Genomic DNA, 121,896 nt, shown 5'->3' on the forward strand with positions numbered 1-121,896 from the left:
TATTCATCCTCACCATGGATAGCTGTACCCAATTCAATAACAATAGATTAGTTGTCAAAAATACTAACCTCATGGTGACACTAGAGGTTAAATCAGGAGATTAAAATCAGTGAGAGTCATCACCTGAAAATCATGAATGTCTGCACTAAGATTTATGCCAACGCATCCAGAAGATGCTGAGATATTTTACTAGATAAGTGAAAACTTTGACCTGCTGAAGGGAAAGTTCGATGATTTTAGAGGCTTTAATTTCGGGGGAACATGAAAAATCATGGCTACTGGCCTGGCCTACATACATATGCATGCATCACACAAACCTGTGATAAATGTGTTTCTTCTGGACACAAGCCGTTCATTTAACAAATCTGAACAGAAGACACATTCTGACTTCTTGCTGGATTGATCAAAGTGTGGAAAAACATATGGGATGTATTACCATTCACGCCCCAATTTCATATTGGCTACCAACCCCACTATATCATAGCAGATTCACAGCACTGACAGACCAGCTATTTCAGGTCAAGCACCCCTGCCACAACAACCCAAGCATGTTGTAATTTGAGCGCCTTGCCAGGAATTAATTGTCTGCTTTTTTGCCAGAAAACATAAATCAGTTGTCTAGATCCTTTCAGAGTCTGCCCTCTTTTGAGCAGTGAGAGGCTCATGCTCTCCTGACAATTATACATTTTAAACACTGGGGTAGGCTGTAACCAACTGTGAAATCAGTCATTCAGGATGCTAAAGCAACAGATAGCAGGGAGGTAGAGGTGAAGTTCAGAACGTTCACTGCATTCAGAGCAAGTATCATAAAATAAATGGGAAATAACGTGAAAATACGAGACAGTGAAAACAAATAAATTCTTCTGATTTCATATCAGCTATTTTATTGATTAGATTTCATGTCAGTGTACTCACAAAGAAAACAAGTTATTAGATAAGATCTGGACACATAATCAATGGTTTCTAATGAATGAGTTTGACATAATAATGTCGGCTTGGTTGCTTGTTTTCATAGATTGCTATTTCCTGAATGTCTGGCACTTTTCTAGGATTAGCTAAGTGTTTGCAAGGTCCAACTCAAACAAAGATGACGTTGGTAGCTTGAGCACTGCCCTAAACCACCACCAGATCTATCTGCTGATCTCAGCCTAGATCCTGTCCAGACAATAGTCCACTTCCCCCTGCCGCTCCAATCTAAACACATGCCATTATATGGCAGCCGGGTGAGAGGCTTGGAGGGTTACGAAAAACAAGGAGAGGGAAGGTGACAGAAGAAAAACAGAGGAGGAGGTATAACGACAGAAAATACCAGGGTAGGCTATTACTGCTGAAAGCCAAAGTCATCAAATGAAGAGAGGCATTTGTGTAGTCTATTTCGACCACCCTCTCAGCATTTGTTTAGTCTTTTGTAATGTTCTCATACCCATGACGCTGCTGACTGCACTGCCTCTACTCTCCAGTGCTCTCAAAGAAACCCCTTCAGTGTGATGGAGAGCAGTCCCCAGATGCAGGTACTTTGCAGACCAGTGCTCTGATGAACTGAGGGAACTGGGGCTGCTGGTCGGGGGCAGTGAACTCAGTCCTCCTCTGGTGCTCTCTGACAGATTCTCTTATCCATTTAGGTTGAGTCCTGGCAGAGAATCTGAGGTCTGACAAAGCCCAGCTCTGTTTCTTTGATCCAGCCCACTGAGTTTTAAGCTTTTACAGATGTGTAGAGAAAGTGGGCATGGAGCAGGCCCAGGCTGGGATGGCTGACTAACTGGATGCAGAGCGCTAAATCTGCCTTTCAACAAAAGCCTGATGAATCCTTTACGTCTGCTTCCCGTCTCTCCACAGTGCGAGTTCAGAGCTAACCAACATACGCACACACAATAAATTCAGACTGCCAGTGCCTGCCCGGTGGGTATTTCAAAGACTGATATGGCAAAATTTAGATGTGACGATATCTGAGCCTATTTGTTTGTTGTATACAAGGCAGGCAGCCAAGTGTCTTATCAGCCCTGATGTTGTCTTTCATGGTTTCTGTCCTGATGCTCTCCAGGAGTAGAGGAGGCTCACATGAAGAATGTAATTTTTTTTTACTCAGCTTTCCCCCAAGTTCACTCATGAGCGATTGTCATGCTTTTGCCATCAAGCAAACCACTGGAAAATCTGGAAGAATGTAACATCTCTTCAATCAGACAAGTCGTAGCACCCATTATGCCAAAAATGATATGGAGGACATCAAAGCAAACAGGCAAAGTTGACTTTGATGGCGAGCAGTACATCTAGATTATGTCATGGAAGAAGTATACAAAAAGACTCAACGTGATGCTGAAACAGATGTCAGCAGTATGTGTTGTCATGTGAATGCCCCTTTGTTTCCTTTTGCAGTCAAGAAAATGAGTTAGGGGGACGTCATGGTGAAATCCACATCTATCTCCCCACCTCCTCTTTGAATCAATTTTCTTTTGGTGTGATCAAGACCAAATGCAAACTTGGAGAGACATAGCACATCATGAATCTATTAGAAGTTAAAGCCTTATAGACTGTACTACTGAACAATCATGCTGATCAGAGATCTACATACTGAAGTAGCAAATAATTATTTTACTAAAAGCTGCAGCTGTGAGCCAAGACAGACACTAACTACAATGGAGAGGCTAGTTAAATGCAACAGTGTGCAGGGGTGAGTTGAGGTGATAGATCAATGTATGACACATTAATTTGATTTGGACAGGATAGACAGAGGGTGTGTAGATGTTAAAACCAGGATAATAGACTATGGGTGGGTGTGCAGAGAAATGGATACGGATGAGGATGAGGATGCAGTCTTTGGCAGAGTAAAATAGGGGTGTGTTAGGTGTGATAGAAGGATTTTTCCTGTGTCATTTCCTGACCACCTGTTTGCCAGAGAGCACGAATAGGAAGGTACTGTGCTTCTCTACATTTGCCTCTCCGAAACACCCTTTCCTCCTCCTTCTCCTCCTTCTTCTTCTTCTCCTCCTCCTCCCCCCTTCTACTCAGTGCTGTCTAGCACTGGCTAAGTCAGACTCCATTTGAGAAAAACAGTAACCCACACTGGTCATTCCGCCAAACATTTCCTGAGAAACGAAGCAAGGTTTGAACAATATGTGGGCTGTATTTGCAGACTTTCAGCTGAGTCCAGCATGTCTCATAACACAAAAAATTCCTGAGGACCATAAATAGTTGACTTAATGTTAAGGAAGTCATTAAGAAGTGGTAGTTTATCAGAAGAATGGTAACCACAAAAGAATCTCAGTTGGATGCTTCATAGAGACATGTTATGAGTCTTCTGGTTTTCTGCATGCCCATAAATGGTTGTCCGCCTTGGTTGCTAAGGGTTTTCCATGTGTTCTTTGTGTTGTCCACTTTCATGTTTGGGATCAGATTCTGCCTCAAACATGTACAGATGTATTTGAGAAGTTGACATTTCAAGTAAAGAACAAGGAAAAAGTATAGTGAAATCCTACTACTATTGTTTCAATCGTTTGATGATAAAGCCTCCAGAACCTGTGGAAGTCTAACGAAGGGCGGCTTCGAAAAGCTGGCCAATCAGAAGAAGTTGGGTTCTTTGGTAGGTGGGTCTTAAAGAGAAAGGAGCTAAAATGGCCAATTGTTTTTTAGATGCAAATCATGCAAAGATGTTCCAGTTTAATCCCAGAATACAAACATAGACCTGCATATTTATTACTATTCCTGTTCTGTTTAAACTCTATTTAATGCACTAATTGAAGGAACTAGCATAATAACATTTTGCTGTGATTGTAACTTATATGATTACATGTGACAAGTAAGCTTGATCAATTGATGGTATTAATTAGTGAGATTTAGAGGTGCTGGTACTTTGTTACCTTAAGACAGAGCCAAGCTAGCTGTTTTCAGTCTTTATGCTAATGCTGGCTGTAGCTTTGTATTGAATGTGATATGATATGAGAGGGGCACTGATCTTATCATCTAAATCTCAGCAAGAAAGCAAACAGGTATTTCTAAAAGAAAAAAAAGACAACCTATTAAATAAAACATATTAAAATATTTTGGAAATACTTTCATGGAAGGAACTTCAGAGCATCACACACACCAAAATAAACAAAACAAAAAACAACACACTAAATGCAGGCGTTGTGAACCATGAAGCCGATGAATGAGTGAAAACCCACACCAGCGCAACACAATAATGTTATTAATGTCTGTAGAATCAAAGAAAGGATAACACCATTTCTACTGGGGTTAAAACCAAACCACCATTTTGCTTCCTAAATCTGAGTCAGTAACCATCATGCATGCTTTTGTCTAATTGCTGGCTACAGCCAGGGTTGACAGTTTGGGTTTCCCCTCATAAACCTTTAGTAATGTAAGGCAGCACCACACAGCCCATTAAAAGAAGTAGTGAAAAATATGTGACAAATACCTTTTTCTTTCTTTTTTTTAAACTGCAACACCCATAGGTTACAGAAGTTTGAAAAACAGATTCCATTAAGAAATGAGTTGAACTCAGGTTATTTGACTAGAAAACAGAAATAATATTGTATAAGGAATTACGCCTGAATATTATACTGTAAACTGTACTGTGTTTCTTTGTAACTGGAGATGGACTGCTGTGATACAATATTTGACAGAACTAATGAAATAAATACATACGGAAAATGAAGAAGGTTCAATCAAAATATTATTCTGCAGAATAAACTATGATACATTTCAAATGAATGAAAAAATGACCTTCAGTAACATCTGGCAATGCAGTGTTATTAGTAAACTTGTCAGGTATTGATACAACAGTGACCATACCTAACTGTGTAAATTATGATTGTATCCCTGGAGACACACCCAAATATAAACAGCCTGAAATGCACGCCTGCCAATCTAGCCAGCAGCAGCCATCTGGGCCTATCCAGTTACTGTACTGAATAAGAAAAAGAGAACATAAATAGCTAGCAGTACTCAGTTCCTGTTCAGGCTGACTCAAGAAAACCACCTTCTCCTGTTCCAGCCCACAGGTGATCCAGACAGCATTACAGCCTGTTAATAAATTCAACAGTACAGTTCTTGAGGTGTTGGGGATTTGGGCTTCTAATTGAGGGGATGTTTGACCTTCTAGTGGGATTCTGGGTCGGGGTCTGCAGCTCTCTCCCTCCAGAGAGCTGTTTTAAGCACTAAAAAGTCGCGCCTGGATTTCAGTTTCGTGACCCACTTAAAAGCTGTGTGCTGGCAAATGTGCCAGAAAGGTTTCTTTCGTCTGGCAGCAAATCTGGTTTGCTCGGCTCCTGGTCTGCCAAACTCACAAGCTTAGAAACTGCACTCTTATTTTTATTCCCTCTAATTAGGGGCTTGGTGGACGAGGAGGAGAGAAAGAAAAAGGGATGGATAAATTAAAACGTAGCTGCAAAAATAAAGAAAAGGAAAATAATGTGGAGAGCAAGATGTAATGAAAGCTGTGAGGAAGATAAATGGAAGAGGTGAATGGGGGGAGAAAGAGAGATGTAGATGTTTTTTATTCTGAGCAGAAATAGAAGGAATGCTTTGTTTAGCTTTGCATGAGGTCATGTTATGATAACCCTCAGCATGAAAATATTTATGAGGGGAAAAAAAGACCCTTAATAACAGATGATGTTGGACATTAGGCGGAATATGTTCCTTGCTGACAATGTTGTGCAAGCTACCCCAGAAACATGAAGTCATTGCAGTCCTAAAGCTTACACCCACACATTTTTTACTCAATTTTAAGGAGATATCTCAACAATAACAACACAAGATTATCCTTATGACTATCTCTATGAAAGCATAGCTTGGTGGTCCCTCTTTCAACATTCAACTAATGGAAAGTTTTTTAACGCCAAACAGCGTAATGTTGATCCAATGTGGAATGTGTTGCTCTTGCTTCAGGCTTAACAAGGTCAAGTACTTTAGGGTCAGACTCATCCATCCTCTTGCAAATGGAAAGCTGTCAGGCATATATTATCGGTGCACGTCTTGGAGTGCGCTCCTGTATCTGTAGCTGTGGTGGGGGGGGCTGCTGTGTGCAGTTAACAGTGAGTCATGACTTTCCATTTAGCAGCCCTGTGCATGCTAACATTATTGTAGATCTAATTTTGTCCACTGAATACTATGAGAATTTTCTTTTAACACAAATAGTTTAAAGCTGCAGACTCAGAGAAAGAGCGGCTGCAAAAGTGAGCTCCTTTGAGGATTTCTTGTAGTTAAGTCTCATCCATTATCAGAGGATGTTACACAGGAAAGGAGTGACAGATGCTTCAGATTGGTCCCAGAACAAAATATTCCCCTCCTCTGAAGACATGTTTACTCCTCAGGACTCTCCTCTCCCTCCTTGTCCTCGATCTTCGTTATTCCTCCTTTTTTAACCCTAACCCTCTGACCTTCTTCCAATCATCGACCAGGCCGCTGCACTTCCACTCCACTGCAGTATCTCCACATAGACTACACCATCTTGCACATTGGATATAACCTGATGTTTTATTCATAAGTTTCATAGTTGTTACTGTTAATGGTAGTTGAACAAACAGATTACAGATTATGTTATTATCTCAATTAAGTGATTTATTTAATAATATATAATACTGATCACTACCACCTCTGCTGACTCTCATATTAGCTCTCTCTCTCTCTCTCTCTCTCTCTCTCTCTCACACACACACACACACACACACACACACACACACACACACACACACACACACACATACTGTCATTAAACAATTCCTCCTGCCAAGTCTTCTCAAAACTAAATTCTGAAATTACACACCAGATGTGAAAGCCCAGTGAGGTCTGCCCTCCAACAGTGAAGGTGCTAGTGGTGAGGAGTTTCTCCCCCGACACAGTCAGCGGATTGGCAACAAGATTATCTTTCCCGTGTAGGCAGGAAATCAAATCTTTGAGCCCCATCAACAGGAAATTAAAGAGAACAACATGGTTTAGACAAAAGCCAACAAAACCCCGGTCTACCCAGATCTTCCCAGCAGCAACGTTGAGCAGTGAAAGGACCTAACAGCGAAACACTCCTACAGCCTGTCCACACTGTAGATAAACAGCAGGCCGAGCTCTCAGACAGCCGACATCCTTTTGTAAATAATAAATGTTTGGGAATTTCTTCCACTTCAGACACTGGTGAATGTAGTCTCCATCCTCTTGTAGGGGCTTATCAAGGCTCATTTCGTTTATATCTCTGCTTCTGTTTCTGAATATGTTCAGTTAACACAACCCTCTTGAGTTTTGTAGAGGCTCAAAAAAAAGAAGTTTACCTAAACAGACAACCTTTTGTGAGAGGAGAGAACAATGAATTTACCTCACTGTGTTAGTGAGTACACATGATGGTATGTACACAAAATGGGATTTTATAGATATCCATCATAGTCCAGCGTAGCCTTTGGGCTACAGTAGTAACACATGCAACTTTCTACTCACTGAATATATTCAATGCAAAGTAAAGACGCCATAAAAACCTGATTTAAAAAAAACCTAAAGAGAAAATAAGCTTTAATGCGCTTTATGTGATGATTGGATCTATTTCTAATACCACATATTCTCTCAGTGGTTCATTTCTACTTGTTATGATGTCATTATCAGTTCATTGTTTTATTGTTTTAGCAGCAATGGCAAAGTATATCTTCGTTAAATTCTTTGGAGATGACTGCATTTGTAATTTAGCCCTCTGTTGTCTGCAGACAGTCCCTGTGGGATGATGAGTCATTCTCTGTTTCTACAGCTGAGCTTGAATCTCTATAACCCTCTTTTATAGATGACATAGTGGGTACAGGTTCAGTAGTGTGCACTTTACAATCCAGACTGCACAGTGGATGAAGATGATACTGATTCAAAACATATACTTTACAGACCCCTGCATCTGTGGCTGCTTATGGTGCAAGATGTGTCATTATGCAGAGAAAGTTAACAGAACTTCACATTTAAGATAAGTTTGGCAACACAGTGTTTATATTTTTTGTCTTGTAAGATTATTGTCCCTTTTATATACATTCAAAACAATATTGTACCTATTTTGTGAGTTGTAGTGGAGACATATACTGTATGCCAATATCCTAACCTTCCAGGCTTGTGTTAAAATGAAGTACTTGTGACCCCTCATCACAGATAATATGATCTTAGTTTGGTCATGGGATGTTTTAGTGGTCAAATGATCAAGTATTCCAAAAATCACACACACACACACACACACACACACACACACACACACACACACACACACACATATACATGTACAAAACAAAGTAAAAGGATGTATGAAGTCATATTGCATGTAAAATGTAAAATCCACACTGTACAGTATATGAATGCAAAGTACATATGCAGTCTTCTCTGCTGCTGTCATATCTGCTGCAGTTCACTCCCCCCGAAGCAGCTCCAGGAGCAGGTTTTTAAGGGGTTCTTCGCCCTGTGAAATGTGTGACTGATAAGAGTCTAGAGCAAATCCACATCTACAGTTCGACATTTCATATTCCTGCACTGTAAATTCAATAAGGTTAGGTTGATTCTCTAGATTGATTTAACTGAGCCTCTCTTGGGGGAAATACAGCACTGCTCAGTGATGGGAATTTGTGTGCATGTGATGCATGTAGATAGTATTTGTGGTGAGGTGGTGGGGTCAGGTGGGGCTATGGATTTGGCTGCATGCTCTGCGACGGCTGCACAGCAGAAACCAGCCATATCTTTCTTTAACATCTATCTACACATTCTCATCTGCTAGCACACAGCAGGACACAATGGTGCTTAACTGCCCAAAAAGCCTCCAGCTATTATCCACAGTGAGACAACAATTGTGACTCTATTACAAGTGTTGCCCTAATTGAAATCCTCTACTTATTGAACGTACATTAATGCCAGTATGTGGCAGAATTTCTTTGGGGCATAATTCATTTTGGCAATTAATGAACCTTGTTTGAGCTGATATTTGAATACCACAGAGGATTATCCTTTGCTGGGCATCATTGAATTAAGATCTTAGTGTGGCAGGTGGAGAGATGCACGATTCTATAAATGTCAGGAAAACTCAGGCTTTGCTCTGTTTGCCCCTGTAGCCAAATAAATGAGTGTCATTTGTGTCTCAGGGTGAAATGTCTTGTGACTAGAATTATATGTCTGTGCAAAGACAACCAAAGCCTTTCGGAAAGTTCAAGCCAAGGTATGACTGGATATTGGCAGCGTAAGTTGATCCTCTAGGTAGCAACACAAAATGTACTCAGCACACAGTGTACATACTAGTGAAAATAACTTGTTTTTGAAGGAATATTGTTGACATTTTGGCCAAAAAAGAGGATTAGATGAGATTTATACCACTCCATCTATTATTAGAGGTATCAATCTTCTCATATTGTCAAGAAAGTGAATAAGCAGATTCCTAAAATGTAGCCTCAGTACTCCATGATTCGGTCACTAAGTGTTACCAGAAACTTCAGCTGAAAAGACAAAATGCTATTTTTGTTCCTGATATTCAGCAGCATATCATATCTTCAAAGGTTTTTTTTTGTGATCTCACAGATATTTCCTACAGGAATTTTAAAATAGACGTTTGAATCCCAACACTTGCAGGACTATATTATGCTCTTTTACTTTTTCTTGGAGCAATCCAGTATATGTAATCTGCTACTCAGGCTGGGCATTGGCAAAGGCATTTTTAGAATAATCAGATTTTACCGTTGGTTTACCTCCTGGTGAACATTTTATCCTTTCGGGCAAACAGCAGACATCTGTGGGTTTCTATAAAAATTCCTCTGAAGGTACAAATCCACTGCTGAAAAAGATAGTAAAAAAATAAGTATGTTTTTCCCCAGAGGCTCACAAGGGAATACAGAGTGAGGTACAAAGTGTTGAGGTCACAAATGGGACTATCCAAAATGTCAATGTGAATCTTTGAGGGTATTATCCACTGCACTTCACTAAACTAGCCCAGGTCTGATTCTCTGATTTCTACATCATTATTTCCATTGAGTTTGACATGGCTGAGCAAAAAGCAGACTTTCAGGCCTCCAGTGGTTCCCATTAGGCCCCAATCTGGGTCACTGGCTTCAGTTCAAGGTGCTGACCCTCTTGTGCCCTTACAAACGTCATGCACCCGGTGAGCAATTGAGCAAAGAATAAATGAATGTACTGAGTGGTTATGCAGTCTGTGTCTTTGTCGATTGAGGCGTACAGGGGCTTGGAGGGGGTGTCGACGTTCAGCTGCGTTCTCAGAGCGATCTTTTTCAACCGGGCGTCCAAAGTCAACATTCCAACCAGCCTACAGCCATCAGAATGCAGTCTGAGAGTGAAAGCCAGAGGAAATGGAGGGAGATGGAGAGACAATGACAAAATGAGTATCGGCAGAGAAATACTTTTTTCCCCCACTGAAAAGCTAAGGTTTCACAGGTTTGGCTCTCCCATCTCTGGAAGCCCACATGCCCACAGTTATTCATCTGGGTAGACATCATCAATTACCTCTAATTAACCAGATGATGGTCTGGTGAGCAGAAAATGAAGGAGGTGATTAATCACTCAGAGCACCTCCAGGCCTACTGCTCAACCTAAAAAAAGAAGGATGTGAGTGAGAAGAGCTCCTGGATCTTTTGTGCTTTTTGTCCTCGTGTCCAGAAACAGAACATGTCCAAATACTGTGGTCCACAAACTGGGTAAAAATATAGAGACTCCACTGAGGATTGAATTGGCAATATCCATCCACTTGACAGTTCTAATGGACAAAACACACCTTTATTCTCATGCTTGTACATTACGCTCTGTAGAGTTGATTCGAGAAAAGGGGTAATACTTTGAGAAATGATAGTCGTGCAGGCTTCAAGCTCCAATCTTTTTATTAGATGGAGAGAATTTACTGCCTCTGCTGAGGTGTAGATTTTCTCTTATTTGGCTTGCCTGTGTCATGCCTCTTCTGTGGGTGAGTTACTGGCGGTTTGGGCAATGACGTAATTGTGGAGAGGTCCTGGGTGCACAAACTTGTAATTCAGTGAGGAATTTTTCATCTGGTCACAGCTGGCCGGGTCTGTCTTTATAAATAAAGATGTTAGTCTTCAAAAGAAGAAAACAGAAGGAGAGGAGAGGACAGGAATGAAATATTTGAGTAACCTACCTACTTGGAAAACCCTGATATTCATTTCTAATCCCTTGAACATGACCAGGGGTCAAATTTCGGTGCTGTTTACAGTATGAGGTTCTACAAATAGGAACATGCTGAGCATGAAATAATTCAAGTCTTGATCCAGGAAAATATTATCCCGACTGGAGGAATCCAGAATTTTTCTTCCAGACTGTGTTTTTGGGACTCATTCAAGGTCTGTTCATGAGTCAGTTATAAGATTACTGCATAAATCTCTACAGCCATATGCAATTCTCTCTTTTTCAATCACTGTCTCCTTTGTTTATTTTGATTAAATTATGAACATGACTATGTATACCCAGCTTTAGCATAGTAATTGTTCATCTTTTTCAATAAAATGTAAACAACATAAAGAGTGCAGATAGTGCAGCACTGCTGTGTGCACTGGAAGTCAGCTACTTCTGCCATCAGCTGTGCCTAAAGTGAGAGCTGTGAGTTTCAGTGGCACAGACTCGCCCCATGAGTGCTTTATTACCTCATCTTCAGAGGTGATTTATGGCTCTTGCACAGGCCACTCTTCTGGGCTGTTTATATCTGCCGGAGATAAAAGAAAATCATGGCTTTATTAAACAGACAGAGTGGACCTGTTTACACAGCAGACAGCATCACTGGAGAGTTGGAGGAGGCCTCTGTCACATATCTGATCTGCCATTTCAGGGGCTATAAACTGTCCCATGTGTACAGACTAATTCCATTGTCTTACAATCTGCTCCTGTTGTTGACAAGCAGACATTTCATCATCATGACTCATATCCTGGAGACTGCATTTAGTTTTGCTTGGATTTCTTTAAAATGTTTTAGTCTGGATCCATTTGTTATGCTTTCTCACACATTACTACCCTCAGAAGAATATCATAACGATTCAAGACTATCTCCTGGAACACATATGCCAGTCTCCTCTGATGTCGACCCAAAGCTCCCTCCCAGGCAATCTCTGTCTAATAAAAACCTGTTTCCTTATAGCTCCATCCTGTGGTGAGAATGAGCACAGCACAATTCATCACAAAGAAAAGTCAAGACACACTTTTAACAGTATCACATTATTTTATTAGCCAGTACAGAAGATTAACTGTGTTGTAAGGCTCTGTTTTACTAAGTTTACACACTGAAAACCAAAAATGACAGCGGCTTACAATACACACTGACAGACAAGTCAGTGAATCCTACCAACCAAAACAATGCATTTAAATCAGAAATAAACCAGTGGTCTTAACACATGAAACTGATGAACACTTTGTACTTAATGTAATTTACAGAGGTTCTTATACGTCCTCTCCATAGTGCCATGAAAGTTACTGTGTGACTTCAGACAATAGTAAAACGATCCTCTTTATTTGGGCTGGTGTCACCTTCGCCCCCAGAGAACAAGGTTGTTGAACAGAATACAGCACAGAATCAGTAACTGCGATGACATTGTATAACGTTTGCAATATTTACTAAAGCTGAAGCATGCGAGTTAATACGATACTATTGTCTGCAGAAAAGGAGGCTGACGAGAATATGCAAGCGCAGAAGTGTGTGTGTGTGTGTGTACTGCACAGTTGGGAAATGTATGAATTGTTCTTAATTATGATTTCCGATTCTGCTCATCTTTTATTTTCGATAAAGTTAAAAGTTCTCTGATCTCTTTGTTGTAACATTATTGCATTCAACAACTTCTTTGAGCTATTAGCTATTTGCTACATACAGCAGAGGCGAGTATTCCACAAAGCAGCACAACACAATGAATGAAAGACGATGTACTTGTAAGAGTAAGAGTGGAGAGACTGGTAGGTTTAAAGAAAATAAGCTTATGTGATTAATCGTTTTACACATTCCTGAAACAGCAGAAGTAGAATTTTTCTAACAAATTAAAACTTGACATTTTTAAATAAGATGTAAATAAATGTTGTTCTGTTTGCAATTTATGTTAAGTTTGTAATAATAGTGTTTTAACTGAGGAGCATGATATGGTGGAATACAGTATATTATCATGTTTACAGTACTTTGAAGTACTTCTCATGAGGTCAGGTTGAACTTGATGCTTGTATCAGTTAGTGTGTAGTCATCCTGTGTTATAAACTGGGCAGTACAGGGAGCTTTAAATAATATATTTCAGAATGTGTCTGATGAGGCAACTTAGTGCTGAAACAAAAACAACAACAAACTCCCTCTGGATTAACTGTATGCCAAGTAGATTTCAAATAGTTCTTTCATATTAATAAGCAGAATCAGAAATCATTTTTAAATACCCCACTTAACTCAAAGAACCCAACACTAAGACTGTGGGAGTGTTTGAGAGTAAACTGAGCATTGATGTTTTCATGTTCAGGGAGCGAGTGGTCCGAGCCTAAACTCTACGTGGTGCGTGAGCCAAATGGCCTCAGTGGTGGTGTCAGCTCCCTCCTCGCTTGGCCTGATGGGAGCTGCGAGGTTGCGGAAGTCGTGCCGGACCTTAAATGAAACAGTGACATCGGCATCCTCTTCTTTCTGAGGGATCACTTTGATGAAGAAACCAATCTTGTTGGATTTCCTGAAGGCAACAACACTGTGGAGGAGAGACAAGAGGTAAAAAGTTACCTCACACTATTAATTCTGTGTGTGCGTGTGTGCGTGTGTGTGTGTGTGTGTTTTGTTAACTTACTCTGGGTCATCCTGGAAGTCTTGAGGTTCGGCCAGTTCGTCGTACTCAGCAGCCGCATCCTTTCCCGCCAAGACTAGCTCCTTGCTGGGAACTATGACCTACAAAAAAAACAAGCAGCTTTAACATTAAATCCTTTCAGACCGCCAGAGGTCAACCAAGATTTTAATCTTCAGGTTGCTCTCCAGTTCTTTTGAAACATGTTAATGTGGATTTATATGTCTTAAAAGGTAAAAAATATGAAACTATTAATTAACACGGTTTTGGCTCCTCTCTGCAGCCAGAGACGGTTGTATAAAGCTTTCCAGCTGTCTGAGCACATTTCTCCTCTGGAGTCAGGATTACATTTCAGTGTCATACGGTTGAATGGACCAACACAGTTATGAAATTTAACTAGTAATATTGAGGTACCGAATAATCATATCTTCAGCTCTCAAAGCATCATTAGCAACTCTTTGCAAAAACTTATGACCAAAATCATATTTGGACAAATCTTGATTAATGCTTGCACTGCTCAGAAATTAAAAACATGTTTGCATTTTGTGTGAATATCGCTTGCATAATACACTGTAAATGTAAAAGGTGAGCGTACACAGCCTTTGGAAGAGCTGGTTGCTGAAATCAACTGAGCGTGGCTCAATGTGGTTCACACAGCCCTCCAGGCGTTTGAATATCAGATCAAGCAGAATGACACAACTGCACAATGTGTTTGGCCATAATGCGAACGGAAATGGGTCATGAAGACGCTATGTTTTGGCCAGGAGCTCTTCCATACCCAGCCTGGCTTATGACTTCATCACTAAAGAGGCCAAGACAAACAGCCTGTAGTCAATGAGAAGCCTGGGAGTGGCTGCTGGCAACAGGCAGCTCAGCAGACCGTCTTCCTCAGGAAGGTGGCACCCTTCGCTGTGCGTTTGACAGCTGACAGATGGAGGTGAAATGGGACTCTAACTGCTCTGCATATGAGATTATGTGAAAGCTACCTATTGCATAAGGAGCAGGCAGTATGAAGGAGCCGACCATCCTGCACACTCTTAAAGTTAGCTGGTAAGGCTGAGACTGAGAATAGTGCTTAATATGAAGTGCAGGACTTGAGAAGCATGTGATGAGCACCTTGCACAATCTGTAACTGTGCCGCCCTTCATTTTCTGTTTTTAAAGCCATAATGCTCTTTACTGCTGCATCCTCTGAGGAGCAAAAGAACCTCAAAACAAGTTGGCTGACGCACAACTCTGACGTACTGTTGTCTAAAAGGCTAATGGGAGGGGGAGGAGGAAGAGGGAGATGGTTGACTGCAATCCCCAACCTCACCGCTAGATGCCACTAAATCCTACACACTAGTCCTTTACGTCAGATAAAAGCAAGTCCAAACATCTCTCTTTATCCTGCGACAGTGTCAGTAAAGGTAGGAGCAACACTGATCACTGTCAATGTTTGGTGGTGGTTAAGACAATAATGACTTTTATTTGTACTGTTTGTAGGAAAGTAAAATCATCAAATAAATAGTTTAATACCTTGGCAGTGCTGTTGATGTCATCAGGATCTTCCTCCTCACAAGAGGCCAGTGTGACATGGGTGATGTTCTCCACTGGGTTGGTCAGGGTCAGCAGCACTTGGCTTTCCTAAATGAACAGGCAGAGGAAAAAGGATGCTGTTTAACCCAAATTACCTTGTAAAGCTGATTGAGTTCATTTGTAAAGGATTTTTGTTCAGGTGTTGGTCGCATCATTCTTTCCCTCATTAGAGAGGTGAAGTCAAACATATTCTGAGGAAAACACTCGCTCTCACCATCACACACTGCAATATTGGTCTCTGTTCTGATGTTATTGTTATTTTTACATGTTAACTGTTTATGTACTATTTCTTAGTGATTTATTTAGTGTTTATATGGTCCTGTTCTTGAGTATGTGATACAGTTTTATAGAAAGGCTGCAAATCAAGTTTACCTGAAGGGCAACAGTGACAATAATGTTGACTTGAGCCAAAATAATGTAGCTAAAGGTGAGTCACTTAGGTCTTTAAAAGCAGCATACAGTCCTTGAAGGTGTCACTGAAGATTATGAAAAGAATAAATAATGTATAGACTGACCTTCATGTACCGGAGATTTGGAATGGACATAATTCTCACTTCAGGGATATAACTCCTGTGGGAGGAATACAAAGGACAGAAAGTCCATCAGCATGCTGTAACATTCAAACACACTTATAACTCTCGAGAAAAGCATTTAAAACTAAATTTGTTCAAAAGCTAAAATGACAACAACAACAAAAATATATATATATATATATATATATAGTTGACTGCTCTGGAGAATATTTTCCATGTAATATACCATAAAAATATTTACTTTCACAAAGTCACTCTTGAACCTTTTGTAATTTAAAAAGGAACCATTCACAAAGCATTAACTTTTTTGTCAGAAGACAATTATAATCATGTAAGATAAAAATACAAAAAAGAGAATTTTCCTTTAAAAATAACAAGAAAATGTTTAATATTAAGCTTTACTTTTGCATTAAGAGTTTCCTGAACATTAGTTTGACTAGCAGGACCTTCATATAATTCAAGTGCATCAGGCTTCAGGCTGATTTAGACGTTTTATTAAAAACTGACACTCAACTACATAATGAAAACAGATGTTCAGGACCGGATCTGATGACCAATACTCACACAGCCACTAGCTGAATTTTAAACTTGATTGAAGTTGGATTAAATTCTGGCTTGCTCAAGTTGTGCTCACATTTCTGGAGGAGTAAATTAAGAAAAATATGATTATCTAAATGTGATCCACACAAAAACAACATCCTTTGATTGAGAGGACAGTAAAAGTCTCACTGACCCTGCAGCGCAGTGAGCGCTTCATCAGGAGGTGTTTGTGCCTGGGGTGAAGCTGAGATGCTCCTGCAGGCTGGAAGTCAGGCTGCAGAAGCCGCTGGCGCAGGGTGGTCACTGAGAGGAGGCAACAAAACTTCCACTCAACCTCAATTATAGACATACTCATAAAATCATCAAATTATAAATGTTGGACAAACTCTCACCCTCTGGTAAACTGATGGGCCTGGTATAACAATCTTCAGGCAGGGGCTCCACCTCATCAAGGGCCTGGGCAGGCTCGATGGTGATCTCCTTCTGGTCCTCACCCTCTTTAAGGCTAGTGAGGAAAACATGTATTGACATCAACAATTTGATTTCCCTTATAAAGAATGCCATTTAATATAGACAGATGGTTCACTCATTTCAACTCCTCATCTGTAATTAGCAAAAAAAAAGAGACTTTTTTTCCAGAATTCAGTAAAACTGTTTTTTTATGAATTTGTAGAAGTAATTGAGGTAATCCATCACTGTTGACAGCTTTACTTTGTCTTGAAGTTACAATACAGGACTTTTGACTTTTAGGATTTAAGACCTGGCTGTGCAGCAACTTTAAAAAAAGCAAGAACCAACAAAGTCACATTATTCTTTAGTGTTTTTCTTGTCTGTTTTACATTTGTCTCCTGGGTATGATTTCTTGAATTCTTTGTCAATCGCTTATTTATTTTCACATGTTGGACTGGGTTATTGAACACAACATGGACAACAGGTTTAAAAATGATCCCCACTCACAACTGCATGACTACACAGTGCTGATGATGTAACTCTGAGAAAGGGTGATAGGGGTGCTGTCATGGATCACATAAAAGTCTAAAGCTAAGTTTAAAGGCTCTGCAAAATGATTTTCATGGCATACTGAAAATTCATGAAACCAATGATTGCTCAAAGCTAAGAAATCAATTGAATCTATCTAACTCACTAATAATATATATGCATGTTTGTATATATGTACTGCATGTACAATGTAGTTATTTGGTTGAAACCATGGGAGAAGTTGTTCAAATTTAAACAGGTTTTAACTAGAAAACAAATGCGAGCAAATTGAGTGGAGTAAGAGCAGTAATTCCAGGTGTATAATAAAAGATGACTCACGAAAGACCAGCCAGACTTGATATGGGAGCTCCAGACCTCTGCCTCTGCAGTCTGGTACCCAGCCCGTACTTTTCCTGAGTAAGTAAGAAACATGATCAGTCTTTATGCCTGCTGAATATGAAGAATTCAAAAAACCATGTATGTAATTACTTAATCTACGACTTTTTTTCTACAGACTACTTTTAGCACTAAGTCAAAGGGAACTTCTGACAACTGTTAAAAACAGTGGGAAAGATATTTGACATCTAAATGAACAATAAAACAAGCCAAATACCATTTTTTTTTTGCCTTGTGATAAGAGACAAAAACAGGAGCCTTTCTGCCAAATATTAAATATATAAATATATATTATATACAATATATAAAGATTCACGACTTGGTTAGTATGAAAGAATTTGGATCTAGTCACACTACTGTATTTCTTCTCTACTTCTAACTGTAAGAAAGACTCCCATTGTGTGGATCTGGGTCTGATTTACCCAAGGAGACATTCATGTGATCTGTTATGTCACTCAGTAACAAATTAGACATGAACAGAGATAAAGAGAAGACAGAGCTCCTGTAAAGACGAGACTACCCAAGTTGTGAAAAATACAACTCACCACCACATGAATAGTGTGTTGCTGGGGGGTCAAAACCAAAATATCAGAGTGCATTAGCAAAGAAAAAGAGAGAATACAGAACCAGGTGAAACCAAAGTGATTAAGCAAACATTAGTGGCAAATGGTGACATGCAAGAGCAACAGAAATGCATCAGTAATGGGAAACAACTGCAGTGCATCACAGCTTAAGTGTTTAAAAATGGTATAGATACACCATGTGAAATATCAGTTTGCAGTACTGAATGTTAAATATTATAAGAGCAGAATGCAGGAGGTATAAACATGTCAACAAGCTCAAGAAGCATGAAGACCATGTCCACCCCAAAGCTAAACATATTCCAAAAAACACTTTTCTTCTGTTGTGGCCTTCCAGCCACGCAAAGCTGGTGTTATTATAACTGAAAATTGTGCAGCTAAGAAACATGCTTAAGAGTGGTTATATGTCCGAAAATGTGGATCTCTTGTTAGAGTGTAGACGAGTAAAGCCAAGTTTTCCAAAAAGTAAATGTATGACATTGCAGGCATTACAGGTACTCTGTAGCAGTAATGTTGACTTTATATTGCATAGGTGTTGTCATTAATATGCCTATAAATATGAAGACATTAACATGCAGTCCAGCTTAGGAATTACTATACTAGAGTGCTTAACAACAGAAATGAAAAAAGAAGAAAAATATGTCAGTTTCAATGACCAGATTGGCTATACTGAAACACTTTATGTCACACATGTAAACAGAGCTTTCAGATTTATCCGCCTTTGTGTGGACATGTGGCACTCCAACCAAAAACTACTGCAGCTGATATTCAGAAACTTATTCCCACCTGTTTTAGTTTAAGGTGTACTAATCATATAATACCCTCAATAGTGCATACACTGAGTGTAAGTTAAGATTTAGGTAGAATTTCTATATCAAACCAGTCTCTTAGAAACAAATGTTGATATGTTATTTTACAAAAGTATTTTCACATTTTGTAACAATTACAATGAGACAACAGGCTGTTTGACATTTCAAAAGCTTACAGAAGAAAGTACAGAGTTTTCAAAGGGTTAAATTCTACTGTTCTCAAAGGGAGCAGAGTACCGAGAATGCCAGAGGCATGCACTGTCGCCTCCTGGCCAGCTTCTTCCTGTCTCTCTCCTGCTTCTCTCTGTGAGCCAGCTGCTGGTAATACTCAATCAGCTTGAAGATCTGTTGGAAACAAAAAATCAATCCAGAGATGGCCATTGATACTCTGTGCATTTTATGTAAACCCTCATCCCACCTTAAAATAATGTCCCACCACCACCACCAGCATCCTAGCACAGCATACTGCATAGTCACATTTGAGTTCAGTAAATAAAATCTGACTATTAACTTTTATTACAGATGATTGTTATCTAATATTTGTTAATGTGAGGTACATTATAACAAACAAAAATAGGGCATTTCTAAGTCATTTGTTTGAGGGACCATTGTTGTTTGTGAGGCACTAAGCAACTGCTTTGTTTTCTTTTGCCTCGGGCTGGATATGTGTGTGGGGAAATTATGAAGAGATGTCTATTTTCAAATATAGTAATGTGTGATCAGAAAACATGTGAGCAACTCGAGAGAATTTCAGTGACCACAGGGGAGAAACCTACCCGCTGATTATGAGGGTTCTCTGGCTCCTGCCATCCACCACTGGCTGCAATGAACAAAATGCACCAACACATTATGATTTTTTATAACTGATATTTATACAGCCATAAAGAACAAACACAACCAATACCTGCTATATTTCTGAGCAGTACTAATGAATGGAATTGCAACAGGACTTTAAAAGAATGTGGTGTTTTGATGCATCTTATTCCTATTGTTAAACATTTGGAAATTCTGTAAATATGACCAAATCAATGTGTCTACATTATGTTAGCACCTACCAACTGATTTGTCAGCCATTCCCACATCCCTGGAGGTCCAGCGGCAGAAGCCACAGGCCAGATAGTAGGCCTTCTTCATCGCAGTTTTAGTAGGATCATCAGGCAGAGGAGCTGGGATGTTAGTGGCCCGGGTGGACAGGGTGTGCATGCAACATGGGCAGTCGAAACAGTTGGCACACCTGGAGTACATAGAAATGGAGGAAGGGAAAATAATTACATAAACACGGCAAAGTAAGGGAGACAAGACAGCTAACAAACTCATTAATGACCTACATGACCACTTTACTGATATATGGCCCTCTCTACAGATCAACAGGATAGTTAGTCTCACCTGTTCTTTTTCAGTTTTGCTTCAGCTGATGGCATATTCTCCAGGCAGCTCGGGCAATAGTGAGAGTCCACCTGATCAGGGACAGAGGTACAAGAGAAGCCATGAAACTTAGCTAAATGAATAATTGGGTAGCAGCATCTTCATATTATGCAGTGGAAAGTCAAAGTAAAAAACTTTTATATCTTGTTTTGTTAGTTGTTTTTTAAATGAATAATTAATGGTATAATGAATTGAAAGGGGGAGACAAAGACTTATTGCCTGTTTTTAATTTCTTCTATAAAAAACAAACATAGGTGAGTTTTCTTAATCCAACTTTGATTTATTTGGTTAATTTAACTAAATTTACACTTTCTTAAATTCAAATCTTTGTTCCAGTTTCATTTTGATTGGTTTCAAATGTAATTAAACGTATAATCGTATGTTCTAAAGGAGGAATTAATCAAAATGCGCATCCAATTCTTTCATTTTCATCGTTTTCCTATATGTTAGAATCAAAATCCATAACGTTAGCATGTATTTGGGCCAAGTGGTGCGATGACAACACAACTGTACTGATGGGATTATTTACGAAGCAATCTTGGAGGAAAATAATCGCAAATTTGGATCCAAAATGTACAAAAATTAGAGACAACAGACGAGAAGTTGTCACAGAGGAAAAATCTAGGCTATTTGACTCTGGGTGTGGTGTCTATGAGCCACGTTAACAAGCTGCATTTTGACAAGGAGATAACTATCTGGGGTAAACTAACACTAGAGCAATTTTAATTTACTGTTCAGACACTACACTCATTTTAAAATCCTTTATATCCTTTTATAACAACCAATGTTTAGCTCCATTAGCAAGTCCTAGCATGTAAGCCGCTAGTACTAACGCGAACTGCAGCGGAGGTTAAACCGACGTTTACAGCCAATGAGCTACAGAGACTGAGCAGAACACTTTGATTGACAAGCGGCTCAACCATACAACACCAGACATGGCTCCACAAATCCCGCCTACCTGTCAACGCTACTAGCCAGCCGGCTAACAACAAAGTAGCTGCTGACTTAGCTAACAGCGAGCTGACCACTACTAAAGAATAATGTGAACGTACCTCATGAGACACACATTCCAGAGACCGCAGCTCGCTACAGTATCGGCAGAAATAAAGCTGAGATATGGGGGCTCTGATCTTTTTCTCTCCACGAACCAGATAGACTACTCTATCTGGCTGCAGAAGGGACGCCATCTCTTCACCAGAGCATCCGACTGCTAGCTCCTTGACGGCACCGCTGGAGATGACGTCACGGCATACAGTCTATGGGTCTAACAGAGCTCAGAGTCGACCTCATGTGGTGAGTCCTGAAACTACATAGGGGGCTCAGGGCTGACCTCATGTGGTGAGTCCTGAAACTACACAGGGGGCTCATAGTCGACCTCATGTGGTGAGTCCTGAAACTGGGCTCCACACACGGATGGATGGATGAATCGATGGATGGATGGATGGATGGATGGATTTCTAGGAAGGGCTCACAGGGTCAAGGGGGCCCTCGAGATAGAGCCTCTGTTTGAACCATTTGATGTAGAAATAAGGAGCTCAGCCTAAGTTATGTCCTGGTCAGTATTTATAGATCAACTCACCGGTTTCCTTCATGGATTAATCTTATGATGAATAAATGCTTTGCTAGGAACTTTAATTGTCATTCAGGGGGACCCCTAATTGTAAGATAAGGCCCTTTTGAAGACTGAGTAATACAGACCTGTCCTTAAACCTCTTTGAAACCACATCTGCAGTAAGTTTAAGTGGAACCTCTGATACAATGGTCTCCAATGGCATCTTAGTGCAGGACACAGGGTTCAGACTAAACTGAATGTGGGGTTTACAGTTCAGCTTCTGATGACACAGGGATGGAGCAAACACCATGTAATTTTGTTCCAGACAACAGAGGTTTAAACCTATGCTAAACTACAGCTACTGACAACTCCACAAACCCTGATGATTAAATATTGTTTGATAGTATAAAAGGTCAACTTTAAGGAAATATCACTGGAATACAGGTTTTCTTTAATAGTTATCTATTTGTATCATGTTCTGTAGTATTTTGCATAATATTGAAGTACGGTGCAGTTTTCAACCATACACTCGTACACCTACAACATATTTAACCTCAAAATAACAGTCTTTTTATGTGTCTTTGGATGTGGCAATTGTCTCATGACTCATTCATACCCACAGACTAGCCGAGCACCCACAAAACTAGTTTTGCATGTAAATAAACTTGCCATGTCTCTTTAATTTTGAACATAATTTGTGCTGATTCAAGTAAATGAAAAAGGCCTACATTTAAATATGGGTCTTAAAGTTTTGTACCTGCATGTCTTTAAAATAGCTGTAATGGTGCTCAATTAGTTTATTAAAATATTGACCATCTGCATAGCAGCTCAATGATCTGCCTACGTGCTGTTCAGTTTGATGGTCCTCACTTTTATTTAAATATATACTGAGACAAAGTCACAAATCAAAATTGAACTGTGCAATATTATGGACATAACAGCCACATTTTCCCTTCTTCATATGGTGCATTTATGCATGTAAACTCGTCCCTGAATGGTAACTTTCAATCATACCCCTACAAAACCAGTATTACTTCTCAAAATTGAATATGATCAAATGGGGATGTGGTACAGGCTAACCAAAGGGGTCTAATCTTTAGTAGGAGGCAGACACAGAAGGCTGGATCAGTTGTCCAATGGTATTTTTATTATTTTAAAATGTGCCACTATGTTTCACATGTAACAAAAAGTTGTACAAAACAAAACAAACAGTTAACTTAACTCAAAAGCATAACTGAAATAAAATTAAAGTAACATGTACACAGCTACACTCTAGCAGCGCAATCTCTAGCCCCCTGAGCAGTCTCACAGCTCCCTCTTATATAGAGCCCTCCATCAGCCTGCCCTCTGAATGAAAGTGGACTATACCAATCCTCAGGTAAGTCCTGAACCCCTCCTGAAACAGGTAAGTAACAACGAGATTAGCAGGTAAACAACATTCACATGACATCACTTTTATACAGCCTGCCTCCATTACATCTGCAACCAAACTTAATCAAATCACAAACGGTCTTAATAATTAATACAACTATTCACCAACCACCCCTCCATATGGTTCTACCCTAGTGACAACACTAATGATGTCTCCAGTCTATAAATTCAGGAGATATAGGCCACCTCCTCCCTTTGTTTCCTGAACACATGGTAAGTATGATGAGTAACAAAGAAAGATAATACTAAACATATGTTCTCAAATAAACCAATAAACTCTAACTAACCTTAATACAAGTGTGTTTTATCTTAACCAAAAGTCTGCTGAGATGTAACTTATAACCAAATATACTGCAAAACACAAACAAACCCAGGATAGAAAGTATCTGCAAAGTATGATTACTGACTAACTTATGGTCCAAACAACAAACAAGTATACTTAAATTAATAAGTTATGGTACAAATGTAGTCTATGGGGACAAATGGTGTGCTCTCACCCACTTTCTCACAGGGGAAGTTGATATTAAACTGAATTTTAGAACTGAGCACATGCATAGTAAATGTGTGTGTCAGAGAAATAAAATACAGAGAATTCACTCACCATATTCAGACACTTCATTTAGACAATACACATCTTTTGAGTTTTTGCACATTTTTTTTTTTTTTATCTTTTTCATCTTAATTTTTGTTGCATCATTGCTTTGGCGTTTTCATGTTGCCCTGCTGCTAAACAAATGTCCCTATGGGCCAATACAGATCTGAACACTGTGTAAAAACATTAATCACAATGAGCCACTCCAACACTGTTGAGAAACAGTTCTGGGAAGAGGCTTGTCAGCCACCCACAGGGCATTTGGCCAAGTACCAGCTCACCATGGCAACAGCTGATCCGGGAGGGAGGAAATGATCCATGAATAAAAATTAAACAATAGCATTTCTCATCTGTTTAGCAAAGGTGACACTTACCATCTTGTACTCGTCAAGATTCAGTGAGGATCAGCTTGTCACTACAAATAGAGCCTTTTATTCATGTCTTTTTCCATGTATTTTTTCTCCTCAATCACCTCAACAAATGCTGTTTATGAATGTTCACAGTAGGTTAAGCACCTGGCATGCTCAGAATGAAAGACAGAAACCAACTGTGCTTGCTTTATTTTTGGCAGATTGACAGAATTAGGGAGCGTAAAGGGGGAACTAGTGATTAATGATAAACAAGAAAAAATTATATAAATGTGGTTCTTCACTCTGGTATTACTATCTGTATATTCTGCCCAAGAAATCTAATCCATGCTGCATTTATTTCTCAAGTGTATTCATTCATTCATCTGTTCATTCAGGCTTGTTGTTGCTGTGAGCTGTTTACGTCAGCAGAGGGCGTTATCTCAGCCAGCTGTGGGGCCCTCCACCCCACCTCCTGCCAGCAGAGGAGTTTCTTTATCCTGAGGGAGAAGCGGACATACATCCACAGCGAACAGACAAGTGTCTGGGGAAGAACGGAATGATGTCGGCCCTCCTGCCGCTGCTGCTGCTGGGTTTGCTGCGACCCTGCACGGCCGTTGGAGTCTCGCTCACCCAGGTACCTGTTGCTCGCCACAGATACACATGCGCGCGCGCACACACACACCATCTATAAGCTACATCCAGGCAGACAGACCAGAAAGGAAAACCTTAAATCAGATGACGTCAGTATTTTCCAGTTATGTTCATTCACACCTGTGTTGTTAAGCCATAGCAGTAGAATGCATGTTATGGTTGTTTGACTGTGATTGTAATTTTCAAGAGTAACCTGTGCATTTTTTACTGTCTATTTAAGTCATAATTTAACTTGTATGTTAAGAGGGTTGACAACTAAACCATAACACAGCTGCAAAGGGGTCCATGAAAACTGGCAGCACCCAGTTCATGTTTGGCATGTTGTTAGGACTTTCATGTTAGGAGAGAGAAGAATGTTCCTCTCCATGAATGAAATCATTGAGCAGTTTCTTCGCCCAATTAAAGCACCTGAAATGGACTGTACTGTATTTGCTAGAACACTCATTACCACAGCTCGTTTTATAGCTTACATGTGGTGATGATAATTAGCAATTAAACTAATGGTCTCACACCAGATGAATATGATGAGGCACATAATAGTTTTTATAGCTTTTTGTTGCAGTGTTTGTTATTGTAATTAATTTACAGAGTTCAGAGGTTAAGTCTTTTTCTATGTGGTGTTATTATGTAAATGGTCATGGTCTCACTACTAACAACACCAAACAGTTAGTACATGTAGGTTACAATCAGCTACAGTCAATGTTAAAAATGACCAATTTTGACCTCTTAATGCCCAATGGTTTATGACTCTTCCAGTTCTTCCTTTCTATGCATACAGGATTCATCACACAAGTTCACATCTGTTATGCAGATGTAAAGTCAACTGTGTAAAATACCACATGTCAGTGTTTGAATTGAAAGATATAGTACAGAGGGATATTATTTCACAATGGGTACAAATCCACTCAGATCCAGCTCTTGCTGCAGTTTTTAATGTATTCAAGTGCTACTATCTCTTTGAGAGCAATGTTCTCCTCATCTGTTGACACTGGGCTTGTGTTATGTAATCAGGCAGATGTCAGTGGGCCGACACACATTAAACAACAACAGTGGTATGAGTGGGAAGAAAGGTGAAAGTGTTGCACCTTGTTTATTTAGTTAATGCCTTGTCCATTTGCTGCTGTGCGTATGTTGATGTTTGCACAGGAAAGAGTACACAGGGCCTGGCCACTGTTTTTCATCCCATTACTATAAAAGCACATTAAAACTGACACTTTTCACAGAAACAGACCTTAATGAGCTTTTGTGATTATTTTTTCACAAATATATTTGGGACACAATTTAGATATCATTATATAATCATATTTGTGATACAACAACTAATATATTAACTAGCAACACAATAATGTAAACTGGCAGTCAGTTATTTAATCATTCATGATTTTAAATTAGTATTACTTTACTTCACGGCACATTTACTCATCTACAATTTGCAGGCGTGTCTTGTTTGTCAAAGAGAAATAGGGGGGTAAGGGTTTTTTCACTCAAGTGAAACAACAAAAAATCATTAAAAGGAGTGGGTGACTGAAATGTTGTAAAGCACAGCACCCATAATCAAATATTTGTTTAAAAAAGTGAGAGGAGGGCAAATCCACATCCTGGTCTAGCTTTTGGAGGGAAAATGTGAAGCATTTGTTTGTGTACGTGTCTATACAGTAAGAACAATTTATGAGATGAATACTATACCAAATAAGGGCTATGTGACAGTGTTGGCTGTAAGCCAGCTAAAACATTATAACCTACTTATTACATGTGTCTTTACCCCCAGTCGTGTGATGCATCCATAGATGGCACCATATACAACTACAAGGCAAGGACCCTAAATGGGAATCACACTATAAACTTCAGTGACTACGCTGGAAAGAGTGTCCTCTTCGTTAATGTGGCTACATACTGAGGATACACCTTCCAGTATGTGGGTAAGAAACAACACCATAGGCGTCATTATTTTGTGTAAAAGTATAAAAACCAAAAATGATGTATCTCTCTATTCTATTATCAGAACTGAATGCACTACACGAGGAGTTGAAACAGCACGGATTTACTATTTTTGGTTTCCCCTCAAACCAGTTTGGGAAACAGGAACCGGGGCAAAGACATGAAATTTTGCCAGCTTTAAAGTGAGAAATCTTTTTATTTCATTGCAAACCTCTATTAAACCACTAAAATAACCAATTCTTTAATGACAGTGAGGTCAGAGCTACATATAATGTACTGTCAGGTGAAAATCTCATTTCTCTAAAATGTCTTCTTTTTGGGAACTTGAAAGTGTCTTCTACTGGATTTTTTTCATACTGTACATTATGTGAAAATATGAGAATCCCCTCAATTTCAGTCACAAGGATCTCACAAGATGGTACATATATAGTAATACAATGTGGATAGCTGGATGTAGAGAGGAATTTGCAATAATGGCAAATCCTTGGTCAATCAACAAGACTTCATTTAATCAGGGAGTATGATCAGTTTCTGGTATTGGGCTCTCACACATTTAATTTATGTAATCTTATATCCATAGCAAAGCCTTTGCAGTAGACTGTGTGGTTTTGCTTAGCTTGGAGTGAATCTAGGGCAGCTGCCAAGCTGCAGCTCATGAAGCACCAGTGGCACATAATGCTTAAAGGCACGTCCACTGATAAGCTCCTCTCTCTGGATTCCAGGCATGTCAGACCAGGCAATGGATTTGTTCCAAACTTCCTGCTGTTTGAGAAAGGTGATGTGAATGGAAGAGATGAGCAAGGCGTTTTCACTTTCCTTAAGGTAACTTTCCTCTTTTAAGATATGAGCAGCTTGCAGACAAGAATGGGGTTTAAAAACTTGAACTACCTCTCATGTATAAATCAGAGGTGGTCTGTCCTACTTCAAATCACAAAGTGCATTACAATTGCCATTTTCCAGCTCTGTACAAATGTTTTCGACATAGCAATGTTATTACTCAGATTTCTTAACTTTAGTGTGGGTGGTTTGGAAATAATCCACATTCTCTTTTATCATCTGACCTGTTGATAAGTTTTGGGATCTTCATGTTTACTTAATATTGCACAAATGTGTTCATTTCCAGCACAGAAGTGCTAAACTGATCTGTTAACAGCTGAGTATGTCTTAGTCCCTGAAAAACATTCTCACTTGGTTTGCTGGCTGTATAAGATGAAGTAAAGTAGACATTTTTCATGTAAATGGTTAATTTAATTGAAAAGGATGTTTTCCAGATAAAAGTTGGTCTTGTGCCTATCTGTTGGGTGGAGGATATTTACTTTACTGTGCACAGAATGTGTTGCTCCCTCATATATCCTGTTTTGGCTTTGGCTTTTTGTTTATGCAGAGCTCCTGCCCACCAGTTGGAGAAAACTTCTATAACCCCTATGGCAGATTGTTCTGGGAACCTCTTAAGCTCAGTGACATCAAGTGGAACTTTGAAAAGTTCCTGGTGGGGCCCAACGGGAAGCCAGTAAGGAGGTGGCACCCGAGCGTCAACATTTCTGAGATCCGATCCGACATTCGCAAACACCTGTTCCAGCTATACACACAGGAAGTTTTTCAGTAGATCTATCATTCATCATGCAGTATTGTACATCTAATGAAGTAAATGTAACAATATTCACGGAATGGCTTATGTAGAATTCTAGAGAGTTGGTGTTAGAGTAATGTAACAGTTTCTAATGCAGGAAGATGGCATGTTGAATGAAGAGGAGGCTTGAAAACAGAAACTCTGTGGTGCCTCTTTGGAGTCTTGGGGTCAGGGCAGCTCTTCAGTGCATTCAGGCTGCCCTACAATCCCACAGCATCATGTCATCTTCTCAACACAGGACCTGCTAGCGATTACAGCCTAAATGTTAATTACTTCCAATAAATCATTGAAAACACACTTGTGTGCAAGCCTTTCTTTACTGGAAACTGTTACTGTGTTGTGATATGGGGAGGTGATGCTGGGGCCCGCTTACATTTCTATCTTGCAAGAAAAATGCACAAAGAATATGAATAACCAAGGTAAGATGCTACTAGACATTTAGAATAGATTTATTAAGCCAGTCAAATACAAAAAGTCTCACATGTGCTTTTGCCTACAGCAAAAAAGAAAAGGGCTACAAACCAAGAAAATACAACTGCCAGTAAATACAGCGTACCTTTCAAAGTGCAATTCCATTAATTAATCCTTTCAGCTCTCACCATTCAGATTTTGTTCCCTGTAACTTAATAACCTGTTTGATAAAATGGAGCCTTTTTAAAAAAAATTTGCCTGCACACATTTTGAAGCCCTTCATAGACTACCTGATAAACAACCTAAAGAAATCTTGATGGGTATTCGGTTTAGTCAGTGGCTTGGTTTTGGTGATTGGATGTACCATTTAAAAATAGTTACACGCCTTATCTTGAGTTGCGGATCCCGTGTCTCGAATCAGGGCTCTTGACTTTGTGTTACAGCAGTTCACACAGATCAGTCAACGAGGCATATGTTGCAGTTTCTTGTTGAAGTGGACAGAGAGCAAAGCCAGACATCCTGGCAGAGGCTGCACTGCTGTAACACTGAGTCTAGAGCTTCAAAAGTACAGATTTAATTCTTCCTCTTTCTGCTGCTTGAGCAGAAATTGTATGTTTCAGTAGTAAAGTACTGATGTGTGCAGTTTCATTCATTACAACTCATTAAGATGAAATAATACGTTTGATTTGTGGATGAAGATTAAGGTAGTCATCATTGTTGCCTAAAGGTTTTGGTGCTGTAACCTCTAGATGCTGCACATTGGGGCTGAACTGTGGGTACAGGATACAGTAAGATGAGTATGAATATCAGAAAGTGGTCAAATAAATTGTGGTCAAGTAGAAGTGTTGTGTTTAATGAGATTAGGTCCATCATCATGGAGAAAAAAAAAGGTTGCGTATGTACTGTGCATTGTGTATTGTGTCTGATACAAACATACAATGTCAATAGCTACAATATATTGGGATTACACTAACAACATAGAAAGAACAGCATTACTAAAGACAATGATTTACACTTATCAATGCAACTATCAAAACAGCAGGTTATAAATAAATTATCAATAATCACAATCATCTTTTTGGTATGATACCATCAAAATTCATTTCCCAAAAATTTTGTATTTCAACAACCACTTTTGAACAGTTACACATATGGGACGTTTCTATAACATCGATGGTACTGAAGAAGTCTTCATAAATCAATTAACATTCACATCGTAAATTCTATGATTCAATGTACCTATATAATCATTCATTGTTGGAATGAGTATATGTAGTCTTATTCATATTGGGGAATGGCTTCCTGTAACTCTACAAGTAACAAACTAAGTGTCAGGTTGTTACATGTCTGCAGAGAAACAATCACATAGGTATATTTTCTGAAAAAAAAGAACAATGTTTATTATTCAAACCTATTTAACAATGACTTCAGTTCCTGATAAAAAAAAAAAAACCTAAATAATATTTCATGTATATATTCAGAATAGCGAAGTGTTTCACAAATAGCCTTATAAAACGCAAGTATAAACAACATTACAATAGGATATCTACAGTTCAGTAGGAAAATTATAGATCAAATCACACCTTTTCAAATCAAAAACAAACTGTTTTCATGCTACTACCCAAATTCCATTAGGTGGGTACGGTGATGCTTTAGTGCTTTCCAGGGTCAATGTTCTGTCGCTCCCTTTTTCCAAATCCTGCTGCTGCGGCTGCGGCTGCGGCTGCTGCTGCTGCTGCAGACTGATCTACACACACAAAAGGAACAAGATTGTGTTATCCCTCAGTCACACCCTTTACTGCCCTACACTTTTATTTCAATACAAAGTTAGTATGATTCACTATTGACTGGACTAACATTATGATACAGAAAATACACAAAAGTCAGAGGTTAGTAATGTTTGTATCAAAGGATAAGGCTTGCAATATCCTGTATTTTTCTAGTTATCACACTCCATGAAAAGACCAACACCAACAATGAATTTCTGTTTAGCTTCATATAGAAAAGAAACTCAAAAAGTATTTAGAGACAGATCAAGGTGTCAGTGGCAGTCTACAGGTTACAAAAAGCAAGCTTGTGGCTGGAAGGTTGTCGGTTCAGGCCCGGTGGGGTAAATCTGGATGGGCAAAGTGAAAAAACAGTGTTTGAGGTGCCCTCAATCCTAACTGCTACAGTGGAGCTGTTCAGTGGCCGGCAGATCAGACTAGCTGTACAGGGCAGCTTTCAGGTGTGAATGTGTAACTGTGTTTGTTACAGGGACAGTCAGTGGTAATGTTTATAATGTGAAGTCCTGGATATTAAATGTTCATCTACAGTCTTCTGTAGAGGTCCCAGTAATATGTTTAAGTGTACTGAAGAAGCATTACATGATATGGTTAAGCTATTGCCTGAGCCAAAAGAAAGTTTACAAATGCTTTGCAAGTTAGGATGTTTGATTTGAAGGAAATTTTATTTTAATTCTAATAATAACTGTTCTAATTACCCATCTGTTAACTGCTCTTTCATCTGTTTCTTTGTGGGTGTCTTTCATTTTTCACTCTGCCTTGAGTGTTTTGTCAGTGATTGTTCTTTGGTGCGCCTCTTTCTCTGTCGATAAGCATGGAGTCTGTGGTAGAAATTGTATGTGAAAGTCTTGACAGCATTTTAGGTGCAAATTCAACAGGCTTATCTCTGCCTGGTTACCACAGATACAGTCAAATTAAGTGCACCTGCAGAGCAGCCACCCCACACTAAGCTCACATTATAGCTACGTGGGTCTCCTGTTTTACCTGCAAGATAAGGATGTCATAGTGGGTACATTTCCTTACCAGATAATAAACTCGTGACAACACTGATGTTACCAGTTACATCACAAAATAAGATATTCATCAATGTTATGCCACACCTGAGTGCTTACTTTGATCTTTAATGTTAGATTTTTAGTTTAGATCCTCCTCTTACTTAGGAGTTAGTGGCACCAAGCTTTGGGTTGCTGTCAGCAGGTTGTCCTCAGTGTAAAGCTAGGCCACGGCACACACAGACACAGGCACAAGACAGAAGACGACTGCTGCTAGACCCAAGGAGACATGAGAGAAACTGCTTACTAAGAGCTATGCGTGTTTCAGCAGAGAGAAGGCGGGAGGACAGATGTCTCACTCGGCTACTCTGTGCTGCTTCTACAAACAGTCACGAAGTAGTCCAACTAAGTATTGATGACACGCTATGCTGTTTACAAATGAGTTTTTTAATTTGATAAATGCGGGAGCTTATATGCGGAAATAAAGCTATGCATTTTATTTCCATAAAAAAAAAGCTAACTGACAGAGGGGGCATTGGGCAAGAAATGTAATTGTGTACATACACCATGTAACAGAGGTAACACTGACTCCTGTGGTAAGACTCATATTTTAATATAAAAAGCTTGTGTCATAAAATCCAAATGCACGGCGGGGTATCCCTCCAGCTGCTAAAAGCGTTGTCAGCCGAAGAGTTCATCACACAAGGGTTAGACAAGCAGATGGTAGAGACGCTGGTACTGGTCTGTTTAAACAGGAGTTCAGCAAACTTTGACCAATGCTGTAACTTCATGCAGTCACTCACTCACTCACTTACAGACAACCATGGTTATAGGGCTGGTAGGGATGAGTCATTAAAACCAGATAACCGAATAATCTTTCGAGGGCACTAACGTTGACCTTTGTGCTGTGGCTTTTTTTTTCATAGAAAAACTCTGAGCTCTTGAGCTCCACCTTGTGTTGAAGTAGAGCCTGACACGCAAGTGAATTTTTATTCCTGCCCTCAGCTACTTCGGCTTGGTAGTATGTTAGCCTGCTAGCTAGCTGACTGGAGGGAACATGATGCAGACAAAGCCACACAAAAGTACAGTGTGGAAAAACTTTAAGAAAGTAAAGGTTCATCTTGTCAGGTGTGGAATATGTGGAACAGAGTTGAGCTATCATGGATTCACAATGTTATATTTTAGGGGTCTGTAAGCCTGTAAGATTTTTCTATAAAGAAATTACGGCTTATAATCATTTAAATAAATACATTTAAAACAAGTTTGCACAGTTAAATCTTGTTTGTTATGAATATTGAAAGTTATTTTTTGATGCAATATCTATTTACCCCTTGTGGATGTCGGTATGCTGCGAATATTCAGTTATACCGACCGGTTAACCAACCATGAAAAAATGGGCTCATGCACATCCCTAGCAAAAAAGGTAGTTATGGTTTTGGTCTTTTCATGGGATTTGTTAATAATAAGTACCAATAATAAGCACCAATTGTACCATACCTGCATTCTCTGGAGGTGGTCTTGAACTCTCCCCTACTGCTCTGGCCCCTCTGGACTGTGGGAATGACGACTGCCAAGGAAAACCCTGATCAAAGAGAAAGCACCACCTTAGTTCAGGTCATTAAAGATTAACATTCCTCAAAACCAGCAACCCTCAAGTCTATGCTGTAACCTAATAATCGATATTGAACTAAAAGAGTTTTTAACTCAGAATTTGTTAGGTGGCTGGGTGGAGCTACAGCCAGACCTAATTACATGTGTGTGTTGCTCCCAACAGCTACAGGGAGTATAGGTAAGAGAAAAAAGAGCCTTGTGAACTCAGTTAGCCTGAGTCACTCCAGAGACAGAGTAAGAGGGACCTTAGAGGACCCTTACCGGGGTAACAGGTTGGAAGTCTCGTACAGGGGGTGGTGCTGCGGCTGCGGCTGCTGCGGCTGCGGCGCCTGCTGCATTGGGCATCCGGGGAGGGAAGTGTATGGGCCAGCCCTCAAGGCCCTGCGGTCCCACCTGCACAAAGGGACCACAGTAGGGAGGGCTCAGCGGGCCGTTCACTGAGCCTGACGTGGGGTCTGAGGTACGTCTTTCCTGCTGCTGCCCCTACGAGGGATCACAAGTACACACGTGATCCCCAATCAGTGCACGGCTGCTACTCTCAGTGAGTGCAGTGGCCCTACTGCTGACCTTCAACCCTACTGCCGCTGCCTCCCACTGAGGAGTGTAAATGTTCCACCTGCTGATCGCAAATGCACTGACAAATAAGCTAGCTGGAGTTAGGCTCTTGTGCTAGAGTACTGATGTGTCCACTATGAACTGTCAACATCTAAGTGAGTGCATTCTGTCACAAGGGGGCGCTAATCTACAAGGTTTTACTACAATTCACATCTTGCAACATGATGCCTTCAATAGAACACTTTGGCCCTAAGTTAATTTGCTTGAAAGCATAGACAAAATGACCAAACATATTGTAGCACCTCTCCAGGCTGACGGCACCATTTCATTCAGGATTTCATTATGTCTGCAAATATCAAGTTCAGGCCTGAGCTATAGCCAGTACCTGTTTGTGATGCTGCATCTGAAGTCTCTCCAGTTTACACCTCTCTGTGCGTTCTCTCTGACACTCGTTTTGTGCCTGATGAAGCTGAATGACACACACACACAGACAGAAACGATCAACCAAATCCCACTTTGGAAAGTAGCAACTGTTGTTCAGTGCTAGATACAAAGACATATGCTTTCGTGTGAGATACAAAAATTTCCCTCATCATGCCCCATATGAGACAGTGTACTTACCTGATTGGTCAAATTAGTAATCTGACCCTGCAGTCTCTCAACTTGTCGCCTCAAGTCTTCTTTTTCCTCATTCATTCGCTCCCTGTCACTCCGCTCTTTTCTGAAGTCTTCTTCAAAGATTTTCACCTATAAACATTCAAAAAAATTATTAAAACCAACTAAAGGGAAAATTCACAATTGTGAATATGATGTTTTCTTAAAATGTAGTACAAATGTGCAATTATTTTTGAAATTGGTGCTCTATGACTACAGAAAAATGAGAAAAAAATTCATCAATTCCCCATATTGCTCTTATGTGCATGTCTCATCAAATAAGCTACCAGTGAGCTAATCATGGTGTGTTTACAACCAACCGAGCATATGGTTGGCAAAGATAAAGTGAGCAGTGTTATACAGCTTTACTCAGGTTTAAAGCAATGGTTTGGCGTAATTTCGACCTAGCGTCATATGCACCATTACGTCTATCTAAAAACCCCCCCAGCCCTTTTTTTTACCCTTGATGGCAAATTGTTGGAGTTAGAGCTATCAGCCGAATGGCTTAGTACAAGCACTAATGCAGCGGTTCTCAAAGTGTGGGGCATGCCCCACTGGTGGGGAATAGAGACATGACAGGTGGGACGCGATGAACAGGAGGAAATTTTTTATGTGTATCTTTATTAATGCCTTTCTTTATAGACAACAAAGATCAAACACCCAAAACAAAAGGTGTACTTACAAACTTTCCAATGCATTGACTTATGAGTAAAGACCCCATTTGTACTACTGTAGAAGTTTGATAACAATCCAGGTATTATTAGTGGGGTAATTTACGATATATACTGTTGGTCCCATTAGCGCCTGTACTGATAGCTCTAACTCCACCAGTCTGTGACCAAGGAAAAAAAAAAGGGGGCAAAGGGGTGTTTAGATAGACGTCATGGTGTATATGACGCTAGGTCAAAATAAGTATGATTTTTGTCATCTGTTATCGTATTGCTTGCACCATGGTAACATGATAGCCCAGAGTGTTTTGGAGATTTGCATTTTACTGTCAATGAACCACGACTGTTAATGAGAAAACATGGCTTGTAGTCTAATGCAGATCTCCAAAGTGCCAGCAAATTAGAGAGGAGCTCTGAGAGCAGGCAACACGGAGGGAAGTTAAACATTGTTCATTTGCATATACCATCCACATTGTAATGATACAATGCTGGTTGAAGGACAGCAAAGTGTTCCTTTAAATAGATGAATGATGACTGCAGCCGAAGTGTGTATATGTCTTGTTGCATGTTTCACCTGTTCCTTTAGTACAGCAATTTGAGTGAGCAGTTCCTGTTTCTTCAGGTTATTGGCTGCATCAGCAAAGTTACCCTGGCCAGGAGGTTGTTGGGAGGATGAAGGGGTATGCAGGTTTAAGGCTTCTTCTAAAGCCTGGAAATAACACAAAACAAATCTTACTCAGATGTATTACATAGAAAGACAGTTTGCTGTCCATGGCTGTTCTCTTTCTGCCATACTAACCCTGTTGAGGCGTTGGATCTCCTTCTCCTGGTACTCTCTCTGTTTGCTGAGGGGCAGCAGTTGATCCTGCAAGTAGCGAATCTTCTGCTTCAGCTCAGTGGTCTCAGAGTTTAGACACTCCTTCTCCCCCTGAAACATATACACCCCAAACATTTAAAAAGACTCTTTCTAGTCTACTTTTTTTTACGTTTTTTCTGTGTCCTGGTTTTGAATGTTAGTTCATCTCGGCTTTGTGTTATTACTCTCACCTGTACATTTTCAATCTTGGACTTGGCCAACAGCAGCTTCTTGTCATAGTCTCGCTGCCTCTGCTCTCGCTCCGCTTCCAGTTCAAGCACAGTCTTCTGGGACTCAGCGAGCCGTTGTCTGAGGTCTGTGATCTGAGAAAGAATGTAAACCCTTTAGTTGAGGAAAATACTAATCACAGTGGTAAGTTATCATTCTCATGAACACAAACCAAAACTGATTCTTAAAAGTAGCAGTGATAACAACTCTCTGGTAAAGATAAACATCAGCTAATGCATGTGTAAAGATACAGCCTTAGAAATGTGTCAGGACTTTGCGTTATCAAATTATAAACTAAGCCGCAGCAACAAACACATTTGCAAACATACGCAGTTCTGTTTTTGTGTAAAATATGAACAAACTTAATGACGCAAATGAATATATCTAGGCTTCTGTGGTTAAAACCCAAGACTACATGGTGTCCCCGTCTAACAAAGTGTGAATTTAGTGTGTTCATCTTGTGGGTGTGTGCACAAGCGTAGGTGTGTGAGTATGAGTGTGAGCGTGTGTACATATGTGTGTCTCTGCTGCCCTCTGACTGCTCCACAGCAGGAAGTCAGCGGGTACCAGAGAGGTAAGGGGAATTCTTGTTGAAATGTGACAGGCCTTGTGGTAAGTATGCTGAGATAGCAAGCTATTGCAAGATTGCACCTTTTCCACTGGACAAACACAAACACACACACACAGACACACACACAGACAGACACACAGCTGCTCACTACCAACTGATGCAACACAAGCATATATGTCCTGTATTCTTTAAGGTAAAGGTATTTACAAATGACAAAATCCTTGCTATCTGTCGGCATGGACACTTGATACAATTTGGATGGTAGAGGGGAAAACGATTATTCCACTGACAAGATGTGAAATGAGACTTTTGTGGTCACAATGCTACAACTTTTACAGCTTCTGGAAAGACAACTGTGTTCTCTTTTGTTATAATGTTCATCTACAGTATTTTGTAACCAAGCTTCTCTGTACTGCCGTCATTTTAAGAAAACTAATAACACAGAGACCTGAAAAATTCTAATAAATTCAAATATTGCTTACAAAATGTGTACTACTACTACTAATAATAATACTACTGTACTACTGATTAACAAAAGTAAATAATGAAATATATGAAATGAAGTGCAAAACAAGTATCAGGGCACTTGGTTACTAAACTTAACATCTACAAAGGCTCAAATAAGAACAGTGAAACTACTCAGTTGAATACAGTTAATTTTGAAGCCTGGGTAACAGATAAAGAACAGTCTATTCCACACTCATGTATCTATCTTGAGAAAAGGACAGTGTTCTAAAATGCAACAAAACATACTCAACATGCTCTTTATATTGTACAATTTATAAGCGATATCCAAACCCTGAAAAGCTCCTGGAGGTGTTAAAGTTGAGAACTTTGACACAACTCAAAGTGAACATTAAAAAAAAAAAAAAAAAAGACACATTAACACTTGGTGAATTGGATTGAACGGACTGGATATTAAAAAAAAATGAACAAACGTATTCATCTTTGTAAAAGTAAGTTTTACAATGAGGAAAAGGAACATGTTTTCTTGAGAATTCAGAGAGATTTAGCTATTATTTCTCCTTTAACAGCTCTACATCATCAGAAGACACAGCAATGTCTTCCCACACCCTTCACAACAGATGTAAAGTCATTACTGTACCTTCTGTTCAAACTGTGACTTCATGGAGTTCCACTGAATGTCCCACTGCTTGTTCACCTCCAGTACCTGTAAGCAGCACCAGAAAGTGAAACAAAATGACTCTCAACATATAGGAAACAAAACACACAGAGACTTTCCCCTATGGCAAAAAAGGATGAGCAGTAAGTGCAAAAAAAAAAGAAAAAGACTCACATCCTTTCTCTGCTTCTCCAAAAGCTTGATCTTCTTTTCATACACCTCTACATCACATGGTTTAGTTGGGGTTTTCTCTGCAGCTTTTCCACTCTGGGGGCACACAAAACATTCCTAAGTCCACAACATTCCTCCATTACACAGACCCCACAGTGTGAGCGTTAATACGTGGGGAAGATTTAAGTGACAAAGTAACTGAGAAAACATTTGAATGTATTTACTAACATTTTTTAAAATATATTTAACAAGTAAATGGCAACATTTTATTTCCATGAAACTGGGTTAAATTAGTTATTCAGGAGTCTGAGATGTAATATAATTTAAAACTACCTTCTGTGGTGTGGTGGCCTCCATCTTAGGTCTTACAGCAGCTGATTCCTCCTTCGCTGGCTCCTCTTTGGCCTCTTCAGTGTCAGACGGTGCTGCAGATGCTGCTGCTGCTGCCCCTCCGGTGACCAGTTCCTTTAGTTTCTGATTCTCCTGTCTGAATCAGTAAAAGAGTGAGTGCGTATGTGTGTAGTAATTGTAAATAAGATTCCTTCCCAAATTTGGAAGGTGAATTTTGGTACAGCCTCAGGATGTCCTTTGGGAAGACCCCACAAAACCGGCTTGGTACAATGACGCCAACAGAAAGCACTGGAATAATCCCCCCTCCATCGAAAGTGAAAGCATGTTTAACTGACAACATCCATCACACAGTATGTTAGAAAAATTATATTATCATGAAAAAGGTCACAAGATACTAAATTGTTCCACAGTTACAAAAAACAACTAAAAGAATAACTGCACTCATTGTTAAGTACTTAATAGCATGGGCCGACAAATTATTCTTTCTAATCTTACCAACAATCATATTTCTACTCCCACAGAAGTGACACAAAGCCCAGCTAATTTAAAAGAGAAGGAGAGACATTACCTCAGCTGTTCCAAGTCTCGATTCCTGATATGATGATCTTCTTCCATTTTCTTTCGAAGCTCATTGTTCTCCTGTCTGAGCTGCTCACAGAGAGTCTACGAAGCAAAAGAAACAAAAAAACAAAAACGCAAATATCACAACATTTAGCATCGCTCAGTGTGATGACATTGTCAACATGTTCTTATGTCTGTACTCTGATGTAATCAGAAAATATTTTCTTCAATGCAATGTTGCAATGAAAACGGAAATTAAAATGATGCTGGCGTCCTGTGAATGTGTGTGAAAATAATTATGCAATATTTCCCACAGCTTTGGAACAATTTTCTTTTTGGAACATGTTATCCTATATTTTACATTTTTCATCCTTTGAACTAGCAATCATCATTTGTTTAAGTTTATCTGAGAGGTAAAAAACTAAGTTAGAATAATAAAACCCCACCTTCAAATAACAAGACACAGTTACTTTTGTATACATTTGAAAAGTGGTGATGTACTCAAACTTAAAAATGTACATTAATTGTTTTTTTTTAATCTTATGCAGTTACTCATCTTTCACTATAAAGCACTTTTTACTTGTATAGCACATTTCTAAATAAAGTCACAGTTATTACAGTCATAATTAGAATTTGATATGCAGTGCACTTAGCAGACATCTGGCCTACTGGTCACCTACACAAGTGTTTGTGTTTTATCAGTAGTAGCAGTAGTTATTTATTGTGCCCAACCCACATACATTTAACCACAGACCAAAACTGCTGCAGAGGGGAAGCAACATTTGTCAGAAAAGAACACAACTTCTTACACATAGCAGTCTTTTATAATCATACAGCCAGAGGAAGTCAATATGATGGACATTCTTCTATAAAACATTGCCCTTAAATGATCATTTCATGACATGCACCAACATGATCATATGTACAAATCTGTCACTTCATAAAAGTCACACAACTGCATTTCATCTCACATCAGCCTGCTAACCTTTTACAGTTAATAGCATTACATTTGCTGCATACCTGTAGGAGGGAGGTCCTCTGTTCATTCTTTTGGACTTTAGAAGAAAGATGATGAAACTCCACAGCCATGCGACCGAGGTGAGCTAACAGCTGGTTTGGGTTGGACTCCTCTGCGAATATGCTGAAGGAGCTCTCTAATCTCTTCAGCTGGCTTGCTAGCTCGATGTTCTCCTGAGGCAGAAGGGGGATTACTCCTGCCACTGACCCGGCCTGGAGATACCCACACAGGTAAACAAACAGTCAGTCTTTCCTCTCGAGCTCACTGAGTGGGCAAGCTAACAATTACATGTGCATTTCAAAAAGCACAGTATAACATACTTATAATCATATTAAAGTATTTCTATGCCAAACTACAGCTGAATTTTCTTAAAAATCAAAGCAGTTGGATTTAAATTTATTCCCTGCAGACTACAGTTGGTTGTGGTAAGACTTTTACAAAAAAACACTTTAGCAATTTATGATATTTTTACGCCATGTCTGAATAATTCTGGCAGAGTGTCCTACTAACACATTCCCTAGGATGTAGTGTGTGAATGAATCAGCGGTGTAATTCTAGTCAGTAATAATCCTGGACTTTCCCCTGGCTGACTCAGGCTGGAGCTACCAGTATTGAGTTTGTTGATGAGTCACCACGCCAAGGATATGTTCCAAATATTGGGGAAATAGCGATAAGAGGAAAGGCTCTATATTACCTTAATAAATTACACTGATTATTAATAATTGATCTGGGTTAGCCTTGGTTACATTGTGATATTCTAAATATACCAAACTGTTTGTTAAAATGAAAGTTGACTAGACGAATTATGAAATTCAAGAAATTTGAAATCCTGTGATGGTTGGAAAATTATTTTCCAATTATTTTTTCAAAAAGTCTAGTACGCACAGTCAAGGCTTCTGATGTCTTCCCCTCCATATTCACCACCTCAAACTCTGACAAGGCCTCCTGTAAAGACCATAAAGTTACATAGCACCATACTACATGCAGTGTCCGTAGTTGCTTCAATAAAAGATCCTCCAGTTGAGAGTTGTGAGATGTCATATTCTGACCCTCGTACTGTATACATGTGTACATTATGTTATTTACAAACATTTACAAAAGTTGTTTCTGTCTGACTGACACAAAAGCTCACACTCACATTTGGCTTCTCAGGCTGGAGGGCCTTCCCTAAACAGCTTGTTGGGTCCTCCTTCTGCTCAGCAGTGGGGTGCAAACAGGGTTTACCCTGATCTGAAATAAGCCATGATCAATGCCAAAGTTAATCCAAGTTTCCTTAAATTAGAACAGCATACCATCAAGCACAGCAATAAACCACAAATATAAAAATATATTCAAAACAATACATTAATTAAATGTTACCTACTTTGTGTCTCAGTCTGAGCGGGCCCTCCCGTACACAGACTAGCTGCAAAGCTGGAGGACTTGAGGGCCTCGTTGTCTCTTACAAGTTCCTCCACTCTCTGTCGAAGCCTTGATGCCTCTGATTGAGACTCTTCCAGCAAATCACCTGCAAGTCACAGTGAGATCTCATCTCTGTCCAGCACTTCTCATGAACTTAGTTATTTTTTTCCCTACACTGCCACAGAGAAGCTTACATGAGGAGACTCAAAGAAAAATGTCAGCGCAGGCAGTAGTCAAATAAGATGTGATGTGATAGAAGTTTGGTAAGAAGTTGCGTGCCTGTGACACTCCTTTGATGAGTCACAAAAGGAGCAGTCAGACCATTAACAACAATGGCAAGCAAGCTTTTCCACAAACTACTTGTGAGGATGATCAGGTTTTACTACATTCTCCTAATTCACTACATATCAGCTTCCCTCATGCATTTGTTTGTTTTGACTGGAAATACAGTGGTGTAATATGTTATGGGGGCAATCATATGATGCATGTTTTGGGTCACGTGACTTAATATCAAATAATAATTAAGTTAGTGCCGCTACAAAAGCAGAAGCTTAAAATAGTTTTCTGTAATGCGGTTTTACATACAACAATAAATAAATGAATGTATATATATTCCCAAATCTGGATACATACAATTGCGTTAAGATAGACAACAGATGTGTAATGACAAAGAGCAGCTGGCACTGGCGATCTATGCGTAGCCTTGATGTAATCACATCCCCTTTAGGAACATACCTAGGCTCTTAAGCCCCTTCATCCTCTCCCTTAGTATGCTGTTCTCCTCCAGTAGCTGTCGATAGCTGCTTCCCCCTCCGGCCTCCTCCCTGGCCTTGACCTCACTCCCACCCGGATCATAGATGCGGTACGGGCCTTTCCCTTCCATTGCCGTCGTTCACTTCCTAAACATGGTCCTCTGAACTGAGGGAAGAAGACACCAACTGTTATTTCTTTTAAATTATCATTACATTAAGTACCAGATATTGTTAAGTGGAAAATAAAGGCTGAGAGATCAAAAACAAACAGCAGTACCTAACCTTTAAAAGGAAACTAACAGTACTGATAGGAAAGACTTGAAACACAGAGCACTGATTACTTGTGTCTACAGTATTTAGTGCAGTATACCCTTTGAAATAACAGACACAACCAGAGAAACAATGACTGCACCTTTTTGCACTGCAAAAAAGTAACATTTGAATCCATCCCATGATAAAAGGTGTACTTTTCCAAAAAAAAAAAAAACAACAACAACCCTATACTCATGGACACAAATAGAAAGTGGAGGAAATTACCTCAAGTTTAGTATTAGAGCATTATCATCACTTCTTGCTTCTCACATTACTGATTTAGGTATCACCTGACACCACAATCCATACGGTTTTGCAATAATACATGTGTCCCTGTTATTTCTTGATAGTGTATGAAATAAATAGGAAGACATCCTAATGAACACCATGTACCCGGAATGCTAACCTCTACGTCCTTTCTCCCACTTTATAATGTATAGTTGGATGAGTGAATACTATCGGTGAAGTCCGATGAGGAGAATGAGGACCAACAGGCAGCTTTTTCAGAGGAGGCAACAACAGCAGCAGCAGCAGTAGCAGCGGCAGCAGCAGCAGTAGTAGTAGCAACAACACCACCACCATGATGCTACCCTGCCGGTGTGAAACCTTTATGATAGCTAAATATGACAACGTTCATATTCGAGGGGGGCGGGGAGAGGACAAAAGCAGAAGAAAAAGAGCACTAAACGTTAACACGAATCCTGCCAACAAACACCTAGACAACAGACGCGAGTCAAATACAGCACAATATAGCTAATGATCGCTACCTCGATTGGCTGAAGGGGGCTAATATTAGTTTTCGCTGTTGTCATGCAAATTGCTAGCAACATCCTCGTTAGCTGTCGGCTAGCTAACACTTAAGATGACTGGACAGGAAGCGGCTCGCTCCTCTTTATTTACTCATTACGGATACTTTTATCGATACAGAAAGCGGAGTTAAAGCGACAAACCGAAGAACAAAGAGGTGTCTTTTCTAGCTTGGATACCTTTCAGCTCGCCGTGGCCTCTCGTCTCTCTGCCCCGACATGTATTGCGGAAGTGGTCTGCTGGTCTGTGCTGTAACCTGGGAAATTCCACCTCACAACGTTTGATGTAAACACAATGATTGACAGCCGTGCGGACCAATCACAGAGCAGCTCTCTGTCAGCTTCACACCAATAGAAGCCACTTAGCGTAATGTAAACACTGGAGCAAAGTGCTTCACAGTTCACATTTCACGGTACAGACTATAGCAGAACTGACACCACTGTTTTACATCATGCATCCTTAAACGACGTGTGTGGATATTCTTATGTTGTAATAATGGCTCATATGACATGATCAAGAAAGAGCCAGTTCATTTTTCTTTGAATCGAGATTATTCTAATTTAAAAAAAAAAAAAAAAAAACTTCTTTAACTCTTCAAAGTCAGCACTACAGTCCGTGGGACAAACCCGAGCCTCTTCTCTGAATTGCTTTTATCTTCATTGATGAATTTAGAGGGTATGGGGCTGGTGGGAGTTTCTGTGATTGCATCACATTTCCTCTGAACTAGAGAGGCAGTAAAACCTCATTACACCGATACACTTGTTACGCTAAAGGTTTAAAATATATTTGTCATATAGGGCTTCAACAATGATTTTCATTATCAATGTGTTGTTAAAAATATCATAAAATAGTGGAAAAACTACCCCTGAGTAGCCTACTTCCTGGAGCCCAAGTTGACATATCCATACTACTTGCTTTAACACAAACTTAATGTATTCAATCTACTGTCAGTAAATATTCATATTTCATGGCTGGAACTTTTGATTTTTTAAGGGCATTTTCTTTTAAAAAAGACAAATAGTTATCAAATAGATGCTCGTTTTTGGTTAATTAATTAATCAAGTAATGTTTCAGCACTAATTGTGAGCTTAATATTGCCTGGGAACCCTGGGTTATCTTTATATAATTTCAAGCTGTATGTCATGTTGTCCTAGTGTTGAAGTCTATATAACAGTTAAAAGACAACATTTTCCGAATTTATCAGTGTTCTGCCTTTCCACGTGGGCCATCATATCAACACATTTTATTTCCCTTTAGTCCAACTTTGAACAGGTTTCAAGAACGCACAAAGGACCTGAATATTGTCAGAAGATTAATTCAAGACTCACTTCTGCTGCCTAAACTAAATGTAGATGAATATATTCATGTATTACTATAACTATGACCTACACCACATTCAATTTATATTTACAATTTCATTTAGTGTGAGTTTATTGGGTTTATTTTTGAAGTTGAGTGTTTGAAACACCTCACACTTGCTGTAGGCCTACCGTAAAGTGCCATATTAAAAATAATAATAATAATAAGATGTGTCAGTCATGAGTTCAGAGCTATTTGTGCTACACAATACAGTATAGGTTTGACCAAACTGCCAGATCATTACAGACCACTGACCAAACATGAATAATTTAGAGCAATAGTGACATCTTGTGGGAATCAACAAATGGGTAATGGGTGGTCACATTTTCCCCCCAGGGAGTTGCAAAAACTCCCATTACCTAGTTAACTGGAAGTACATCTGATGTAATTCAGCTTGTGACCCAGCACAATTTGACTAAACCACTCAAGGGTACTTGCTATTCATGAATAGTCTGGTTTCCACTGGGTATTTCATATCTGTGTGGATCACCACTATAAATGTAGTAACCGTTAGCCTCATGTAAGTCACAAGTCAAGACACATTCTTGAATGTCAACAAAGACGATTAACACAATTATACCCCATAATGATTTAGATCTCAGATCAACAGCCACGGAGCTCTTATTAAGATGCATGTTATGTAACTTAGGAAACTCCCAGTTTGCAGTTGCTGTAACACTATATTGTACATGATTCATGATAAACCTAAACTAATCAGAATCACAAATTATTTTTTTCTTTAAGGAACATGCAGATTGACTAGATTACACTAGTTATACTCATGTGCAGAAACATGCTTAAAGCTAAAGAAACCAGTTTATTAAGCACTGTCATGAAAAGTGTCATCCCCCCTAAATAGTACCCTCCACAGTTAAAAATGTAGACTTGGCCTTCTTAAAATGATACTACAAGAAAAGATTCATGAGAAAACGCCAAAGACAAAAAAGACAGTGTGTAATGTGTGTACTCTGTAATGGATGTCTGTGCTTTAATAACAATAAATCTTATTTGAATCCCTTTCACCCATGAAATGCAGCTTAAAGAGCTTTAGATTCAAATTAAGAGTCATGCGCTTAACGTAAAACCATATACAACATCAGAACAGCATAATAAGACATCTTATACTGTATAGCATGTTGATCAGCAGTGCCCCATTGGCCAGAAAACAATGATAAGATGTGTCAATGTGTTCCTCAGCTGGGGAGGAACAAGCACACATTACAGTTGACACACAGAAGTTGTTTTTTCCTCTGTGCTGTGCCTGCCATCAAACACCTTGTACTTCTTTATTAGTGAACAATGTTTCCATCTCAAGCTGCTGATATGCTGAAAAAATATTAAGTCCTGCAGAGTAGTACTCTTTGTTTTCTCCTCCCACCTACTTTTTCAAAACATTTTAAGGCATTTTTCAAGGCTCCTTCATTGCAGAGACAGGAGAGCGAGCAGATGACTTGTGTGAGAAAGTAATCATCAGATTGAAGCCCACAGTGTCACAAGTACAGAGTTTGCACCTCACCCTGCTGAGATACAAGGACAGTCCAGTCTCCCATCTCCTAGCAGCAGAAATCAGCAGCTGATAGTCATTAGCTCTGTGCTGCTTAATACAAAATGTCCTTTTGTTAGCTGACTAGTAACTCCAGCTGCCATCTCAAGGCCTTCAACTAGCAAAAAAAAGGACTGGATATGCATCAACACCAGATAGAATATATCCTCTAGTTTGAACTGTTTCACTTCAAAATCTAAAATAAAGACCAAGAAACCAGTGTGCCAAAATATCAAGTGTATGTCTCTGTGGCTTATGTATAAATAATAATAATAACAATAGCAATGTCTAGCTACATGTATCTACATATTTTGCTTTGTCATCTAGAAACTGTAAAATCTGTAAATTTGTATTCTTAACATGGATTGAGAAACAGTCCCATGTTGTATGATCTGTTGATGTGATATAATGAACATGACACTTAAAAAGAACTAATGATTTAATAATACAGAAATAGTGATCAAGTTTAAAATAAACATTTTTTGCTGTATATAAAATAATAATACAAATCAGAATGTTCAGTATTTGTCTTTTCACTGTGTTACATTTGCCTTCTATGTCTTCCTGTGGAAGAGCAACTCATTTCAGTGACAACATGAAATGAGTTATGTCAAACCACCATGAATAAAACACAACAATAGAAACAGACAATGCCACGGATAACAACAAATTAAAAATGTTCTGTTACTACATTTCAAATGTTTAAAACAAATAAACAACTCACCCACACATTCAGCTTGTGTCTGAGAGGCACTTTTTAAGGAAACTGGTGAATAGGAGGGAAGCAATTTCACTGTGCGACTTGGGGAATTCCCATAACAGTAAAATGGCCTGGTGTGTGTCCAACTGTGTGGCCTGCCTTCATTGAGTAACACAACATGTGAAAAAAACAAGCATTTAATTAATTTTTGTACAGCTTTGAGCACATATGCCACACTGCATCGATGCATCTCAACATAACTGAATGCATAGAAGAGACTGCAATGAAAAGAAAGTGATGTAACTAGAGCAGCATTGAAGAAAAACATGCAGACAGACTATATACTTACTTGTATATAGTGCAGTCATGTACATGGCTTGTTTGCATGATTACATTCTGATGCCACAATAATCATGGAAACAGTATGGAGACATGTAGATAAAAAGTCAGAGGACAGGGCAAGTTTGAAATTTTAAACTGCATGCGGTAGAAGCTGCTTTCAACACCACCACAGTCAAAAGTTCCCCCAGCTATCAAAGGAAAATTCAAAAAACAGTGTATATTTTGACATCAATTGTATATTAACAATGTGCCATTGAAGTAATCTCCTAATCTCTCATAATTATCATCAACTGGGGGCAATTTCAGGTTGGGTGTGCCATTAAAATCAGAGTGCAACTGAGTGCTACAGACTATTTGTTGCCTTGGATTTTAGCCTACTGCAGGGGATTTCCTCGCCACATACGTCTTTTTTCTTCTTTCCTCTTTTAACTCAAAGATGGCTTAACAGCTGCACTCACACATACGCAATGAACTGAGACATTTACATGAACAGAGAACGTGTTGCTCTAAAATCAGACAGCTGTCTTGCACTTTTTTGTCCAACTAAGACGTGAAAAATACACATACAATCAAGTGTCAAGTGTGTAATAATGTTTTCTTTTTGGTCATATAAATGTGTAAGGGTATCTTTGCCACAATACAGGTAGCCTAGGGAGTCATGTTAGGCTGGCCTAATAAGTGCTTGAGTTGCTTGAATTTAGCTAATAGCTGTGTAACAAATACAATTATTGGGTTTGAATTGACATCTTTTTATCCTGCTTGAAGAAAATTGTAAATGTCTTTATTTACTTACAGCTCATAAAATGGTCTTGTAGACCTTTATGAAGATCAATAACTATTTGAGTTTGTTCAGCTGAAGAGGCATTGAAATTGAGTGGGAGTTTCCTGATGTTAAATATTTTAGTTCCTGTTCTGCTCAGACCAAACACAAATCTGGACATTCCACCCATAACACATACTGTCAAAAAATAAAAATACACAGAATGAGAAATGTAGTCCAATGTGATATGCATTCATCTTAAGTGTATACATAAATAATGCAAGAAGAAAGACAGGAAAAACAATATTTTTCTTTTCACTTTATTCAGGTATGTGTGATACCTTAAAATCACAGTAATTATTAAATGGCCTGCAATCTGAAGGCACTGCTTGAGCACTTACACGTCTCCAATATGCTGCACATGTGAGGCACCTTTCTACACTAATGTGAACATATCCATATTACATGAGACATATAAAAAAGAAAGAAAGACATAATCCTGACTGTTAGAAGGATCAGACATGAGAGCAGAATACGTGCTTGGAAGGCTAGGAGGTCATAGGTCACTTTGGCTGAGGGGTGGCAACAGTTAGGGACAGTGACAATAGATACTAACATTGACAACCACAGTTTCGCTCTGTGATCGCTCTTGCCTCGTGGTTTGTCACTGAAGTATGTGAACGGAGCTGCAGAGACTTCACAAGTTTAATCTTCCCCTCCACAGATCACCAGCAGGGTTTTGCGGTAGTCTCCTGATGTATCACCCTGAACAATGATGGAAAACACACACACAGCATGAGTTTGAATTGATGGAAACTTATTTTTTCATCATGTTCATATCTACTGACACTTGGTCACAGATATGAAACTGGAAAGCATGCTTTTCTTAATGTTCTTACACAAAAGTTCAGTCACTTAGTTGAGAAATCAATTAAAGTCAAACGGAGATGTAAAAGTAGAATTACTGTTTATATCGGCTGACAGTCATAGACACAGATTTTTAACAAAAATATCTTTTTAATGGAATCGTAATTGTTATTTTCTTCCTTGAAAACGGTTAGATAACAAGATCAATAGTGCTCTCATCTCTGTAAGGTAAATGTTAAGCTACCATCTGCAACTGCTTAGCTTAACTTAGCACAAATACCGGGAACATGGGGAAAAGCTAGCATAGCCAACCAGCACCTAAAACTCACTAATTAACATGCTATACCTGGTCTGTTTAGTATCTACAAGATCCAAACTGTAAATACAATATGTTCTGGTTTTACAGAGGCTTATGTACCTATTCATTTCTTTTCTGCTAATCCAAAGCACCCATGTACGTCAAGTTTCATATTTACAGTACACATGTGAGAATGGTATCGATCCACTCATCTAACTCTCTAAAAGAAAGTGAGTAAGCATATTTATGAAAATATCAAACTATTCCTTTAAATATTTAAAAATATGAAACCGTTTCCTGTGGGATGTCAGTCACTAACTTTTCTGTAAATTGTTCCAAGTTTATTAAATTAATACATAGACTGTCTTGCTTATGAAAAAATGTATGAACTAACTTTGCTGGAGAATACACAACATATAGCAATCCTTGTTGTTGCAAAATCTGATAATATTTCTAGTAAAGACAATCTAGAGCACCCTATTTGCTTGTTTGTATCAGTGTCACGGTGATTTCATCTCTAAGTTATTATAAAACTGCTTCTGGGTACTTCCTGTCTCTCTGGCTCTCAGCCAATCATATATAGAGAGGAAGCTAAGCATGCAAGGGAAATTCCTAAACAGCTGTGCAGTAGCCACAGACCATAGCCCACCGCAGGAAGCTATAGATTACCGTTCCCCACCACAGCACCAGAAGAAGGATGTGCAACACACTCACACAATGTCACAGAGAAGGACAAAGGGTTAGGGTTAGAAAAAAACCTCACAGAGAGACAAGAACAAAACAAACACACCGGGAGCGTTAGTAATACTCTGACTTACGATCATAGTTTCTACCTGGATGAATTCATGGAGGGAATCGTCTTGTGTTTCCTTAAATTCTTTACGAATGTTGAAAAGGTCGATCTCGCTACGGGAGACCATAATGCGGATCAGCGCTCTGTCATCTGTACCAAGGCCCTGTAGAGAAGTTCAATAGACACTTTGTTTACTCTGACTATGTTACAGTAGATGCTTCTGCCCAAGAGCATTCAGAAATGTCATACAAAGAAAGAACACAGACAAAGATAAACACATTACATGCATCAACAAAAAATAGCTTATCACTTGCTTGATTTGGCACCGAGGCCCTGATGTTTGTGCTACAGGCCTGCAGTTACAATTATACAACATAAAACTGTCATGTTCAAAACACTGCATAAATACCTTCATGGCTTTGTACAAACGTTCTGCAAAATAATCCGGCTGGTTCTTTACACTGCGAACTGCAAGGGAAAGAGAGAGCAAGAAAGGGCTTAGGAGGAGTTACAGAACTGATGTTGTGACGTTTAATACAATTGAACTTAAGGTAAAACTCACGCATTACCGATTGCATAAAAGGCATTTTTCACATCTCCTGACATTTCCTTCTTGATAATCTGTTCAATGTCCTTATTGCTGCATTTGACAAACTCCTGGAACACTGTAAATAGTAAGGAGATTCATTACTTATCATAAACAATTTTAGAAATTGAATTTCCATTGACACACATATTGGAACATTTGGATCTGTAATTCATTGATTGCCAATGTAATGTACAGTATCCAAATTGACCTTTACCTCTCCTCAGATGAGGGAAGCTCCTGGTGCACAGAATACTCATGAACTTCATCTCCATATCATCAGACTCTGCATTGCATGCATCAGCAAGTTCCTGTTAGGAAGTTAGAGAAAGCAGCAAGAACAAATATGTAAGCACATGCTTCCATGTCAAGTTCTGAATGCTAAAAATGGTTGTAAGATACACTAAGCAACAAAGTCAAAAAATCACCTGAGCATCTGCATCAGCTCTTTCGAAATCTGCAGGGCCCTCCTCTCTTGCACCCTGAACAGAGTAAATGTTGAATTAATATTACTCAATATTAATATTGATACTCAACTTTAATGGGCTAAAACTCAGTTGTTCACCAAGCTCATTATTTCTCAAAAATATACTGTAAGACATTATGAAAGTAAACCTGTGGAGGTGATTAAATGAACATTTTTGTTCTCTGCTACAGTCAGCAGACAGTCTGCAACCAGTGAGTGGGTGTAGAATTTAAACACAGTCTAAGTTCTCAAGATGATGAACCCTACCTGCACAAGAGAAACAAGTATGCGGCAGAAGTGGCCTGATGTGTCAGACTGAATGGCTTCCTCTAAAGACTTCTTATAGCCTGTGAAGTGTGGGTTATATATATATATAGTTATAAATAAATATATTACATGCAAAATGTAGAGCAAGAAAGTGGTTTTAAATCATTTGCTGGTCTCAAACTCACCCTCCTGATAGGCAGCATTCATGGCATGTATTTCCTCATTGCTCCTGGTGGCTAGGATCTCAATCAGAGCGTGTTCATCTGTCCCAGCCCCCTGAAAACATTTTATCACAAAAAATAGCCACAACAAAATACTCAGCCACATAGATAAGAATCACATCAAAAGAGAGTACAGGTGAACTCTACAAATGCACAGAAAAAATCCATATATTCTAATATTGATTACTGTGAGGACGCATCTTTTTAAATATCAAGCAGCTGAAGTGAACTGCTTCACAGGGCTGCCTAGTTGCCTATAGCATAGCATGTTGGGCCTTTCAGTGGTTGTGATACTAAGAAGCTTTTTGACTGTAAATGATCTAATTACAACTAATTCAGTGGCATTAAATCTGTACAAATCTGGACATAATATGAGACTGGAACCAACCACTACAGACTTGAAATATGATTAAAAATGCATATAAATCCCCCATCTTAACAATTTACCTTTTAGGTTGCTGACTGTTATTTAAGAAACATGTTAAATTATTATGTAATTGTGATCAGCCTCAGTACCTCCATTGCTTTCCTCATCATTTTGGCATCAAACTCAGCTGGAGTCAGCATGAGTGCGATGATCAGCCTTTCTAAGTTCTTTGACAGTTCAGACTTCAGGTCCTTCATCAGATCCTGAGAACAGATCAAACACAGAGACTTGTTATAAACTTGCTACATGAAACATTTTAAGGCAAATTATCAATGGGATGATTAATAAAAAGTGAACTTCATTTTATTTTTGACCTATTTTCAATTACAATTACTCTCTCTCACCCTTCCCAGTAGGGATTTGAAAGCTTGTCTGATCTCTTGTCTCTGTGCATTGCTCCTGTGTGCAATAATTTCAATGATTGCATCTTCATCAGTTCCTGTAAGCAATTATGGAAATAGTTAGCTGTCAAATTTGTTTTAAAACTTGTTGTAGCAACATATATGTGATTTAATCTTTTGCTTTTCAAAATGGGGTTACATACCAAATCCCTTCATAGCTTTCCTCAATGCTTGAGCATCAGCAGCAGGGTCAAAATCAGATGCAGGGCGGACTGTTGGCCTTAGCTGGGGTAGTGGAATGACACAATTGGGGGAATAATATTCAGTGATATTCAACATACATAATGTGTAGTGGCAAAACATGATAGTTTTGATAGGCTTGTTAGACACTCCATTCTTTTGAAATTAAATAAACCAGATCTAGAAAAGCACTTAACATGCAAAGGTCTATAAAACATGCAATACACAAAAAACTAATATAATGGTGTGCTGTTCAAAGATTGTTTAACTGATATCATAATTCTCAAAAAGCACTCTAATATTTATGATAATAATTTCTTGACATTTGAGAGGGAGTGTGGCCCCTCGAGGTTAGAGGCCATGACACCACCAACAATGAAAAGGTGGGTGGGCTGAAACACAACTCAGTTCCAAAGCATTAGTGAAACAGTCTTTGTCAACCAAAATGCTGAGATCTTTTTGACATTCAATAGGACAAAGCGAGGCAAATTGTGTTTTGGCGAGAGCATTATGACAAAAATGTATTTGTATTTGGGTGAACAGCATTCTGATCCTATCCGTGGTTAGACAAAGTCTTTGCTGTGCACGTATCGGCAGTGTTATCAGCACAAACTCACGTCACTGCAAGAAGCAGGTCATTGCAGGGCTAGCAGGTAATTAAGATGCATGCCACTGAGCAAAACATGCAGTAATAGAGCTAAATGCAGCATGAAAGGGCCAAACCTTGACTTTGGTCGTGGCACTTATTTCCCACATCTTGTAGGCTATCTGAGCAGCTTCAGGGAAGAACTCTCCAGCTAAGCTGTAATGATCAGTTATCACAACACACTCAGCAAAACCAAAACCTCACATGATAAAGAGTGGGCACATTTCTAGGAAGACAATTCTATAATAAATAAACACTGTTGCTACCGATTGGCTTTACTTTCAGATAATAATCAACTTCACCAAGAAATCCGCATGTGTCTCTGCATAACCGTACTGACAGCAAATATTTTAAAAGTTATGCTCCCTTTAGAAAACAGCAACTCCCTAAAGGTGGTGCTCTATCACCCCCATCTGGTTGTTGCTGTTGTCTGCAGCCATACTGTAACTTACTCGTCATCTCCTCCACACAGATTAAGCAGAGTCCGCTTGTAATCCCCTGATGTGTCATCCTGTTTTCCACAAAAATAAAGTTGTGTTGGAAATGTAGTCTACTCCCTTCATATATCATAAATGCATATAAAAAGTCCCATTAGCTTTTTTTTATTACCTTTATCATGTTGTAAAGTGATTTCTCATATCTGAGACGGAAGCATTCTCGAATGTCCAACATGTCTTTTTCAGAGCGAGAAATCATTATCCTGATCAGGGTGTTGTCAGCTGTACCAAGACCCTGGAAACCAAAGACAGGACAAGTGGTGAGGGGGCATTTTATAATGCTATTAGACTGCAGAATAATGTGTTGAAATGATGGTATTGCCACAGTACATCTGTCTACAGATAGGTTTGAACTACAATGAGCCAGATTGTATTTACCTTCATTGACTTGTAAAGACGCTTGGCAAAGAACATGGGAACACTCCTTATGCACTGAACTGTGAGAAAAACACAGACAGCCTCATGTTAATTGGCAACTTGACATTTCCAAATCCATTATAAATTGGCACTTTTACTATATAAATTTCCTGAAGTGAATATAGTTGGTTAAAGGGTGTTTAACCAACTAGTGTTCCTTACCAACAGCCAACATCAACCTCTCAAAGTCCCCAGACAGTTCATTCTTAATGCTGTCTTCTATGGACGTCTCTGCAATCTTCTCGTATGCATCAAAAACTTTTTAAAAAAGGAGACAGCACTGGGTGAGTTTTTGCTATTTCGTCCTCCTAAAGGTATATTAAGGGTTATTTGTTATGCATCAAGGCATCTCTGCATTGAATAAATGCTACAAATTACAATTGGGGAATTAATGATATTCAGATATGATATTCAAAAGTTACATATTCTTTCTTCTTCTGCCATTTTATCCTCCACCTGTCTTTAAAAAGAAGCTCCCACTCTGTTAGGTAATCTGACTTTAAACAGCTTTCTTAGAAGTGTTTTAGATGGTGAAAAGTTTTACAATTTAACTATAACTTATCTTTCTCTAATTACACTTTGACAGCAACTTTTAACGTGTCATTGACTCCTAAGAGACAAACAGACTAAAGGTCACAGTGGGAATGTTTGAATACCACCCCCCCATGTTAATTTCTCTCGGAGTTGTGCTCACCCATGCGGAGGTGGGTCATGCTGCGGTTTCCCAGTATCATGATGAATTTGGCCTCGTCTGTCCCCCACTGCTCTTCCCCAGCTGCAAACAGGTCCTACACAGAGGTGAGAGAGCCCAGGATGACATACAGTCAATAAACATAAGTATGTTGCACTATATTATTAGTCACAATTTGTTCAAATAATTTCTTACTTGTGCATCCTGCTCCACCAGGTCTGCATCCACAACTCCTGACTCATCTCTGGTCCCCTGGAACCATGAACATAAGGTCACCAGTGAACCAAAACAACATGCTGCTGATCAGTCAGTGGTTACTGTGGCTATGAGAGTCAGTGCATGGCTGACTGGATACTATGTTGCCAATAACATCAACTCCTCAGTGAACTGACCTGAAGTAAAACAATCAGCATCTTCTTAAAATGACCTGACGTGTCTCCGATTACATCCTCTTCAATGTCGCTGCCATAGGCTGGTGACACACACAGATATCATTGTAAAGTGTTGACAAATGTTAAACGAAGACGTTTTTATAATGTTGTTAGTCTTAGTAAAGTCAAAAACTAGGTCTCACCATCCTTGTATGCTTCAACCATGTCATGCATTTCTTGGTTGTTTCTAGATGCCATGATTTCAATCAGACATCTCTCATTTGTTCCAGCTCCCTTTAAACAGAACAGGAAGTTAAATATGAGGTATCCTCTCCATCAATAGATGTGACTGGAGTATGAAAAAAAGTTACTTAGTTTTTACTTAAACTCACTTTGATTGCATCATTGACTTCTTTGGCATCATGGTAGGCTGGGGTTCTCATCAGACTGACAATGAGACGCTCAAATTTGCCCGTCAGCTCATACTTCAGATCTTCAATCAGGTCCTGGTAAAGGCATTTTCAGTTATTAACAGCATTATATCCAAACTATTTCTAAAAAAACACATTTCTATAGTATTTTAGCAAACAAAGATGAGAAATGACATGTATTTGTTCTACCTGTCCAAAGTTACTCTTGTATGCTGCAATGATTTCCTGTCTCTGTGCATTGCTCCGAGAGGTGACGAGATCCAATATAGCGTCTTTATCACTACCTGAGGAACACAAAGCAACATTTTTAGACATATATCAGATATTGAGTCTGTCACGACTTCTGGGTCAAATTCTTTGTGTAACCATTCAACCATTCAGCCTACTAGTGGAGAAGATGAAAGATGACCTTTACGCTTCCCTGGCCAAAAATCACGAAGCAGTGAGATACTTACCGATACCTTTCATAGCATTGTAAAGGGTTTCAGCATCGGCGCTTGGATCAAAGTCCGGACAATCTGCTATTGTGCCTCTGAACACCTGTACAAATACATAGTTAAACTGAATTTCAAGCATGAAACTTTTTGTAATAATTCATGAAGAATAAAGTGCACAGTGACATACACAATGTCTGACACAATTAAAAAACATGCAACTTTTTCATACTAATATATCAAATACAACACCCAAATGTATTAGGAACTGATTTTTAAATGATGTCTTGAATGTTTGGGGAACTAATGATATTCAAATATGTGTCATGTTGATATTGCCAGCAGCTAAAGTTGTAGCTAGTATGCTAGCTAGCTGCAGGAAACTCACACTGACAACAATAACAGGCTGGTTGTGTTCACTGTCTGCTCCTTCAACGTCTGTACTGTGTTTTCAGCTCATACTGTTTATACGAGAAAAAAAGTGTCAAGACTCACACTTAATTATATTTATGTTTAGAATTCTTATTCTTTTGCCTATGTTGAATGTCCCAGTTTCTAATGTAGCCCTCTTCCCTTGAGTGGTGGATTATATAATGTGGCAGTGACGGGACACTGGGACAGGAGGTGAAGCCAAGTTTGACATTATAGCAGCTGACTGCTTGCACCTGTCTCTCCCCCAGAGCAGATCAGAAGAAACCTGCTGTGTGTGCGTCTGCATGTGTGTGTGTGTGTGTGTGTGTGTGTGTGTGTGTGTGTGTGTGTGTGTGTGTGTGTGTGTGTGTGTATAGGGGATAGGACAGTGGGTGTGTATGAGCAGTAGGGAGTCAGGTTGCACACAAAGCAGGTCTCTTTGCAGGGGTCTGATATACAACAAATACAATGAACAATGTCAGAGTTTATGAACAACCTCCACTGGGTATGTAAAGAACAATAAATCTCTGCATGAGAACATTGTTGTAAAAATCATGAACATCATAGCTCTGTCATCTGTGGGCCTGTAAAGTTGTGAGGTTATCAGCTCATTCATTGTGTGAAAAAAAGAGAGTTTGGCCTTCATACTGAAAGCTCAAACTGCAGCTGCTGCCTTAAGAGTTTACTGCTGCATTGCAGTCATCCAAAATGTGCTCTACACTCCACTGAGGGCCAACTACACATGCTCTGATCCTCTGTTTCACTACAACGACCATCACTCTTCACGACAGCTGGAGAGCCTCACCCACATAGCAACAGGACCACAAAAACAAGCCCCTAGCAACAGGCCCATAACTAGACTAATCACATTTCTTATGATGGCCTTATATGGAAAAGTCCTAAAGTTGATTGAATATAATCAACTAAATGTATGTCCCTTCCGTCAACCTTGGGTGCTGGTAGTTTCTTGTGTTGCCAAGGCCACAATGTTGCAGTATACAAATATAATCAAGAGCAAGTGTATGTTTCACCCAAAGTGAAACCATAATGCCATGGCAGTGACTTAGCTACAGCTCAGACAAAACAAGTTGGAAGCCTTCTGCAAGCTTTAAATAATTCGATAAAGCAATTGCCTTTGGAAATATGCCATCAGGTGTGTCTGTAGGATGTTCAGTTGTTACAGGTATCACTGACACCCTGCATTGCTGCCTTCATAATAGGGAGGACTCACATGGTGGCAGGTGGGAGAAAGATGACCTCACTCTTTCCTCACCTAACTCAGTGATACACAAAACCATCTGTGTCCCACAGACATTATATGGATGCCTGCATGATCCAATCCACACCATACTTGTATAATCCAAAATGAGAGCAGTCTTGTTCTTACCATTTCTATATTTGGTCTTTGGTGTCAACACTGGAGGAATCAATAGTTTTCAGGCCTAGAGAGAGAGAGAGAGAGAGTAAGAAATGCTGAGGTAGGACTGCAATGCAAAACATTCCTGCTCTGATAAAGGTTTCATTGCCCTCTGCTGTGCCGGAAATCATCTTGCAAAGAGACAGACAGCATGCATGGTGACGAACCCTCCTATCCTGAACGAATATGATCATGTGGCATGTTCAGTGTGTTGCCCGGCAGTGTGGGTTACAAATGATCAGTACAGAATTACGAGTAGGATTTTCTATTAGACTTGATCACTAATTCACCAAAATCGACATGCAGACAGATAGAATTTGCAATAAGTCAGCTAGCAGTTAAACTATTTGGTCACATTTTTCATAGAAATGTTTAGCAAGGTCCCTCAAATGTACAATAGAGCTATTCAGCCTGGAAGCCTGAAGTATGGAGACGCAGCTGCTACAGACAAAACTTGTTCTGTTAACTTTCCCTAATGGATTATTTCAGAAAGTAACAATTTCTACAGACACAATTAAATTAGAAGACTAAATGCTTGACAAATCTAGACTTAGTGCTACTCAACTTTTCTACAAAGAAAATTGGAGAAAAATTCATCCAGACTTGAAATGCTGCACTGTTTTTTTAAGACAGAAGTGAAGCTCTCCTAAAATAGCATGCACTTATACTTAATGTCAGAATCCAGGTCTTGGGGGGATTGGGCCTCTATACGTACAGAGCCACACCCTTCTCTGTACCCCACAGTTAGAATAAACTTCGAAGGCCTTTTATCTAGTGTATCTATTCATTATTTTTGTGACTTTATAAATCTCCTTAATATGCAAATACAAAGAAGATGTAGATGTAGAGAATCTCTGTTATACAAATATATATATTAATTTAGTCACTTAATTAACACATACACGTCTTCCAGGAGTCTCTTGCTGTCTGCTGCAGTTCATTGGCACATATAATGACGCATCAGCAAATGTATCCAGAGTATTGCTATCGTAATTTATTGTCTGCAAGAAGTAGTCTTTAACCTGGAGAACATGTCTAACAACAGATAACAGCCTACCTTCTCTGTGAAGTATCGGTGAGAGGGGTCCTGCTGTGTCTGCTCTGTCCCCGCTAACCCGCAGTCTCCGGTCAGACTCAGGCCGTCCCGTTACGTGTCCTCTGTGACGCAACGACTGCGGAGCTCTCTCGCGCTGCTTCTCAAAAGTGTGTGTGTGCTTGTGAATATGTGTGAGCCGGAATGTATGAATGTTGCAGTGCAATGTCTTACGGTGAAGAGAATACCCCGCTACATCTAAGCATGACCTATATCTGACGCCTGCTTGAATTACGCACCATTTTACGCACATATTGCTGCATCTGCACAGTAGCAAAGCCAGGAGTGCATCTTAGCATGACCTTTTTCCTATTGTTTCATCTCATAAGAAAACATTAGTCTTTTAGAAAAAATATGAAAAGGGAATTCAAAAAAGCGAAGTACCAATAATTCATGCAAAACTCGACTCTTTGAACCTGTTTGTTGGAATTTCTGAATTGTGTCTCATGAAGAAGAGTTCAAATGTGATTTTAAAAGAGGGGGAGTTTGCTGGCACTGCTGTAACAGTCTGCTGTGGTCTATTTCTGTCATGTCAGGCGTCTATTCCAGTAACAGGGGGGAGAGAAATAGCTGAGGGGGGGAAGGGAGACAGAGAGAGAAACCATGTCAGCATTGTGAACTACAGGAGCCAAAACATACCCAAAAATATGACACTCAATTAATCATTTTCTATATTTGTATTTTTATATGTGTAAAGTAGTGCGATTGCAGGAGAAAAAACATTCAAACTAGCTACCAAACTCATTTTAAGTATGTCCTCTGTGTCAGTAGTAGTGTAATACTAGTGTATCAATTACTTTAAACCCTTTGTTCTGGTTTACGGCTTTGGTTTCGTAAGTTCTGGCCAGAGGCGAATAGTTACATGCAGGGAGTTGTAGTAACTTTATTCATGGTGATATTGTAATACTATGTGTGGAGAATGTGGCTGCAGAAGTGATGATGAGAGAAGAGCAAAGATGACTTACAGGAAGCACAGTGTCTTCCAGGCAGTCCAGTGCCACACATAGAAGAAACATGACTCAGTACTGACTCCAGGCCGACCCCAGACAGACTAACTTTAGTTGTGGTTAGCGGTTACTATCAATGTTTCACTGGCACTTGACCTTTGCTTAATGCATAAATATGAAGCCTCTTACCGAACAGCACATACCTGACACCATGTGATCCTGAAACCTCATTAATTTTCCCTCTTTCAGTGCTGAAGAGGAAATTAACCATATGAGGTATACACAGATGGAGGTGGGAGGCACTAAAGATGATATGCAGCCTAACTCTTCTATACTGACCTCTTCTGCTCTATAAATGTATTGCACACTGATCATGATCTGTACTGGATAATACAGACAGAGCTAAAACAAATGACAACCATACAAATGTATTCTGTGACAGTCGGCAAGAACTATGTGCTCAGTATAAGTTAAATAATTAATTTACAGAGGAATTGTCTTCATCATGTATTTAAAACAGTAAGAAAATGTTATAATGTTATATATGTTGTTTACACACTCTGTGTTATCTTTCTTGTCACAATTTTAAACTAACCAGTGACATAGATACAGTAATCAAAGCATCTTGTAACTTTATTATATCAGATTGATTATTTCCAAGGACTTTTGAGGACTAAAGTAATTGTATCTATCCCACCAATTCACAAATTTGCAAGTATTAAATAAAAACTTGCAAAAACAAAACAAATCAACAAATGAAGTGCGCACAAAAGCATTTCTGACATTCTGAATGGGATTTGCTGTTCAGAATTCTCACCCTTTGCCATCCATGCAATAATGAGCACATTATGATCCAAACTGGTCGGGAGTGAGAAAGGCTACTTTGTAAGTAAGTCCATTGAGTGGGAGGGTCACACAGGCCAGTCTTGTATATATCGCAGTAAAAATCATGTTTCCTTCATCCAAGTCAACAGCACGGATATTTTTGCCTCATTCCGCTCTCTTGACCACACAGTCACCAGTCACTCCTCGTGGGACTGAAGACAAGGTAAATAACTTGTGTATCTACAGAGTAAAATAACCATCAGAAAGTCAGCTTCATATCTATAACATCTACTCTAATTTGCTTTTGTGAATTTTTAATCATGGACAGCAATATTTAACCATATTGAATTTGAAATGCTTCTTTAAATGGCAACCATAAACCCATTAAACCATAAAGCAACCATAAACAATACATGAATGATCATCAACTGAGCTTCACTGTAATCAAGATAGATCTCCTGATCTTAAAACTGTACATCACGTGCGTTGTGGCTGCTATTTAGTTAAGCATTACCCGACTGTCTCTCTGGAAACGGTATCTCAAACAGTGAGATCTGCAGATAGAAAGCCTGAGTTTTAAGTTTGGTCAAAGGTACTTTGACCATCCACACAGGCTGCCTTCCCACTCACCTCATGCCTGCTGAAGTAGATGCCAGGAGGGATTAGGTGAGCTGAAATCCCCTGATAGGAGATGAGAAGGCGAAAGCTACCTCTCAAAGAGTAAGTGTGCAGCCTGCTGCATGCATAACCCATGAAAGCTGCTTTGTCCTTCTCTGTTTCATTAACTCTAAGGGCCATTAGGCTGGCCGCCTCACACCTCCAGGTGGAGATGGCCATATGACTCTCATAATACAAGCAGACAAACTCCCACATAGCAGCAGTGATAAAGTCTCAGGCTCATTTCTAAGTTGAGAATGTACGGAGTTGAGAACATACAGTATTGTTTGGGGGGTATCACATGAAAAACTCTGTATAGCTTCATTTAATGAAATGAAGAATACGCATGTAGCATTCATTGGCCAGAGTTTAAAGTTTCCTTTTTGAGAAGAACAAACGCCAAAGTCATATGAATGTGTACCTTAAAGTCTTGGATTATCTTGAAGGCATAATCATGAAAAGATTATCAAAGCTTGGGCTTACATTAAGAGCACGAGTTACTCACCAGAAGTCTCACATTTTTCTCTCTTTTATTGTACAACACCCCCCATCCTCCTACCTCTAAACTACCCCCAAAAATATTAATAACAAAAATAACTGTCCTTGTTTAATTATCTCATTAGTTGCCTCTGAGCTGTTCAGCAAAGTTATACTCACTTACAAGAGAAACTAAAAATGTTTCTTTATGTAAACAGTTAATGCAATGTTTTCTCATTTATCTGGACAAATTACATATTTAACATCAGCACACACCCCTATATCATGGAACACTGAGATATACATATTTCAACTTTATTTCTCTTTTCCCTGTTTGTTGTCAGCGGTGAGCTTGATCACAAGAAGTTGCGAGGACGGCTTATCTCTGACATGATTCTACTCTGGTGAGGTGAGAACACGCTTGCTGTAGAAAATAACAGAATAATTGGTTATCAATAAATGTTCAAGGTAGTTATTGTGTAAGTAATTGAAGGTTGGGTAAAGTGCAGTTGCGAGCAGGGCGTTGTTGCTCTGCTGTGGGCGGCAGTGAAAACTTCAGGCATCAGCACTATCATATCAGGGGGGTGATAAAGGGCACGTATAAAGGATTAATGTGATTTAGAGAGAATGACGAACTGTATTAATTGTCTCATCGTAGCACACCTGTGAGGCAGAGAATTACACAGCAGAGGTGAGTGAATTCAGTCTTCTTTGTCCTTAAACTAAACTAGTAGAGTATAAAAATTACATTTTATATGAATTGATATCTTAATTTTAGTGTTTAATTGTGTGTTGTTTTTTTTTTTAAATAAATAGTTGCTTTTTCTTCTTTGCCTGCTGAATTGCAAATAGATTTTGAAAATAATGTTTATTCAAAAGCAAATGTTCTACAGTGGGGCTGACCTAACAATTATTCACTGACACATTGACTGATCCGCCCTCCCTCTCCTCTTCCCTCACTCCCCTCACTCTTTCTTCCACTTACTCCCTCTTTCTCAATAACATCCAACTGCACTCCCACCTGTCTCTTCCTACATAATTCCCTCATCTTTTCATCCTGATCCAAACCCTTAGAAGAATGTCGTGTGGCTTCATAAAATCGTGCCTGGTGAGCGTGTCTCGGAGGAAGCCCCTGGAGCCCGATGGGGAGCAGTCCACATTTAACCGATGCCTGACCACTCTGGACCTGGTGGCCCTTGGTGTGGGCAGCACTTTGGGGGCTGGGGTTTACGTCCTCTCTGGAGAGGTGGCCAGGGACACTGCTGGACCCAGCATCATCATCTCCTTCTTCATTGCTGCCATGGCATCCATATTTGCCGGGCTGTGCTATGCTGAGTTTGGGTCCAGGGTTCCCAAAACAGGCTCAGCATACCTTTACAGCTATGTGACTGTTGGAGAGCTTCTGGCTTTTATCACAGGGTGGAATCTATTACTCTCCTACGTCATAGGCAAGTGTGATACACAGAATTTGTTTAATATTATCATCAATTACAATTTATTATAATGCCTATTATTCAATGACTTAAGTTATAAGATTAATTTATCAGAACAAGGTTGAGTTTCCTTTTACCTGTGTTCACCAAGGTGTACAGGAAAATATAATCTCAACTTAATTTCTGTGTTAATCTTAATATCTGGCTCAAACGTTTGATAATCATCCTTAGAAAATAATAGATATTTTGTGCTGTGCAGTATGTTTAGCTGACTGAGAACACTGAAACCCATAAATGATCAACCATCAACACGAGACACTAAAAAACTGTGTGGCCTTTCACCTGCTGCAGAAGCAGATTCTTGACTGTCATAACTGAGAAAATTTAGCTGGTTCTGTCTTTCACTCCAAATTTCTCATCTATTTTTGGACATCTTGTTAAGTTTGTTGCGTGGTTTGAAATAACAGAGTCATAAAGTGTTAATGACACTGAGATGGCAAAATCACCATCAATACTTTCTGTTTATGACGACAGTTAAACGGTGACTCAGGCTGATTAGTTTATTGCATCTTTTCCTCACTATCTGCTCAGGTACATCCAGTGTTGCGCTGGCATGGAGTGGGACATTTGATGACCTCATTGGCGGTGTCATATCTAAGTTCTTTGAGGAAAATGCATCTATAGGTGTTGCTGGCCTGGCACCCTACCCAGATGTCTTTGCTGCGGGTCTCATCATGATATTATCAGGTAATGCTTTAATTCCACTGATAGTAGCAGTAATACAAAAAAAGTGCAAAAAAAATCATATCCACCATATTTTCTTTGAAGGTGTGCTTGCATTCGGAGTGAAAGAGTCAACAACAATTAACAAGATCTTCACAGCCGTCAATATTGTGGTGCTAGTGTTTGTGGCCATCTCTGGATTTATTAAGGGAGACATCTCCAACTGGCAAATCAGTGAAGAGACTTTGCTGAACGCCACAGCAGGAAACAGGTAATGTCTATAATGATGAGCAATATGATGATGTCTGTGATTGGGTGCATGCAGGACCCTCTCATGCACAGATGCATTATTATTTGCCCTCCTGGTTATCTTACTGTATAGTAACAAGTTAATGCGCTCTTTCTAGTACCAATGTGTATGGAGTTGGTGGATTTTTCCCCTATGGCTTCAGTGGAACCCTGGCTGGAGCTGCAACATGCTTCTATGCTTTTGTTGGATTTGACTGCATTGCCACAACAGGTGAGAGGACAACTTGTCTCCCTCCCATCAGTGGGATTATATCAAAGTTAAATACATTTTAGCCAGTAGAAGATTCATTACAAAATAAATATGAGATTACTTTATATACAGTGACACCGTAGAGTAAACAACATTAAAAGTGCCACGCTCATTTAATAAAATGTGTGCATTAATAGATTTAAATTTGTAACAGATTTTACTTTCTAACATGTTCAGTGTCTTGTTACTGAAATAGCATGAAATTGTAACATATAATTCCTCAAATGAAATCTATTGGTGAAATATGTTTTCACATAATGGTTTAAAAGAAAAACACAACAAATGTTACATAAGATCTTCTTAGGGGAAATGACTGGCTATCTCATGGCCTTGGTCAGTAGTGGGAGTTTTCAAGTGTTATCACCTTTGGAATTTCAGTCACGTGATAGCCAGTGCTAGTATGTCCAGTGGAGATTGTATATCATATACAACTGCTTGTTCATTTAGCTGAAATTTTTTTTTCAGTAAGTGAACATTCTTTTTTGTCAAACTGGTAATTCCAGAGTCAAAAGTGAACCATGTAGCTGGACTGTTAAGAAAATAACCCTCTTAATTTCAATTATAATAATATTAATAATTAGTTAGTAAGAACAGTAAATTATTAATTTTTTCAATTAATTTATTACATATTATTACCACTACATCATCAGTTAATGATGTTCCTCATCGTGATAACATTAGCAATTTATATTCCAACATTTGTCATAAAAAAATCAACACCTGATTTTAACGTTTCTTTTTTCTCCCATTTTCATAACCTCTAACTTTGATTTGCAGCCTTGACGTATAAATTATCTAAGGTTTTGTGGTGTTTGTGGAGTTGTACTAATTGTTATTAAATAGAGGAATTTCATAAAAAGTATAACTGACCTCTTTGTGTCCTTCTTTGTAGGTGAGGAGGTGAAGAACCCTCAAAAGTCTGTTCCCGTGGGTATTGTAGCCTCGCTACTTATCTGCTTCCTGGCCTACTTTGCTGTGTCTGCTGCTCTCACCCTGATGATGCCTTATTACTTGCTCGATGAAAAAAGCCCCCTGCCAGTAGCCTTTGAGTATATCGGCTGGGGTCCTGCTAAATACGCTGTGGCAGTGGGATCACTGTGTGCTCTGTCCACCAGGTATGAATCATCTGGTTATATAGCCAGGGTCATGTGATGTGACTGCCACTGGATAATGCATGTAAAGGGGTATCCATAAATTCAGTATCTTTGAACAGTAACAGTTTGTCTCAAAGTGAAAGATCTCCAAAAACTTATTATAAGAAAAACTAATTTGTCATAATGCATTTTTTCAAATAGTCCACTGACTATGGATTGCTTAGCTTAAGAAGAAGGATCATTTTTCAACCCTTAAATGAATACTTAATCTTTGCATTGAAAAATTTAAAATGACACATTTGGAGATACCCAGTTTTGACTGACAGTTAAACAATGTTAAATCTTTAACCTCTTAATCCCTAGGAATCTGCTTTTTGCTACTTCCTGTTAGGAGCTTGTTTGACTTGTGTTTAGTTTAGCTACAAATGGCTAGCTAAACCCTGTTGGGGGGCTCTCGTGATGAACAGGTTCACTGCTATTGACACAAAAGAGAGCCTGCCACTGACTTATCTCTATGAAACAAAGTTTATTTTCCAAAAATATATGTACTCATCCCTTATCATCCCGTACATGATGATGATGAAGTTATAAAGTAGCAGTTTATTTATCATCATAGTTACTACAAATGCACCTTTGGTATCAGTTAATGAGGTTATTAATGACTTTATCAATCAATATAAAACTCTCATGCCTTAAAGAAGCCATCTCCAGTGCTAATGCTACATTTATACAAACAGATGTTTATGATCAATATAGGGAAATCACTAATCAGCAGGATTACATCATCCACCATTTAGGACTCACAGTCTCATATCCACAAGCCCATCAGTCAGAGTGACTTAAGACAGATATCGAAGAATGTTACTTGAGTTTTACAGAGCTATCACACATCTCATTGGAACATCTGGTTCTACTAAAGATTTTTCCAGGTAATACTGTACTCAATATTCATACAAAACCTGGAATGCATTCAAAGCTGCTACAAGGTGCATGGAAAGCCACCAACTTCTAACATCCCAAAGCGCAAGAAGATTAGATCAGTTATATTTCTTGCAAATGTAAAAAGGTTGCAGTGAAAAATATTCAGCCTTAACCATAAAAATGACGTCTCATACATGTAATTTGTCAAACATGTAGTTACGTATGTAAAACAGAACTGCTTCCGCAGTTAGTTCAAAACTAGTTTGTTTCATATGATAAATGTTATTCTCCTTAAATAAAACAAGTTAACAGTCATATGAATGTGGCTAAGGGTGAAAAGACAAAATGGGGTGACATCTAGGACTGACAGATCAATGTAGACAGTCTGTCCTTTAGCCAGTCAATACACTCTCCTGGTAATAAAACCATTTAGGTGCTCACTGTTTAACCCTGTTTGTGTTTGTCTCTCCAGCCTGTTGGGTTCCATGTTCCCGATGCCCAGGGTGCTGTTTGCTATGGCAAGAGATGGTCTGCTTTTTCAACCCCTGACCAAAGTCACGGAAAAAGGAAGTCCTGCTATAGCCACAGTATCATCTGGAACTGTAGCAGGTATGCAGGAGCAAGCTTGTATTTGTACTTGTACATCAATGTGTATGTACATACAATATAGACAGATTCATGGACTTGAAGTAATTCTGTATTCCAATCATCAGCTATCATGGCTCTGCTGTTTGACTTGGAAGCTTTGGTGGAAATGATGTCCATTGGCACACTCTTTGCTTACACACTTGTGGCCATATGCATCCTGATACTGAGGTTCATTTAATCTCTTTCACTTTCATAACCATTTTTTACCCTTTACCCTAAATGCTGATTGAACATCATGCACTTGTTTCTTCTTTGCAATCAAGGTACCAGGAGAGTCCATCTGAAGACACAGACCTACAGATCATGGAGTCAAATACCAGATTTGGCTTCCTGAGGCCTCCATCATCTCCCACTTCAGCCACCTCAAGAACGGTCACAATCCTGACAATAGTCTCTGGTAAATTACCAGTACCACTACCTTTTCTGAGATCACCAGCAGTTCCTTGATTTACTTTGCAATTCCAATCCACAAAGTGTCTCTCATCATTTCTCTGTTTCTCTCTGTACAGTTGCATGTGTGTTAGGGCTGTGTATCATACTGACCCAAGCCCTAGATGCATTAGCCCGTTTGGAAGTATGGAGTCTGGTGGTTGTCTGCATCCTTGCCGTCATCCTGCAGCTCAATATTTTCATCATCTGGAGACACCCACAGAATCCCCACAAGGCAACTTTCATGGTGAGAGCATTTTAAGTGTGTATCTGAGAATTCAGAGCCAAATCTTTTGTGTAATTTCTAATTAATATGAACTTAAAACAAGTTTCACATTCCCACTGTTATCCATTCATAGGTGCCCTTACTCCCTGCACTGCCTATAGTGAGTACATTTATTAATGTCTACCTCATGGTCCAGTTGGGTGCAGACACATGGATGCGCTACGGCATCTGGATGTTAGTGGGTAAGGTTTTATTTCTACTTGAAAGGTTGAGAGGCATTTTATTGAGTGAGTCAATGGACTGTAATGACTTCTTCTCTTTGCAGGGTTAGTCATCTATTTTGGCTACGGGATCCATTTCAGCGTTCAGAAGAATCGTCTCATGACAAACCAGATGACAACTGACATAGTCATTAGCAACAAAGACAATGACATCATTAAAGAAGAAAAATTCTAAGCTTGGGCTGAGTGGACAGAGATGAATTGAGATGTTACAGTGCTCTAAGTGTTTTACACACACCGCTGCTGATCTATTCCAGCGGTGTTTAGTGTCTGAGAGTGTCAGCATGACAGGTGTGTAGTGTTGAAATGCAGACAAATGGGCCAACCTTTTCTCCACACTGACATTTTATTACATGTTGAGGTAGTTTGCAGTTGCCAGATTAAAGTATAATTTCATACTGTTTCTTGTAAAGTAACAAGCTCATTTTCATATCATTATTAATCATATTTATATTATATATATCTATATCAATGCCTGAGCCTTGTCCTGGAGCTACTTTATCAATTCTTCTTTTGTAAAGAAATCCATTCCTATCCCACAATCAAAGTAGCTCCCTTCACCTCTATGTTTAAAACAAAGCAAAAGAAAAAAGGGGTTAAACAACTTCCAATTACAGAATTTTACTACAATTAAACACCAAATTTACACTGGTCATATAAAAATGTAAAATAGAATAGAAACATAGATTATAATTGTATTTTATAAGTAATAACTTGAGAATTGTTTTTTTTACATATCAAAATATAATGTTAGATGGAAAATGTACAATGTAGAGATAGATAGCCTTTTGTGAAATGTTTTTTTGCTGTTTGCATGTTTGAAGATGATTAATTGTTATTGTTTCAAAGTGTAAATACAGAAACTGTACATCTTTTCTAATTACATATTGTAAATGTTTTCCTTAATTAAAAACAAATAATCCAGTATTCAATGTGGCTACCATCTGGAGTTCATTTTCTGCAGCACATATTGATTTAAAAAAAGTCCAGCTCCACTTTTAATCTAGGATAAAGAGCCAGAGACGGCTCACTACCCAGAGTTCACTGAGAACAAAAGGACCTTTCACAGCAGCTTACCTGTTTCATGTTCAAAATCATGGCTTAGCGAGTCATTCAAAAGTAAAGCTTTACGTTGTTCCCGCCGGATACCACATGATATAATAAAACATGCAAACCTCTATTTCTTTTTGTGTAGAAACATGTAATTGTATAGAGGGTAATTAGTGCTTATTGCAATACTCACAAGTTAGGTCAAGTTTATTCATAAAGCCGAAAATGTCAAGTCTGTCTCACACACTATGTTTAAAAAGGTTGATTTGAATTGATGGGTTTTCACAGGATCTAGCTTTATGCACAAGAAACTTTTCAGTGTTTAAAAAACCCTCAGGCTATGACATAAAATATCAAAACTGATAGATTTAAGAATGATAATCCTAAAACTAGCAAGACCAGGTTGTATTGCTTTTTCTGTCTATTTACAGCAGTCTAAAGCAGATCAGACCTGTGATGTGTTTTACCTACAAGAAGACAATTAATGCATGTAGGACATGTGGTTCACTGGGCACCAAATGTTTTTAATAAGCTTGCCACAGTCTTTGTCTGGGCTATGTGGTGTGTCTCATGCTGCTAGCACACTTCCACTCCAGCAGCTAAGCAAACAGCCTGTGCGATTCCAGATGGAGGGGCTTCTGTTCATTGGTCCAGACAAGCTTGAAAGCCTCCATTGAGCCAGTCAGGAGGAATTTGGGGTACTAATGCCACTCTCAGGAGGTGGAATTTGTGTGATTCTGGTAAACAGCTGACCACTCACATTGCAAGTTCTGCTCTCCTCCTCCTCTTTTCCTCTTTTCTGTCTCTCCTTTTGGTTTCTGTAGTTCGCACTTTGTGTTGAACTGCATGAACTAACAATCTGCAGACAACTTTGATAATCCACTCATCAATCATGCCTTTGATGAGCTTGTTTGGGTCGAAGGGGAGGCTGGTGCTGGGCACTTTCCTTCTTTATGCTATAATCTTCGAGTTAGGTAAGTGACTTTATTCACTTGCTGAGCAGTTCTGTGAACATGCATTCCTAGAAGTACCAAGAAGCGTAGCTTTCTGTTGATCTAATGCACAATTTGGCTTATTCTAGAAAAGGTTGTGTTCTAATGAAACAATGCTAACACCACACAGAGCAATCTTCTTTTTTTTAAGATACTGAATGCTTATCACTAAATTAATATCACCAAACACGTGACTGTGTTTTCGTTCATTAATTATTAATTTATCATGTGCTCTGTACACTGTTTAGCTTGTTGTCAAAATGATGCCCAAGAACAGAGGACCAGTCCAGGGAAGAAGGCCAATAAACCCAAACTTGGAAAAGCTACAAACAAAGGGCCGCAAGCTGTAACAACCAAACCTAAGGTCAAGGCTACGCCTACTACTCAAGCACAGGCCTTCCTGTCACAGGTATTTTACAGGCACACAATTACTTTTCTTATGTAACAGGAATTGCCCATCACTCTGTCTTTATGAGTAATTTTTGTTCTGTGTGATTTATGTATCTGACTCATGCAGGTGCTAAACAGAGGTAAGTTTACAAAGGTGGGAGACTCAATAAGCGTTCAGGCTGGAGACACTCTGGAGCTGAGGTGCAGGGGAAAACCTGTGCACTGGGGTGTCCCCCTTTACCTGGAGGAGGATGACGATGGGAGGCTAAAGTAAGCTTTGTGGTTGACACATTATAATAATGCATGATGTATCATTTATTCTTCACTTGGGTCTAGGGCCATCATGTTCAAACTTACACAAAATAATTAGTGGAATCTGTTTTCCCTTTGCAGGATTGTCCAACATGAGCGATATGGAGTTCTGACATTAGTCAACACTACAGGTGCAGACACAGGGGAGTACACCTGTTACCCAATGTACTGTGAGGACACAGACTGCAGAAAGGAGTATGACAAAGCTGTCAAAGTCTTTGTCTTCTTTCCTGGTATCTTGAATAAACTTTATTGATGCTTACACGTGCACTTTTCAGAACTGCAGCCCTCTGCTTTATTTTACTGCCAGCTTGATAGGAAGCTTTTTTACCTTCACATGTTATCTTATCACCAATCTGCCATATCTTCTCTGTGTACCAAACAGACCCACAAGAGCTATTTGTTCCATCATCTGATTACTACGAGGTAATTCAGTTGAGAACCAATTGGCCAACAGTCCTCCCCTGCCAGGTGACATCACCTGAATCCAAGGTAACTCTGCACCGTGAGTTCCCACCAATGGAGGTGGTAGTGGACGGGACAGAGATCTCCTTTAATGTCAAGAAGGGCTTCACCATCCATCGACCCCGGCCTTATCACGCTGGAGCCTTGTACTGTGTGGCCAGTCTGGGCAACTTGAGGCAGAGCTCCACCAAATACATGCTCATCTATGTCAACTGTGAGTGTGGCTACAGCGTCATTCCCTCAATCATACCTTCATTTTCTGTTATTATCAAATTAAACACCAAAGCCTTTTAGAGATTAGAAATGTCCCTAAAGTGACCCAGAACATATAAAAATTGAAATATTTGACATTAAACATAAAGTCTATATATATCCCACATTTTAGACCCGATGGCTCCTCCTGCCCCAGTGATCCAGGCCTCGACGAGTTCAGTGGCCGTCGGTGAGAATCTGCGTGTCAGCTGTACTGCAGTGGGAGAACAGAATGTGGCCATAGAGATCACCTGGGAATACCCTGGACAGGAGGTCAGAATGCTACAGCTTTTCTGCTTTACCACTTTAAATACAGGATACTTTCAAAGGGTTTATAAGTAGCTGATTGCCTTATTAGGGTAATAAATGAGTTATTAGAGCTTTACAGATGAGTGGCTATTTTGATGCATAAAAAACACTGTTTGCCAGATAAGCTAAATTAAGTAAAGGATCCATACTAGAGTAAGCTATAGTGGTATACTATAGTATATACCATTATAGCTTACTTATTCTTTTTGGCTAGTTCATTATTAGTCAACAAGAATTGAACCTATGGACTGCAGATCATCCAGGCCTATAATCATTTATTAATGACTTACTCAGATTTAAGCCGTGGTGTTTTTTGTTAAGAGAACACTTTTTGTGCTGGATACAGATAGGGAGGCCTCTGTACACACAGGACGGCGTCAGTCCAGTCAGTGGAGGTGCGGCTCGGCAGCAGACTCAGTCTGTTCTCCTGGTGGACGAGGTGAGGGATGTCGACCAGGGAACGTACACCTGCACCGCTCAGAACCTGCAAGGAGCCAAATCAGTGTCCACAAATGTTAAAGTGGTGCCCAAAACAAAACCTAAGAAACCATGAGACAGTACAGTTACATGACATCACTGATGCAGCAGCTGGTTTGTGCTGCCATATTAAACAGTATTACTTCAACAATGAGAACATCACATCAAAATATTAATAATGAATAATGAAGCACACTGCTATAATAACCTATATGTAGTTTTCCAGACAAATGTCCTGTATGTAAAGTGTATCATAAGTTTGTATATTAAACAGCTTTATAAACACATAGGGTCAGTTGTCTTAATCTACCTACTTAATAATGTGCACTAGCCCACAGAAGATTAAAAATAAAAGCAAATTATTGTCTATAATGATTACTATGATTATGATTGCAGTTATGGATATGATTATGATTATGACTGTGGTTATGGTTATGATTATAAGGCAGGTTGTGAGAGCAATTCTTGTTTACCATAAATAGGAGTTACAAATTCTGAAATATTATCATGCAGTATCAATATTATGATAGACAACATAAGTGATCATTACCCAGAGAGCAAAATTGCTGTGACCTAGACTCTTCCCACACTGGACACTTTTAGCACTTTCAACTGGCCCACATACCATGTGGAATGATGGCATTTGGGCAGCCCACTCCTGTTTCCCAAATCTGGAAAACCAGAGAAACCAGAACTAACCCACATTTTGAATACACATACCCAAGATCATCTTTACCAAAAAAAAGGTCCGCATTTGCTTTGGGATATATGTGCCATATTTGCTGACCACGGGGACAGTAGGCAGTAAGCCAATAAAGGTCCACATCTGTGAGACGTGACAGCTCAAAACTACCAGGAAGATGTCAAGTTAGTCACATGCTTTAATGGGACACGAATGAATACGAATGGAGAAGGAAAGGAGGAGAGAGGAGCACAGTGCATCACGGGAATTCCCCAGGCAGCCTAGGCCTACAGCAGCATAACTAGGGGCTTGTCCAAGGCAAGCCTGGGCTGGTCCTAACTGTATGCTTTATCAAAACAGAAAGTTTTAAGCCTACTCTTAAACATAGAGTTTGTCTGCCCCCCGGGCCCAAACTGGAAGATGGTTCCACAGGAGAGGAGCCTGACAGCTGAAGGCTCTGCCTCCCATTCTACTTTTGGATACTCAAGGAATCACAAGTAAGCCTGCATTCAGCCCAGTGTTCTAGTGGGTTACTATGTACTATGATGCCTGACCATAAAGGGCTTTGTGGGTGAGGAGAAGGATTTTAAATACTCTTCTGGATTTTACATGAAGTCAGTGTAGTGAAGCTAAAGTGGGAGAAATATGATGTTTTCTTCTAGTTTTTGTAAGTACACATGTGTAGCTGTATTCTGGATCAGCTGGAGAGTTTTTAGAGACCTTGGTGCAACCTGTTAATAAGGAACTGCAATAATCCAGCCTAGAAGTAACATATGCATGGACTAGTTTTCTGCAAAAAAGACAGTCCATAAAATGTGTTTTATGTGGGAGTTAATGGACATGTCCTTATCAAAGATGACTCTCAGATTCTCAATAGTGATGCTGGAGGCCATAGTAATGCCATCCAGAGTAACTGTAACATTAGATAATGTGTTTCTAAGTTGGTTAGAGCCAAGCATAAAAACTTACAGTTAGTTAAAGTTATTAACTCAAAAAATAAAGTTTTTTTCTGAATTCAGGAATAGACATGTGCAGGTCATCCAGATCTTTATGTCTTTCAGGGATGCTTGGAGTTTAGTTTACTGATTGGGTTCAAGAGATTATATTCTGTGAGTATTTCTTCATAACATTACTTAGAGGAAGCACATATAAGGTGAATAGCATTGGTCCAAGCACAGGACCTGGAGGACTTCTGTGTCTTTTGCGTGCATGGAGGACTGAAATCGATCTAAGAAATAACACTTGGAAAATTAAAAACATTAATTAATCTGTTGCATGTTGATGTGTGACATATTCATTCATTACAACTAACACAGCCATTATATTTTATGTTGACAAAAAATTGTTAAAAACTACAGTTCCCGTCTTGTCTAGCACTGAGCCAGTGACCCCTTTTAAAAGATTAATTAGGAACCAATCAGTTACCTGCTTTTCACAGTTGTTAAGTGTAAAAGTAAATCAATAAAAGTAAATCGATTAAAAATCAATCAATTAAAAATGGATCTTTGCCATCTGCGTCTGGGTACTCCTGATCAAGTTGCGCAGCCGCTGTTCTGGTCGCTAGATGGTGCTGTCTCTCTTCACAATATAAAGTGTGTCAGTCCGTCTACCAGGGGACAGGCACATGTTTCCCTGCCTCTTAAATATCCTCTCCCTCACTCTGCTCTCTGCTGTTCAAACCTCCGAGAGGGAAAACAGACAGTCTGCGCTCCGCTCCGCTCCACGCCGCCAGCAGGCAGATCACTGTCTGCTCCGCACCAAGTCCTGGAAAATATCCTGCGGAGCCACGTAAACGGCATTTGTTTCATTATATAACCGGCGAGAGACAAAACTGCAACAGAGTATCAGTGCTGACCAAGAGATGTCCTGCATGCAGAATATGGTGAGCGCCAATTTTTTCTAATCTTTCCCTGATCCCTGATTCCCATTGCACGCTGCGACGCAGCCGGAATCTGTGTAGTGCATGTAGTGTTGTGGTTTATGATGATGGTATGTTCAAAACCTTCTGCAGAGTAGACCTGAATGAAATAAACTTGATAATAAGCTTGGCTGTGCAGATTAAAGCCGTTGAACTAATGACACAGCGTTGCTCTTAACTGGACCACATACTTTATGTGCTCAAATCAGGGTTAATCCTCACAATTTGATTCTCTGTTGGCTGTTGCACTGGCATTTGCAAGGGTTTTACTGTGTGTGTGTGTGTGTGTGTGTGTGTGTGTGTGTGTGCGAGTGAGTGAGTGAGTGAGAGAGAGAGAAGTCTGATGGATCCACAGTGCATGTTTTGTCATTTATCTTCTGTCATTTTGCAGCTATGGTGGTCCCATGCACTTCCAGTGTATTGAAGTGTTTGTCCTGCAGGGCTGTAAATGTTTGGGTTGAAGCTCACACTCCAGGCTCTCTTTTGATGCACAGGAGTTTGGGGACAAAAGCTGTGTGTGTGTATGCGTGTGTGGGTGGAGGGTGAGGGGGAGACTCCAGCTCAGTCTTGGGGACTGCCAGGCTGTCGTCGTGGAGACCAGAGGCCACAGGTGACCTCTGACCTGAGGACTCATGAAGAGCTTCAGGAAGTTATGGGTGCATGCTGACGCAAGTGAAGGAGCATATCTGACAATAGAGACATGCTGTAATAGATGTGTGAGCTGTTGGAGACTACGTGGTAACCATTCCTATAATTTAGGAATGAGTTATCGGACGATTCAGGGTTATGTACTGCTGTGTCTGCTGGTGTGATTGTGCATGACTGATCACTGGCAATCATTGAGACAATTTAAGTACTGTTTGGGGTTAAAGTCACCACACAAAAATGCATCTCTTCATCTCATCCAACCCACTTTTGTATGACACTATGTGGGGTGACTGAGTGTTGGGAAGAGAGTCAAGATTTTGCAGTCAGCATTTTATCATCAACTGTGAAAACAAATAAAACACAAAATAATTCTCATATATTCTCATCTACCTCAGGGGTGTCTATCCATGCAGAAAGATGTCACTTCATATCTGCAGGTTTTGAGTTACTAGTGACTGAAACTTCTGCTCCCACTCCAATACAATAGAGTTTAATTTCTGTGCTCAAAACAATGTAACATTTTCATTTGACTCGGTTAAAGGAACTATCTGCTTGTCTAGACACTTTGAGTGTTCTGTGAGAAAATGTGGTTGTGATTTTGCTGCACAGACCATTCCTGAGTGCATCGACATTAAGTGAAACACCAGTTGTAGATTTTTGACCTATGTTGTCATATTACCAAGATTGATCATTTCTAAAATTGTCTCATTTGTTAATGTTTTCTAAGATGGGCGGATCCAGTAATTATTTTGTGGTTTAACAGAAAATTAACTGTAAATTTGTGAAATTCATGAATTATTATGGTAATTGAAGTAATGATACCATAACATACTGATTACAGCTTCTCAAATGTGGAATGAATTTGCTTTTTTCTGTGCTCTGTCAATGTAGGAAGAATACCCAATAAAAAAAAGTTACTTGCAGAATTATAGTGTTGTTATCTTCTCAGAACGGTGTGTTATTCAAAAGTGTCATCATGTTAGATTTGGTCAGTACAGCAAAGCTAAAGGCTTTTGGAGTAATTTTTGACTATCCATCCTATTAGCACAACCCGTATCTTTGCTGCTCTTCTTTCAGCAGAATCAGCCAGACAGCTGATGCGATGTCTTCATTCAGCTGTTTGAGTTCCCAAGGGATTGACACTCCCCTGTGTGTGTGTGTGTGTGTGTGTGTGTGTATGGGTGTGTGTGTCTCCATAAAGCAACGGCAGCTGATGAAACACTAATGGTGCTGACCATTAGATGTCTGCTGACCATTTGCTCTGTGTTGCCAGATTTTAAGAGTCATCGATACAAACTCATGAGATCCTTTATCACGAAACAGTCGTTTTCTACCTTACACCTCTCACAGTGTGATTTAGTTTAGTTTCACTAAATGTGCAATTCAATATTTTTCTCTTTCAGAGCCCAATAAATCCAACATCACTATGAACTACAGAGCAGCATGCTGTTAGTTTCTTGTTGTGCAGCGTGTAAGTGCACGGCAGGTCAGTCATGCATACCGCAGTCTAGCAGATGGTGTAGCAGCACAGTTGTAATGGCATTGTGTTGGTTAGTAGAGATTTCCCCTCAGGCCAGCCAGCTAATCAAACACTAATCAGCCGTTCTTCCACTCACTGGGTTTGGTCTTTCTCCCCTCCTCAACTCCTCAGCTTTTCCTCCCCTTTCTCCACATCGTCTCAGTCTATGCTCCTAATCTCGGGCTTATCCTCTCACCCTCTTCTCTCCCTCCTGTCTGCACTCATCTCATAGACTCTACCATGCCTGATTGCTCTGTGGAGAAAGTGTCGTCAACTGACACTTAAAGCTTTCACTCCTTGGTCATCCCTCTGCCTGTGGCTCGCCTGATCCGCTCTCTTGGCCGTCTGTCGCTGCGATTAAATTCTGGCTGGGTTAAGAAAATCTCTGTGGGACCTGGCCTTGAGTTTAGCTTTCCCTGCCTGGATTCTGCCACTGTTGGATATAAGACTTTAGATATCCCAACTCAAAGCTATCACAGTTAATGTTAATTTGTTAGTTTTTTAATACATTAGAATAAAGTTTGTTTGTCTGTACATAACCACCTGCATATAAATCCTGTGTAACTCTGCGCAAAATCATCAGTTGTTAAACTACATGAACCAGTCCACACAGACTTTTGTGTGGGTTTAACAGCAACTCAAATTTGATCAGTCTCAGTTTATCCTTGATTTATAATACACAAATTCCATGTGGTTCAAGTTGCAGGTCTTACACCCTTAGAAGCTTGTTATTTTCCTACACGCCCAGGTTAATCATTATCCCCGAGTGACAGGTGTTTCCTAATAGCTAAAGGTTGAGCTTTATAAGTGTGTTGCCATTCCTGCCATTTCCTCTTGACAAATGTAAAGCTACAATAGAAGAAAACAAAACACAATAACAGGCATGTAGTATCTTGAATTTCAGGGTAAGTGATCATTCTGAAACTTCTTACAACTTGCCTAAATGATCTTTGAGACACAGTAAACCTGCATTGCTCAATAGTTTTATATTGACAGTGGATAAGATGACTATGCGTAATGTGAAAGGAGTATCTTATGGTGTCGAACCCACTGTGACTGTGTCACTAGACTGTGCCCTTTCCATTAACTTTATGAAGCGTTGTAGCATATTTCAACTCATTGTTTTGGTTTCACAGCTCTGATAAGCAACTTCATTACCTGTGACTAGTCAACATAGTCAAATCATTTAGCAACTACAGAACCATGCCAGGTAGCAAGAAACGAAAGCTAATGTTGCTTGTGTCCAGTGTACATATGCAACTATTTGCTAACTTGTTCACCACATTAACTTTATATAATGTTGGTTATACAGCTTGTTCTTGTCATTAGTCATCGTCTCCTCCTAGGAGGTTTCAGTTCCTCCCATACACTTTAAATGCAATATTGCTTTCCATCTCTAACAAACCATCTCATTGCTGTAAGTCATATTCATTACATGTCTATCACAAGTATATTGACATTAGCTGAATACTTTAATGATTATGTTCAGTTTTAGATTACATAACTAACTTTTCAAAAGACTTAAACTTGCACAGACTAAACATAACAGATTGATAATTTATAACAGTTAAAGTGTAAGTGTGAATATGCATGGGTGGATTTCCTATAATGAGGAGCAAGCTTGTTGGCCCACATGCTTAATTCTATCAATCCAAATGTATTCTGCTGACAGATTAACCAGATCTGGAAGATATTAAATATTTGAGCTTAGTAAAGTCTACTGTGCCCATATTTCCTGGGTTAGTTGGTGCTTGACCTGCCTCCTGATTACTGAACAATAGTTTTATCCTCATGGGACAGGCGGGATCTCATGACCTTCAGAGGGGAAAGGTCTGTGAATGTAGGAGGGTGGACTGACCCCATACTCTTTGTCTCTAAATGTCACCAAATCAGAGGACAGATGGAAATAGCCACAGCATCTCAACCTGGGATTGTTTTTGTTAATGAGCGTAGACTTTTCCCCTCTGTGAATCAGCTGTGGTGTGTTCCAACTTATCGTTTTCTTGGGTTTTTATTGATCAGCCTTATCTCCCTGTGTGGACCGCTTGCCTTCTACAGATACCAGCAGCAATGTTTGTGTGAGTGTGTGTTGAGATGAATTGTGTGTGTGTATGCAGGGTACTTGGCCCCTGTCTCATTTATTTAGTCTGAAGAGTTGTAGCGTTGCGGAACAAAAGGCCATGAGTCGGAGCCCTCTTCTGTGAGTAGGCATTGTTGTTTATTTATATCTGCGTGAACAAGTAGCGGTCGTCCAGGCTGCTCTGTTCTACCCAACAGTATTTCAGTTTGCTGTCACGTCCTGTTCTTTCACATAAAATCAATACGGTGGATTTAAAGGTTACATACAGTTATCTTTACTTGGCCAGCTTATCTCTCACTTAGGTCACACAGGTAGACAAATAATGGTTCAGACTCCTTCGGACTGTAATTCTTATCTTTTAACAGGTCGTAATTAGTTTTTCAAAGGAATATTTTTTGGAAAATACACTTATTCATCAAGAATTAGATGAGAAGATGAATACCACTCTCGCATCTGTGTGATAAATATAGGCCTATAGCTACCACCAGCATGTGGTTAGCTTAGCCTAGCACAAAGACTGGAAACAAGCGGAAACAGTTAGCCTGACTCTATCCTAAGGTCAGAAAATCCTTCCAGACAAGAACAAAGATATTTTAACATGTAGATTAGAGAACTTTAAAGGTGTGTGTAGGTGAATAAATTAGGCTAACACCAACAAATTAGGCTAAATTAGGCTAACACCGGACAGAGCAAGACTAACTATTTCCAATATATGTGCTAAACTTAGCTTGTAAAGGACTGTATAAATAAAGTACATTTACATTTACATTTACAACAAGCTCTAACTTTTATTTGCAATAATAACACATGTAGTATCAATGTTATTGTCTTACTCTTGGCAAGGAAGTGAATAATTGTATTTCCAAAAATGTCAAATCATTCCATTAACAAATGAATTTATCTCTAATTATCAATCTTAGTTGTTATTTTTTTCGTGTGAACTTTGTCTCTGTGAACATCCAGCTAACTAAATCCTTATTGACAGAGTTTTAAAATGTCACATCATGTTTTTCTCAGAGAGCGAACGCTAAACTGACAGAAATGAACAAGCTCAGGTGGGTGTTTGTTATTTCTCATGAACCAGACAGCTAGCGTGCCTCCCATTGCTGCTTCCTGTAATGTTGTTGTCCAGAGGAGCTTAGGTAGAGGAAATGAGTCTAGCTTGGGTTTGTCTTCTCGTCTAGTTGACTGGTCAGACAGGTACAGTATCTGTAAGCAGGCCCTGACTCGTTCCTTTTCTGTTGTTCTTGCCTTGTACAGTATCTGCGGATCTCCACTCACACCCTCGCTATTCTGTCTGTCTCACGAAACACGTCATTCCCACCCACTTACCCCCATCCTCCCCGCGCTGCCATTTTTCCATCAATGCACATACACATACCACCCTCACCACTTTTCCAGGTTCCCAGAGCTTTTCTTGTTGGAGCTGTTCTGTCGGCCAGCTAGGAGTCTTACAACTGAGAATCTGCGGAATCTGAGACTGGATATGCCTGTGGGGCCCAGAGGTAATGACAACAGTGCAGCGGCACCTGCTCAAGTGTTAGAACTGGCTGGCTACCTTTGATGGGGTTATCCCTACTTTTCATTTTTCAGCTGATTTTTTTAAATGGTAGCTGGCAAGGCCAAAGGGCGCCACAAAACATCACATTCTTGCTCTGGAATGTCTTTAATAGCTTGCCAATCGCTGCATAGTGCATCTCTGGTTGGCAAGGTGCTTTATTAACTGAGATTCCTGTATGCCCTCCTATTGGTGCCAGCTTCAAGAAGTTCAGATACCACCTTCAGCCCACATCATCACATGGCGAGGAAAGCCGGAAGTAGTCGCTCTCTCCTGGTTAGAAAGCAGTGAACAATGTCCTCTCTTTTCTCCCTCCTCAGATGCGAGCATCTCCAGTTTGACTTATGTAATGTGATACGCTGCAGAACTCGTCCAGTAGCCCAGCCTCAGGAAGGGAGACTTACACTCAGACTATTGTCCAGACAGTCCATGCTGAGACAGCCCCCACATGCTCTCATTTTCCACTTCTTCCTCATCTGTGCCGTCTTATTTTTTCCTACTCTTATCCCTCTTTCTTTGTGCTCCTGCTGTCTGTCTGTTAACTCAAGTCAGATCCTTTATTATTGCCTTATTATCCGAGGGTAAACAAGATGCATTGTGCTGTTGCTATGTGTCCAGTGAAGCTGGTTCTCGTGTGTCAATGTTGGATATGGATTGACCACCTCAAAGCTGGTTCATATTAAGGGCTTTTGTCTCTGGAACAGGGAGAACAAGTCCAACCACACTGGCCTCTGAAAGGACTTAAAGTGCACAAAGAGATGAGCAGGTGAGGAGGGTGTAGGGTGAACAGGAAAGTACCTCTCTCAGGGGTGTTGTGTTTGGCTTAAAACTGTTGTTGTGGTCAACTTTGTGATAGCTACCAGTTTCCTCTATAAAACACAGGTAAACCTCCAGTCTCCATTCAAACTGCCCTCATGCACCTCTTAAGATGAGCTTAGTCTTCTATTTAGATCAATGCAAAGTCATCCTGTGGTGGCCTGCATGTCAGTGGACCAGGACCAGGCAACTCCCTCCCATCCACACCTCCCTGCTGCCATCACAGACTGAGAAACAGGAAGTCATGTGGCGTGATAATCAGTAGCGCGAGCATGAGATAGAACGAGTGAACAGAGTGAGCATGGCATCAGGAGCAGAGAAGTGAAGTTTCAGGTGGACAAACAGGTAAAAAACTATTCATTTTACCATCAGGCTATATTTAAACATATCTTTATATTCTGTGGAAGGTTATCTCTGTATCTCTGTTGACTTAATGTCATCAGATAGCTTGGCTTTCTATTTGCTTTGAAAAGTCAGTCTTATGATACTGAAAGTGTCTAATCTCCCTTCTTTGTGATACTGGGCTTCAAATCAAAGGAAAAACTCACCCAACCTGTTTGTGTATGTTTTATACAGTCCAGAGAATTGCTCCTTTGACTTATTTACATGCCAGTGAGCTCAGTGTGATTACAGGGCATACTGAGGTTTAAGGCAGCACTGTCAAAAAACAGCTTAAGCTGCAGAGAGAAGAGGAAAGCAGTCTGATTGTTAATTAGTTAGCCCACAGGGAATGCTTGTTTGCAGTGGAGCTGAATTGGAATTAGCTAACTTTTTAACTAAGTCTTTTCTCCTGGGCAGATGACGTCATGCTGAGCAGCAGCCTCCCCATTCACTTCCAGAAAGGAAAAAATATGCTAATTAACTGTTAATTATTGAATGTCCTAAAACAGTGCCACATGGTGAGTAAATAACAATATTAGCTTTTTTGCTGAGCTGTGCATCGTGATTTCTTCAATAAACCCTCTTTCCATTACATGCATTCTTTTTCTGGGTTTTTAAAAAAAACTGTTATGATCGCTTGTCTGATGGTCTACTTGTGTCCCTGGAATTCCCCTGAGGGCTATTCATGGCTTTCTGTTGTACCCAAGCTCAGTAACAAGATTTCATTAGGCTGACTTTGTTCGTATGCTGCTACCGATTGCATTTTAAGAGTTGTGTAGTCTCCACTTTCACTGTGCACTTAGGGCAAAATGTCTCAGCAGCAAAAGGTGAAATGCTTCTCATGTTGACATTTCACTGTTGCCATTGTAAACTCTGCACGGGGATGTTTTGACCCCAAGATGGCTGAACAAGCTCATTTTCGGTTGTTCCCACTGTGCTGTTTCTCACCTCGGGCAGACAACAAACACTTGCTCTGTTTACAGAGAAACTCCACAGGATGAAAACATGCTGATCCACTGACTTGGCATCAGCATGTGTCAGCATCAATGTTTACTACCTGACTCGCAGGGCTCCAGGTGTTAGAGATCATATGAGATCAGAGAGAAGTTTCCCAGGATGTGATCGGTAAAGCTTTTTATCTGCACTTGTTTAGCATTAACATTCAAAGCAGCCATACTGTGTGTCAATCCATATCTGTGTGTGCATCTGCAGTCTGCACATTTTCCTATTTTAAATTTGCTGTGTGTGTGGCCCGACTAGTTAAGGGTGTGTGGACGCATGTGCACTCGCCGCAGCTGTTAAGTGGAAAGGTTCAGGTGTGGGTCGATGTGGGAACCACTTGATTTCTATCACTGTAATCACAGAACAGTGACTCCTACGTGAACCGCTCCAGGAAATAAAGAAGCTACAGAGCGAAAAGAGAAAGCTGCTCACATCCCCCCTACTGTCTCTGTAATGAATTTAATAAGGAGCTAGCTTTCTCTTTTGTCTTTATCAGCCCAATTTAACACTATATGAATTCCTCTCTATGATTATGTGGTAAAATGATCAGTCATTAAGAGTCTGATATTACCAACATGGTTCTCATAGGAACTAAGTTGCTTTGGATAATAGACACTATCATTTAAAAATGACCCAAAACACTGGAGAGCCTGTAGTGTAGGAACGAGGGCCTCCACTTCACTCTTATCAGTGCTGTATGGGTTATGTGAAGGCACATTAATAATTACCCAGTGAGAAATGTAAGGAATGTGCGTTTGTTTCTTCACATCGCTCTCTCTCTTTACATTCTTCTCTCTGAACTTCAGCTCTGCAGTGAGCGGCTGATAGCAGCAGTTGGCAAACACTGTTTGAGCCCTGCTTTGTAACAAGGTGCACAGAAACCAAACAGAGAACTTGCACTGGACTCAGGATCAGGTGAAATAAATAGCCTTTGTGTTGTTTGCTTTCTCACATTGCATTCCAACATAGTTATGTGATAAAATATTTCTGCATGGTGTTTTACAGTAGCTGACTTCCTTGATGAAATTAGAAAAGGGGCAGGTGGGATTGGACAAATAGATGATATGGATAAAATCTGGATGATCTAAAACGAAACATTTCCCATCATGCCTGGCACTGTATTTATAGTGCCAAAAGGTGTCATTCTTTCAAGACTGGACTAAGTTACACTAAAGCAGTCCTAGACATAATTTCTGGCTTTTAATATTTAATTATTTAAATATTTGATATAACATATTTAAGATGCATCATACCTCCATGTTGAGAATATGTGATGCAGTGATGCAGTGACTAATTGTTTAGACAGTTTTTTAAGTTCATGCAGTAATAATTCAATAATAAATAGATAACTGAGATTACTCATGCAAGACTGACTATCTCTTGTGACTGTTAAACAGATGGACAGTGTGAGACATGCAGTTGTTGCCTTGGATAGTGGTTGGATCTAAAATTAGAAGTTCTTTTTTAGTGAAGGAACCCAATGTACTTTTGAATGATATTGTGACATTTGTATTGTATTTAACATAGTACACTATATCAGGTATATTTGGTTAGGTTTGGTGTGTTGTATTTACCACTCAGGCGATTAGTGTGTGTGTGTGTGTGTGTGTGTGTGTGTGTGTGTGTGTGTGTGTGTAATGACTGACAGGCAAGCTGACGCCACTTGAAACAACACTGAAGTACTTATCCTTATACTGCTGGTACTAATCTCTGTTTTTCACACACACACATCCATAGAGCCTGAACTTGTAACCTCACAGAGGGTTCAACACAGATCTTCATTTAGTCCTAATCAAAGCAAAGTCAGATTATAATATACTATCAATCCTTCTCACACCAGAAAATTGAATACTTCATATCTTAACAAAACTGATTTTCTGCACTGAATCACTGTTGGAAAACAACCAAAACTTCCCCATAAATCCCTCTAATAAAACATGCAGAGGTAAGACGTGGTCCTCTCAGTACACTCTCCCTCGGGTGACATCTTCTTGCTCTCAAACAGCCTTACATAACATCAGTTAGATACAGATCAATAAGGTTCAATGGAACACCAGTGCAACCAGTAACCCCAGATAACCCCCACATCACTACTGTAGTTGCAGCCAGTAATTGAATTCAGCGCAGAAATACAATACTATACAGTCAGCAGAGGCAATTGAGGCCAAGACACACTGTGCAGACCGCCATCAATAAGCTAACAGATGCAAAGTGAGGAAACCCACCTCAGCTGGTCTGCCTCAGAGGAAGTCTTGAAAGCTGATTTAGCGCAGAGAGTTCAGGGCAAAGCCAGGCAGTAATGATCAGGACTGTGAGACTTCTAAACAGAGCTGTAGGGCTTATAAAAATTAAAGCTGCTCTACTTGCAGATTCTTTGAGGTAGCCTTTTTCACTGTGTATTTTTCAGCAAATTAAATGTTCTTAAAGTTTCAAGTTTTAGTCATGTTTCAAGGTTTTCACTTCTGGGTCAGTGATTAGAACGGCTGTGGTGGAAATTATTAATGAGGGTTCGATAGCATTTTAAATTTCAAAGTCTCATCTATCTACTCGGCATGGAAAGACATTTGAAGAAGGAGCCAGCTCAAATCCATTAAACGACTAAAATGTCAAAAGATAATGAGATGGATGACAGGCATGGCATGCGAGGAAGGGTATATCTTTTAACAGACTCAATTGAAACTTTGTTATTTTATGTTTTATCTGTCATAACAAGAAATTGGGAATTGGTCACTTGTCAACTTTTTATGAGCTAAAAAAAACCCATACAGTCCAGTCTTTGCAAAAAGGTCATTTTTAGCTTATCTTCAAAACAATTGAGAGTTTTATTTAATTTAAGAAAGAAGTAGAAGAATTTCCTCAATCCATAAGGGAATAAATAATACTTATATTTGTCAAAATCTTACTTATGTATGGAAGACTCTTCATATATATGACTATTGGTTGGAAAAAGTTGTAGAAATTGGTATTGCTTCAAAAAGGCATCACACAGTAGAAACAAAAATAATTAAGCTATATTTTATCCATAGTAATGAGTCTAGACAGAGTATATAGACTTGTATAGTATGGTATATAAGCTGGCCCAGTGTTCCCCAAAATTCAGCTGTTCCTCCTTGTCAGACCATGTAATAAAATGTCAGCTCTTGACTGTGTGTTCTCAATAGCAGCTTGTATCTACAGCTATTACCAAATATGACCTGTTGACCTCTGTAAAGACTTAAGCAGTCGTCATCAATGGAGACAGTGTGAGACCGAACACTGGCCCTTCAGCTTTAGTGCTCCGCCTCTGACCACCAGTGAATTATGGGCACTTCTCATCTTCAGTGTCATGAAATGAAAATAGACCTTTTATGCACAGTTCTGTCTGCTCTCTCATTCAGAAAACAGAAGACAAGAATCACTACTAAAAAGTTTAGCCTCAGGTGGCTCTGACCAAATTTCCATGTCTGCTAAACAGTAGCTGTCACAGATGTAGGATAACACATGACACGCAAACGTTTCATGACCCTGCTTTTCAGCGTCTTGGCTCCTCTGAATGGCCTCGGGGTCTTCTGGAGAGGAACGAAGTCTGTCTGTGTGATTGTCTCTCATCCATAATTAATAACCTGCTAACAACTAGAGGCTGCTGTCGAGCACTCTTCTGCTGTCATTCCCCACAGCCAGAGACACTCTCACACACACTCATTACACATTAGCATGTAATAGTCGTAGAGCAGAGCACTGCTTCGCTTCACATGTAGGTTGATTCCTTCCTTCTCGGCCTCTGGCACAGCTCACCCTGCTGTTGCCGCTGACAAATTTAGACAGTCGAAACACTCATATGAGACCAAAGTCACACTTGGCTTTACATGGATTTCATTTTGTGCTCTCAGTTTTAGAAGCAGGTCCCCATCCATTATTAAATAAAATTATAATTCATGTCGTCCCTCTTTGTTTTTTAATGAAAAGTTCTACGGATTGGCCTAAGAGGGAGAACCAGCATTTATTTAAAGCTTTTATGGTGCTACCTTCATCACAGGGCACCTGCATTGTATGTGCACTGTCCTCAGGTCACTGGGCAGATAAACAGCATGGATAAAGATACCTATTAGTTTTTTTCATCTGTTCATTTTCAAGATCATAGCTGCTGCAGGAAATGTAAAACACATCACTTCTCTTGTATGATGGTATATCTGTGCCAAAAACCTATGAGCACCAGTGAGATTCACATATGCGGATGTAGAGAAGCCACGCACAACTCAAACAGGTGTGCATGCATATTATTTTTGCAAATGCTTACACAGCATTCACACACAAGCTATATTGTAGAAAACCATCATTGAGGGCATGTAGTATCCAAAGGAGTGAGTAACTGTTAATCCCGAGCGCACAACTACTATCATTGCTTTCCTGCTTGCAAAATTTGTACCTGCTCATTCTTGAATGGTTTTAATCTTTGGCAGCAAGTTAACAGACCATGAATGTATTATAAGAGCTGGATATGGTGTCGTCAAGTAAATTTTCCCCAGTGGTCACTCGTAGTATTGCAGTGAAAAATACCCCTGTGGCTCAAAAAGCATTTTCCCCATTGATCACTACTGTAAAAGAGACATCTGTAAAACTGCTGACAATATTTTTGATCCATGGAGGTTTTATATTTGTAAAACTTTAATGCCGAGGAAAGCTATTTTATAAATCTGTGAAGTCATCACTATGTTGGGCAAAGTGTATGAGCTGAGCGGTAACTCGCTGGCGTGAAACACTGCTCTATATATACAGTCAAGTCAGTTTTATTTATATAAGGCCAAATCACAACAGAAGTTATCTCAGGGCATCTTTCATATAGAACTGGTCAATGTGGTGTGTCCATATCATAGACCATATCTAGCTGCCCAAGATGGTGGACCCTCGCAGCCAAACATATTTAGGGATACAATGATGAATGGGTTAATGAGGTTGTGCCAAAGTAAACCTAACCAAACTTCTCCAAAAATATAATTATTACACAGGAGGAACCAACAATTAAACATGGTGTATCTAACAAAGGTTAATGTGAGTGAAAGTGTAAAGGGAAACCCAACTTACCTGCCATCTTTCTCCCCTCACCATGTACCTTTTTCAGTTTCTCTAACAAGTTCATCTGACGGTTTACGGTTTACTTAGCTCATACAGACAAGTAAAAGGCAGAGAAATGAAGCCTCGCTCTGGAGTTCTGCTCTTCTTTAGAGGTCTCTCAATGAAGATTGGCTGAGTGAAAGTCTAAAAAGAATCAATGAGTTGTAGGGTTGGAACCCACAGGTGTAAACCAGTATTATATATTTTCTAATATAAATGTTGTAGACATGTATGCTATTAGTTTTGTTGATCTTCTGACAGAACCACCGTGAGGTTCACATGTGTGGTTTTGAGTGACCTATCAGGTAAAGGCCGTAAATATGATAAACAACAATATAATTTCCTTATTATCAAGATTTTAGCATATTATTTTTGTAAGCATTTAGCTTAAACACCGCTAATATAGCCCAACAGAGTGCACTAGTCTTGTTCTTGTCTTTTCCTGCTCTATTAGCCCGTTTTGTGGCAGGAGCTTGTGTTTTAGCATGCTAAGTGTGTTGTTAGAGTCATAAAAAGGGTTGCTTTCACTGTTAAAAATATTACTGCACTTATTTCTCTGTGGACTAGATGAAGTAAGGCGAGTGATGTATTTAGCGATCACTCGATAGTGTTTTACACAACTAGCAGCTGTGAAAACTAGCGGGCACAGCTTTGATAGAGCTTATATAACATAACAGAGTGTGCGCTGTGTGGGAGTTTTAGATGTAACCTGCAAAGTTACCCCACAAACGTAAACAAACTTTGATCATGGAGCTGGGAGAGAGAGCTCTGAGGGAAGAGGGCAGAGGATCTGGAGCTGCGAGCTGTGTGCATATGCTTTTTTCGGGGCTGCGATGAATGACCTGCACACACAAAGTGTGAGTGAGCGCCCGTGGGAGTGAGCATTTTGTGCATCAGAAGCTGACGAGCCCGAGCTTGTGTTCTGTGAAGCATGTTTGGAATTTGGCTTCCCCGTCCGTCTCTCCTCTGTCTTTGTCCCAGTGGTGACCCTTGTGTCTCTGAGGGTTTGAAATGTCCCCTCTATTCACGCTCAAGTGTTTCATTGAAAGCTTTGTTTTCCCCACAGGAGACCTGATTACAATATTTTAGGAGAACGTGTCCTTGAAACTCTCAACTTGCAGTATGTTTTGTTTTCTTTGTGATTGTTGTTAAGTGGCAGTTGTGTGGTTTTCTAGATGAGTTAGGGCATCATCCTGAGAAGACACAAAAAAAGCCAAAACCTTCATTGTAAAGTCTCACTGGAAGCCTTCAGGGGAGCCCAACACCTCTCTGCAACATGTTCACATCTTTCCTCTTTAGAATATACTGCTCTAGATCACAAGAGGCAAGACACAGAGGAGACAGACAATAGTAAATGCATATATTCAAATACTTAATGAAATGACTCATTACAAAAACAGTTTGTTAAGCAAGGTGTCAGAGGCATCTTAACTAAACAATGTTACATCTTTCAGTTCATGAATGTATGTCCATTATGTTTCTAGCCCAGCAGATGCAGGTAAAGGTGTATCAGAAGGATAAAGAGGCTCACTTATAGATACACAGCACTTTGTGAAACTGATGCTAAAAATGTTCATGTTTGATCAAAGTTAACGACTTTTGGAAAAACTCATCACTGCTTTGAAAGAAGCATAAATCAAGAGCAGAGCACTTTTCAATTAGACCATAACTGTTCAAGGCTGGCAGGAAGCACTGCTTTGATCCGTGTGTGTGTGTGTGTGTGTGTGTGTGTGTGTGTGTGTGTGTGTGTGTATGTGTGTGATTTAAGGAGGTGTGTTGCGTTTCAGGGCCCCTTGGCTAGTGGGGGCCCCGGGTTGTAAATCTTGCTGTGTCTCCTGGTTTACTCAGGCCCATAAACTAGAAGGCAATTATGGAAAACAACTGGATGCAAGATTTCTTCAGTCCTTAAAGATTTGTAGTTGCAGACTAAAAGGATTTTTACCCTCTTCTCTACCCAAAAGCAATCGCCTTGCCTCACCCGCCCTCACCCCAACCTCAGCTTCCCGTCAAGCATCGATTGGACTCTCATGTCTTTGGCAGATACAAGACCTAAACGGGGTAATATACTGTACCTAAAAATACTGTGTCAGACCTTGGCCAGTGGCCATTAGGTTTGGCATGCTCATAATTTATTCATATGGTGTCAGACATGTACACACATTCCCCACGACCTGCACCGACTTATATCTATCGTGACTAAGTTGCACTCTGACCTCGGATACAGTCAGAGTTCTCAGTTGGATAGCACCAAGATTTACACTTGCTCACAATGTCACATTATAGTTTATTATATTCATAATAATTGATTATCAGGTTTCTTCCACTCACAGGGATCTCCACTTGAGTTCAGCCTCTATTATATTGGCTTATTAGGAGCCGGATGCTTTAGTGGAAAGTTTTACATTGGGGGAAACAGTACCTCATGAATATAAACATGAGCAGCTTGGGCTGCTTTGATCTCGGCCTGGCTGAGAGCCCTGAGTGGAGTGGGCTGAAGCTGCCACTGCAAAGCTCTCACTGCCTATTTTAACCATTTGCATAATTGTTATAACTGTCGGGGCCAGCGGTGCAAAGCTCTTGATAAATGTGCATTGTATGAGAAGCAAGAGGATATGCCAGAGTGTGACTATGGGTGTCAGTGCTCATACACGGGATAGTTGTGTGTGACAGCAGCGAGTGTGAAATTGCTTTAAGGTAGCATGCGTGTCATGAATGTGTACTGACTGTGGTGGGAATTGACAGCCAGGCAGCAGGATGGCCCAGTCATTAGTTGAGCGTAGGGTTGATCCCCCCCCATGCAGATATGCACCTGTCTGCCAAAGCATTCGTGAGCATCCTCCAAATTGGGGTTTTTGCATGTTTCATCCTACAAATTGTGCACATTCTTCTGTAGACTTCATTGGAAAAAAAAAGTTTCCAATGTTTGATTTTCTACTTTTTAGGCAATCAAAATCAACTCGAGTCATTACACTTGCATGAGATATATAATCCATTCTTTGTACTGATACATTTGATTTGATGCATATTGATGCAAATGCAAGCAGGGAATATGAGAACTAACATTTATAAAGATACTCCAGTTTCTGTGTTGCAATACATATAATATTGTATTATCCTTCTCATGTTAGTTCATGGGTCATGTTCCAGGACTCAGATATTCGGAGAAAATGCCTTTTCCAGTAGAGTTGTTATTGGCAGCCATATCTCTAATATCAGATGTCAGATGTCCTTGAACGCACAAGGGAAGAAGAGTTTCCATAACAGTCCCGTCTCACAAATGCATTACACAACAACAATAACATCTATTGTATAAGGAAATGTTCTCTGTGATGGATTATCTATGTGAAGCCACTTTTAAGCCTCTTGGGTTTATTTTCATGATAAAATAAATGAATGGAAACTAATAATTGCCTGCAAGTAATGAAATTAATATTAAGATTTGTGGTGTGCTTTGAAAAATGGTTAGCAGAAATGTTAAGTATTCAAGATTAGTAGTTAACGAGTGAAAGAAATAGAAAAAGGCCTGGTTTGGCCCTTTAAACTCTACCTGTGCCATAGCTGCCACAGAAGCTGAGCAGAGAAAAAGAATTTGCTTCCCTCCGGTCGTGTTTATAGTCGGAAAGACTGCAACGTATTTGTGTGTTTTATGGTGTCGGGAATGTTTTATGGCTGCTGGGGGTGTTTATGCATGGAAAGAGAGAGGGTCAAAAGGGTGAAATCAATAGTGATCCTTAATGAGGTTGTCTGAAAAGAAGGAAAGAAGGGCACATGTGGGTGATTTGAAAACCGATGGTGGTGGGGAGTGTGTGGAGGGAAGATAGTCAAACTCGAGCCTGAAGAGGTTCCAACTTGAGATGGCAAAACAATCATGCCTCTTAGGTAGGTGTTTGGATAACTTGGCAACTGGTTCAGTTAAAAAAAAACCTAAACAAATTGTTGAACACGTTGTTCATCGTTGTATCGCTGCTTTATTTTTTCTGCTGTGGCTGAAAAGAAAACCCAATATGACCCAGACAGCCATCACATCTGTTCAGTATGGATTCAGGCCATGCTAGACACATGAAGGCACAGTGCATGATTGGTACATTGGATGCTCATGATTTTCATGAGACGCAGGAAATTGGCAAACAAAATAAGCCGTAGGCCATAGGACTTGATTAAATTGTCCATAATGTGTATTGTTTACTAAAGCACTTCTGTCCTTTTTTTTTTCCTTTGATCCCTGCTGTTAGTTGAATCCGAGTTATGCAACAGGCTTGTGATGTGACATATGTGGCCCTGCCTCAGAATAAACCTTTCCCCTTACAGAGTACCACAGAGTCCATGTTTCACATGATCCCGCAGTCTTTTGATTTGCTGTTGGGACAAGCGAACACGTGCTACTGATTCTTTAACAACTGCATTATAAAATATTTTCAAACATTTCAAATCGGTCTAGTATTTGTTATTTTACATTTATCTTTCCTCTATAATAGATTGGCACAAAGGACAATTTGTGTGTTTGTTTTGTAGTGAGGTGCTATGCTGTGATGGCATGTGGAGCTCAGTTGTTCTAGCTGTACTCTTGAGACAGCTGTCTGAACAGAGAAACACAGCTGATGAAACGTCTTTCAGCTCTCGCTCTCTCTCCAGAGGCCAACATCCACTCAGGGTTGTAAAAGGGGCAAAAGGAGTTTTATCAGCAAGGGAGTGAAAAGCTGATTGTGTGAGAGCCCACAGTGAACACACCAGTGCCTGGCATAGAAAACAGATTGGTGCATAAAAGGGAACAAACAAAACATTTGATAAATGATGATTACATTAACTACTCGCCGCACCTTCCCTGTATGCTCACTTTCTTTTTCTCCTTTTTACAGAGCACCTTATCTCCCCACCGAGCCCCGTAACCAATGGCAACCTCAGTCCAGACTCTTCCTCTGACCCGTGGCCCCAACAAAAACTTCCGCCACCCTTTCCCAAATCCGCCCCTCTCCTCCCGTTGCGGCATGGGAAGCGTTGGCAGTCTGGTAGAGAGACCAGACGTATCTCCCACTAAATTGAACCGTGCTGTTCCCCAGGTGAGACCCAAACAGTCCAACGGCCTCCTTAAGAAAGGCTTCACCCAGAGAGAGCTACTCAACTACCTCAACATCACCAGGTGGGTGCTGCTGCGTTAGAAGCAGACGCTGTCATAGAACATTCACACGGACATGACCTCAGCTGACCTACCGTGTTCCCAAACAGAAAAGAGCCTAAAGCAAGCCACAGCAGTGACAGTAAGAAGGACATTATCTCCGGCCTCGCCTCCATCAGCGGACGAGAGGAGGACGTGTACGCCAAGGTCTACCATAAAGACGGCACCGAAGTTGATTTGACAAAGAACTCACTACCAAGTGGGGGCAAGTATGAAAAGGTAAGTGTTGTAATAATGTAATAATAAATAGGGACAAGCTAAATTACACTTGGTTTCTTATTCTGATGACACCAACACTAATTTGATCGGTATAACATATACGTCTCCGGGAGCGTGAAACAACAACCCCATAATCTGTTAAATCAACCTTAAATCTCCTGCAGTCTACCAGCATACATTGATAATCTGTCACTTGCTGTGTTCTGAATTTATTGGAGCAATCAAATCTTACCTTTTTTTTTTTTTGGTTTGAATTGATCACTAGGAACACAGAGGGTGTAACGGTATTGATTTAATAGAAACCTTGTGATTTATGTTACATAGCTCACATCATCTAAATACCTGAACTTTGTTTTCTTTCTCCAGGCTCGTTTCAGGTCTTCTGCCTTTAAGCCGGTCACCCCCAAAAACTTCAGCTCCATGCAGAACTTGTATCCGTCTTCCAAGTCGGAGGATATGGATCACGGCCTTTCCAATGGGCTGCACAGAGCCTACGCCCATGTCCCTAAAGCTGTATCCACCTCCTCTTCATCTTCCTCACCCTCGCGTCATGGAGGACCAACATCCAGTGCTAACAAGGTATCCTAACACATAACGTTTAGCTTGGACCCAGTCCCCATTAAGTCAAGACCAAGCTCAGATATTTGTGCTTTTGGTATCAGAATATCTTTTAAACTGAATGTTTAAAAGGCACAGGCCAAACAAGGATCCAGGTGCACATCACAGGGTTTAAATACAAAATCAATACAAGTATTATTTGTCATTTAATTTAGCCACAATTAATGAATAACATTACTTACTTACTTACTTACTGTGTAGGCAGTACGTGGGTTGAGCCAGGAGGATGATAATCTGTCAGACTCGGGCCATAACTCCATGAGCAGTCTGCCGCCATACCGGCCCCCCTTCCGCCCACACCTGGCTCACATCAGGTCTGCTGCAGCATCATTGTCTTGGTTCTGTTAGTACTTTACAATCAAATTGAGTGCTATAATTGAGTTTTTTATCTTAATGACTGTGTGGGAAGTGATAACAAAAGAGATTTTTATGGTCTCTGTGGTTTCTTTCTTTCCTCCAGCGCATCTATGGGCCACATCAACACCATCGGCTCCCTGGACCGCACCTCTCTGGGCCAGAAGGCTGTTGGGTCAGGGGGTGTGGCCATAGGGGAGATGGCGTGTCGGAGCATGGCGACCCTTAGTCGTCTGGCTCCATATAGTGGGGAGGCTCCACCTCCTTATGAATGGACACTCTCCCTGTCTGTTGAGGAAGTGGTAAGTGCAAGGCAGATGGATGGATGGGAGAATGAGCAGGAATATGATTTACAGATTGATAACTCATTCATGCTGTTGTCGTTTGCAGGTGCGCGATCTGGAGGAGCGCCTGGTGGAGAAAGAACAGGAGCTGAAACAGATGAGGAGAAACCTGGATGAGAGCGAGGGCGCAATCGCTCAGGTGAATCTGATTATATTTGTCTGTTCTTCACTATCACTCTATACATCAATCTGTTCAAAGATTTACCTCCATCTGCTCTCCGCATGCAGGTGTTTGAGGGCAAACAGCGTCTGTGGGAGAAGGAGGTGGAGGAGCTGAAGCGCCTCTATGCCGCCAAGCTCCGTCAGGTTTCCCAGCATGCCCAGCGTTCCCAGCGCACGCTGCAGTTGCAGCTGTACAAAGCTCAGCAGGAGAAGACTCGACTGCAAGAGGAGCTCGACACTCTGAAAAGGGAAAAAAGCCAGGAGGCTGGAGCCATGGTGAAGCGAACCAGTCCAACCCTGGAGGAGACGCAGTGGGAGGTTAGGTCTTTGGAGGCTATTTATGACAGCACTTACTTCTGTAATTACTGGGAACAGTGGAGATCAGTGAATATTATCATTATTTGTCCTGTTAAAATGATCATAAATGTATGTTTTTCCTGCTCCTGTCCTTTCTGATCCCATTACTCCTTCTCTCAGGTTTGCCAGAAGTCAGGGGAGATCTCTTTGCTAAAGCAGCAGCTCAGGGACTCCCAGGCAGAGGTGACACAGAAGTTGAGTGAGATCTTCCAGCTAAAGACGCAGCTCAGGGAGACCCGCACAGACCTGCGTAACCGGGAGAGCCAGATAGACGCACTAAAGCTTGCCCTGCAGGGGACGCAGCGTCGCAGATGCCCCTCTCAGACTGCCCATGAAGATGGAAAAGGAGCTGAAGAGAGTGCTCCAGCTGGGGCGACAGGTAGTTTGATCTGTTTCAGTCTCTCAGTCATGTGTTCACATGTGTCACTGGCAATGTTTGAATTACATGATTTCGTGGTTAACCTCACGCTGGTCATCCTGAGGCACCATATACATAGACACAGCATTTAGCCAATAGCATCTCTTAAAGGACTTCTCTTATTAAATAAAACCAGCTAGATCTAACTTACCAGTCACTTTGAAAACATTGTTGGAAAGGCATAACAAGTATTCGGGGGGGAGGGGCAGGTATTTATATGCCACAGATGTCTGTTAAATATCAAGTTAGGCATCTTAAATGAACTGGGTTTCTTATCATCACAGCAAGAGCTTGTTTGGGTTATTTTGAGTAATGAACAACAACTTGGACCCAACGCAAGGTTATTTGAGTAACCAGGCCAGGAGCAGAGCTCTCTGTGCAGCCAATGCATTTGATTATATTCCCCCCATGGCTGTGCTGGACTGTAGTTGAAGTTATGTGAACCTTTTGGTTACAGGAGGGTGCGGGGGACCTACAGAGGAGCGTCTGCGTGCAGAGCTACTGTTGGAGCGACGCCAGAGCGAGGCCCAGGCCATGGCTTTTGAGGAAGAGAGGCAGACATGGCAGACAGAAAAGGACAAGGTCATCCACTACCAGAAGGAGCTGCAGGCCAGCTACTTAGAGATGTACCACCGCAATGAATTGCTGGAGAGGGAACTGCACCAGCTGAGGGCAAGCAGAGAGCGAGTAGCAGGAGGACAAGGAGGAGGAGGAGGAGCAGGAGCAGGAGCAGGAGGAGGAGCAGGAGGAGGAGGAGGAGGAGGGAGCAGGAATGGGACATTAGAAAGAGAAGTGCCAGAGCTGAGGAGTGAAAGAGGAGGGGAACAACAAGAGGACAGACCTTCCTCTGGTCTGCCATGGATAGAGAGGATTGAATCATCTGAAATTTGAATGTGTCAGACTCATTTGCAATGTAAACTGTTTTTGCCTGACCACGTCTGCCAGGAAAAGAAAAAAGAAGGACTCATTAGGCAAAATTATGAAATAATAAGTCAAAATTATGAGATAATATATTTTTAAAAAGTTTCACCACATTTTAGGTTCTATATGAAAATGTTGATTTGTCAAAATAATCAGTTATGTCGTCAAAATATTCTCACTAAGTAAAGGTTGTGAGATATTGGTAAAAAGTTACCTCGTCATTACCAATAATTTTACTCAAACATTTGACTTATTTCATAGTTTTGTCTCTAAATTTTGACTCTTGGGGTATTTTTTATTTTTTATCTCTTCTTTTCCTGGCAGCACCAGGCCTCCGTAGCTTCCTGTCTGTTCACTTTTCTCTGCCCATGCACCTATGTTGATTTGCCCTTCTCCTGCAAAGACTGGACCAATAACCTCCTACACTGATACTGCACAGAAATCTTATGCCTGTGTAGCATCTATCCATGGAAAAGAGTTGTATCATTTCTGTATAAAACATGGTCAAACTCCAACCAAGAACCCAGACTGTCCTGCTTAAGATTTCTGTCCAGATGTCAACCTGTAAATGAACACATTCATAAGCTGATTATTACCAGTTGTGATAATTTGGTAGTTACTTTTTGGACTGTTGTAAAGCCTTGACAGTAACTGAAGGATTTAAAGGGATTTTGTGCAACCCTGTATCTTCTCAGCACCTGTGGATTCAGAGTTCACCTGGACTCTGTGAGGTAAACTGCATCTCTGGGTTAAGTATTGAGGATTAGAGCTCTCTGGTGCCAAGTTACTTAGGCTATTTGTTTGCCATCAAGACAGCTACTTTTAAGAAACTGGATATGTTGGATTTATCTCTGTCACTAAGTTTCTGGGTCCTGTCAAATGAGATCAATATATTTTGTACATAATTGTAATTTTTGACTTGATTTGCCTTTTTGTCTCTGTGTCCCAAGCACACTGTTGTCTTAAATGGGCACACTTCCACACCTTTTGAATGCTATGAAAGTGATAGTAGATGAATGTGACTGCTCTGCTTATTGGTGCGATGTGGTGCACTTTCCCATACAGTAACATCAAATGCATGACATAGGTGAAATTGTTTTTTCTGTATTGTTTATTATAAATATACGAACATTCAAAAGCCAGCTCTCAATCGACCTTTCAACATACTGTGACTCTTGTCTATTTACTGGAATTAAAACTGTACAGTATAACTATATATGATTGTTCTGGATTCATAATAAACAGTTATGACGTGGTGTAAAAGTTGTTTGGTTGGTGGTTGCCTTTTCTTTCTTTTTTTTTTTGGTGCAAACTGCTCTAAAAAGGCTTTTCTCTTCTGTTTTCTGAATGAAACTGCCCAGAAATCACTTGTTAAAATATTAGAGGTGGAGCTGATGGCATTCACCCCAGGGCTCAGACGATGGCCTGCTTTGAGGGGGCTTAAAATCTCCACAGAGCGTGCCAATAAAACCCAAGGACAGGAGCTTTATGACAGAATGAACAACAGAGCGGCAGAGGCTTTTGGGACTAATGTGGCTTTTAGAGGTTTAGCCTTGGATCCTTATCTCCGCCTCTCCCTGCTCAACCCCAGCCAGCCCTCACATACCACCTTCTGCATTACAGACAGCAGAGGTGGGAGGTCAGCTGAGATGGAAAAATAGGAGGATCCCTGTTTGCTTAACAAAACAAGCACGCCTATGGAAACCATCAAATGTGTGCCTTTAGGGGTATATGTAAGTAAAAACATTTTACAAAAGAATGTAAATAAGGGATTTCTTTTATGCAGGGTCGTATTATCTGAATAGTTATGAGCTGTGACTGACTCACAATGCCCAAACCTTCGCATTTACAACATTATATAAACTAGGGCTTAATATAACTGCATAGCTCAGGAGAGGTTGAGTGATTTACCGAAGTGGGATGAGGAAAAAAAAAGATTCTTACCTCACAGACCTCTGTAGGAGGGTTGCAGCGTTGAATCCCATCAGTGCTGTTCCTCTGACATGATCAAATATTAGTGAATAATGCATGTAGGAAAAAATAGCTTCCTATTTTGAAAGTCATCTAAATTAAAACCTCATAACTTGAGATCTAACAGATTTCATGGCTTTTTTGTTCAAGTATGGATAATACAGCAATAGCACCACCAAGTGGTAATAAAAGGAGTGAGCAGCTATAGAGACATCAGGTGAAACCCATAGTGAATTAAGTATAGGAGCAGTCCACCACCAAATGCCATTGCAAGCCTCCAAAACTGACTTGGAGTATAAATTTTTATTTTAATTTCAGATGCAAGTATATGAAACATGTTAGAGGATAAATATTTACAATAAAAGTTGCATAACACACAAGAGCAGGAAACGCAAACATTCAACAAAATTAATACGACAGAAGTACAGAGCGCTAGCAGTCTATCTGAAGGAACACTCAAAGAAGCGATGAATGATTGTCAACCAAAGAAAGAAAAACGGAGGAAATTCAATGAAATCTCGCACAAAACATGTACTTTAATCCATTCCAAATGAAACCGAGATAAAAATGTTTGTCTTTAAACTGAGTTATATGTTGCATTGTCAGTGTGAGTTATGCTGGTGCAGTGCTTGCTGAACAAATTAGCCTCACCGATGTGAGGTGACATCACCATTTTCAAGAGGACACCAGGAACTATTAGTACGGAGCATCAACACACATCCAAATAACCTTGGACCTTGTGGCACGCTTTCCCCAATTGTAAGCTGAAACATCACCAGTTGAATAATATATACAAACTCCAAAAACACCCTATCTACCAGCCTCAGAATCAATAGTGAAATATGTGTAATCTTTTTTTTTTTTGTTCAAGACTCTTTATATAAATGTATAACTTTAATACTAACTGCAAAGTGTGGTATGAATGGTTACAATGAGCCCTGAGGAAATGTATGGATTTCAAGGTTTCTATTCTGACTCCATCTCAAATAAAAGCCGAACCTATGCAGCAGAGGCATTTTCTAAGTATATATTAAACAACAGCCACAATGATCAGAGGACTTCCCCACCCACGACGAGTAAAGCTGAATCACAAGCCTATAGTCAGACCATACGTCTACCATCACACCACTTTACATCTCCAAATCACATGGCGTGCAAGCTTAGGATACACAGTGCGGGGCAGAGTGAGAGGCGATGGTACAACCGTGATGTGTTCTGTAGAGTCGTTAGTTCTGTAAGTTTACGCAGTAGTGTCGATTATGCATGTTGCCGTTCGGTTTGATTTACTATTTTACATGAGCCTGTCTGGCAGTTGCAATGAAAAATAGAAACAGAGCACATTTCACAGTAGTATATATTTTTTGTTTCCTTTTTGTTGTCTTTGTTAAATACATACATAGAACAAGACAAATGGCTTCTATAATGAGGAAAATCTTGCTGGTGCAGTCAGTCACAAAAAAAAAAAAGAGAAAAAAAGCTGTTCCACCATTGATGAGTTAACTGTTGAACTGATCAAAACGGATACATCAGCCAACAGTGACTTTCAAGCTACGTGAGGCCTTTATTACATTATGGAGGAATAATGGGTCACAATCAGAGTTCGATTCAAAAGAAAGACCTCCACAGTTCCCTTCACCAGCAAATAATAAACCTTCAGCACACTTTGTTACTAAACATACCTTTCTCGTGTATAATAGAATAGTTTATTATCATCTTGAAATCAGAAACTGTCTATCGATATCATTTACTCAAACTCTACACCCATCCGTAATCATTCATTCAACTGCTTCTGTCAACAAAAAAAAAAAGGAAAAAGGAAACAAAGAAGCAGTCATTCGTAAGCCAACTCAAACAGTCAATAAAGCAGAGGAAACAAACACTATAAAGTATTACATACTTTAAAAAGATAAGCCTATAACTCTGCAGGCATTTGCAAATGAGTTTCAATGAATGATCCTTTTTCAGAGGTGCTTCTTCGGGAGGATGTTTCTCATTAACTGACAGGCTCCTCACGCAACTACAGGTTGTAGTTGGACCATCCCCACTGGACTCTGTATACTATGCAAAGTTGGAGGGTCCGAGGTGGATTACGGGATAGCCAAGGTTGTCCAGAGGAGCACTGGGATAAAACCTTAATGCTTACAACAACAGGCCGAGGGCCAGGGACTGAGGAAAAGGGCCAGAGCAAATGGTCCTGGAAACGCAAAGAGCTCCAGGGTAACTTCATCCTTACTCATGAGGAGAGTGTGTGGTATCAAAAGTAGATCTGTTTGGCATGTGACGGATTCTGCTCCATGGGGCAGTACGGGCATTTCAACCTGAAAATGAAACAAGAGAAGGTGAAGAGGGCAAGAAGTTAAAGTGTGTGGCTTGTTGGTTTAACAGGAAATATCTGTTGTTTTAAATATAAACCTTTTGCAATTTATTTAGGAAGAATAATGGGTCACAACTTTATTGTTAGATTAACACATTTGTACTTGTGGTCAACATGGCAACAAGTCAAAACACGCTGGTCTCACAATAATGCTGTTCTTTATAATAGTACTGTTTCTGTAGTCTTGACCCATTCAGACTTTCCTTGTCCATGCACCTTATAAGTAGGTGAAGTTGTGTAAGAAATCTCTATTCTGCATTTACTCAAATACTAAATGTATTTGCTCTCTTGTCTTAGACTCATTGGTTGGATTCACTATGAATGAGCAGTTAAATGTTTTGATGCAGAAAAAACACAAACGAGATGTTTTTACTTGCATATGAATAAATTATGCTGCATGCAGTGATGCAAACTCATCAAGGGTGACAAAGATGTGAGCTCACAAGGAGGGTCCACAGATACTATAAGCACAACAACTACGGCTCTGTGATATGACCAAAACCTCATATTGCGATAATTATACCTATCCTGATATAGTACATTTTAATTCGATGAATTAAAATGATTAGTTTCACAACAAAATAAACACTAGAATATAATATCACACTGGACTTTGTTCTATCATCATACGATATATTTTGTCCGTAACAACTGCTGACAAAAGAATTGGAAAACACACATTATTATATTTTGAGAGTGTGAAATCATTTCATCAGACACCCTGGATCTATTAGCATTGGAACTTCATGCTATAGTCAAAACAACAACTGCGCACCAAGGGCCAAACTAGTTGAAATATGTTTCGACTGCACCCAATCCTCAACAGAGAATTGAGAAATGTTTGGCATCTCAGTCTCTCAGTCCTCATCCAGCACCCCCTGCCTCAAATTTAAAAAACTAGTTTGGTCAATCACAAATGACCTATTCTAGATTCTAAACGACAACTTTCGCATTTTCGGCAAAAGGTGACAAGTTTGCTTCCCTATGCATGGCTGACTTACTTCCCAGCATTGGTCAGTTTGTTGAGGGCGTCTCTGGAGATAACGTGGCCACAGATGAGCTTCATGGGCGGGTTGCTCTCTGAGGTTTGCTGCCGCAGGATCGGGCAGGCGAAAACAGAGTGGTACCAGCACTTTTTGCCCAGGTCAATTTCAATCTGTCAAGACAAAATGAAAGGTGAGAGAGAATGAAGAAAAAAAAAAAAAAGATCAAAATATCTGGAAAATGTAAAGACTAACGAAACTCACAGGCAGCTCATCTTTGTGCGTCCAGACTCCGCTGCACTGTCTCTGCTCTATCACCTGCTTGATGTTCATTAACACAGGCAGAGCCATACAGCCTGATGCAAAGCTGGGGAGAAAAAACATACACAAGACAACAGAGAAAAAATATTAAAATTATCAAAATGTTTTAGCACTGAGCTTGAGTATAAATGTACAGACTTTAAAGGAAGTCAGAGATGATGTCTTGTGTGTTGTTCATTGTTTTCTAACCTAACACTGAGTGGAGACTCTACGGAGAGGCCCAGTAAAGCACAGGCATCTCTGGTAAAGATGTTACAGATTTCAGCCCACTGATTTGTCTCCAGTAAACTACGGTACGGAGAGTTCTCGATGCCATGACGCAGGTAAACCAGACTGCCCATCAGGATCTGGATATCTGCAGGGACAAAAACATAGAGGGATGATAAATAACAAAAAAAATGGGGTAAATAATATTCATGTGTTAGCCTCAAGAACACTTTCTATCAATCAAAAGGCAAATTATTTTAGGTTTAAATAAACAGTGAAATACGACTCAAATGAAATGTCTTTGTGTGTTTGTGTCAAAAATGTCACACTGATGCAATTTTCAACTGCCTACCTCTCTGGTGCTGAGAGGCAAAAGGCTGAAAGTGCCTGGCGTACTGCAGAGCCTCCATTTGGTTGCCGATTCCCCCACTGAGCAAGCTGATGAAGTACAAGCGGTGCAACTTGAACTCTAAACTGCTGTTCAGGTCCAAAAGGCGCTGCCGATTTGTCACTGCCCACCTGGAAAGGTACAGACACGGAGAAGTACAGTGAGCAATGAACATCCAAAAGCGACACAGCTGGCATGATCATAGTACCACTAATATGAATAGAAAATGCATAAAGTATTCAGGCAGATGGTAAAAATGTTGGCAACTTGTTACACTGTGTTAAATTTTCTTTTTGTGGCAGTTCATTTTAACTTAAAACTATTGAAACATCTGTCATCTAACTTATTTTCTATCTTTACCAATGTGTGGAAATAGTTAAGTCAGTTTATTGTCTTTACACTATGATGAGTAAGTAGATTCAGAAAAAAGGAAAAGAAAACATACTCTAGTGCCGGTCTGAGATCCTGCATCCTCAGAGCTTCAAGGATCCTGTTCAGTTCCAGGAAAGGCTGCTTCATACTCATATCTATAACTACACCAGACTCCTAGAAAAAGACATGGGTATTTTCAGTTAGTTTAAGTTATTCTCATGATTATAACATAAATAAATATTGCACTAGATATTATTTATTTATCACAAAGCTATTCAGGATTACACCAAAACATCCAAATCAAAGTTCCATAGTTGTTTACCTGACACAAATCCTCTGCAACACTGAGCATCCCTTGTCTGTACAGATGCTCCACAATGGTTTCACTCAGATATTTCTGTCTCTCTGGGGTGTCCCACACTGTCTCTGCCACCACAGCACTAATCTCTGCATCAAAATTCTGCAGACAAGCAGACCAGAGCTGAAGCATCTATATGCCTAATTGACAATATCACAGAAAGTTAGTGGCAGGCCTTACCCTGTCAATGGCTTTGCCCACTTTTGACACACTGCCATGGATGTCCTTATGTCGAGAGGCGAGCATCTGCACTGTTTCTTTGATATTCTTACAACACTGGGCCATAGTCTGAGATAGGACTGACAAGTCTGCATCTTGTACACCTGAAAAAAGACAAAGAGTTTTCACTGTGTATGTCTTTGCCTGTGTGTGATTAGATGCAATAAAGCACTGATTAAGCATAAATAACAAAGCACTGTTTTCTTTTCTGAAAGGCACACTGAATTTAAATAATCACAACAGTAAGATTTCATTCAACTTATATACAATATATCTTAACAGTGTTCAGTCTCTCTTACCAAATGCAACTAGCTGTCCTCGTATCTCGCAGACACTGCGCAGGAGCTCATCGAGCCTCTCTTCAGATTGGTGGCCGTACATTACAAAGCGATGGAGCACCTTCTCCAGCTCCCGCTCCACACATGCACACTGTTCCATGATTCGGACTGGAACACTCACACACACAACAACAACACCTGAATCAAAGGGAAAAACCAGAAATAAAGAAAAATATAGGTCAAAACCAGTTGATTATTAATATTCCAAAAGGTACTTGAGAGCTTTAAAGAATTTAATGATGTATATTTTCCTTTATAAACATAAATACAAAACAATATTTTTTAACCTCATGATCTAAATTTTATTTTTAAAGAATTACGATCAATATATGCACTGAGCAGAACATTGTAGTAACAAAAATGAACACGGTTTAATATGTTGGCCTGGGCTATATATTAGTCACAAATGTTATTGTTTACATTGTCAGTGCCCACATGTAGTTTGCAGTTTTGAGATGACACAAATAGTGCTATAGTGGATTTAACAGAATAGAAAGTTCTACAAATTTGGACTTTGGATCTCAACCCATGAATTGAGTGTCCAGTTGCCTGCAGTGTAATTGACAACATTGATATAGTTTTGTCTCCCCCCTCATTGTCACACAGCTGCATCTAGAAAAAGTCAACTCAAGCCTGTAGTACAATGATGATGAATGTATTACATGACATTTGACAGCTGGTAGGCATTCCTCTTTGAGCGAGACAAGAAAAGACAACCAAACCGGTGTCCTGATCAAAAGTTTGGCCTGGTGAAACACTGCTGACAACTAACAAGGCCTCGACAGTATTAAAAGGCAGACTGTGAGCTCTGCGGCCTGGTGTTTACTAACCTTAGTCGTCGCTAACGTTTCAACCTAAGTAAATGTAATCATCAGGTAACGATAACAAGAGAAAATACTGATCAGTGATTATGGTTGAGTAGCTGTTCTGACATTGATTATTTCTTATGAAAAGGATGAGTAGACAGTTGATACCCATCGTTTTGCTTTAACTGGCCGCTGACTACAGAAAATGTCCACCTAACGTTAACACAAAGCTAACAAACATTAACGTACGCTTCACCTCGACTGTAAAACTTTTTATTTATTGATCGGGCACAATGAAGCATATAAAGCGGTGGGAGAAGTTATCTAGGTAAGTATATTTGTAACAGAAATTAAGAAAAACTGATATAAACAAACGCCTGTTTGTGGTAAGCTACACAAGCTCGCCATTGCTAACAGCTAGTTAGCCAGTTTATGTTAGCCAGCTGCTCACTGACAAGGCCCAAATAATTTCAGCACAGAATGACAACTCACCTTATTGTCGTTATTTTGTATTTTTTCCAATACTTAAAATATGTGTCGCTCTTTAACTGAATTTTTAAGACAAGTTTGAATAAAAACCCACTCACCTATCTTAATTAGTTAGCAAACATTAGCGTTAGCCACTTGCCTGTTATGGCAACACTTCACCAGCAGTCGTACTGCGCATGCGCATCTTCCTGTGTCGCATGCTGCGTTTACGGAGCTCTTTACAACAAAAGTCTTTTTTCTGCGACATCAAAGGCCCACAGCGAGATCTTCTTCCTCCCTTTTAGGTTTTATTGGAGGGTAGCAACCAGCTTATAGGTGCATTGCCGCCACCTTCTGGATTGGAGTGTGGGACAGTAGTAGTCAAGTCAATTTAGTAGGCTATAGCCCAATATCAAACATTTGTCTCAGGGGGCTTTACAGTCTGTACATCAATACAACTGTCTCTTTAGACCTTCGGTTCACATCAGGGGAAAAATGTTTAAAAGGGAAAATGGAAGAAACCTCAGAAAGACCAACAGAGAAGGGATCCCTTTCTCTTCTCCTGTGTTTATGATTGAGCTTCTTTAAAGCATTTTAAATTGTTGCTTTGATTTGCACTCTATGTCCTTTTAATGATTTTAAAGCAAATCATTATTTTATGCTGCAAACTTATATTTAATGCTCTGTTCTAGTCTAGTTTTTATTTTATTAAACTAGAGGGGGGTTTAATTGTATGTTTTAATGTTTCCATGATTTTACTATTATTGGGTTTTATTTTTATTTTTCAGATTGTATGTTTTTATGTTTTTTGTTTCCAATTCTTACTGTTAAATGTTTGTTTTTATGTAAAGCACATTGAGTTGCCCCTGGGTATGAAATGCGCTATATAAATAAAACTGCCTTGCCATGCCTCTCTTACAGGATGGCGAAACAAGCAATACATGAGAGTAAAGAAAATGAGGAACCAAATCGCAAAACTCTTATTTTACTCTCTTCTGTTATGTTATTTAACTAATAAACCGATTCTTATTTCCACGAGGCTCTTTCTAACAGATTCCAAGATTCAAGATGCTTTATTTGTCAGTCATCATGTCAGACATGTGAGCGAGATGTAGTACTCAGGTCTCAGGATTTGAAAATAAATTAAATCTAATTAAAAACCAGCTTAGCTAAGTTATTATAACTGTTACAATTAAGTTGTAAATGTTTAATTGTTTCTGGTTCAATACATTGAGTGTAGGTTCCAGTTGGCCGCTTGCCTATTCTGTAAACTTTTGATAGTCCTGTATCTTCAAGCAGGTTGTGATTATTTCCTACCTTTGGTTACTGCCTGAGTTTTCATTTATACATGTACCCAATGCGGTTTTGAATAGCCTATGGTAAAGATGTCCTCCTGTGTCACTGATGTCCCAATATTCTTGCCAGTCTTTATGCATTTGCTTCTTGACAATAGTTTTGACCTCAGCCTGACTTAATTAATTTCTACTTAATTTCTATCTTGATTTTCTGTCATTTTAATGATTGCTGATTTTAATGATGATGATGCTTCGCTAATATGTCAACTTATTCATTTTCTTCAACACCTACATCAGTCTTCCAAATGATTTTGACTTTAATCAGATTTCTTTGTAGTACATGGCAGATTTGAGGCATTCACAATTCATCCTTTAAAGGCTGTCACAAGATAAAGATGCATCAATGTGAAAATATACATTTTATACATATGGTACATGGTCAAATTAGAGCTAATTATAATTATTCTATATGCTCTCGGAAAATTTCTATTGTAACAATGCATCACATTTATTAAGCTGATCTTATGTTTTGTATGTGAAATCTGCAGACTGGCCCAAGTGTTATCAAATATACATGTTGGTGTAAAAAGTGTAATATTTCCCTCTAAAATGTAGTGGAGTCAACTTCCAAATTATCCATCTAATTTTGAATTTAAAAAAATAACTATAGCTAATATTAAAGATCTGGCTGGTATATAGCTTGGCCATGCAGAATTTATCACACCCTAAAAGAGCAACTAGGTCAGTTCAAAAAAGATAGATTTGAAATGTGATCTTATGTTTATATTCTTACTGTTTGTCATACTTAAATAGACTGACCCGTCATGAGACTCGAGACTTCTTTAGCACCATATCCCTCTGATAAAATCCTGGCAGTTAAATTAGATGTAATTAATTTTAAAAAGTAAGTCATGTTTATCTGTCTTCTCATATAAGGAAGTGTTGTGCCAGACAACATTTGACATTTGCTCAACATGTGGACACAGACCGTCAGCCTCTGTGCCAAGCCTCTTGGTTTGGAAGGTAATTCAGCATTTGTCTTTGCATACATGCCCACGCAGCTTATTGTATACACATAGCTTATCTATGTGTTGCATCGCTGAGGAGGGTGAGAGTAGGTGAGGTCTTTGGACTGGTGTGACTAATCTATCAGTGATGTGGACTAAAGCTCGCCATTGCTGAGGTGCTCATCATTCTTTCCCCTCTGAGTCTTCCTCTAGTCGGTTGTGCTGCCATATCTGCAGAGGTTCAAATTCATCAGCACTTCTGTGCACTTTGGTTCACACTATCGCATAACCATCACACACGTATATACAATCATACATGCATCTTATCCCCTCAAAGCTTTTTCAAATTTACTGTTTTGCACTTTTACTCCATATTTCCCAGGTGATATGTGTATGAATTTATAACACATAATGAAATACTGTATGACAGTTTACTATATGAGTTCAAACAATGTCATCCATCCTCTCCATACTACCTGTTACGAGTTTAGAGGGATATTGTTTGTCAATGCTCAAGCATCTGGTGAAATATGAAAAGGATATTTCTGAAAGGGGATCTGGTGTCCATAAACACTAGTCTATTAACACTAATGAGTTTATACAGAATTATTGGTGGAAAAATGATATTCATCTGTTGTAAAGCTCTGTGAGTGAAGCCATGTTGCACTAACTCAACAAAGGTCAAGGACTTAGCTCCAGGTTTGGCAAGCCATACTAAAATGTGTGCACTTGTGGCAATGTATAACAGTTCAGAGAGAAGAGTGGACCAAATTACATATGTATAATGCCATACATAAAATAAATGATTGACTTTCCAGTGCTGAGTGATATCTCTTAACCCCTTGATACTCCAGATGTCAATCAAAGCCTTGTGTAACATTCAGACAGCGTTGCAATCAAATATTTTCCATTGGCTTGCCCTGAATGACTTAATGACTGAGAATGAATGGTAATCTTATGAGGTATTAGGATAGGGACAGAGGGCTTATCCAAACTCACTACCATCAAACAAGCCCAGGCATCCTCATGTGACTCAACGGGTATACTGCTCCCATAGCAACAGTAGTACATACAGCAAAATGACACAATCCCTTTTGTTTGGTTATTTTAATGGAACACTTTAGTATGAAGACTAAATGTGAATAAATATAAGAAATCTGCGTATAATTCCACAATTTTATTTGTTATAGTCCTGTAACATAAGATATCCTGGCATTAAAAGAAAAATATTAGTTAAAACATGTGTATACATCTTACTGATGTTATGCAAGTGTTGTTAGTGAACATGCAGTACACAAGAGTTTTGCATGTGAGCTGTCAAAGTTGGATGGTATGCATCAACCTCTGACCTGTTGCCCCCTAGGTAGACCTTAGCATGCACACAAAAACACACATACAGTACACACCCTCGCACATGTAAGCATACATTAACTACATCCTGAATGCTAAGTATAACCTCATACATAGTAGTCAAGTGGGCAATGTGTGGGCTGTACAATGGGCTCCGTATATTGCATTCTTTCCTCCAGCGTGCCCAGGCAAACAGCTAAAACTATGGCTATCTGGCCCTGATAGTATGGTTCTATATATAGAGGACCCTGTGACTGAGCTGGCTGTAAGTGTCAGATTCCAGGCGCACTCATCCGTCCTGGCTGCATCAGCACCTGCTGCTAACTATAAACCCACCCAGCCCCTTCACCGCACCCCTGCTCAACTCTCACAGGAAAGCCAATGCCCAACCAAAGCTCAGCCTGGAAAAGAAAAAAGATCCAGGTTAGACTCAGTAAGCGCTTTCCCTGAGGCCAGCTCAAAGGGGAGGGGCAAAAATAGAGATGTGAGCATTAGAGGATGTAATGTGTCTGAGTTAGATATACTTTACGCTTTTCCTGTTCAAGTCTGTTACATGGCAGATCCTTTGATATTCTGAGGTTGTCTATGCAGTGTGGCTCTGCCAGACTGAGCTGTACAGAGCTGCTTGTTCTGGGTTTGGGAGTTCTTGTAGGCTTGGAGTGTACTGTGGATTTAAGAGTTTGCTGGATGAGGGGCAGATATTGCAACACAAGGGAACCTAATGCCCTTGGGAAAGCCTCATCATTGGCCAAAGGTACAGTACCACTCATTCTGTCTTTTTCTTCATGTAGTGGGAGACAACACTCTTTCTCCAGTCAGTCCTACAGCATGGCAATGTGGGAAGTTTAGATAAAGGGTATGTATTTGGCAGAGATATCTAAATATTGTCACTTTCCATATATCTAAATGTAATGACTCTCGGCCTTTTCAATGCAAAATAAGTTGCACTTGATGTGTAATGTGTTGATGAAATCTTGTGAACTACATGTAAGCACACCAAATTTCTGGTATGCAACCATTCTGTCAATTTTAAGTGAATGTTTCATATTTATGTATATTTTATTGTATTACTTTGAAGTAGTTTGCTATTGCTTTTTAAGGTATTATGATATAGTTACAGTTATGCTCTTAGCTTCTTTTGGACATTTACATCTCATTGCACTGTAGGTTTGAAGTTTATAGGATGAATTGACTGTAGACAAGCTAACAAAATTGGGAAAAAATGTATGCTTTAGCCTATATTTTCTATTAATACGCTTTTGCCTCTCTATGATACTCATTAAATGTTACTGGTGATATAAATGAATGAGCTGCACACAATCCATGTGTCCATATCTTGTTTCCAGTTCAGGAACAGAGCCCAGAGCAGACTAGAGGAGCAGACTGGACTGGCCACAGTGAGAATTTGGAGCTTGTAGACTAGCGATGGACAGCTGGACTCTCCAGGGGGACAGCTACTCCTTCCTGCGCAGTGCGCCCCGCACCTTTTCTTTGTGCCATCGTGACGGCACCCCCAACCACGTTGAAATATTTGACATCATCAGCGTTCCTAGTCAGCGCAGTGTCATCTCCGAGACCACCTGCCTGTGTGACATTTTTGGGGACGACTGTGAGTCACCTTCCCACTCAAGCAACCCTGCTGTTGGGACCTTTGTCCCTTCCCAGCGGGAAGTGGACGGGACAGCTGCTGCATCACCCCTGGTTGATGATTTGAACGACTCGTCAGGCTCTTATCACACTCCACAGGGCTCCAGTGAAGGAGAGGAGGGGTTTGAAGACTCAACAGAAAGGCTTTACAGCCCCACATTGCAGAGCAAGTCTTCAGAGGGGAGGCAGTCAGAGGGTGAGGGACTGAGCTCAGGCCATCCAGAACATTCTAAGGATAGTAGCCCAAATTTAGAATCAAAAAGCAAATCTCCAGTACCTCAGCTTAGTGCAGCTAGCTCATCATCTGAAGTCCTTAACACTGATTGTAGTGAAAAGACACCCTCTCCTGGACAGAACAAAACGTATTCCCTCAATCCAGAGGGGAGACTGTCATCCTTGTCTTCATCCTCAGTTGAAAGGAGACATTCACCCTTGTCTCCTAGTCCAAGACAAGCTTGTTTAGAGGCTGAAGCAAGGAGAATCACTCCTAGTTTGAAAGATAGACACAATAGCCCCTCACATCAGTCTTTAACTCAAAGTCCTTCCCCTGAGCCTAGAAACTGTGCAAGCTCATATTCCTCTGAATCAGTGAATACCCAATCATTACTTGAGGTCAGAGGAGCACGACCTTTACCTGAATCGAGAAGCAGCAACTTTAATCAAACCAACAGTCCCTCACCTGGACCCCCATCTAAAGATTGTTCTCTAGATTTACTATCACCAACCTTTGAATCTAGAGCAAGCCTTTCATCTAATTCGTCTTCACCCAGTTGTACAGTGTTATCACCCCAGTCAAGAGAAACATCGGTCTCTCCTGAGCTGAACAACAGGTCATTCTCCCCTGATACTCAAGCATCATCTCCTTTCCAAGAGCTAAGAGGAAGGGTCTCCCTGCCTGATCTTTTCAGCAGAGGCTCCACCCCTGATATAGAAGATTCTCCCCACACTCCTGAGTTTATTTCAGATCCTGACAAAACTGAAAGAGATACAACTACTCCTGAGAACCAAGACACAAGGTTACCAGCTGGCAGTACTGTCTCAACACCTGCCCCTCGATACACACCTCCCTCACCTGTGATTTCATTTGTTCCATCTCCTGAGCTTAGGGACAGTAGTTCTCCTGAATTTAAACACACAGCCCCTTCACCTGACTTGCTTAGTGCTGCCTCTCCTGGCCCCTCACCTAAAACAAGACACATTTCAACGCTTTCTGAAACCAGTATCCAGGTGTCTTCACCTGTGGAAAATCAGAGTTTATCTCCATCCCCTGAAATTAGGAGCAACAGCCCTCCCAAAGAGCACAGACATACTGCTTCCTCTCCTGAAATCAGGATTACAGCATCCTCACCTGAGGTCAGTAGGAGAGAGCAGGCTTCTGAGGTGGAGACAATATCAGACTCTCCTATTTTAGATCCTCAATTTGAATCTGCCTCATCAAGAAGTATCACTTCGTCCCCTCATATCACAGGGATTTCTTACTCTGTAGTTCAGCGTGAGGACAGGGACACTTCCCCATTTCCTGAGCTCTATCATCTCTCCACTCCTGAGCCTGATAGGACACGTGTGTCCCCTCAAGAGAGGAGCCCTACCCCAAGCAGAGACAGTACACAGAGCAGTATAGCAGAGTCCTCTGGTACACCACGAGACTCACCTCACATTTCAGGCTTCACAAGTTCTGTCCTACAGCCTGAAATAACTCTGTCGCATCAACCAAGGTATCAAACACCTTCACCTCAGCTAGAGCACCACACTCCCTCACCTGAGCCAAGATATCAGACCCCTTCATCTGACAAATATCAGAGTCCCTCACCTCAGCACAGAAGTAGAGATCCATCACCTGTTGCCCCTTCTCCAGAGCAGAGGTATCAGCAGCATTCTCCACCAACCCTCCCCACAGAGTATAACCCTCAGTATTTACAGCCTACTCCTCCTCCCCTCAATACACCTGCGATCAAGGGGGTTTCCTCTTCACTTGATATTACAGAAATACAGTTCCCCACACAGTTGGCAAAAGATAGTGTGTCACCCTCATTTGACTCAGAAAGAGGAGAGAAATCAGTTGTAAGTGAAACCAAAAGTAGTTCTCCAATAGTGGCTGTTCGTTCACCTGTAACAATTACACCTGTTTTAGCTGAGGAAAAAGTAGACAGCTCTCTGAAACAACAAAGCACAGAGAGAGAATTAACATCAAAGGAAGGAACCCCTCAGCATAACTCAAGTTTAGATTCGTTGTCTGAAGGAAAACAAGATATAGGCACCACCTTTTTTCAGATACAAGACCCTTGTAATAATCCCTGCATTGAAAACAAGTCTCCCTCCCCTAATCGCCTATTCTCTAGTAAAGAAAAGGGTCCAAAGATTTCACCTGTCTACAAAGGTACATCATCTGTGCAAAGATTGGAAAACCAACAGCCTCAATTTACAACTTATTCACTAACCTCTGAAAGCACCAGCTCATTGAAATCTAGCTGTTCATCTGAGAACTCAAGACAATTGTCAACCAAACTTGGACATAAAATCAAAGATAGGTTTACAGAGGACATGGCCCACCATGTAAACAGGAGAAGAACTCCCTCTCCCCCACTTACCAGGTTTACACCTGTACACATAATTGCCCCTGAGAAGCCTTATAGACAGTGGCAGAACAGAGGTCGTAGCCCCCCTCAGGTTGTTGCATCCTCACAGAGTGGTAATTTAAAAAAAGCGGTGACAAATAGGGAAAGCCCCACTGTTGCCCCTGCTGACAATAATAGCCTGGCCCCCTGGGTCAGGCAAGGAAGGCAACTGGAGATGGAAAGGGAAATGCAGCTGGAGGAGGACAGAAAAATAGGTAGAGAGAGGCAAAGGGATGGGGAGATGGAGAGAGAGAAAAAGAGGGAGGAGCAGGTGCCTGAAAAGGGAGAGGGCTGGCAAGGAGACGCCAGTTACAGAGGGGAACAGGTTGAGCTGTCATTCAATGCCAGGAATAGAAAAGGGCCTGCGAGTCGCAGTACAGCTCCCACAAGCAGAGAGACCCGTCAGGGACTGCCAGCAGTGCATTCCTATTCAGAGAGCTTGCTTGCCAACAGACAGCTACAGCAACAACAGAGTCTGCTTAGACTGGCTTCCCAGCAAGACACCAGGGGTGGTGTTCCTAGCAGGCGGCTTCAACCTCCTGCACTACAGAACAAGAAGAGTGCTCGTGTGGTCGCAAACAGGCCCTGCCAGAGTTCGAGCTCCAGCATGGGAAGTGAGTTTGATGAGGCAGATAATGAGGTTAAGTGGTTTACAGACTTGGCTTTCAGTAGCCTGTCAAGCCCTGAGGTAGATTACCTTGACATGTACAACTCCAGCCACCGCTCATCTGCCAACATCTCTCAGCCATCTACTCAGGAGAGCCCAGCCGGGGTCAATGCTGCCTGGCTGGCCTATGCTGACTTAAGGGGTTCTGCTCCAAAGCTGGACAGTGATGACCTGTCATTCCAGCAACCATCTACACACTATTCGGATGGTCTGGATCCATCAAAGCGCTACGAGATGGGCAGCTTTGAGTGTGTAGATGTGGCTGTGGAAAGAGAGGAATCCATGAAGGTCAGAAGAGGAGTGCCAAAGAGACAGATCCAGCTGAAGAGGAAGAATAATGCTGAAGGAAAGCAGGATGAAAGCAGTGACAATAGTAGTCCAGGGATTCCTGTGATGGTGGATAGTCCCTCTCTAGAAAGTCATTCCAGAGAGACATTGCTGAGACAACATAGCACACCAGCAGCAATGCAAGAATGCTGCCCATCTGAGCACAGTCTGGAGCCCAATCAACAAAATGAAAGAAAATCAAAACTCCAAAAATCTATTTCTCTGGATGAAACATTTACTAAGACCAAGATGGCCACTTGCCTCATCAAGAGTGTGTTGTCTAAGAAGATGCAAAGTGTTGATAAACAACCTGACGAGCAGGTGGGAGAAGAAGTGAGCCCCACTTTTGAGGAAAACAGCCTACCAATAGAGAATGCAGTTGCAACACTTAAAGATTCCCCAAAACCCAATGCACATAACCTGAGTTCACCTCTTTATTCAGATTATAGTCTTTCATCTGATTGTCATGCTATGAGAGGAGAACAAAGCCCAAAGGAGGAAGCCAGATCATCAAAAAGCTTTGCAGTGAAATCCAATAACAGGCCAAGTTCAAGTAGCAGCAGCAGAAGTGTTAACTTTTCAAGGACTGACAGCGAAGAGGCTGATTCTCAAGACAGGAATGCAACCTTATTAAGATCTGAAATAAGATCAGATCTGAAAGTGCCATTTGATAGTAAACAGTCCAGAACTGGAGTTCAACGAGCAGGTGAGAGTAAAACATGGGAAGAAAGGGTGGATGGTGACTCAGCAAATACCACTGCCGGGAACACAGGAGCTCCTTCTGGTACTGGAGTCCATAGCACGCAGGCCAGAATGACAAACAGAAACCAGGAATGTGAAAACACAGTGGACCATAAACAACTGCAACAGAGTGACGAGAGCCCCTACATGTCAAAAACACAGGAGATTTCATTCAAAGCTGTGGAGAAAAAGAAAGCCTCTCTCAATGTCTGTCTTACACCCGAGGCAGAAAACAAACTTGAAGCTTCTTCACCAGATATGTCCTTCAGACAAAAGGAGGAAAGAGTAGAGACCAACATGGATCTGAAAACAGAGGAAGAAGATGGAAATGGGAATAATAAAGTTAAGGTCCCCATCCACAAAGTAAGAGATGTCAGGCGACTTGTGAAAAATACTTATAATCTTTCTTTCAAGGCAACGAGTTCTGTAATGCCATCTGCTGTAAGTGAAGAAAGGGTTGAAAATTTTAATGAGGAAAGGAAGGAAGATGTAAAAGAGGAAATTAGGGATGAGGTCATAGAGAAGGAGCAGAGGGAGATAAGGCAAGAGGAAACTAGGGAGGAGGTCATAGAGGAGGAGGAGATGGAGATAAGGCAAGAGGTAAGGAGGGAGGAGTGTCTGGTGGAAAGAAAAGAGGAGTTTATGGTGGAGAGGAAAGAGGAACAGAAAGTGGAGATGAAAGATGAAAAGCCGCTAACCTTATCTCTGCAGAGCAAAGCAAAGTCTCCATCTCGTTTGCAGCCAATACAAATAGAATACAAGGCAGTTTGCTGGAAAGAAGACAAAAGTAAAGTGATACCAAGCAGTAAAGACTCAGAGAACCCAGATGACAAACGACAGCCATCTCCAAAACTTATCATGAAGGCAAGCAGAGAACAAGAGAATTACTCAGATACAAAGACACAGAACAGCACAACAGGGGATGCAACCATTACCAAGCCCTGTCAACACAATTTAAATGTGGAGGGAAAAACACAAGAGACTAAAACAGAAACATATAAAGTGCCACACAGTGAGGACAAACCTTTGGTGGTTAGAACGGACCGAAAACCTCCCATGCTCGGAAGCCTCCCCAAACTACCAAGCAAGGAAAGAGAGGTGTCCACTGCTGTTGTGTTGATAAGGGATGCATCCAACAAGTCTAAGACATCTGTATCTCCAGCCCAGGAAGAGGTTCCCACTTCACCACAGGCCCCAGCTACTTCACCTTCACCTGGGCCCATGACCCCTGGCAGCACCCCTGGCAGCAGTGGCCACACAGTTTCCATGTTAATAAAGGAGAAAGGCTACCAAGCTGACATTGGAGCAGTGGTGGGTGATGGCCAGAATGCAACTGGAGGGAAAGGGGCTCCACGTAAACATGTTAACAGCCTGGAGATCCCCCTTCAGACCACCACGCCCTCAGATGGAGGTTGGATCGAGTCTCACAGAGATAGAACATTCTCCACCTCCTCCACCATGTCTGGCCGCTCAGGAGTGTCTGACCACACAGATACTCTCACAAAGACCAGAGAAGAAGAGGGTGTTAGTGTAAAGCCCACAGTAAAGGATGCAGCAAAGCAAAAAAGTGCTTCTCCACAAAGGACTACGCAAGACCAAGCACCACTTTCCATCAAACAGAAGGAACAAGGAGATTTTGAAGCAGTGAAAAGACTAGATCCAACTTTCCCTCCAAGATCCCCTGCAATAAGGAGATTAAGACCTCAGCCAATTGAGGTTAAGTCTCTGTCTAAAGAAACAGAGAAACAAGAGATGCTAACAAACAACACAGGAACCAACAGGCCACAAACTATTGAAGTTAAATCTATAGCTAAAAATTCTCAAAAGCCAGTTGTGCCTCCAAAACCAAGCTGCAAATTCAAACCATCAGATTTAGGAGGAATGCCAAATGAAGCACAGCGACCAACAGTGACAACATCAGCTCTAAAACCTCAAAGCGAGGAGAGGTCTCAAACAATTGTAGTATCCTCACCAACAATCTATAGAAAGATCTCTAATGAGTCCACGTCAACATCAAACTATACAAGAAAACTAGCTGTGTCTGCTGTTTCCAGCCTCAAACCTCCACCAAGCAAAACAACAGCAACCACCATCTCTAGTCTTTCAAATCAGTCAACAGTACCACCAGACACAGAGGCATCTAATGACAGGGGTCAGCAGCAACAGCCAGGTGCCTCGACTCAGACCTCTAGATATACACAAAGACCCACAACTTTAGCCACAGCTCCAAAATTAGCCCTTGGCCCAAGCCTAAACTCAGCTCCAGCTCCAGTTTCTGACCCAACAGCAACCCAAGTCCCTGGACCTGCCTTAGTGGGAGCCAGACAGGCAAGCCAATCAGCTGTTGTGGATCCAAACAGCCAACCACAGTATTCCAGGACGGCATACCCTCATGAACAAGCTATGCCAGTCACATCAAACAATCCAAAACCACCTGCTGCTGTATCCATAACTCAAGCACCAGGATACACACACCAGCCATACAGATCACTGTCCAGTGAGCGCTCTCAAATGACTGACGACCTGCGCTTTTATGCCTCAGATGACCCACCAAGCTACGATGAAAGAGAGAGCTTCAGTCCTCTTATGCTGCCAGATTTGAACCCCAGGAGATCAAATCGCTATCAACCATCCTCTCGCCCTCCTCCTTGTTCTTGCACAGCTGGCTGCCCCTCCCATCCTGGTCTCCCCCCTTCTCACCATCACCGCAGCCCCCACAACGTCACCCCTCCTGCCGCTCCACACTCCCCTGGCCAGGCACTACCTTACCCAGTTACCCAGCCTGCTCTCCGTCCCCACCAGTGCAGACCTGATACTCAGCCAATGAGTTTCCAGCCCAGCTCTCCTAAGTCAAGTCCTCTTAGTTCAGGCCAGGCACCAGCCATGTACCAGCCTCTCCACCAGCCTCCTCCCTGTCCTCCTCACCCTTCACTCATGCAGTCCTGTCCTGCTGATCGCCCCATGCAGCCAGCCCACCATATTGACCTCCGGCGCCCCTCTGCCCACAGATCCCCTCAGCAGCAGCCACCAGGCATAACTGGGGCTCCCTATAGTGATCCTGGCCACAGCCACTCTCCTGGCCTTCCCTCTATGGACCCCCAGTACCTGTGTGGCCCTCAAACCCTGGGGCCATCCTATGGCTCTGAGTATGGGGGTGACAGCTCCAGCTTGTACTCAGAGAGCGGGTATGGACAGACACCTCGTAGAGTGCTCCTGGATCCTGAGACAGGGAAGTATTTTTATATTGAGGTGCCTATGCAGCCACTTAGGAAAATGTTGTTTGACCCAGAGACTGGCCAGTACGTAGAAGTGCTCATCCCCCAGCAAGCAATGTCTCACTCAGGTCTGTACCCTCCTTCAGCAGCCCCATACCCATCTCTCCACAACCCCAGTATGTATGCCACTGGTCCGCAGTACATGCCCTATGCAGCTCCTCCTCCCACAGCACACCCCCAAACTCAACCCCAACCACCCCGATACCCCGAGGCTTCTGCTGCAGCAACAATGCACCCAAATGGGTCAGGCGTCAGCTACAGGAATTCCTCTGGTCAGGGATCCAAGCCAGAGCCCCAAAACCATCCACCACTGGACCAGAGCTACCTAGAGAGTATGTATTATGTTCCTACTGGGATGAATGCAAGCCCCAATCCCACCCCACCAGACTATTACCACAAACATCCCCCCAACCTGCCCCCAACAGGGGGGAAAAGGTCCTGAAATAGAGGATAGAGGCCGTCTTCCTGGAGCCTGTTGGGTTTTAAATACACAGTGTATAAAAGGGATGTCTAATGTTAGCCTGTAATGTTATTTGAGTTTTCACATTGCAACTAAAGACAGCAATTCTTTAGTTGTTGTTTATTTGCTGCTGCTTGTTGTCTACTGGGCTGCTTTGATAGAACAAGAAATATAATTCTTGAGCTAATGATTTTGCAAACACAAGAATAAGATTTTTCTATGAGGTGTTCTTAAGAATAATACCTAAAGCTAAAACAATACATTGAAATTGTTTTCATTTTTGATACATGGTAGGGATTACATACTGTAACTTCGCTGGTAAGGTACAAGCACTATAAATCAATAGGTTTACCGATTAACTGATGGGTGTACTTTAACAACAAATATCTAAAAAACTTGAAAATGCTGTTTTCAAAGAACCTCATATTTATTATTGTATTATTGTATTTATCTTATATTGGTTGAGTGAGTTTGTGCACATGATGTCTGCAACAACAATGCTAATAAAATATTTCACATATGTTTTGTCACTTTGCTTGACTTTATTTTCTTCTAACTTAACTATCTCAGCTGTTATTTATTAACCCTTACATACTGTTCATATTCTACACCCTTGCAGTATGTTCCGGGTCAATTTTGACCCAGTCTAAGAATCCCCTCATAAAAAGTATCTTTACCAATTTTTGAACAAAAGATCTATTTAGAGAGCATCAATAGTTGACCTGACTGAGAGTATTTTTATTTTTTTAGGTTTTACACCACTCATTTTGTTCTTCTATCACACAATATCATGTCCTATTTTAACTAAGACATGAAAATATAACATAGCAATAATTATTTAAATGTATTATTGAAACTGAAAATTACAAGAACTTTATGGAACTGTGGGGTTTATTGTATAACCATTACAGACATCCGTTTTCACTGCGAAATCATAAAAAGAAATCTTCATAGTTACCATCTTATCAAAACTATGAATTATTAATTTTTTAAAAGCAATAGATATGTGTCTGATTTGACTATGGACAGACTGTGCCCCATTTTCATCTTGATCCTGGTGGTTGCTCACAGCATCACATTAACTAATATGTCCAAACATACACACACACTTTATGGAACATGGAATATGGGTACTTTTTATTTTATTCATTATGTTAAAAATGCACCGAAAAAGGCAACAGTGTTTTAACAGTCAATTAAATATACTGACTTTCTTTAACAGAAGACACAGAGACTTTGGTTACTGCTACTTTGAAACTAGCTTTAGGAAGAAGTATTGAGGTGTCCTGCATCCTTTTTGCATCCTCTTTCTTTCTCTGACTTTGGGAGCACAGTGACTTCTTACACTATGCTACAGCAAATATGAGCTGCAATTTATGAATTCATCAAGATGTGGTGTCTGTATTCAGTTGACTGGATCACATATCTAATTGCAAGCAAAAAAAAAAAAAAAAAAAAAACATGATATATTTTTTGTTTTACTAAGCACCAATGTCCATAACTGAGACCTTATTATTCTTTGTGATTTGTAGCTGTGCACTGTACAACTGTGACCACCAGAGGGGGCTACAGACCACTACAATTTATCAGGAAATACCATCTGGACGGTATGCTCAGATCTGCAAACCTTCCGTGAGAATACTCAGACACAGGAAAGCAGACTTTAATGGTTTCCTAATCAAAACCCGACCCTGGTAACTGAAACCAGAGTCTAATTTGTTTGCCCAGAGGGACAAAATTGGTCCTTTTTGTCTTTGATGTGGGCAGCAGTAAAATTAATGAGAGCTCTGACCAGTAGTTGTGTGAGGCTTAGAGTGCAAATGTGTGTGTGTGTGTGTGTGTGTGTGTGTGTGTGTGTGTGTGCGTGCGTGCATGGGTGTATGTCATCTTTAAGGGGCAACATTTAGTTCCAGAAGAACACATAAGTATGTAAACAAGCGTATCATTCACATCTGAATGGGAAATAATTTTGACAGCACATGGCAAAAATGTACTCTGGGTGTGTGGGTGTGTTTGTAATTGGAAATCTATTTCATCAGTGTGCTTAAAACTAACTTATGCATCCACAAATTGTTGTTGTGTCTGCTGAGGCAGAAGCATGCAGCATGCACTTAATCTCAGCATCAGCTGACTTGTTACTGAAGAGGACGGTGTAATTATTAAGTCATTAAAGTGAGAAGGCAGGTGTAACACAAGTTTATCAGTTAAAAATGTAATTATTGCACAGCAACAGTGTGTAACAACCAAACAGTAGCAATGGCACACAGGATCAGAAAATCAAAATGACTCCATGTTTGTTTCCTGTTGTGATCATTAATATTAATAGCCTTCAGTAAATAAACTTGTATCCATCCTGTCTCCCTACAATATCCTCTTATGAAAGGATCAGTGGTATGCAGTGTTTACGTTTATTGCCTTGATCCTGTATTGTCACAATCTGGATAACCATTAGACACACCTTAGAAACACACACTAATCTGTATAAAGCTGACACACCTAATACAAAATCACTTCCAGACAAACACACACACTTCCACACACCTTGGGCATGTTCCAAGAATCTACTTTACATCCTACTTATCTAACTTCTCAGAGTGAAACCCGGTCTCAGCTCAAAACTGAAACATAACTTAGAGAGACCTACAAAGTTGTCTAGATAAGCAAGCCAACCTGCTCTTTGAAACAGTGTGGTTTTTTAAATTATTAGGCCACAACTGTCACTAAATTTCAAAAAGACTGCAGTTATATAGTCAGGTAGTCCCTGTCAGCAAAAAGAGCAGATTGAAACCTCAGGACAGTGATTATAGCATTGCTTTACT

At 40.2% G+C, this 121,896-nt stretch overlaps 9 protein-coding genes across 16 annotated transcripts; 5 read left to right on the top strand and 4 right to left on the bottom strand.

Moving 5' to 3' along the window:
• Positions 1 to 12,146: 12,146 nt before the first annotated feature.
• On the bottom strand, positions 12,147 to 21,787 carry dctn4 (dynactin 4). The gene is made up of 13 exons (XM_053323504.1): positions 21,625 to 21,787; positions 20,534 to 20,604; positions 20,203 to 20,381; positions 19,924 to 19,967; positions 19,385 to 19,492; positions 17,701 to 17,774; positions 16,776 to 16,888; positions 16,577 to 16,686; positions 16,408 to 16,481; positions 15,826 to 15,880; positions 15,251 to 15,358; positions 13,740 to 13,837; positions 12,147 to 13,643 (listed from the first exon to the last, which is right to left on the bottom strand). The coding sequence occupies exons 1-13, from the start codon at positions 21,757 to 21,759 to the stop codon at positions 13,424 to 13,426; spliced, it is 1,389 nt and encodes a 462-aa protein (XP_053179479.1). The 5' UTR covers positions 21,760 to 21,787; the 3' UTR covers positions 12,147 to 13,423.
• Positions 21,788 to 24,974: 3,187 nt separating this feature from the next.
• Positions 24,975 to 29,013, top strand: gpx3 (glutathione peroxidase 3). Its single transcript, XM_053323510.1, has 5 exons — positions 24,975 to 25,131; positions 26,917 to 27,067; positions 27,151 to 27,268; positions 27,809 to 27,908; positions 28,471 to 29,013. The coding sequence occupies exons 1-5, from the start codon at positions 25,054 to 25,056 to the stop codon at positions 28,690 to 28,692; spliced, it is 669 nt and encodes a 222-aa protein (XP_053179485.1). The 5' UTR covers positions 24,975 to 25,053; the 3' UTR covers positions 28,693 to 29,013.
• Positions 29,014 to 29,136: 123 nt separating this feature from the next.
• On the bottom strand, positions 29,137 to 47,189 carry tnip1 (TNFAIP3 interacting protein 1). Of its 6 annotated transcripts, none has more exons than XM_053323496.1 (18): positions 47,169 to 47,189; positions 42,407 to 42,589; positions 41,634 to 41,777; positions 41,409 to 41,500; positions 41,156 to 41,215; positions 40,273 to 40,482; positions 39,260 to 39,354; positions 38,674 to 38,827; positions 38,344 to 38,436; positions 38,152 to 38,217; positions 36,439 to 36,570; positions 36,191 to 36,319; positions 35,966 to 36,100; positions 34,691 to 34,816; positions 34,455 to 34,538; positions 33,776 to 33,997; positions 33,401 to 33,485; positions 29,137 to 30,874 (listed from the first exon to the last, which is right to left on the bottom strand). In XM_053323496.1, exons 2-18 carry the CDS (start codon positions 42,552 to 42,554, stop codon positions 30,780 to 30,782), a joined length of 2,070 nt encoding a protein of 689 aa, XP_053179471.1. In that variant the 5' UTR covers positions 42,555 to 42,589; positions 47,169 to 47,189; the 3' UTR covers positions 29,137 to 30,779. The 6 variants fall into 6 exon arrangements, with proteins under 6 accessions (XP_053179471.1, XP_053179470.1, XP_053179469.1 ...); XM_053323495.1 differs by lacking the exon at positions 47,169 to 47,189 and adding an exon at positions 43,722 to 43,791; XM_053323494.1 differs by lacking the exon at positions 47,169 to 47,189 and adding an exon at positions 43,686 to 43,759.
• Positions 47,190 to 48,556: 1,367 nt separating this feature from the next.
• Positions 48,557 to 59,177, bottom strand: anxa6 (annexin A6). The gene is made up of 25 exons (XM_053323500.1): positions 59,125 to 59,177; positions 58,038 to 58,092; positions 56,261 to 56,345; positions 55,995 to 56,089; positions 55,767 to 55,880; positions 55,578 to 55,668; positions 55,396 to 55,475; positions 55,199 to 55,255; positions 55,007 to 55,100; positions 54,475 to 54,570; positions 54,274 to 54,332; positions 54,008 to 54,130; positions 53,851 to 53,909; positions 53,476 to 53,554; positions 52,716 to 52,797; positions 52,516 to 52,610; positions 52,261 to 52,374; positions 51,709 to 51,799; positions 51,524 to 51,603; positions 51,219 to 51,272; positions 51,008 to 51,101; positions 50,774 to 50,869; positions 50,614 to 50,672; positions 50,230 to 50,367; positions 48,557 to 49,011 (listed from the first exon to the last, which is right to left on the bottom strand). The coding sequence occupies exons 2-25, from the start codon at positions 58,038 to 58,040 to the stop codon at positions 48,952 to 48,954; spliced, it is 1,998 nt and encodes a 665-aa protein (XP_053179475.1). The 5' UTR covers positions 58,041 to 58,092; positions 59,125 to 59,177; the 3' UTR covers positions 48,557 to 48,951.
• Positions 59,178 to 62,743: 3,566 nt separating this feature from the next.
• LOC128362700 (cationic amino acid transporter 2-like) lies at positions 62,744 to 68,555 on the top strand. The gene is made up of 12 exons (XM_053323547.1): positions 62,744 to 62,757; positions 63,141 to 63,514; positions 64,091 to 64,246; positions 64,328 to 64,493; positions 64,630 to 64,742; positions 65,674 to 65,896; positions 67,269 to 67,405; positions 67,510 to 67,612; positions 67,708 to 67,841; positions 67,954 to 68,120; positions 68,233 to 68,341; positions 68,425 to 68,555. The coding sequence occupies exons 2-12, from the start codon at positions 63,145 to 63,147 to the stop codon at positions 68,553 to 68,555; spliced, it is 1,809 nt and encodes a 602-aa protein (XP_053179522.1). The 5' UTR covers positions 62,744 to 62,757; positions 63,141 to 63,144.
• Positions 68,556 to 70,322: 1,767 nt separating this feature from the next.
• On the top strand, positions 70,323 to 72,703 carry LOC128362701 (platelet-derived growth factor receptor-like protein). Its single transcript, XM_053323548.1, has 7 exons — positions 70,323 to 70,404; positions 70,671 to 70,831; positions 70,940 to 71,082; positions 71,206 to 71,357; positions 71,510 to 71,803; positions 71,975 to 72,114; positions 72,497 to 72,703. Exons 1-7 carry the CDS (start codon positions 70,323 to 70,325, stop codon positions 72,701 to 72,703), a joined length of 1,179 nt encoding a protein of 392 aa, XP_053179523.1.
• Positions 72,704 to 74,998: 2,295 nt separating this feature from the next.
• On the top strand, positions 74,999 to 98,140 carry n4bp3 (NEDD4 binding protein 3). Of its 3 annotated transcripts, none has more exons than XM_053323501.1 (10): positions 74,999 to 75,191; positions 93,179 to 93,459; positions 93,546 to 93,714; positions 94,081 to 94,293; positions 94,534 to 94,646; positions 94,793 to 94,988; positions 95,077 to 95,169; positions 95,259 to 95,510; positions 95,670 to 95,928; positions 96,425 to 98,140. In XM_053323501.1, the coding sequence occupies exons 2-10, from the start codon at positions 93,212 to 93,214 to the stop codon at positions 96,856 to 96,858; spliced, it is 1,977 nt and encodes a 658-aa protein (XP_053179476.1). In that variant the 5' UTR covers positions 74,999 to 75,191; positions 93,179 to 93,211; the 3' UTR covers positions 96,859 to 98,140. The 3 variants fall into 3 exon arrangements, with proteins under 3 accessions (XP_053179476.1, XP_053179478.1, XP_053179477.1); XM_053323503.1 differs by lacking the exon at positions 74,999 to 75,191 and adding an exon at positions 78,205 to 78,299; XM_053323502.1 differs by lacking the exon at positions 74,999 to 75,191 and adding an exon at positions 82,148 to 82,193.
• Positions 98,141 to 100,195: 2,055 nt separating this feature from the next.
• rmnd5b (required for meiotic nuclear division 5 homolog B) lies at positions 100,196 to 105,138 on the bottom strand. Its single transcript, XM_053323507.1, has 10 exons — positions 104,945 to 105,138; positions 104,381 to 104,557; positions 104,043 to 104,185; positions 103,827 to 103,964; positions 103,578 to 103,678; positions 103,097 to 103,263; positions 102,727 to 102,892; positions 102,481 to 102,583; positions 102,235 to 102,389; positions 100,196 to 101,177 (listed from the first exon to the last, which is right to left on the bottom strand). Exons 2-10 carry the CDS (start codon positions 104,517 to 104,519, stop codon positions 101,114 to 101,116), a joined length of 1,176 nt encoding a protein of 391 aa, XP_053179482.1. The 5' UTR covers positions 104,520 to 104,557; positions 104,945 to 105,138; the 3' UTR covers positions 100,196 to 101,113.
• A 5,632-nt stretch (positions 105,139 to 110,770) lies between these two features.
• Positions 110,771 to 119,118, top strand: si:ch73-43g23.1 (serine/arginine repetitive matrix protein 2). The gene is made up of 3 exons (XM_053323549.1): positions 110,771 to 112,854; positions 113,461 to 115,869; positions 115,951 to 119,118. The coding sequence occupies exons 1-3, from the start codon at positions 110,771 to 110,773 to the stop codon at positions 119,057 to 119,059; spliced, it is 7,602 nt and encodes a 2,533-aa protein (XP_053179524.1). The 3' UTR covers positions 119,060 to 119,118.
• The last annotated feature ends 2,778 nt before the right edge of the window (positions 119,119 to 121,896 follow it).

This window comes from Scomber japonicus, chromosome 8 (assembly GCF_027409825.1).
Source record: "Scomber japonicus isolate fScoJap1 chromosome 8, fScoJap1.pri, whole genome shotgun sequence".
NCBI classification, from domain to species: domain Eukaryota; kingdom Metazoa; phylum Chordata; class Actinopteri; order Scombriformes; family Scombridae; genus Scomber; species Scomber japonicus.

Excerpts from the sequence above, each read along its gene's own strand:
- dctn4 (XM_053323504.1), bottom strand. The coding sequence starts at position 21,759 with ATGGCGTCCCTTCTGCAGCCAGATAGAGTAGTCTATCTGGTTCGTGGA. Across the intron at positions 15,881-16,407 it reads AAAATTCAGCTAGTGGCTGT|GAGTTATATCCCTGAAGTGA; the intron begins GTGAGTATTGGT and ends TTCCTCCCACAG. Across the intron at positions 13,838-15,250 it reads ACATCAACAGCACTGCCAAG|GTCATAGTTCCCAGCAAGGA; the intron begins GTATTAAACTAT and ends TTTTTTTTGTAG.
- tnip1 (XM_053323496.1), bottom strand. The coding sequence starts at position 42,554 with ATGGAAGGGAAAGGCCCGTACCGCATCTATGATCCGGGTGGGAGTGAG. Across the intron at positions 41,778-42,406 it reads GAAGGGGCTTAAGAGCCTAG|GTGATTTGCTGGAAGAGTCT; the intron begins GTATGTTCCTAA and ends TGTGACTTGCAG. Across the intron at positions 40,483-41,155 it reads AGACATCAGAAGCCTTGACT|GCCGGGTCAGTGGCAGGAGT; the intron begins GTGCGTACTAGA and ends GGGTATCTCCAG.
- anxa6 (XM_053323500.1), bottom strand. Across the intron at positions 52,798-53,475 it reads GTGCCACGACCAAAGTCAAG|CTAAGGCCAACAGTCCGCCC; the intron begins GTTTGGCCCTTT and ends CCACTACCCCAG. Across the intron at positions 49,012-50,229 it reads TCCAGGTAGAAACTATGATC|GGTGATACATCAGGAGACTA; the intron begins GTAAGTCAGAGT and ends ATCATTGTTCAG.
- LOC128362700 (XM_053323547.1), top strand. The coding sequence starts at position 63,145 with ATGTCGTGTGGCTTCATAAAATCGTGCCTGGTGAGCGTGTCTCGGAGG. Across the intron at positions 63,515-64,090 it reads ATTACTCTCCTACGTCATAG|GTACATCCAGTGTTGCGCTG; the intron begins GCAAGTGTGATA and ends CTATCTGCTCAG. Across the intron at positions 68,342-68,424 it reads CGGCATCTGGATGTTAGTGG|GGTTAGTCATCTATTTTGGC; the intron begins GTAAGGTTTTAT and ends TTCTCTTTGCAG.
- LOC128362701 (XM_053323548.1), top strand. The coding sequence starts at position 70,323 with ATGCCTTTGATGAGCTTGTTTGGGTCGAAGGGGAGGCTGGTGCTGGGC. Across the intron at positions 70,832-70,939 it reads CACAGGCCTTCCTGTCACAG|GTGCTAAACAGAGGTAAGTT; the intron begins GTATTTTACAGG and ends TGACTCATGCAG. Across the intron at positions 71,804-71,974 it reads CATGCTCATCTATGTCAACT|ACCCGATGGCTCCTCCTGCC; the intron begins GTGAGTGTGGCT and ends CCCACATTTTAG.
- n4bp3 (XM_053323501.1), top strand. The coding sequence starts at position 93,212 with ATGGCAACCTCAGTCCAGACTCTTCCTCTGACCCGTGGCCCCAACAAA. Across the intron at positions 93,460-93,545 it reads AACTACCTCAACATCACCAG|AAAAGAGCCTAAAGCAAGCC; the intron begins GTGGGTGCTGCT and ends GTTCCCAAACAG. Across the intron at positions 94,294-94,533 it reads CAACATCCAGTGCTAACAAG|GCAGTACGTGGGTTGAGCCA; the intron begins GTATCCTAACAC and ends CTTACTGTGTAG.
- rmnd5b (XM_053323507.1), bottom strand. The coding sequence starts at position 104,519 with ATGGAACAGTGTGCATGTGTGGAGCGGGAGCTGGAGAAGGTGCTCCAT. Across the intron at positions 104,186-104,380 it reads AGGACAGCTAGTTGCATTTG|GTGTACAAGATGCAGACTTG; the intron begins GTAAGAGAGACT and ends GTCTTTTTTCAG. Across the intron at positions 101,178-102,234 it reads AAACTGACCAATGCTGGGAA|GTTGAAATGCCCGTACTGCC; the intron begins GTAAGTCAGCCA and ends TTTCATTTTCAG.
- si:ch73-43g23.1 (XM_053323549.1), top strand. The coding sequence starts at position 110,771 with ATGGACAGCTGGACTCTCCAGGGGGACAGCTACTCCTTCCTGCGCAGT. Across the intron at positions 112,855-113,460 it reads GCCCCTTCTCCAGAGCAGAG|CTGTTCATCTGAGAACTCAA; the intron begins GTATCAGCAGCA and ends ATTGAAATCTAG. Across the intron at positions 115,870-115,950 it reads GATGAGGTCATAGAGAAGGA|GGAGGAGTGTCTGGTGGAAA; the intron begins GCAGAGGGAGAT and ends AGAGGTAAGGAG.